We start from the raw sequence: 144,179 nt of genomic DNA, 5'->3' as shown, positions 1-144,179 counted from the left end.
AACCCGAACTGCAAGTCTTCCCGATGCTGTACCACACCATGGTCATCCTGGAGCACCAACGCCGACGAAGACAATGACGGTGAGTATAGCCTTCTAGCACACAAGGGAGGGAGAGAGGGTGGGGAGAGTGACACACACACACACAACACACACCCAACACACACCACACACCCAGAACAAGCTGCAGAGTAAAACAACATTAACGGAACCCCGGAGCAAAGAAAGCCAGGACACATACACTGTTCCAACCACTGTATTCCTGATGGATGAATATTCAAAATGCAAAAACTTACACAACTGCATATATACATACATGCAGGCCCAAAGGCCAGTCCAAAGTCACAAATGCCCACAGGGCAAAGTCCAAGTCCCAACTTGACTCCTGACAACATCAGGACTCCACCGTTCAGGGGCATCATGTTGGAAATGGGCAGATATCTCAGGGGGGAGGGGGGCTGGGGGGCATATCATTGGGAAGGGGCTCCTTGCCCACTGGTTCGGGAGGGGTCTCCGTGCCCACTGGTTACTGAGGGGCTCCCTGCCCACTGGTTCCTTGAATTTGGGTGGGGACTCCTTGGGCTTGGATTTGTGTGGGGCCTCCTTGGCCTTGGATTTGGGTGTGGCCTCCTTGCCCTTGGATCTGGGTGAGGGCCTCCTTGGCCCAAGGTTTTGGAGGTGTCTCCATGGTCTTGGTGGTCTGTTTTGGAGGGGGCAGCACTTCAGCCCTCTGTTTTGGGGGGACGTCCTTGGTACGGGCGCTGGTGTCGCACTCATTTGCCCCTTAGTGACAGCTGGAAAATTTTGGGGAGGAGCAGTGTCAGACTGGGTGCTCGAGGTTCCGGGCTGGGGGGATGGGACCTTCCTCTTACCGGCAGGAGGGAGCAGAGAGAGGGGGAGCAAACAGCTCAAGGCGAGCAAAGAAAAGCTTCTTAGGGCCAATGGGGAAGGATGGGGGAGGAGGGATGGGAGCGGAGGTAGAGGGAGTGGTTGTAGGAGGAGGAGGTGTGCTGAACTTTGATGCAGGTGAATGGACAGTGTGCGTGTGTGAGGTGGATGGATGTGGGGGTCTGAGTGAGAGTATTTGTGTATCTGTGGAGGGGGTCAGACAGGGTGGGGGTGGACAAACATGACGTGTGGATGGATGTTGTGGTGGTGTCTGCAAGTAAGGTGGTTGTGCTGCATGAGGTGGTGATGGTGGTGGTGGTGACGGCGCATGTGGTATGTGGGGTTCATGTCTGCAGGTCTGCTGTTGTGGTGACGGTGGGCAAGGCTGTGCAGGTGGTAGGTTCTTGGTCTGTTACTGCAGTACATGCAGGTGTGAGTGAGGATGTCACTGTGAGAGAGGAGGAGGAGGGGAGACAGTGGAGTCCATGGATGATGTTGTGTGTGCACATGGGTGTTGGCTGTGTGAGTGCTTGTGGACTGAAGTGTGCTGCCTGTGTTTGTCTGTTTGAGTCTTGTGTGTTGTTTTGGGTGCATGCTTGTCAGAATGTGTGCATGGGATAGGTTAGGGAAAAGGAGACTGGGGCTGGGAAGGGGTAGTTGCAGGGGGGACAGGTGAAATAGGGACACTGGCTGCCACCAGTGAAAAGGCCAGAGCCTGAAACAATCTCTGTAGGGCCGTCATACCACTGTGAAGGACCCTCAGGAAGGCATTGCATTGCTGCATCTGGGATGCCAGCCCCTGGATGGCATTCACTATTGTTGACTGCCCTATAGAGATGGAACTCAGGAGGTCAAAAGCCTCCTCACTGAGGGCAGCAAGGCTGACTAGGGCAGGGCCTGAGGTGCCTGGGGCAAAGGAGATGCCCACCCTCTTGGGTGAGCAGGCATGGGCAACTCGTTTGGGGGCTATGGGGGGCATTGCTGGTACAGGAGTGGCTGTAGAACCTGTAACTGGGGTGGTTCCAGAGGGATCCGCCACCACCAGGGAGCTCCCATCAGAGGAGGAATCAGTCAGTGGTATCACCTCCTGTCCCCCCTGTGGTGCTCTCCTGGTCTTCCATCATACTGGTCCCCTCGGAGTCGATGGACTCTGCTTCCTGGGTCCTGTGGGCTGCAGCTCCCTCACTTGCCAGTGACCTTGCTCCTTTGCCAGATGATGCTAATGCGCACATGGACAGGATGACAAAAGGAGAGGTGGGAGGAAGGGAGCACAGGGCCAGTCATAGCACCAAGAGTAGAAATGGCATACACATCACTGTCACAGACTGAGACTCAGAATGTGCATTATCGACAAAACTGGCATACCATAGGCTAAGTACTACATCAGGTAGGAGCCAAAAACTGCCAGCTACACAACAACTGGGACCAGCTAAGCCCTGTCTGACATGGGAAGCCAGCTTCTTTGCTATCAAAAACATGCATTTCACCCTATTAACCTAAGCTAGAGGATGCAGCAATGTCTAAACTGGCATATTGGGGCATCCACTGACTAGTACCCTGCACCCAAATCCCATGCCAGGGAGCAGAGACGGTTGACAAACACACTGTACTTACCCCCTTGTGGCTGCTGTGATGCCCTCTACTGCCCATTTAGCTCTGGGTAGGCCACCGCCAGTATGCAGGCCATCAGAGGGGTCAGGTTCCGTCAGGCCCCCTCCCTCGTTAGGAGGCCATCCCCAACTAGGCCGCCAGGGTTTTCCGGAATCAGCGTCTCAGGTCCTCCGACTGTTTCCTGCACTGGGTGCTCTGCCTGCTATAGACCCCCAGGGTCCGCACTTCCTTGCCGATGGCACGCCACAACCCCTTCTTCTGATGGGTGCTGACCTGCATAGAAACACAAATAGAGGGACACCATTAACCAGACAATCCAGCCTGTCACACATATGGCCTACAAAATGCATTATCCCCTCATCAGGCACACACATGACCCGTATCCCTGCATTAGTGCTGCAACCAGCCATACCCCCTATATGACACACTGCCAGCACAAACACACATCTCCATGCAGTCAAGTCGCATGCAACATAACCATGGTGTACTCACCTGTCTGCCTGGAGGCCCATACAACTGCCCATATAGGGGTAGGAACTCAACCACGAGCCTCTCCAACTCCTCCGACGTGAAGGCTGGGGTCCCTTCCCCTGTTGCACGAGCCATGGCAGGTTCCAGACACAGGTCACAGCAGCAAACGCAGTGGAGATGTCGCCCTGTGGAAAGTCAGGAATCAAGTGAAGTGGTAAAAATAAAATGGCAGTCACGTCTGCGGCGGTGAACACTGTCACCGTGGGAGTTGATCATCATTGGTTCCCATACTCCATAGAGGACTATGTTAGCCAATGAGGAATTGCACAGCAGTGTAGACCGCCTCCCGCCATGACTCGAATGCCAGCAAAGTTAGGTCACTTCCTCCTGTCCATGAATACAGGACAGGCGGGTGCCATTTTCTAATGCTGGTACACATGTACAGATTGATAAGTACGTCATTGTAGTTGAATGTTCTCACCTATACAATTCCATTGTCCTTAATACAAGCATGCTCTGTGTACACTGCTGTAGTGTCATCATGGTTCCTGTAGTCACTCCCTTCTTACTTTTGGGCCCCTTAAGTACCAACCACTGTGGAGGAATAGGAGGAGGAGTCAAGCACTTGTGTACAGACCCCTTGTGGACTTAGCTACACTGGAGGACAGGTACATCACACTCACTTATCGTCTGGACAGGGCCACAATCACAGAGCTGTGCACAAAATTGGAGTCTGATATGCTACATGCTATCCGTTGCACCACAGTAATACCCCCTCTTGTGCAGGTATTCTCAGTGCTCCATTCACTGGCAACTGTCTGATTCCAGGTGATAGTGGGCTTGGCTGCAGGAATGTCACAGCCAATATTCTCTATTGTGCTTGCAAGGGTTTTGGCAGCCTTGCTCAAACACATGTGCAGCTACATCGCATTCCCCCAGGAAGATGATTTACCCGCTGTGAAGGCTGGATTTTATGCAATGGATGTATACCACATGAAATTGGAGCCATTGATGGGACCCATATTGCCTTATTCCCCCCAGAGTTTCCACTCATTCAATGTCCAGATAGTGTGCCTTGCTGACCAGTACATCTCCCACGTCACTGCCAAGTATCATGGGTCGGGCATGATGCCTTTGTCCTGAGAAATAGCAGTGTCCCACAGCTGATGGCACAACTACAGAGGCACAGAGTGTGGGCAATAGGTGAGCCTGAGTCCCCACCCAATGTTTGTCAGTGTATGCCTTCAAGAGTCATAGCCCATGCCATTGTGCAGGGCTAATGTGTGTCCCTTACTTCATGCAGGTGATTCCGGCTACCCAAACATGTCCTGACTCCTGACCCCTGTTAGAAATCCGAGAACAGGGGCTGAGAATAGGTACAATGATGCTCATGGGCGTACCAGGAGGATTGTCAAGAGGACCTTCGGGCTCCTGAAAGCTAGGTTCAGTTGCCTCCATCTGACAGGTGGATACCTGTGTGACTCCCCTGAGAAGGTCTGAAGAATTGTTGTTGTGTGCTGCATGTTGCACAATTTGGCCCTCAAAAGTATGTGCCCTATTTGCAGGAGGAGGGGGTGGCAAAGCAGCTGTGGCAGCAGTGGACAGTGAGAACAGTGAGGAGGAGGAAGAGGAGAAGGATGCGGACAACAGGTCACATATGATCCTGCATTACTTCCAATGACACTCAGGTAATACTGTTGAAATAAACATTTCTACATTTTAGTGTTGTGCTGTGTGACTGTAGCATAATGCAACTCATTACCTATGCATCTCACCTGACTCTCACCTATGCCCTCCCTTATTGCAGATGTTGGTGTTGTTTCAACAGTGTACTGGTGTGATGCGTACAGACTGCTGACACACATTTGTAGGATGGATCAACATGTTACTGGATATTGACACAGGATCATGTAGTTCATTACAGCTCTATACATTGTATATTACCTGTAGATAAAGCACTATTACTCAAGTTGTTTCCAAGAGTGTTTATTGACAATTGGTATACAATGGGAAGTGCAATAGAGTGGGGTGATAGCTGGGAATAGTGCAGTGTAGTGGACAAGTCTGTTTGTAGCACAGGTCCAGTGTCCAAGGGACCATAGGATGGGGAGCAATGGCAGTTCAAAGTGGACAAGGTGACACAGTGGAACATAAGGGGGACATTCAGGAGGGCCACATCTCCTGGCAGTGGTCTTTGTCTTGGCAAGTGTCTCTGGTGTCTGTCTGGGTTACAGGACTGATTAAAGAGTGGTTCATCTTCTGCAGCGGGAGGGGTGTTGGTGGACTGTGGGTCCTGTGGCAGGGCCTCCTGTCCACTAGCTGCAGCAGATGTGGAGGGCTGGTCAGTACACTGGCTAGTGAAAGGGGCCCGCTGGTGTGCTGTGTAGTTCCTCACGATATTGGCCATGTCACCCAGCACCCCTTTAATAGAGACCATGGTGGTGTTCAGGGCATGCTTTTCTTGCTTGATCTCCTGGTGGTGTTCACCCTGCAGCTGCTGGTTCTCCTGCATGATGTTTATCACCTGACACATCTTGCCCTGGGATTGTTGATATGCCCCCAGATCATTATTGAGTGCCTCCTGGGCAGTTGGTTCCTGGGCCTGTCCTCCCCCGGCACACAGCTGTCCTCCGACCGTCCCTGGCCTCCTGTGCCTGACAGAGTGCCCGTCAGAACTTGACCCCCCTGATGGCCTGAATACTGGTGAAGGCCTACCCAGAGCTGGATGGGTGCTTGAGGGCATCACAGCAGCCATAAGGGGGTAAGTACTGTGTGTTTGACAACGGTCTCTGTTGCTTGGCATGGGATTTGGGTGCAGGGTACTAGTCAGTGGATGCCCCAATATGCCAGTTTAGACATTTCTGAGTGGTCCAGCTAGGTTAATAGGGTGAAATGCATGTTTTTGATAGCTAGGTAGCTGGCTTCCCATGTTAGACAGGGCTTAGCTGGTCCCAGTTGGCGTGTAGCTGGCAGTGTTTGGCTCCTACCTCCTGTGGTACTTAGCCGATGGTATGCCAGTGTGGTCCATACTGCACATTCTCAGTCTTAGTGTGTGACAGTGATGTGTATACAATTTGTGCTCTTGGTGCTGTGATTGACCCTGTGCTCCCTTTTTTCCCTCCCCAACCCCCTCTGCTTTTGTCATTCTGTGCATGTGTGCATTAGCATCATCTGGCAAAGGAGAAAGGGCATCGGAAAGTGAGAGATCTGCAGCCCACTGGACCCATGAGGAAGAGTCCACCAATGCCAAGGGGACCAGTGGGACGGAGTGCGAGGGGAACACCATGGCGGGGACTGGAGGTGGTACCACTGACACTGATTCCTCCTCCGAAGAGAGATCCCTGGTGGTGGTGGACCCCTCTGGGACCACCCCAGCTGCAGGTTCTACCGCCACCCCACTACCAGCACTGCCTTCCCAATAGCCCCCCACCAAGTTGCCTGTGCTCTCTTAACCTTTAGGGTGAGCATCTCCTTTGCCCCAGGAACCTCAGGCCCTGCCCCAGTCAGCCCTGCTGCCCTCAGAGGGGAGGCTATTGACATCCTGAGATCTAGCTCTGTAGGGCAGTCATTAATAGTGAATACCATCCAGGTGCTGACATCCCAGATGCAGCAATGCAGTGCCTTCCTTGAGGGCATTCACGGTGGCTTGGTGGCCCTACAGAGATCATTTCAGGCTCTGGCCTCTTCACTGACGGGAGCCAGTGTCCGTGTTTCATCCATCCCCCCTCCAACTACCACTTCCCAGTCCCATTCTCTGCACCCCCAACCCATCCCACGCACAAATTCTGACAACCATGCACCCAAAACACCATGCAAGACTCTCACAGACAAACACAGGCAGCACACATCAGTCCACAGACACTCACACAGCCAACACCCAGATGCACAGACAGCATCATCCACGGACTCCACTGTCTCCCCCTCCTCCTCCCTCACAGTCACATCCTCACCCACACCTGCATGCACTGCATCAACAGTCCAAGATCCTGCCACCTGTACAGCCTTACCCACAGTCACCACAACAGCAGACCCGCAGACATACACCCCACACAACACATGCTCAGTCACCACCACCATCACCACCTCATGCAGGACATCCACCTCACTTGCAGACACCACCACAAAATCCATCCACACGTCACGTTTGTACTCCCCCACCCTGTCTGACCCCCCACAGACACACAAACGCTTGCACTTAGATCCCCAACAGTCATCCACCTTGCACATGCACACTGTCCATTCACCTGCACGCAGGTCCAGCACACCTCCTCCTTCTATGACCACTCCCTCTACCTCCAATCCCATCCCTCCTCTCACATCCCACCCCATTGCCCTTAAAAAGCTTTTCTTTCACTGACGACCTCTTCCCTCCCCTCCCACCAATCCTGCCCGTAAGAGGTAGGTCCCACCCCCCCCAGCCCAGTACCTTGAGCACCCAGTCTGATACTGCTCCACCCCCAAAGTCTCCAGCTGCCACTAAGGGTAACATGAGTGCAACTCCAGCCTTGGCATCCCCCCTCAAAATGAAGGGCTAAACTGCCCCCACCCCCTCCCAAACAGACTACCAAGACTACGGAGCCACCTCCAAAACCTATGGCCAAGGAGGCCCCACCCAGATCGAAGGCCAAGGAGGCCCCACACAAATCCAAGGCCAAGGAGGCCCCACACAAATCCAAGCCCAAGAAGGCCCCATCCAAAGCCAAGGAGTCCCCACCCAAAACCAAGGACAAAGAGGCTCCACCCAACACTGATTCCAAGGAGTCCCCACCCAAAACCAAAGACAAGGAGGACCCACCCATAACTGAGCCCAAGAGGCCCCACCCAAACCCAAGAACAAGGAGGCCCCACCCAAAACTGAGCCTAAGGAGGACCCACACAACAACAAAGACAAGGAGGCCCCTCACAAAACTGTGCCCAAGGAGCCCATCACAAACCAGAGGCCAAGGAGCCTCCTCAGTGACCACTGGGCAAGGAGCCCCATCAGGGACCAGTGGGCAGGGATCCCCCTCCAGGACCAGTGGGCAAGGAGCCCCCTCCAGGACCAGTGGTCAGGGAGCCCCCTCTGTGACCAGTGAGCAAAGAGCCCCTCAGTTAAATTAGGCAAAGAGCACCATCCAGAACCAGTGGGCAAGGAGCCCCCTCAGTGACCAGTGGGCAAGGATCCCCCTCTAGAACCAGTGGGCAGGGATCCCCCTCCAGAACGAGTGGCAGGGAGCCCCCTCAGTGACCAATAGGCAAGGAGTCCCCTCAGTACCCAGTGGGCAAGGAGCCCCCTCAGTGACCAGTGGGCAACAAGCTCCCTCCAGAACCAGTAGGCAGGGAGCCTCCTCAGTAACCAGTGCGCAAGGAGCCCCCTCCAGAAACAGTGGGCAAGGAGCCCACTCCCAATTATATGCCCCCGAGGTGTCGGCCCATTTCCAACATGATGGCACTGAACGGTGGAGTCAAGAGTCAAGTTGAGGCTTGGGCTTTGCCCTGTGGGCATTTGTAACTTTGGACTGGCTTTTGGGCCCGCATGTATGTATATATGCAGTTGTGTATGTTTTTTCATTTTGAATATTCATCCAACAGGAATACAGTGGTTGGAACAGTGTATGTGTCCTGGCTTTCTTTGCTCTGGGGTTCTGTTACTGTTGTTTTACTCTGCAGCTGGTTCAGGGTGTGTGGTGTGTGTGTATGGTGTGTGTGTCACTCTCCTTACCCTCTCTTCCTCCCTTGTGTGCTAGGTGCTGTACTCACCGTCATCACCTTTGTCAGGGTTGGTACTCCAGGACGGCCATGGCATGGTACAGTATCGGGAAGACTTACAGTTCAGGTTCCATGGCGGCCACCGACTCCTCTGTGTCCCTGCAGGTGAGTGTCTCCTTTTATATGATGTGTTCCTGCCAAGCTTTTGGTGTCATTGCTACTGCTGCTGAAATCCTGGTGGTGTGCTGTGTCATAATATGGTGGGCGGATCCTTGTCTTCCGCCTGCCTGTAGGTGGCTGCCGCCGTGTTCAGTGTTCATACCGCACTGGCAGTTGGTGTAATACATTGGCTGTCGATGGGAGGGTTCACTGCCATGGTCATTATTTGGTAGTCATTACCGCCAGCCTGTCATCAGTGATACCGCCACATTACCCCTGGCTGCCAGGGTCATAATGACCACCTTGATGTTTTTAAAGCATAGAAACAAATAGGGCCAATCTGGGCATCTGGTAGCACCTCAACCGAGGCAAAATCAAAGTTTAAGTCCGACCGCGATGGCCCCCTGCTCGGCGACAGCAAGCAGGAAGCCTCGGTCAAAGGTTTACCTTCTAACTTAGTCATTTTCTTGAAGATTTTCTTCAATGGGATGAAGTCACCTGTCCGATCCAACCTCCCTGGAGCCCTTCCTCAGATGCGCTTCGTAGGAGACTTCGGTGAAGATTTCCAGGTTTGGACTTAGATGTTTTCAAGATGAAAATCCTTCAACCGGGCCAAACCTGAATCTTGATCCGATGTCCCTAGAGCCCTCTTCAGATACCCCTCGCAGGAGGTCCCGGTCAACTTTGTACGTTCAGACTTAGTCACTTTTTGGAGATTTTCTTCAGTGGGATGAAACTGCAAGTCCGGCCGGGTCACAGTTGAGGCAAGCCAGCTAGACTCACCGTGGTGGGTCAGTCCCTCTATGGAGCTTTTTCCAAAAGTTCACCAATCTTCTCCAAACTTTTGGATATTCTTCCAGAAGGACTTTGAAGGTCCTTTAGGAGTCCACAGCTCACCCCAAGGTTCCAGAAGCTCTGAGTTGCTCCTTGACGGTGCAGACTTCAACTGCCAGAATGCACTGTGCTCAAACTCCAAAATGTCCACTGGACAGTGGTCAGCTGGTCAGTTTCTTCAGGATTTGATGCAGGGGACTCTGGTTAGCTATTTTTCACCTGTAGCAAACAGGGAGTCCCTTCTTGTACCAGTTGAAGCCAGGCAAAATAATTCTTGTGGTGAATCCCAAGTGTGCAGCTGGTGCAGTCCTTCAGAGTGCATTGTCCAGGTGCAGGTCAGGGATTCAGCAGGGCAGTCCTTCTTTTTCTGATATTCTTCCTTGTAGGGATCTGAGGTGTGGGTGTAGCTCTGCCATATTTATCCTTGCTCCTGGTGTGAAAAGCAGGGGGGTCCTTGGTATCCAATCACAGGCAGGCTACTTCCCCCTTTGATGACCACTTCCTGAGAAGTGTGGCAAAAATCAATCCCAGGGAGCAACATTCCTTAAACATCCAACATGGCTGAAAGTGATTTTGGGAGGTTAGATCTGGTTGAGCCTGCACACTGGAGTGACTCAAAATCCTAAACACACCCCTCTCCTGCCTTCACCTAATCTAATCAAGATGACACCTAATTATGTGGGATTGCAGGATGTGAGGGAGGTGCTGGGCTGCTCCAAATGTCCTTCCCTGCCTTTGAAGACCAGTTAGGCTGATCTTCCCCCCATCCTGTTTCTCCATCTTCTGAGGCAGATCTCCTCTCCCAGGCACATCCTTTGTGTTCAGCCCAGGCCACTTCACACCTCATCAAGGCAGCCTGGCCAATCAGAAAAGGGCATTACAGAGCTGACATTGGCAACTTTTAGGTGGAGTTTTAAAACTCTTTACCTGATCTAGTTCTATTAAATCCAACAATTGCAAGTTGTGGGATTTATTATAACAATTAATTTGATACAAAACCCAAGACATATGGCACTTAAGGGGACTTTATTATTTAAAATATTAATTAAAATAAAGTCTCCCCATTTTAGCCTATATAGGCCATTCACTACAGTGAGGGAAAACAACGTTGGCTGTTTTACCTCACCAGGGCTTATAAAACACTTTTTATAAGATCCCTGCTTATAGTTACAAGGCAAACAACCTTAGGGGCATATAGGGCATACCTTAGGGGTGACATATATGTAGAAATAAGGCAGTTTAAGTCTTTTGAAGTGCTTTTAATTCCAAAGGTGAGTTTGCATTTAGCTTTAGTTTAAAAGCAGCCAGCAAAGCAGGCCTGCCTTTAAAATGACACTGGGTAACTCAGCAGCGCACCTATGGGTCCACTACCTATGATGGGGTCCCTAAACTTACATGCCCTACAATATACTAGGCACTTATAGGTAGGTTGATACTGCCAATTATAATTAGCCTAAGTTGCATATCCACTTTACACAGAGCACTGGCCCTGGGACAAGGACTGGTAGGCAGTACCCAGGGCGCAGCCAAGAGTCAGTAACCACCAGGATCTGTCCAAAACGTTTGGGAATGACCAGGGAAAAAAGTAGGGCTTTCCTACATGACCGAAGTTGATACTGCATTTATTGAAAGGAGAACTCCCCTCTCTCCGAGGCAACATGGTAAAGATAGGGAAAGAAGAGATGTTCCCAACTGCATGCCCAGAGTCTTTCCAGTTGGCGTCTTCTGCCTGGCTGTGCTGCCACTGGGCTGAAGTCCAGGGGGATTCACAACCATTATCTTGCACTCCTTCATGTTCTCTCTGCTCCCTTACTCCTCCACATTCTCCCATCTCATCTATTTCCTCTCAAGCTTTGTCTTCCTTGTTCTGCTATCTTTCTTGTTGACCTCTCCTGTATATCCAATGAGGTTCATTTGTTGGGGATCCTCTTGCAGGTCTCCGTTCCTGCAAGCAAAAGTCCCTTTTCACTGTTATTGTTTCCGCATTTCTGCTTTCCAGACATCTGCTTTCCTTCTCTTCCTGTTCTAGGAGCTGCGTGGACTGAGTTGTTTGGGAGTGCTCAATCAACAGACCTAAAAATGCTCCAGGTAAGGAGGGGGCTGGGGCGGGAGCACCTTCACATACCTTCAACTCTATTTTCTTCTTGGGAAGAAACAAGTTGTTGGGATAGTGGGACAGGAAGTCAGAGTTAATCTGTTTGTTTCCTGCTCTATGTAGTGTGGTGAATCTGTATGACTATAGTGCTGGGAACCATCTAAGGATGCACAAGTTATTGCCTCTATTACGGGACATCCATTCCAAAGGGGCATTGTCCATGTAAAGGGTAACTACACAGCCCTCCAGATAGTAATGTAGCATTTCTATGGTCCATTTGGTGGCAAAGGCTTCTTTTTCTATTGTTGCGTATTTCTGTTAACGTGGAGATTGACTATTAGCCCAATCGAGCCCAGGGCACGTAATACCTTCTCTAAGCATTGATCCCAGGTAGAACTGTAGTTAACAATGTTATCTATGTAGCAGCGGCATAAGCTTGATGGGGAGCCAACAGAGTGTTCATCATTCATTGAAATGTAGCTGATGCCCCATGAAGCCCAAAAGGTAGAACAGTAAACTGAAAGAGCCAGTCGGGTGGAGAAGGCGGTCTTTTCTTTATCAGCAGAGGAGAGTGGGACCTGCCAGTAACCCTTACAAAGGTCTGATGTACTGATGTACTGTGAGGTACCCAATTGCTCTATCATTTATTCCACTCTGGGTAAAGGATATGAATCAAACTTGGAAATTGTATTTACTTTGCTAAAATCAATACAAAACCTAACAGAGCTATGCTTAGGAACAAACACAATAGGTCAGTTCCACTTGCTCAAGGATGGCTCTCTGACCCCCAACTCCATCATAGATTGGACCTCCTTTTTTTTAGCCTGTCTTTGGGCCTCAGGTATGCAGTAAGGCTTAAGGCGGACAATCCTACCTGGTGTGGTATGGATACAATGGGTGATTATATTAGTACTCCCTGGGAGGGTGGAAAAGGTCAGATATGGGGATGAATACTTGAGGAGTTCATCTCTCTTGTCTCGGTCAAGTGTCTGTGATATGCTATCTACCACTTGGGTTTTTTCATCCTCACGAGCTACATGAAGGACGGGGATGGACCCTTCCCATTTATTTAGCAAGTTAATGTGGTATATCTGACTCTTTTTCTTTTCTTTATTCAATTCCAGTCTACAGGTTTCAGGAGTCACCCCCTCTAATACCTTGTAGGGTTGTTGCCATTGACACAACATTTTGTTAGTAGAAGTGGGCATCATCAACAACACTAAGGGGGTCATTTTGACCCTGGCGGTCATGGACCGCCAGGGCCAACGACAGCGGAAGCACCGCCAACAGGCTGGCGGTGCTTCTGGGGCCATTCTGACCGCGGCGGTAAAGCCGCAGTCAGAAAAGGGAAACCGGCGGTTTCCTGCCGGTTTCCCGCTGCCCCAGGGAATCCTCCACGGCGGCGCTGCAAGCAGCGCCACCATGTGGATTCCGACCCCCTTCCCGCTATCCTGTTTCTGTCGGTTTTCACTGCCAGAAACAGGATGGCGGGAACTGGTGTCGTGGGGCCCCTGGGGGCCCCTGCAGTGCCCATGCCACTGGCATGGGCACTGCAGGGGCCCCCTAACAGGGCCCCATTAAGATTTTCAGTGTCTGCTTGGAAGACACTGAAAATCGCGACAGGTGCAACTGCACCCGTCGCACACCAGCAACTCCGCCGGCTCCATTCGGAGCCGGCTTCCTCGTTGCTGGGGCTTTCCCGCTGGGCGGGCAGGCGGCCTTTTGGCGGTCGCCCGCCAGCCCAGTGGGAAAGTCGGAATGACCGCTGCGGTCTTTTGACCACGGTACGGTCTTCTGGCGTTTCCCGCCAGGCGGGCGACTTCCGCCGCCCGTGGGGGTCAGAGTGACCCCCTAAATACCGTACAGAAAACTGCCTTAGGGTGGTATGTTTGTCGTATTGTGCTTCTTCTAAGTTGTGTTGAGCTAGCTCACAGATTTGACCTAAACAAGTCTCCAGCTCGGTAACATATTCTAGTAAGGGTTCGGGACCATCTTTTTCTTGTTCCCAAGATCCTGTGCCATGTCTAAAAGAGTATGTGGCTTATGGCTAAAAACTAATTCAAAAGGGGAAGAACCTGTGCTGCACCACTTTAGGCTTCTGATAGCAAACAGGGCTAGGGGTATCATATGGTCCTACTTTCTTGTCGCGAATTCTAACAACTTCTTTAAAGTGGACTTTAATGTGGAAATATACCACTCCATCAGACCATCTGTTTGGGGATGGTATGTGGCTGTGCAGATCTGCTTAATACCTAGTTTTCCACAGACCTGCTTCATAAGCGTGATGTAAAAGGGGTGTCCTGATCGGTTAGGATTTCGCATGGAACTACTCTGGAAAAGATGTCTATCATGGCATTTGCTATAAGAGTAGTGGTGGGCCTACGTAGAGGCACAGCCTTTGGGTATCTGGTGGCATAGTCAACTATAACCAGTACATATCAATAGCCACTTCTGGTGGGAAGGACCTATTCTGTCCATTCCTATCTGGGAGAATGGGACTTGTATAATTGGTAGGGGTGTGAGGGGAGCTCCTGCTTGTTTTCTGACATATAGGATACTCCTTGCAGTATTTGTTATACTTGGCTATATATGCCTGGTCTGTAAAACCATTCTAAAATAGCTTTTTCCATCGTCTCCGGTCCCCCTGATAAATGGCTATGTGCTAGGAATAATACCTTTTCACAAAAAGGTGTAGGAGCTAAACGTTGCTGGGGACCACTCTGAACGTCTTTTCTGTGCAATAACGCTTATTGACTAAGGACGTGGGGGTCTACAGTTTGGGGATCCTCTTTCTCATTGGCCCTCTTCCAAGCATCTTGAAATTGGGGTTCCTCTCTCTGCACCATCGAGAAGTTTCTGTCAGACTCTGAGATGAAGGCCTACTTCTGGACAGTAAGGGCTTTGGGCACTATCTGTTTCTCTTTTTAGCGCTGGCTTCGGCTCTTGTAGACTTTCGGATGGGCCAATCCTCCTCTGTCTGGGCAAAAGGGGCAGTATCCAGTCAGTTCTCTTTGTCTCTCCAGGATTCCTGCATCTTTTTTTTCTAAGTCTGGATGGTCATTTTCTATTATCATGGGTTCTGGGAGTCAAGGAACAACCCCTACCCGGAGTGGCACCACCTGTCCGTCTCCTTGTTTGACAGTAACTTCAGCGAGAGGTTAGGATTTCTTACCTCCATGGATGCACTGAAGGGTCACTTGACTCCCTGTTGGGGTTGCTCTAATATCTTGAGGTCTAAGCACACTTTGGTAGCAACATGTGTCTAACAGGGTAGGGATGCCACTACTATTGACCCTCATGAGACAGTGATAGAGAGGTTTTTTTGCTGCAGTGGCATAATAAGATGCCTTGACCATCTCTATTTCCATGGGCTCGCCCTTTTGGGGAAAATACCGGACTATATGACCCCCTCTCCACAGTGAAAGCCCGTTGGGCTAGGAGTGTTGCTTCTAGGACCGAGGTTCAAAGATAGGGCAGAGATTTCAGTATTGTTATGGTTTGATGGTCTAGGACTCCTTGACAGATGGACATTCCTTCCCTTCCATCCTGGGTCATCCCTCCCCTTATGTGCTTCCTGTGTCCTACTAAAGGCACTAGCTATTTCAACCACTGACTCTAGAGTCAACCCAATGTTCTCTAGGGGGGTGCAGGAAGTTTAGATATTGCTCTAGATAGATTTTCCCGATGATGTCTTCTTTAGTTGATGTTTCAGGGCTCAGTCATTGGACCACCAGGTCCTTGACATGATTAAAAAGAGCCAGAGGGGTTTCTTGAGGACCTTCTCTGACTTGCCACAACTGTACGAGGTAAGTCTCAACATAAACCCCAAGTTGTTCAAGAACACTCTTCTTGATATCCTCGTAGGCCGTACTTCCTCAAGGTTGACCGCTTGATAGGCCATTTGTAGCTCCCACATGAGCAGTGGACTTAGATACTGCCCCCACCGATCCCTTGGCCGTGCTGCAGGTTGGGCCATTTGCTTGAAATTGTTCAAGAAAAAGTCTGGGTCTCCCCCTTCAGTGTATTTCTGCAAAACGACTGATGGTAAGGCAGTGCGTCCACGCTGTTGGCTCAGAAAATCTGCAAATTGCCAGAGGGAGGTTTCTTAGGTTTGAACCACGGTTCTCGTCTTGTCCTGATATGGTTTTTTCATAATCTCTTGTTCCTCATTTGCAATCTCTAAAAAACATTCCATTATTCATTCCAGTTTCTGTTGACACTCTGCCATCTTGGTGACCACCACCTCCAATTCCTCGGTCCCACTTCTGTCACCACTTGTCGAAGTGTAGGTCAGAAATATGGTTTAGGAGGCTTAGATCATTGTGAATGTTGGTGGTTATTGCAAGTATAGATATATGTGTGGATCCAACACAAAGATAACTTTGCTTCTCTTGTTTTCTTCCTCAGTGTGTGCCTCACTGAGGCCAGGGAGTAACATTCTCCTCTCTTTCTATTTTTTTCTCTTTGGTTTCTCCCTGAACACCCGCCATCACCCTCGAAAAAGAAGAGACACTGCAGTAAAGTGTCTCATTATAATATACACCAGCACTGATACACCCATGAGGTGGCACTCATCTAGTGAGAAGGAAGAGAGTGTTGAGACAATGCCTGTGGGGTGGGAGTATATGAACCTTTAGGCACTTGAGAGCAAAGTAATGTTCAGGCACCAGAGCACCGTGGTGGCCAGAGTCAATACAGCATTTATTGAGTGAAGGACACCCCTCCCTCTGAGGCAGTATGGTAAAGATTTGCCTGCCTGCCCACTTGATGCCCCTTTCTGTGAAGGTTCCTTGGCAGTGATTGGAGTCAGGTGTGGGCACAGTAATGTGCATGGACACAGTGTACTGGCCAACAGCTTTGTTCTAAATTCTTTTATTTGAAAAAAAACAGGTTGTTGTTTTTTGGGTAAACATTTGTCCTGCAATTACTTTTCTACTGTTATGTTCTTCCTGAGTAACTTGTGTTATATGCCTACAGTTGTATGTGTTTCAACTTGACTGCTGATCCATTGGCTGTTGCTTGGAATATCTGACTTTTTCGACAGTGCTGTTGTCACCACAGGTAGATGTTTACTGTATGGATATGTGGATGTTAATGCAACTGGGGTGTCATTGTATTGTGTTATCTTTGATTGGGAAGTATTTCACTTTGTGCTGTCCAATGTCAGCATGTATGGTGTTAGACTTGTCCCCTGGATATGCACTGTACATTAATCTCATGTGTGGAAGCTCGAGTTTTGTTTGTCCACACATGGAAGTTGTTCAATTGTGCTCACTTCTTTTACATTACACTCAGCATTTGTGCATTTCGATGTGTATACCTTGCAGCATTTTCATCTAGATGTATGGCCCATGCTGTTGCCGTTGTATGTGCTTTCTTGACTTGCACTTACACATTATGCAGATAGGCATACTGTTGTTTGTCCCTGAGATACATGAAGGGCCAGTTCCTGTGCAAATGTTGTTTTTGGGGCATGTGCAAAGTGAAATGTGTCCCAGGGCAGCATCGTTCCATGAGTGCTCCTGATGCCCCCATCCATATTATACAATTATTGTTTGCATGGTGAGCTTTGGATATGTGTCTCTCTAACTATTGTGAATCTCATTGACCTTCCATTGTTTTGCAATGTGAGTGATGTATAGGTCCATTGCTAGACAGTTTTATGGGAGCGGTGTGTTAAATGACACATGAATACATATGTGTCTTCAATCTGACGACAGTCCATGGCATGTGATCAATGTGAGTTGTAATAAAGTGGGAGAGAACACATTTGCCAGAGCCCTGATAGCGTGCCCACGCAGCACACCCTTGATTCCTCTCTTTTTAGATTTAGGGTTAAAACGAGTAGCCAACCTAATTACCTTGAGACCTTTAATTTATCTGACAAGGTTGTGGACCACCCCAGAACTGATCTTTTATAAAGCATCATTAGTTGATTTAGTAAAAACATAGAACACAGCAACAATCCCCTGGATTAGGCATGTTTCTTATTGGTTTCGATTACTGGGTTTGGCTGATTACTGGGAAAACCCCCATAACTTAGAAAGATGCCATTAAAATGCCTTGAAGACAGTTTATTGGTCCTATATTAGGGCTAATTACATAACTTGTAAATCTTATGGTTGGTTAACGGATTGCTTTCTTAATTTTAAGTGGTTTCCGCAGTATGAGCCATATCTAGATATCATACCAAATCTATTGGTAAAAGCTTATACGCAAGATTCCGATTTGGAGTTCTGCCTGTATTGTCCCTGACCAGTAAATGGGGGCAGTCTACCAACACGGATATGTGTCCTGCGTGTGGTGGTGCGACTGAGTCCATTGAGCACTTTATGTTCTTCTGTCCTGCTTACTCTATCCCACGGATAAAGTGGATTCGCAAAACTTGCCAAGAACTGGGCCTAATTAACTGCAACCATTCACTAAGGATTTTAAAAACCCATAGATCCCATGATTCGATACTAGCAGTTAGCAAATTCTTAGTCGCAGCTTGGCATATACGACGCTGTATTTTAACCAAAAATAATTAAATACCTAGTGCAATCAGATGCTGTTATAGGGTTTTACGTATTTTATGCTTTTTATCTTTTATTATTTTATATATTGATGTTGTATTAGATTAAGAATTCTGTATTGTTGTGTATTGCTTTGAAGGTCAATGGACCGAATAAAGCTTGTTCTTGTCTTGTTCAATGTGTGTTTGTCCTTTGAATTTTGTGTGATGTTGCTTTGGTGTTGATGTGTGGCACAATGTTCTGTGCACTTCACTGTCCCTGTGTCTGAGAAACACAGATGTATGTTTTTGTGGAGTGTGGCTGCCCAGTGTCAGTGACCTGCCCAAAGGGGGCATTTAATGACTTTGTGAATGACTCTGACTATGGACCCAATGACATGCGTACCTGGTGCCCGTAGCGTGACCACCATATCATGTGGATGATGGTGCAGCAATCTGTTTTGAACTTAATGGCACAGGTAGGTGTATGTTCTTACTGTCCACAGTTGCTTGGATTTTGGGTATCTTTGATGAGCAGCAGCAGCAGAAGGACATGTGTGATGGGCTCCATTGTGGCCTATGTTGTGTAACGCTGCCTGCAGGTGAGTTGCTACATTTAAATCCTCTGTTTCTACCTGCTGACACTTAGTGGTTGGGCCGCATGGTCATATTGGTGGTCTGCAACATCCTAATGTGCCCGGCGGAAACACAGGCTCCGTTGATCTGTTTGTCATGCTTCATCATCATTGCAGTCGGTAGGGCCTGACGGTGCCGGCGGGACTGTAGTGGTCTTTCCTTATGGGACTGCCAACATCATAATACAGTGGTCTGACCGCCAAGCCGATGGACAGACCACCAAACTCAAAATAAGACCCTTAGTCTCTGGAAGGAAAGTCAAAAATTCACAGCAGTTCAAGGCAGCCACATGATTGGATAGCCACTGGATGAGGTCTTGGTGAAGCCTTTGACTTTTGGACAGGACAGATCAGAAGAGAAGAAGTTTGAATTTTGTGCCCAAACAGGGTGCATTGCCATCTGCACCCATTTAGCGTCTTCACCCGATGAAGATCTCTCCCCTGGACTTTAATTAGGCCCAGTCATAATTTCAATTACGCTGCAGTATTCAGAGTAATTTTGATAATTCTGTACTATTCTTTGCCACAGAAATGCAGGCAATTATGCAATCACTCCTGCTCAGTGAGGTATGAGTAATTTGGGTGGGGAATCCTTCTGCAAGACTGCATTTAGAGCACGTGAGCAGTAGCTCGTGCTCGTTATTTATGTTCTGCTGCAGTTAGTGCTATTTCTTAGCACAAAAGGCACCCTCACGTCCATTTTGGAAAGAAGGGAGCCTTTTGGGTTAAGCAAATAGTGCTAAATGCTGGAAGTAAGCTGGGGGAAAATCCTATGCCACAAACACATTTAGAGTACTCAAGCAGCTGCTCACACACTCTATTATTGTTCTGTTGCATTTAGTGTTATTTCTTAGCACAACATGCATTTGTGTACCCATTTTGGAGGAGAGGAGGAATGTTTGCATTAGAAAATAGCATTAAATGCACAATTATACTTCTTGTGGAATTAATTACAATCTCAGGTAATTCCATATGATTATGCTACACATAAAATATGCAAGTCATGCCAACTGTTAGACTTGGCATCCTTGGCGTGGTCTCCCCAAACTTTTTGCCTCTGTTTCCCAGGTTGTTGATGTGTGCTGGGCTTTGTTTTTGCTGTTTTTGTTACTCTGGGCACTTTACCACTGCTATCCAGTGCTAAAGTTTATTGTCTCCTGTGTAAAATGTATGTGTAATTAGATTTCCATGATTGGCATATTTGATTTACTGGTAGGTCCCTAGTACAGTGCACTAGAAGTGCCCAGGGCCTGTCAATCAAATTCTACTGGTGGACCTGAAGCACTGGTTGTGCCACCCACATTAGTAGCTCTGTAAACATGGCTCAGACCTGCCAAGGCAGTGTCTGTGTGTGCATTTTTAAACTGCCAATTTGACTTGGCAAGTGTACCCACTTGCCAGGCCTAAACCTTCCCTTTTCCTACATGTAAGACACCTCTAAGGTGGGCCCTAGGTAGCCCCATGGACAGGGTGCAGTGTATGTTTAAGGTAAGACATATACTAATGTGTTTTATATGTCCTGACAGTGAAAAACTGCCAAATTCGTTTTTCACTGTCGCAAGGCCTATCTTTCGCATAGGTTAACTTTGGGGCTGCCTTTAAATATGATTAAAGCATAGATTCCCTTTGGGAGCAGATAGACATGTGTAGTTTGGGGTCTCTGAACTCACAATTTAAAAATATATCTTTTAGTAAAGTTGTTTTTGAGATTGTGTGTTTGAAAATGCCACCTTTAGAAAGGAGGCATTTACTTTCTCATTCTGTGACTTTGCCTGTTTGTAGATTCCCTGTCTGGGACACTTTGACAGTTGGTCTGTTTGCATCTCTCTCTAGAAAGTGACACAAAGGGAGCTGGGGTGTAGCCTGCTTATCCTGATGAGCCATCTGTGCTAGGAGGGAGGGGAGGAGTGGTCACTCACACCTGAAAGGGTTGTGCCTGCCCTCACACAATGCAGTCTCCAACCCCCTGGTGTGTGTCAGGGGCCTGGCCTGGGCAAGGCAGGATCTCACAAACAAAAGAGACTTTTCTTTCAAGTAGACCTACTTCAAAGCAGAAAGGGGTATAAGAAGAGCACCCAAACCCCATAAAATTAGATCACTTCTGGAATCAAGAGGAACCTCTGCCAAGGAGAAGAGCTGTAGAGCTGAGGAGAAGTGTTGCCCTGCCCGTGACTGTGCTTCATGGGGCTACCTTGCAGTTGCTGCTTCTGCCTGTGAAAGGGGGACAAAGACTGGACTTTGTTGTGCATTCCTGCGTGTGAAGAATCTCCAAGGGCTTGAACTGAGCTTGCCTACTGTTGTTGAAGTCTCAGGGCCAACAAAGACTTCCCCTGCCAGCACCTGGACTGCCAAGTGGTGCCCTATCCAATTCCTGGGCCCTTGAAAGTTGAAGTTGGCAGACCAAGACTGAAAATCCATGCACAGACCACCATGCGGGCAAATTTTCGACGCACCTTCCGTGACGCTGCTGAGAAATGATGCGCCGCCGGCTTGGCGTCTGAAATCAACGCTATACCTGCATTGCAGCTGGAAGATCGATGCAACGCGGCTGCAGAAATGAGGTGCAACACCTGCTAACGGAGGCTGATAACAACGCAATCCCCCGCAGCACAGTTTTGTGATACCATGCAACCGGATTTTCAACACAACCTCACTGGGCACAGAAAATCAACACAAAGCCTGCCCGGACCCAAGTGCCTGCCCGGATCGACGCATCGTTCTCTTGCAGAGGAAAAACGAAGCACGCCTACCTGACCGGAGGAGGAACAATGCACGCTGTGCTTGCGAGTGAGAAACCAACACAACGCTGGCCTTTTCCATCGCACACTCGCCCATGTGGTGTTATTTTGATGCAACCCAGATACTTTTGTACGCTAACAATGTTCTCACTGTTTTCTGAAGGATTTAAGACTCTTTTGCTTTCTAAATTCATAACTTGACTTGTGTGTGTTGGATGTTTGTCATTTTGGTCTTGTTTTGTTTAGATAAATATTATCTATTCTTCTAAACCTGTGTTGTGTCATTTTGAAGTGTTTTCTCTAAGCTACTGTGTGTGTTGGTACAAATGGTTTACACCTTGCTTCTGAAGTTAATCCTGCCTGCTTGTGCCAAGCTACCAAGGGGTGAGCGGGGGTTAACTGAGGGTGATTCTTCTTTACCGTGACTAGAATGTGTGTCCTTGCTTGGACATGGGTAGCCTGACTGCCAACCAAAGACCCAATTTCTAACACCAACCTCTAGTTTTAGTCACTTTTTTGGAGCACAGATTCCTGCAACTGGGCAAGGCTGAAAGGTGGAGCCAGAGAGGAGTCCACGACGGCAGATATCTTCTCTGAAAGGTCCAACTTCAGGCCTCTGCCTAGGTCAGCAGTCTGATCATATGCTGCTGGCATGTTCAGTCCATCAGTCCCATTAGCAATGCCCCTTCCTTGGATCGGCTTTGGCCCAGTTGTAGTGCATCAGATGAGCTTGGCAGGTTGATCCTTGTACTCCACCAGATCTCACAGCAAAAATTTGGCAAAAACGCATTGAGTCCCAGGTTTCACAAACTTTAGGAGTAGTACACTTTGACACCAGCTAAGGATTCAGGACCTTGGGGACAGCACTTGAGGGTCAAGACTCTCTCCAGCAGAGGTCTGCAGCCTCCTGGTCAGCGTCTGTTGCCCTCCCCTGTGCAGCTCTACCTGTTGCTGCTGCTGCCTGTGCCTCAAGCAAACTGAGAGCCTGCCTGACTCATACTTGAGGCCCACCTCCACCTGCAGGCTCCCTCCTGTGTCTCATCTCTGGTGGCTTAGTGGCCATCTGGAAGTATCTTCTGTCTCTCTTTCCTCCTGCCTTTTACTTCTGCCTTTACGTCTGTTTTCATTTTCTGTCTTTTATTCCATTTTTCGCCCTCTTATCTGTTTCTCTCTCCCTTCAATCTCCTGCATTTTTCCCTGTGCCGCTGCTGCTCCAGCAGCCCTGCACCCCTCCCCCACAAAGCGCTTTTCCTGCCCTTCCGACTCCCAGCTGATGGACTCTCTCCCCTTCTTAAAGGCCAAGGCAAGCCAGTCTGCTCCCATCCCCATCTGTACCTCGGCCAGTGTCACGGACACTGGATCTCGTCCCATCCGCCAGGTCGATGCCAGCACTTTATTCGCCCTCAACACAGAAAGATCCTCAGCCTGCCTCGTAGCCGACCCCAGGAACACTCATGGATCCTCTTCATGCCCTGCATGCTCCCACACCCTCCAAGAACCACCTCACTTTTCCGCACCAAGCACAGATGATCACCTCAAGTGCATACTCCTCAACACACGCTCCCTTGTCAAATACGCAATAGAAGTCTGGGACCACCCGACTCAACAGCCCCGTATATCACCTTCTTCATGGAGACATGGATCACCCCCACCTCTGCCCCAGTCTTCGCCACGGCCATCCCAGACAATTACAAAATCATCCACAAGGATAGAGCCAAACAGTCTGGAGGAGGCATTGCCATTGCCTACAAGAACAACCTTCGCCTGACAATCACCAGTGAGTCAGAGTCTCAGTCATTCCATGTACACCTACACTTCCAGATTCAGACTAACCCCAACTCCTCCCTCTGTGGCCCCCTCATCTACAGGCCACCTTGACCCCAATTCTGTGAAGACATTGCCAAACTTGTTGCCCCCCAAGCGCTCATCTCCTCCAACTACATCCTACTCAGCGACCTCAACTTCCACCATGATACCCACAATGACCCCAGCACCACAAACCTCCTGGACAACCTCACAAAATTTGGCCTCAAACAACTCATCAACGTTCCCACCCTCTGAGCCAGGCACATTCTCGACCCCGTCTTCTTAGAAGGGAACAACATCACCTTCTCTCACACCTCAGAACACCATTGGACCAACCACAAGTGCTTCCACTTTACCTTCACTAAGAACACTTCACGCCACTATGGCGACTGGAGTGGGAATGGAGGAACAGCAAATCAACCGAAGACCACAAAATTTATAAGAATGCAGTGACCATACACCAACAGAATATCAGAGCCCCCTAACAAAAATGTCATTCGAGAATGCCTCAGCACCAGCGCTCCCATCAGCAAAGAGCTCTTCACCATTGTCAAAGAGTTCACAAACCCCGTGACAGACACCTTATCCATCCCCGCTCCCAAGACCTCTGCAACGACCTCGCCACCTTCTTTCACTGAAAAATCCAGGATATTTATGAAGGCTTCAGGAAAGAAAACCCGCCCCCACCGCCCACCATCACTGACCCAGCACCTAATCAGATCCTGAACTCCTGGACCCCATCACCAAAGAGGACACCCAAAGATCTCATGAACTCCATCCACTCGGAAGCACCCTTGGATGCATTCCCACATCACATCTTCATCCTGGCCAGTGCCACCATAGCACCGGAGCTCTGCCGAACTATCAACCGATCCTTCAAGACCGCCACCTTCCTATTAGACTGGAAGCATGCCAAGATCAACCTGCTGCTCAAGAAACCGACTGCCGACCCAAAGGAGCTGAAAAACTACAGACCCATTTCTCTGCTCCCTTTCCCAGTCAAAGTAACAGAAAAGGCCGTCAAACAGCAACTCACCGAATTCCTTGAAACACACCAAATGCTAGACCCATCCCAATCCAGATTCAGAAACAACCACAGCACTGAAATCGCGCTCCTAGCAGCAACCGACGACATACACATCATACAAGACCAATGTGGCATGGCTGCACTCATACTCCTCGACCTCTCTGCTGCATTTGACACCGTCTCCCACTCCATCCTCTGTGCCAGATTATTCAACGCCTGGATCTGAGATAATGCACTGGATTAGATCAGGTCCTTCATCAGCAGAGGGCCCCAAGGATCTTCACTCAGCTCAACACCTTTCAACATCCACATGGTCCGCATACCAAGATCATCAAACAACATGGGCTAAACATAGTCTCCTATGCGGACAATACCCAACTGATCCTCTCCCTGTCCGAGTACTCTACAAAGGCCAAGAGAAATTTCCACTACGGGATGAGAGCAGCCATCACCTGGATGAAAGCCAGCTGCCTCAAACTCAACTTGAACAAGACAGAGATCCTTGTAATCGGCTCCACACCTTCTGCCTGGATTAACTCCTGGTGGCCCACTGCAGTGGTAAATGCCCTGCCCCCATTGACCACACACGCACGCAATCTGGGCATAATCCTAGACTCCTTTCTATCCATGACCAGCCAAGTCAACGCAGTCTCGTGATCATGCTTCCACACCCTACGACTCCTGCGAAAGATTTTCAAGTGGATACTCTCCTACTCGAGGAAGACAGTCACCCACGCACTAGTTACTAGCAAACTGGACTAAGGCAACACACTCTATGCCGGCATCACTAAGAATCTACAATCAAGACTATGGGGGTCATTCTGAGTCTGGCGGGCGGCAGAGGCCGCCCGCCAGACTTCCCCCCTCCAAAATACCGCTCCGCGGTCGAAAGACCGCTGAGGGTATTTTGGCTTTTGCACTGGGCTGGCGGGCGACTGCCAAAAGGCCGCCCGCCAGCCCAGTGCAAAAGATCCTTCCCACGAATTGAGCCGGCGGAGTGGGAAAGTGCAACGGGTGCAGTGGCACCCGTCGTGTATTTCAGTGTCTGCAATGCAGACACTGAAATACAAAGTGGGGCCCTCTTACGGGGGCCCCTGCAGTGCCCATGCCATTGGCATGGGCACTGCAGGGGCCCCCAGGGGCCCCACGACAACCCATACCGCCATCCTGTTCCTGGCGGGAGAACCGCCAGGAACAGGATGGCGGTATGGGCTGTCAGAATCCCCCATGGCGGCGCAGCAAGCTGCGCCGCCATGGGGGATTCCCAGGGCAGCGGAAAAACGGCGGGAGACCGCCGGCTTTCCGCATCTGACCGCAGCCAAACCGCCGCAGTCAGAATGCCCTGCGGGGCACCGCCAGCCTGTTGGCGGTGCTCCCGCCGACCAGAATCACCCCCTATGAAGAATGTAATAAAAGCAAACTCGAGTATGAAAAGGGGCTTTGGAGCAATCTACTTGAGGCAGCTATGGTTCACAACTCCAAACGGTTCTGGTCTCTGGTTTCTTGCAGCGATCAGAACCGAGCACCTTATTTGGAGTCTCATATTGGTCCTGATGTCTGGCTCTCCCATTTCAAGGAACTGTATGGCCCTTCACCGGCCAGTGATGTTCCAAGCCTGGGGGAGTCAACAACTTTGGGTGAGCTCACGTCCTCCTTGCCTCCCTTCACATTGAACGAAACTGTGCTGGCCATCAATGCCCAGAAAGCAGCAAAGGCCCCAGGGTCGGATGGGATTCCTTCTGATATGTTTAAAGCGGACCAAAACATCTGGAGCCCATACATCAATAGGCTCTCCAACGCCATTTTGACTACCAGAATTTATCATGAATCATGGAAAGAGGCAATTATTGTGCCCATACATAAGAAAGAAGAGAGGAATTCCCCAGGAAATTATAGACCCATCAGCCTTCTCGACAATCTTCAAAAAATATTTTGCCATCAATTGTTGAGCAGGCTGACTAAATGGATAGCAGAAAATCAAATCCTAAATCACCTCCAAGCGGGTTTTAGAGAAAAAATTAGTACAATAGATCAGGTATTCCGTTTTATTTCTATCAAATGGAAAGTTGTTGACGTAGACTTAGGTCATCTATATGTAGCATTTGTTGACCTAAAATCGGCCTTTGATCTAGTGCCCCGCCACAAACTGTGGGAAGTTTTGTCCAAAATAGGAGTTCCTTGCTCTATTTTAAACATCATTAGAGACCTTTATACTGGCAATTATGGAAGAATCAGATGGGGCTGCCAAGGCGAATTAACTGAAAAATGTCCTACCGCTTGTGGCGTAAGACAAGGCTGTGTGCTTGCCCCTACTTTATTTCTCCTTTTCATAAATGCATGTATTCCTTATCTTATGGAGTGCTCCAATGATGCCCCCAAACTGGGAGGGCAGAAGATTCCCTGCCTTTTATTTGCCGATGACACCTTTTGGATATCCCAAACAGCCACAGGTCTTTCAACTCTGCTCTCAAGGTTCATGGATTTCTGTAATGACCATGTCCTTGAAATCAATCGATCAAAAACCAAGTGCATGGTGTTTGGGGATAAAAAAGGCAGGATGCGACGACCTATCTATCTAGAGGGTGCCACGCTGGAGAGAGTCAGCGACTTTGACTACCTAGGCTTGAAATTAGAAGACTCGCACAAGTGGCACTGTCATATCCAGAAGGCTACCCTGCGATTGAAACAACGGGCGAGTGGCATTGTAAGATTCGCAGCTATATCCCCTAGCTTTGCCATGACACCTGCTGTCGAAATCTACAAATTACAAGCAAGAGGGGGGGCCATTTATGGAGCCGAACTGTGGGGCCACTGTAGTTTAGATGATCTGAAAAAGGTGGAAAACTCCTTTTTAAGGTCATTGCTAAGAGTCCCTTCCAGCACCCCAATGCTCCCAATCCGAATGGATTTAAATCTCCACCCCATCAGCCAGATCGTCGCACTTAGGCCCCTGTTATATTGTATTCGTCTATGGTCATTAGACTCCCTTGCCCCCTATAGATGTGGGCTTGCCAACTTGATGGCCAACAACACCAGTCCAAAAATCAAGTGGTGTGTATACATAGAACGGACCTTCTCACTACTTGGTCTGGGGTCTTATTGGAAGGACCCGCTATCTATCCCAAAAAAGGCAACACAAACATTAAAGGACGCATTTTGGCTCTATGTCCAACTTTTACAATTGTCTGCTGTTTCGCCATCTTCCATGACGGGCAACTTCTTACAATTCAAATGCCACTATGAATCTGTGCAGTATATGGACATATAGCAAAATTAAAAATTGCGAGTCGCATTTTGCGAGTTGATGCGACTCGCAAAATGCGAGTCGCAATATGTAATGCAAGAAAAAAAACGATCCGAAATAGCGACTCGCAGCCGGACTCGCAACGCAGTGTGCGAGTCCTCAGATAGCGTGGTCGCTTTTTGCGAGTGTGCAAAAAACGAACTCGCAATTAGCGAGTAGGTGTCGCAAATTGCGATTACCTTGAAAATTGCTTACAGGTGCAGCAGAACACTCCAGAAACCACACCAGAACACTCTGGAAACACTTCCTGGCACATGATGATGACATCACAGCCAGGAAGTTTACAAATACACCTGGGAGGAGGGAGGACCACACCCTTTTATAACTGCCGGTTTTCACACAGCACAAATAGCAGCTGCCATGGAGGGAACCCCAAGAAAGAGGAAGCTCAAATTTTCTGAGAGGGAGCTGGAGGTGCTGACAGAGGAATGCTGTCAGCACTATGATGACTTGTTTGGGAGAGCAGCCCACAATGTTCCTGAGGCCACAAAAAAACAACTCTGGCAGGACATTCAGGACAAGATAAATTCCCTGGGGGTGAGCCATAGGACCATCGAGGACATCAAGAAGAGGTGGTATGACCTCCGCTCCCGGACCAAGGAGAGGGTGGCTGAAAGGCTCCAGGAGATGAGAGGCACAGGAGGGGGACCATCGTCTGTGCCACCACCCACACCCCTGGAAGAAAGGGTGGAAGAAACATTGGAGCAGGAGGCAGTGTCTGGATTTGGGGACCTGGACACCTCAGAGCCCAGCACATCAACCGGTGAGTACCATGTGATATGCCTGTACCCCTATCAATGCCATACCCCCACCCACCATGTACACAGGTGCATGCACAACCAAAATAGCTCCATTTCAGGGTAGCAAATGCCAGAATGATGCATTATGGGAAATGTAGTCAAGTAGGCAGTTCATAGGCAAATGTTTATTAGGAAGTATGCAATAGATAGTAGACACTGACAGTCTGTTCCCCATGTCCCACAGGTCTCCAGCAAGACACCACCAACACCCCAAGCACCCAGGCCCATGAGGACACCCCAGGACCCGGCAGCACCCCCACCTGCACGGTCAGCAGCATCCCTGCAGTAGCCACACCTGCTGCAACAATTCCGCAAGAGGCTGCCCCAGCAACAGGCAGGGAGGAGACAGGTGGAAGCAGAGGGCAGCCACTGCTGCGCAGGTGTCGCAGGTCAAGACCATCTGGCCTGCAGTCTGCATCCGGGCTACTTCCTCCAACCACCAGTGAGGCACATCTGCTGCGTGGTCAGCGCCTGCAGAACAGAATTTAGGCCAGAATTAGTGGTGTGCTGCACCGCTTTGTGCGAAACAACCATGCCAGCATGCAGCACCTCAACACACGTATGGACATGATCTGCCAGAACACTGGGGACCTTGCCCTTGCCATGAGGGAACTGGCGGGAGGACTGCTGGCCCAGGCAGAGGGTGGGCGGCGCAGAGATCGGCAGATAATGCACAGACTGGACAGGATGGCCACATCCATCGGCAGGCTCGCCATGAATGCCACAGGCCTGCCGAGGAGGCCAGTTGGGCTGCAAGTGGAGATGGGCCATTTCGCTGGGGATGTGGCTAGGGGCCTGGGACGTCTCAACCACATCATCGAACTGATGGAGACATGGGAAATGTCGAGGGCCACAGGGGAAACACCCCAAGACAGTGAGGAGGGCTCAACAGTGAGCAGTGTCTCTATCACTGACAGCAGGGTGCTCAGGAGTGGTAGTGTAGGAAAGTACCATCTTGCCTGGCATGTTACCCCCATTTTTCACTGTATATATGTTGTTTTAGTTGTATGTGTCACTGGGACCCTGGTAACCCAGGGCCCCAGTGCTCATAAGTGTGCCTGAATGTGTTACCTGTGTAGTGACTAACTGTCTCACTGAGGCTCTGCTAATCAGAACCTCAGTGGTTATGCTCTCTCATTTCTTTCCAAATTGTCACTGACAGGCTAGTGACCCTTTTTACCAATTTACATTGGCTTACTGGAACACCCTTATAATTCCCTAGTATATGGTACTGAGGTACCCAGGGTATTGGGGTTCCAGGAGATCCCTATGGGCTGCAGCATTTCTTTTGCCACCCATAGGGAGCTCCGACAATTCTTACACAGGCCTGCCACTGCAGCCTGAGTGAAATAACATCCACGTTATTTCACAGCCATTTTACACTGCACTTAAGTAACTTATAAGTCACCTATATGTCTAACCTTTACCTGGTAAAGGTTAGGTGCAAAGTTACTTAGTGTGAGGGCACCCTGGCACTAGCCAAGGTGCCCCCACATTGTTCAGAGCCAATTCACTGAACTTTGTGAGTGCGGGGACACCATTACACGCGTGCACTACATATAGGTCACTACCTATATGTAGCTTCACCATGATAACTCCGAATATGGCCATGTAACATGTCTATGATCATGGAATTGCCCCCTCTATGCCATCCTGGCATTGTTGGTACAATTCCATGATCCCAGTGGTCTGTAGCACAGACCCTGGTACTGCCAGACTGCCCTTCCTGGGGTTTCACTGCAGCTGCTGCTGCTGCCAACCCCTCAGACAGGCAGCTGCCCTCCTGGGGTCCAGCCAGGCCTGGCCCAGGATGGCAGAACAAAGAACTTCCTCTGAGAGAGGGTGTGACACCCTCTCCCTTTGGAAAATGGTGTGAAGGCAGGGGAGGAGTAGCCTCCCCAGCCTCTGGAAATGCTTTGTTGGGCACAGATGTGCCCAATTCTGCATAAACCAGTCTACACCGGTTCAGGGACCCCTTAGCCCCTGCTCTGGCGCAAAACTGGACAAAGGAAAGGGGAGTGACCACTCCCCTGACCTGCACCTCCCCTGGGAGGTGTCCAGAGCTCCTCCAGTGTGCTCCAGACCTCTGCCATCTTGGAAACAGAGGTGCTGCTGGCACACTGGACTGCTCTGAGTGGCCAGTGCCACCAGGTGACGTCAGAGACTCCTGCTGATAGGCTCCTTCAGGTGTTAGAAGCCTTTCCTCTCTCCTAGGTAGCCAAACCCTCTTTTCTGGCTATTTAGGGTCTCTGTCTCTGGGGAAACTGTAGATAACGAATGCAAGAGCTCATCCGAGTTCCTCTGCATCTCCCTCTTCACCTTCTGATAAGGAAACGACCGCTGACCGCGCTGGAAGCCTGCAAACCTGCAACATAGTAGCAAAGACGACTACTGCAACTCTGTAACGCTGATCCTGCCGCCTTCTCGACTGTTTTCCTGCTTGTGCATGCTGTGGGGGTAGCCTGCCTCCTCTCTGCACCAGAAGCTCTGAAGAAATCTCCCGTGGGTCGACGGAATCTTCCCCCTGCAACCGCAGGCACCAAAAAGCTGCATTACCGGTCCCTTGGGTCTCCTCTCAGCACGACGAGCGAGGTCCCTCGAATCCAGCGACACTGTCCAAGTGACCCCCACAGTCCAGTGACTCTTCAGCCCAAGTTTGGTGGAGGTAAGTCCTTGCCTCACCTCGCTGGGCTGCATTGCTGGGAAACGCGACTTTGCAGCTGCTCCGGCCCCTGTGCACTTCCGGCGGAAATCCTTCGTGCACAGCCAAGCCTGGGTCCACGGCACTCTAACCTGCATTGCACGACTTTCTAAGTTGGTCTCCGGCGACGTGGGACTCCTTTGTGCAACTTCGGCGAGCACCGTTTCACGCATCCTCGTAGTGCCTGTTTCTGGCACTTCTCCGGGTGCTACCTGCTTCAGTGAGGGCTCTTTGTCTTGCTCGACGTCCCCTCTCTCTGCAGGTCCAATTTGCGACCTCCTGGTCCCTCCTGGGCCCCAGCAGCGTCCAAAAACGCCAAACGCACGATTTGCGTGTAGCAAGGCTTGTTGGCGTCCTTCCGGCGGGAAAACACTTCTGCACAACTCTCCAAGGCGAGAGAAATCCGTCCACCAAAGGAAAAGTCTCTAGCCCTTTTCGTTCCTGCAGAAACCTCAGCTTCTTCTGTCCAGTCGAAGCTTCTTTGCACCCGCAGCTGGCATTTCCTGGGCATCTGCCCATCTCCGACTTGCTTGTGACTTTTGGACTTGGTCCCCTTGTTCCACAGGTACCCTAGATTGGAAATCCACAGTTGTTGCATTGCTGGTTTGTGTCTTTCCTGCATTATTCCTCTAACACGACTCTTTTGTCCTTAGGGGAACTTTAGTGCACTTTGCACTCACTTTTCAGGGTCTTGGGGAGGGTTATTTTTCTAACTCTCACTATTTTCTAATAGTCCCAGTGACCCTCTACAAGGTCACATAGGTTTGGGGTCCATTCGTGGTTCGCATTCCACTTTTGGAGTATATGGTTTGTGTTGCCCCTATCCCTATGTTTCCCCATTGCATCCTATTGTAACTATACATTGTTTGCACTGTTTTCTAAGACTATACTGCATATTTTTGCTATTGTGTATATATATCTTGTGTATATTTCCTATCCTCTCACTGAGGGTACACTCTAAGATACTTTGGCATATTGTCATAAAAATAAAGTACCTTTATTTTAAGTATAACTGTGTATTGTGTTTTCTTATGATATTGTGCATATGACACTAAGTGGTACTGTAGTAGCTTCACACGTCTCCTAGTTCAGCCTGAGCTGCTCTGCTAAGCTACCATTATCTATCAGCCTAAGCTGCTAGACACCCTATACACTAATAAGGGATAACTGGGCCTGGTGCAAGGTGCAAGTACCCCTTGGTACTCACTACAAGCCAGTCCAGCCTCCTACAGGTAGGCAGAGCACCACGGAAGCAGCAGGGACCAGCCAGGCTGGCAGGAGGGGCAGAAGATCGTAGAGATCACCCAGGACCATTAAATGTGGCACATGGTGTTAATGTGCCACATGACTGGTTGGCATTTTCCTGCCCATGGACAATCTATACTTGTAAATAGTTTCTTTATTACACTAATTAAACAGTTATTTTTGTTCCACTTAACAAATGGAGTTTTTGGTTAATAGGTGAGTATGGTGGGAGTTGACACGTACCGTCCAAAATATTGTGTTGCAATGTGGTCCCGTCTCAGTCTGCCTTGATTAGCAATACTCCGATCCCCATGATGGCGATGTGGTTGTTCTTGCTCTTCATCATCAGGATCTGGGTCTGCAGGGGTGAGAGGTAGCCCACGTCGGGTGGCTATGTTGTGGAGGATGGCGCATGCGACCACAATTTTGAATGCGGTAATGGGGGTGTATTGGAGGGCACCTCCACTGCGGTGGAGGCATCTGAATCTTGCCTTCAGGAGTCCGAAGGTGCGCTCTATCAGGTTCCTGGTCCTCTTATGTGCACTGTTGTATTGCCTCTCTGATTCTGTGCTGGGTGTTAAAAACGGAGTCATGATCCAAGGCCTGAGAGCATATGCACTGTCACCTGTTGGGCACAAAAGTACACGGTTAGGAAGTCCAGATTGTCGTGCACAGTGACCTGTGTGTATGTCTGCAAGTGTCTGTGGCTCTACCTAGGAGGTAACCGTCTCCGAATTCTCCACGTTCCAGGCGTTGATGTATCCCACTATGCCTAAAAATGTATGAGTCATGGGTACTGCCTGGAAACTTAGCTACAATGTCGGTGATGACATAATGGGCGTCACAAACAACCTGTATATTGAGTGAATGGGTACACTTTCTGTTGCGGAAAATGTGTTCCAGATTTGCATGGGGGCATATTTGAATGTGTGTCCCATCTACACACTCTATGACATGGGGAAAGTGGGCAATGCGGTAAAAGTCCAGCTTGGTGCTGTTCATTTCTGCCTCATTCCTTGGTAAGTATATGAAGTGAGACATGTGCGTGACTAAGGCATCTAGGAAGGCCCTGAAGAACCTTGACACTGCGCTTTGGGATACCCCACCTGCCACAGCAATGACCCCCTGATAGCTCCCTGAGGCCAAGAGGTGCAGTGAGCATAGTACTTGCACATGCATAGGGATGGCGCAGCCACGCAGTGTCTGGTGTTCTAGCTGTGGTTTGAGTAAATCTATTAATTCTAGTATGGCTGCGCTGCTAAGGCAGTATTTGTCATAGATCTCCTCTTCAGTTTGCTGAAAAAGAGTCTGCCTGGTTCTATATATCTTCTCCTGTCTGTGGCCCCTCCTCCTCCTCTGCTGGGCTGCGTGGACTCTCCTCCTCACTGCTATCAGGTATATCTCCGCCATCTTGAGTAACCCAGATGCCTTCTGGGTCTCCTTTTATACTTTGGTAATGGTTACCATCTGCTCTGAGTTAGTGGTAAATGGGACATGCAAACTGGGCTTTTTGCGACTAGTCACAATTTGCGAGTTGCAATTGCATATGGTTTGCGTCTCGCTAATTGCGACTTGGTATTTGCGGGTCGAAAAATGGGGGCGCAACGGATGCGACTCGCAAACGGGTCCCATCGCTTTTTGCGAGTCGGAAATGGGCTTTTTGCATCCCATTTCCGATTTTGCACTGTCGCAAATTGCGATTCTGCCCGTTTGCGAGTCGCAAACCTTTGCTACATCTGGCCCATAGTTTCTTCACCACATGCACGTGCATTATATATCAGATTTAGGATAGGCTCTCTTCCTCTGCGTACCCTTACATACAAATGGTCTAACACTAGCTGAACTTCTAAGATGTGTCCGATGGGCTGTGTCAGAGAAGAATCCATAACCCACATCCTTTTTCAATGCCCCGCATACCACAAACAAAGAGTCCGTTGGATTATTCCTTTATGTAGGAAAATGGGTTTTAAAAACTGTTCACTGGCTTTGAGAATTTTTAAATCTGACTCATCTGTTTTAGTGGCTTACTGCTTGGCAAAATATCTAGATTCAATCTGGCACAATAGACTGAATATGCTCAAAAAAATAGAGGGAAAGCTAACAACGGATGTGGGGAACAGTCATTGATGAACCTACTTTTGTATATATTTATCATTTTACATTGCTCAGATGTATCCCTTTCCCCTTTTTTATGCTTAGATACTTTTATATTTTTAAATAGAAATGTCTTATTTTATTGAAATGTTTGGTTAGGTCTGTACTTGATTTTTAATACCTAATATGTATTTTTATATAACTTTATAATAAGGTATGAATTTCCAGCAGGAAAATGCTTATGTCTAACACCTTTTTTAATCTTTTATGATCGAAAATTTCTTTTATGAAGCTTGTCGTTTTGCTGAACCACGAAACTGTTAATTGTGATGTGCTTTTATGGTATTTACTCTTACCGAAATAAAGCTGATGATGATGATGATGATGAGGACTATGAAGAATCCAGAATGCAGCTGCCAGACTCATCCTGGACATCCCCTGACACAGCCACATCTCCTCCCACCTCAGAGACCTACACTGGCTTCCAGGCAACAAGCGCATCACATACAAACTCCTGATCCACACCTACAAGGCACTGCACAACATAGGACGGGCATACCTCAATCACCGCCTCGCCTTCTGTGTACCCAACAGACATCTCTGTTCTTCGCAGCTCGCCCTTGCAGCTGTTACCAAGATCCAGAAAAGCCCAGCAGTAGAAAGATCCTTCTCCTGCCTAGCAGCCCAGACATGGAACAAGCTACCTCTCAAGCTCAGTCAGACGGATCATTGAAGCAGTTCAGGAAGGCCCTTAAGACCTGGCACTACAACTGAGCAGCATGCCCATAAACATCCCCTTGAGACCCTACAAGTGATTAGTTGCGCTTTAAAAATCACTGATTTATTGATTGATTGATTGATGTTGGTACTGATCAGCTGAAAATGCACAGAAAGACATCTTGAAGCTTGGTGTGTCCCTGTAGCCCAAACAGGATGTTAGCCATGTGGCCTTTGGATCCTACTTCTTTGTCCTTGGTACAAGAATTCCATACATCCTTCTTTTTACCAGGTACAAGAGATCTATCCAGGTCCATTTTTCAGGGCTTTTCTCAGGGCACAGACAGCAGGTTAAGTCCTCTTCTCTTTCTTCCACAGGTTCAGAAATGATTTTAGGAGTGGACTGGGGATGCCATATTTATGCCAGTGCCAGCCTGTGGGTGGTAGAAACTCCTGGCCACTCCCAAATCGATGGTGTAACAGTTCCCAAATATGACCCTGTTCACTTTTGCAGTACTTCCTGTATGCTTTGCTGCAAACAATCCCTCAGTGCTCCTCTCTACCCAAAATTAAAATTGCAGAATCTTTCTTTGCCTGTGCAGAGTTTCTGTGTCCACCCTGGTCATATGGCTGTGAAAATGAGCAAACCCTCGGCTGTGGTCATTCAAAATCAGTTATGGGGCAGCTCCACTCCCACTTGTCCTGGTGCTTGGCTGGCTAGGGGGACAAAGGAGAGGTCTTGCCAGTTGTTACCTACATCTGTCTGTGACAAAAAAGGCACATCCCAATGGTCAGCCTGCCAGAGAAACAGACACCTCACCATACCTAAGGCATTTTTATTAGTTCTGGGAACAAGTTCACACCTTGTCAATGTGGCTTTTCATCATCTGGTGAACAGTTGGAAGCTCATGCAAATGGGCTTGTGGAGGCTTTAGGTAGGTAACAGGCAACTTTTTTAAAGTGCCTTCCCTAAAATATTTATCACAAATCTGACTTAACCAATAAATTAGTTTTGTAATAAATATTTTTTTATAAAGTCCAAGAATTAACTTTGTAGCTGTTTCCTGGTGGGGAAGGGGTAGCAATATTACATTTGATGTTATATTCAACTGCTTTCCAATGAAACAGCTAACATAATATAGTGAACAGTGACTATAGCCTTTTGTGTCTTTTCACTGTAAGGACATTTTTATCTTTACCCATTCATGTTCTACTATATAATGCCATGTACCCTGCCTTAATGGTCAATAATGGCCTATCTAGTGATGACTTATTAACATTTAAAAGCATAATTTAGACCTCTCAAAAGGAGCAGGAGTAAAGAGCACAGAGATCTACACCTAGTAAAACTGTTGAGACAAAACTCTGGGGCTACACCATGCAAATTTGATTATTTTCACACACATCATACAAGTAACAAATTGATTATACCTTAGATTGTCAATTCTCTATAAAATTGTGAATTCTGCTTCTGAACTAGTAGAGTCTAACTTAAAAACGTACCTTTTTATCTAGTGTTATGTCCAGAACATTCACACTTACATTCAGTCATTTGAAAATCTAGTATTATCTTTGTTTACAGAGAAAACTCAAAACGGCACCGTTTTTCACCTTGTAATATCACATGCCACATGCAATTCACCAAGAATTGTGTCTCACTCAAAATGCACTAACTGATAAAAAATGTATTATGTGTCTTTACCTATGTAAACATTTTTAGGTGACAGTTTCCATTTCTGCCTCATTGCTACCTTTCTGTCGGCTCATTTTAGATTAATATTAGTTAGGTTCTTCATGTTTTTTATAAGTCACAAAATGTACTTGTGCAGATATAGTTGTACAGAATGACATAGTAGGAAGAAAGAAGCCCATGATTAATGCACACTGGCAGGTGGGTTTGTTGGTGTGCACACATCTGTGCAGACGATACTGTCAGGCATGGCTTGGGCACATAATACAGAGATAAAGAAAACAAAATGTTTTAGAGCGTGCACACAATTGGAGAGTAAGGATTGGAGGTTTATGAACAGTCATTGAGCATTTTCCCCACTTAGTGCAGCTTTCTTGGGGATTAAGCAAGAATTGACCCAAGCAAAAGAGTGCCAGGTAGGAATTTAGAAGCATACAGTCAGGTTTTGTAACAGTGTGGTGACAGACTCACATGCTATTGAAATGTAAGTTTTGTGAGTACAATTCGGTGTTCTCTTCTTTCACCTGCAAGACCAATGGGAGCTCAGGTAAATAGAGCAAAGAAGGGTAGACCTCAATGTTGTCCTTCCTTTAAGTCTGAACATACCCTTAGCCCCCAAATGAGTCTCTATTAGCAGCCGTAGCAGGCATTATCTAATGTTATCATTGCAATGTGTTGTGAAGTAAAAGTATCTACATGCATGGAGTGCCAGCCCTCCATATGCTTCAAAAGGTGAAGAGAAAGAAGGGAATTGAGCACAGATGCTGGATACTGATTCAAGAGCTTTCTAAAGAAGATTATTTAGCAGCATTCTAAAGGTATGCAGTTGTTTTGTGTTTTTTTGGGATTAGACGGAAAAAGATACATTTAAGGGCCTTGTGGTGCAATCATATAAAGTAAACTCTGGGAGTGCTAATTTAAAGTAGGTGCTTATCACAGTCATAATTAGTTGAATTGCAGGAGAAATGTTATTCCCCATCTTAGACTGTGGTAACTGGTTTCTTGTCATAGGAGCATTAAAGGAATGCACTATACTTGGCTGTAAATAGCAACATCAATCATTACCATGCATGCCTTCAACACACATTTTACAATTCATTGACATTTGCAACACTTTGTATTACATTGTAGTACTTAACCAAGCATTGGCCATAGTAATGACTCATAAATAATCTATCTATCTATCTATCTATCTATCTATCTATCTATCTATCTATCTATCTATCTATCTATCTATCTATCTATCTATCTATCTATCTATACATTGATGGTTATACATGAGCTAGTGTTTCCATGGGAAGAGTGTTTCCTGTTTTGCTAATACTGCTGGACTTGGCCCTTTCTGCAGTGTCACCCCCAAACCTTTTGCCTTTTGCCTTTGGCCCTTCTATTTTCCTAAATTCATTTTATGGACCTTTGGGCTCTGTGCACTTTAACACTGCTAACCAGTGCTAAAGTTCATGTTCTCACTCCCTAATACATGGTAAAATTGGCTTACACCTGATTGTGATATTTAATGTACATATGGGTCTGTAGTAATGTGGCATACCATATAGCCAGGGTATATAAATTAAATGCTACCAAAGGGCCTGCAGCACCTATTGTGCCACCATCTTACGTAGTCCCCTAAAATGGGTCTAGGCCTGCCACTGTAGCCTGTCAACAATTTCAAGCAGTCAGTTTGATTTGGCAAAATAACCCCTTTGCCATACCTAAAGCTCCCCTTTTAGTACATAAAACTCATTCTTTAGGCAATCTCTATACAGCCCATAAGGCAGGGTGAATTGTAATCAGAAGGTTGGACATGTTCTTCTAAGTTTTGCCTTTTCCGGTAGTGAAAAATTACAAATTAGTTTTCCACTACTGTGAGGCCTACCACTCCCATAGGATAACAGCGGGTTGCCTTATTACATAGAACACACGCTAACCTCTGATTGGGAGCGGGTAGGAAATTCATGTTTGGTGTCAGAGGAATTCTAATATAAAATCCTCTTTAATGGTAAAGTCAGTTTAAGGCACAATTCTGAAAATGGCACTTTTAGAAAGTTGCCATTTCCTTGTCCTAGCATTTGGTGTCTGCAGTCTGCTCCTAGGTCATGTGACTTGGTGTAGTTGGTCTTTGAGTATTCCTCCCTGACATTCACACAGTTGAGGGACTGGTGGGCCTGGATGGACCATCACAGCCAGGATGGGGGTCAGAACTGGGCACAGTCCCACTTGCAATTCAATAGGCTGTGCCCTGCAGACAGGTTGGTATCAGGGCAGGGATGCAACACATTTTAGACACTTCTGTGAGGAGAAGCCTCCAGAAGTTTCCCACACTTCAAAGAATGCACAAGGTGCAAAATTAGGGCCCTCTGACCCACTCTTCAGTTCACTTTCTGGACCTGAGGAAGACAAGAAGGGGACTGGCTGCTGCTGTGGGCTGCTGTGTACTTCAGAAGTCTGCCTTGCTTCCACAGGGAAGACTGCTTTGCTGCTTGAAGACTGTCTATGTCCTCAGATGTCTGCCCTGCTGCTTGAGACCTGCTTTCCTCCCTGAACCCAGGATGCATGGATATCGATTCACCGAAATGCCAGGGGTAAAGGAAGTGATATAACATGCCCATTGACTCCCCAGTGATGTCACAGGAAGCAATATCACACAGTGTTTGATCAGATGACATAACCAGATTAGGAGAATGTATTATTGGTTGAGAACCTATTAAATAGCACCTAACACTGGAAAACGTGCTGACTACGTTTAAATCAGCTAATATCGATATCAAATAATGAGAAGGTTGATGGGCCTACAATACTCAGCACAAGTTTAGTTTGGCATTTGTTTTAGTAACTAAGAGTACCATTAATTACTATCAGTTTTATAATGTAGGTAATAGTGGTTTTTGTTCTGCCCAGCACAGCCTCTTAAAGCCATCTTAAGTTATTTTAAGCCAAGAAAATTCTAACTCAAACCTGTGTTATATTCTGCCAGACAAATATGAATGGCTGGGAGATAGGGGTCAAAAGTAAAATGGCAGAGGTCACAACAGGTTGCCTAACCCCTAATCAATGTCCATGGCATTGGCAGCTTCCCATATAGGATGGGAAGGATGTGAGCTCACATAAGCCATGTCTCCCATGATCAAGTAGTCACCCTTAGTTTTTAACTTGAAACAATTCTTGCTCTTCCAGTTTTACATATACTTTCTTACATACATGGAATGTGACTTAGAAACCTTCAGTGGCCACCTCAAATATTCAGAAGGATCTGGATGACCTCAGAAAAGCTTGTAAATGACTTTAAGTTATCAGGATCTGGGACAAGCCATGGTAGTAAGTGATACATGAAAGAAGCAAGTGAGGCAACTGAAGATTTCAGGAAAATAATAGAAGTGAGGCAATTAAAAGATATTTTATGTAGCCAGTAGAACCATTCATGCAAGCATCTTAAACCATTGACCAAGAAACATTAGCTCCAGTTCCACCTTTTACATTGTAGTAATTGAGTCTTAATTCCTTTAACTCGCAATCTCGACAGATATCCAAGAGTGACATATCATGAGAGAGGTAAAGATATGTAACTCTCACAGCTGTGTGAGAAGTAGGCACTGTGTGACCAACTGCGCATTGGGAAGAACAGAGAGAACCATCCACTACCCTATTCTATTTTGTCTCAGCTCTGTATAGTTTTGTCCATCCCTGACTTACAGCTGAGTAGACTAGTACATTTGCTGTATCAAAGGAGGCTACAGAATGTAGAAGGTTGTATGCTACAGGGTACAAAAAGGACAATGTATGGTAACCCCAGCCCTAATAGGAGAAAAAATAAACTGTGATCTATATTTTACAAATCATCAGTCTTGTTTTGATAGTGTTACTCCAGTGAGGTACCCTATTTTTAGCTTACTTTGGAAAAAAACTGTTTTTGTAATTTCACTCCCAAATTGAGCATTTTACAAGCAACAAGAATGCTGCAACCTCTAGCTAAGATCAAGATTGGATTTAGTGCTGCTCACTATGTAAGACTGCAATGCACAGCTGGTGATTACTCTTGTTTAGCTATTCCTTAAAATACCAAAACCAGTATAAAGAAGCAATGCAGCCTCCGATGCAAGGATTAAGCTGTATAGCAGATCAAAATAAGGACAACAGAGTGAAAGAATTAGAAAAATAATTCAGACACAATTTGAAAGACAGAAGAAATATGGGCAAATGGCAAGTTTCAACCACCGGCTACCCACTATTGATGTCAATGGGTATTTAGGGCCTGTTTTAGATCTTGGCCGATGGGTTACTCCATCACAACGGTGATGGATATTCACCTGCCGAAATCTAAATCCTGTAGGAAATGATGGGATTTTGATTTCAGATGACAGGATATCCATCACGGTTGAGATGGAGCAACTCTTCCACTGATATCTAATTCGGGCCCAGTGGGTCCTATTTAGATCCTGGCCGAGGGGGTTACTCCGTCACAAAGTGACGGCTATTCGGTCAGCCGTGCTACGCTCCTATTATAGCCTATGGTTGATCGTAATAGGGAGTGCAGTATTCCCTTCACCAAAATCTAAATCAGGCTGTCAGTCTTTTGACTAGGTTAGAGTAACCACCAGAGAGACTGAAAGACATGTTGTTCAGGTGGATCAAGCCTACATCCTCCTGCATGTAAAATCAAGTAGCTAAATCTTAATGTGGTGCATCACCAACAGACATTTACATCATGTGTTTTCATGAAACCTATATCATTTTATGTTTGGTTTGTAGAATGTGCAGACCTGAAACATAGGCTTGGAGATGCAGCTAAAAGGCAATATACATAAACATGACAGAAGTATTACTGGGGTGAATTTGTATGAATTATACTAACAATTATGGGCCAGATGTAGCAAACTTTTGCGAGTCGCAAATGGCCCGAATCTCAATTTGCGACCCCGCAAAATCGGAAACGGGATCCAAAAATCCCATTTCCGACTTGCAAAATGAGACGCGAGCTATTACCGACTCGCAAAAATGGCTACACCATTTTGCGACCCGCAAATAGGAAGTCGCTATTTGCGAGTCGCAAACCAAATGCAATAGCCACTCGCAAATTGCGACTAGTCGCAAAAAGCCCATTTTGCACTTCCAATTTACCACTAACTCAGAGCAGGTGGTAACCAGAACCAAAGTATAAAAGGAGACCCAGAAGGCACCTGGGTCACTCAAGATGGCGGAGATATATGTGATAGCAAGGAGGAGGAGAGCCCACGCCGCACAGCAGATGAGGAGGTGGAGCCAGAGACAGGAGAAGATATACAGAACCAGGCAGACACTTTTCCAACAAACAGAGGAGGAGATATATGAGAAATACAGACTCAGCAGTGCAGCAAAACTAGATTTAATAGATTTACTCAATCCGCAGCTTCAACGCCAGACTGTGAGCGGCTGTGCCATCCCTACGCATGTGCAAGTGCTATGCTCACTGCACCTCTTGGCCTCGGGTAGCTATCAGGGGGTCATTGCTGTGGCAGGTGGGGTATCCCAAAGTTCACTCTCACGGTACTTTAGAGCATTCCTAGATGCCTTACTCACATACATGTCCAGATACATATACCTACCCAGGAATGAGGCAGAAATCAACAGCACCAAGTTGGAATTCTACAGGATTGCCAACTTCCCCCATGTAATAGGGTGTGTGGACGGGACACATATACAAATCTGCCCTCCTGCAAATCTGGAATATCTGTTGCGCAACAGGAAGTGTACCCACTCACTGAACATCCAGGTGGTATATGACGCCCATAATGGTATCACTGACATGGTTGCCAAATTTCCGGGGAGCACACATGACTCCTACATTTTCAGGCACAGTGGGATACACCAACGCCTAGAACGTGGGGAGTTTGGAGACGGATACTTCCTAGGTATAACTGAATACACCTTGCAGACACACACACAAGTCAATGTGGAAACCATCTATGCCCAGCTAACAGTGTACATTTTGTGCCAAACAGGTGACAGTGCATATGCACTACGACCATGGATACTGACCCCGTACTTAACACACAGCAATGAGACAGAGAGGCGATACAACAATGCCCATAGGAGGACCCAAAATATCATAGAGAGGACCTTTGGACTGCTGAAGGCACGATTCAGATGCCTCCACAGAAGTGGAGGTGCCCTCCAGTATACCCCAATAACAGCTTTCAAGATCGTTGGCGCATGCGCTATCCTGCACAACATTGCCACCAGACGTGGGCTACCTCTCACCAGAAGACCCGATTCGGAGGATGAAGAGCAAGAGCTACCACATCGCCATCATGGGGATAGAAGCATTGCAAATCAAGGCAGACTGAGACGGGACCACATTGCAAACCAATACTTTGGAAGGTATGTGCTAACTGTCACCACACTCACTAATGTCACACACAAAGAGGCCAGGTGTGAAGTGGAATAAACAAGGAATTTTTATAATGTGCACCAAAAAAACTATATACATTAACTACAGTTCAGGGGCTGTAAAAGTCCACCTGGCATGAGGACACATTGACTTCATGTGCCTCTACTCCAGGACAGTGCGGAGCTCACTCTCTATGCTGGCTTCGCCCAGCATGGCTGGTTCCTGCTCTGTCAGCAGTGCCCTGCCTTGCACTACTACTGCGCAACACCCTGGTGTCACTGGCTGAGACACTGCTGACGGTGGAGCCCTCCTCGCTGTCCTGCGGCATGTCAGCCGCGGCCCTAGCCACCTGCCGTGCCTCCATGATATCTACGGCGTGCCTGAGACGCACCAGTCCACGTGCCACATCACTGGCAAAGTGGCCCATGTCTACCTGGAGGCTGACCGTGCACCGTTAAAGGCCAGTGGTGTTCACTGCCAGCCTGACGATGGAGGCAGACATGCGGTCCAGCAGGTGCATTAGCTGCCTGTCACGGCGCCTTGCACCCTCTCTCTCAATTATGAGTTCTGCCTCCAGTTGTCTCATTGAGAGTGCAAGGTCGCCGACATGGGTATTGAGTTGTTGCAGCTCTGTTTGTACCAGCTGCAGCCCACTGTTCCGGTTTTGCTCCATGCGCCACATGGCCCCTGATATTCTCCTTATCTCCTGTGTCTGCAGGCGCTGACCCTGTAGGAGTGCAGCCTCGGCGGCCGACATGGAAGCGTCCCCTGACTCAGCCTGCGGCACTGGAGGGACATTTACACGTCGCCTGCGATGCAGTGGAGGCTCTGTGTCATCTACACCGGCACTGTGGCTGGGACCAGGTGCTGGCTCACTCACCAGTATGGCAACTGGTGCATCATGAGGGGACTGTGTGTGGGTGGTGCAGGTTCCTGAGGTGGCTGGTCCTGAGTCCTCCGCAGGCTGGTGGCTGACCTGTGGCCCCTGGATGCTTTGGCTGGAGGTGCTGTCGTGTGGGAGACCTGTGGGACATAGGGAACACACTGTCAGTATCTACCTTCTGTTATCAACTTCCTAATAAACTGTTGCCTATCAACTGCCTACTTGACTACATTGCCCATAATGCACCATGCAGGTGGTTGCTACTCTGAAAAGGAGCTATATTGGTTGTGCATGCTGCTGTGTACTAGGTGGGTGGGGGTATGGCATATATGGATGTACATGCATGTCTCATGCCACTCACCGGTTGATGGTCCTGGCTCTGAAGTGTCCAGCTCTCCCATCCCGCACACTGCCTCTGGCTCCAAGGTCTCCTCCACTCTTTCCTCCAGGGGTGTGGGTGGTGGTACAGTGGATGGTCCCCCTCCAGTACCCCTCATCTCCCGTAGCCGCTCTGCCACCCTCTCCTTGGTCCGAGAGCGCAGGTCATACCACCGTTTCTTCAACTCTTCTATACTCCGGTGGCTGACACCCATGGAGTTCACCTTGTCCTGTATTTCGGTCCAGATTCTTTTCTTCTCCACCTCTGGCACACTGAGGGCTGCCCTACCAAACAGTTGTTCATGGTGCTGGCAGCATTCCTCAGTCAGCACCTCCAGCTCTTTTTCTGCAAATTTCAATTTGCGCTTTCTTGGTGTCTCTGCCATGGTAGCTGCTGTTCCTCCTGTTTGCAGTTCAGCAGTTTAAAATGGGTGTGGTCCTCCCTCCTCCCAGGTGTATTTGTAAACTTCCTGGCTGTGATGTCATCATCAGGAGCCAGGATGTGTTTTCCAGAGTGTTCTGCTGCACCTGCATTCAATTTCCAGCACAGTCGCAATTTGCGACACCCACTCGCTATTTGTGTGTTCGTTTTTAGCGCGGTCGCAAAAAGCGACCTCTCAAACAGCGGACTCGCAATCTGCGGTGCGACTTCATTTGCGAGTCGCAAATTGAAGTCGCTTTTTCTTCTTGGATACCAATTAGCGAGTCGGGAATTGCGAGTCGCAACGACTCGCAATTTCCGACTCGCTAAATTTTTCCTACCCACATCTGGCCCTATATTCCTAATCAACACATTGAGAGGCACAACATTTGTTTTCCCCTTCTTTTTTGAGGTATAGGTTCTCTAAGGGTGTGTTTTGTCATAGAAAAGATACAAATGAAGTCAAGATGGCTATGTGTCCAGGAAAAGTGCAAAATGTGGGTGAAGATATAAATTAGTGGGATTGAACACCAGGGATTGAAAGGCATGACACCTAGTATTTTGTTTATATGCAGGTGTCATCACAGCCAGAATGTTAGTGGTGATCACAAGGTTTTGGAGGAAGGTTTGCATGAAAAATAGGATTAGAAGAGGGGTGAGGGCCAGAAGCCCATGCATAGTTAGCAAGATAGCTCAACAAGTTTAGCCACCTGTGCAAAAATATGTGTTCCACCTACAGTTACAGGTTTGAATTCCAGTGACTTCACTCTACCTCACATCCTTCAGTTGTTGACGATGTCAGAATCATTGGGTTGGGAACAAACAACACAAGTGCACCTCCACCTGCAAGTTGATGCCTTGCAGTGTGTAAGCGTTGTATACAACAGTAGATATTGCTAGCCACCTCAGAGTTACACATTCACAGATCATCTTGGAACTCCTCATTAATAAAATATCCTAACTAGGGGAAGTGTCAGTCTGATCGGCAGTAACACACACCCTGTCCAAGTGCTACTGTCATATGTAATTTTACAATCGATATTAGCCTTTCACAAATTCATATTCAACACACCACCCACAAGAATCTGGTATGTCTGTATCACATGACCAGGGGGAGCTTGATTATAGAAAACACCAACTACTAGATCTAAAAAGGCTTCCCCTATATATACACAAAGGGGCATATTTATGAGAGGGTTGCGCCATGCTTGCACCACGCAATGAGGTACATATATGGCACAAACCTCTAAGCCATATTTTTGAAGCCACAAAAAGTCACTTTGCATGGCTTTGAGTGGCTCCAAAAATATGGAGTAATGCAAGGCAGAGTAAATCACTGCGTTGGATTACCATGTCCAAAGGGAGGCATTCCATGGGCATTGCATGGGTGTTCCCATGAAACTCCCAGGGTTTGTGATGCATTTCCAGATTTACTAACTCTGGTAAACCTGAGAATGCACCAAAAAGATACACCTCTCCAGGAAGGCATAACAAGGAGAAATATCTTTAATTCTCTTCTGTTTTTATCATTCTATGTGTTCTGCATTCTGTAGCATGCATTAAAAGAGGAAAAAGCCTTTCAGGCTTGTTTTTGTGCAGGAAGGTGTCCAGAACAGCTGCCAGAATGGTGACAGTGCAAGGGAAAGGGACAGAAATTCACCTTATTGGATAAAAACAGAGCATTCCTCCCCTTTTCCTCATACACAAGGCAGCACAGCAAGGTGACTTGCTGCGCTGCCATGCACCAACAAAGTGGTGAATACACCCTATAATTCACACTGGATTATAACGCTGCCATTGCAGAGATCTGTATCATGAAAGCTGAAAGTCAAAGATTTGAATACTGGTGGCTCCACTCATTTTTCTGGGGTCGATACAATGAGTAAAATAAACTGAGTCAAAAGACCAGAGAAATTGTAAAATGCATTATAATGTTGTCTTCATTAATTGTAGTTATTGGTACACAGCTAGGTATCTCATAATACCGTACTCATATAAAGGCACATAAACTACCGCCTCCGCCCAGAGAAGATTATGATATTGCAATGTGACATGTAATACCAATGTTATGTTTGTTTTTGGGTAGGTTATCACAGTCACATTGGAGTGACAGACTATTGATGAATGTCCATCTAAGAAGAACTTAGGGCAACATGTGGGACCTGTAGTCCTGAAATAGGTCAATTCATCCAATTGAGCCATTATACTTGAAAAAATTATATATAAATGCAGTTTCTAGAACTATTATAATTGTGTCCTCATTATGTACAGTAATAATCCTGTAGGGGGAGAGATACACCTGTGGCCTGGGCTAATGGTAAGAGATAACAACCAAACCATAATGATAATAATCAACAGCACAGTGTCTACGTTTGTGTTCTCAACTTTTAAGAACACCACCAGGTTTAAAGAAGAGAAGGAATACTGTTTCAGACTGCTAAATAGCAACAGTCATATTGCACACTTAGCTAGCCAGTGAGCACACAGGCTTGCATCTTTCCATGCTTGGATGATTCTAGGAGCTGAGCCCAATGCTGCTCCAAGTCACCCAGGACATACTTAGAAGAGCCTGAAAATTGATTGGGGGGGGGGGCTGCTGACCTGGCTTTGTTACTGTTCTGAGCATGCAAGTAATAGTTGTCTAAAAGTCATACTTTTCTTTATGGCATAGGTGTGGATCTAATATAGGTTGTAGGATCTAATACACAGAACACCCTCCACCATCATACTTCTGTAGCATGCACATCCTGGATGGCAATCTCAATATCTTTATTCTGTCGCTGACTTGCTTCAGGCAGTTTGCTTTCATTCAGACATGAAGACATATCAGTGCATGCTGGGACCTGTAGTCCTGAACTTTGTCCATTCCTCTAATTGAGCCATCATACTTGAAAAAAATGATATATAAATGCAGTGCCTAGAATTATTATAGTTGTGTCCTCATGATGTGCAGTAATAATCCTGCAGGGGGAGAAGTACAGCTGTTGCCTGGGCTAAAGGTAAGAGATAAACCCCAAACCAAAATGATAATAATCTACAGCACATTATTTTCGTTTGTGTGCATTTCTGATTTGCCATTTCTGTAGCACAACTATAATTGGCTTGCTAGCAAAGGAGTGCTACACACAACAAAGGGTGGTTTAAGAGTGTAAAAAATAAAATGTGAGGCAGTGGATCAATTCCAAGGCCAGAGCCTGGACAACCTACAGTGTTCTGCGTCTTTGTCAACATATATAACATTCCTTAAAAATGCTTACTACCAAAATGAAGCAAACTAAGTTCAATGTAAATAATGTAACTAAAAAAAAATTGCTTCAGACTCTGAGACAGGTTGGAAATGCCTGTTTAAAACTATGATGTCAAAGTAGTTTCCAATAAGATTGTGTAACAAAGGAGAAATAGGTAGTGACTTTCCATAAGCACATGAGGGGTGTAGCAGCTATTGTAACAACATTTCTCTAGGGATTCTTAAATCCCTATAAATGGGGTTCACTTATTGGTTTTCCTTGTGATACAGATTCACAGTCAATTTTACGAAACCAATAGCGTAACCAGTGTGTCATGGGACCTAAGGAAGGAAATGGGGGCCTGGCTCCTGTTTAAATTATATAATAGAACAATAATCAGGATGAAGTGTGCTCCTCAGGGCCCTAATGTCACTGCACCTGCTGCACCAATGGAAGCTACACCCCTGTACAAAAATAGGCAACAGAATGGCACGCATAAGCACAATAAAACAATTGAAATGTCATACAAAAGCTATGGAAAAACCATGTGGACACTATTCATATTATAATGAATTTTATTACAACAAATGGTATGTCACACTTTATTAATCTGTTATTATTAGTTAATTTTTCTAAGCAATCATGGATATTGCCATTGTGCCATACTCAATGTTACACTGCACTTGCTGCAAGTTTGCCAGTTAAAGACACTGATCTCAGTGGGTTATGCAATCGCATCAATGCAGTGACTGTGCACTCCATGAGCTAAAAGTGCTCCCCAACCTACGTAAACCTTCCAGAAGAGAAGTGTATGCTGCAAGTGCGGGCCGTGATGTCCTTGGCACTGGGCACAGATGATGGAAGCCTAGAACTGGACAAACCATAAGAAAATATTTCCCATTTTCAAAATGGCCAACATAAACAAAATGTGTTTTTTACCTTTTGGCCAAATATTCTAACTGCTTTCTCTTGACAAATCATAGGTCGCTCCTAGTGGACTAGAGTTTGCAATTGTGACTCCTGGCGACCCCCAATTGACATCCATGGCAAGACTTCTAGAGTAACTTCAAGAGCTAGTTGGGTGGTCTCCTGATCAGACCCTCAGGGATCAGAAAGGGTTCCAACTATCTTGAAACAGTACCAAGACCCTGCCTGAGTGAGCCCTGTCCCTCCAATTGGTGCCTCTCCAGTCCTGGACCCTTGGAAGAGGTGCTAAAGGTGCCCAGATAGCCCAAATCAAAGCCTTGCCAAATGGAACATTTTCTTCCGTGAATTGTTGAGCTTGCAGACCTGTTGAGACTTGACTCAAAACCTCTTGTGTGTACATCCTTAGTGCCCCCACCAGTTATGAAACATAAGACAATGCGTCATGCATGCAACATTACTGTATTGCAATGTGTATCTTGATATGTATTGCCCAAGGCTTGTTGTTGCCCAGGGACAGTTTTCTATTGGGTCTTAATCTTGCATGTAATTATGCTTGTTCTTTAGGAAGGTCTAGACATGGATGACCCAGGGATGTCTCACAAGAACCTTAGGGGAGTGGCCTGATGTTATTTAAACCACACCTGTTCCCCCACTGCTGCTTGCTGTCTGAAGACCTAACTGAGAGCCTCAGCCCTGTCCTCTCTCGTGATCCTGCAGCTCGGTCCTCGCTCTTGGGAGTTGCTGAGTCTGAGTTTCTTCAGCTTTCCCTTCAACTCTCAGCGCCTGAAAACCCAAAGCAGGAAAAAAGTTGGCAATTTCAGTGCCGGAAATGCATTGCGTTCCACATGTATAGCCTATGTTTCTTCCTTAATCAGTTCAGTTGTTGCTGCAACTAGCCTTGAACAACTCCATGAAAAAGTACTCTTGTGCAGCCTGAATTGTTCATTTCAAAGTGTGTATGTGTGTTCATGTCATAATTACCCACATCTCGCTTATGTTATTTGTCTTGCATGTACGATGGTGATAGCCCTCACTGGAGAACAGTCCTTGATATATCCTGTGCTGTTAACAGGAATCAGTTGTGCTTTCAGCTTACAGCTTTTCTGCTCATAGTGCTTGGTGTAATTGTGCATTCTGTTAATATCACTTGGTATAATTGCACATTCTGTTCATACCACATGGTGAATGAGGCCAGAGACAAACATCTGGCATGCACAAAAGGTGTGTGTGACGGTTTTTGATTCCTACGTGTATCGGAGTGCTGCCATAACGTTGATGTGACGCTTGAACATTGATGTAACATCTATCATGCAAGACATAAGACAATTTATCACAAATCTGTCCTGGTGCACATTTCCTATTTTCAGCTCAAAAATAAGGGGTTGATTGACTACTAATGATATCTGCTTTTGTATGTAAGCCTTGTGTATTGTCACATGAATTCTCATTCTTTGGAAGCAAATCAATCAAGACATTAGAAGACCAAGTTAAAGGCAACATCTACATCCAGTGCTAGGTAGGTGTAAAGCACAGGTGGGGGAGAAAAATGTGTTGAGTGCAGGGCTGATTAAGTATACAATAGGTAACACGATCTTCCACTCTAGGATGCTAGAAGTTCAGGAGCTGCCAAGAGAGAGAGGGAGCAACACAAATGGGAAAGGGGATCCAGCAGGTACTTATCACTGAGATCACTCACTTAACAATAGTAGACAGAGCACTAGTAGAGGTTAACATATATTGCTTGATTACAGGAAGTTTGTGGCACCTCATCTTCAGGACTATTGCGGCGACCACCATCAGACGGTCAGTGTAGACCATCAGCTTATCTTCCTCTCTCTCATCCCATCCTCTTTCCCCCGGTGCGTCCCTGAGTTAACTACGTAGGGTTCGTGGCTGGCACTAGGGCGTCCAGGTGAAGTTGGGAACTAGCAACCTGGGTCGATGTTGTTCCTCATTGTGATAAACAGGTCAGTGCTTGACATAAAGTTCCCTGAAAATCGAGAGGAGAGAGGGACATATCTGCTTGTCAATCTGCCCAAGGTCCATCGCTGGTCAATCGGAATTTACAGAAGCTCCCATTATTCTTCTCCATAGCAGCAAATCCTGCTCAGCAGCTCCTCACAGAAGTCATATTCAGTCTTGTGAAGCTCATGTTAGCTACTGCCTGCACATTCATCCTGCCAGAGATTTTTGACTGCCAAAAAAAAGACAGAGGGCCTGATTTAGAGTTCGGTGGTTGGGTTTACTCCGTTACAAACATAACGGATATTCTGTCCACCATATCATGTTCCAATTATATACTATAGGAATAATAATATGGCAGACGGGATAGCCATCATGTTTGTGACAGAGTAACAGCAATCTGTCCGCCAAACTCTAAATCAGACCCTATGCCTAAATGTAGGAATTTTCACCACAATTTTGTCCAACAGCTACTTGACAATGACGCCTCTTTAGAAGGCATCAGTAATGGGAGCAATGTCACAAGTGATGTCACTGACCACGTCTTGACTGATGTAATATGTGAGGTCATAAGCAGTACTTTGCGGGGGCATACGTTATAGTTAGCTCAGGTAACAATAACTGCCGAATTTCAATTATTTTGTGCTTGTGTACATAACTATAATGGCCCTGTAACCTTTGTTTTTTAAATTAATTTCTAAGATTTCTTGAAATTATATTTTCCAACTGTTAGACTTGGCATCCTTGGCGTGGACTCCCCTAACTTTGTGCCTCTGTTTCCCAGGATGTAGATGTGTGCTGGACTCTGTTTTTGCTGTTTTTGTTACTCTGGGCACTTTACCACTGCTATCCAGTGCTAAAGTGCAAATGCTCCTATGTAAAATATATGTGTAATTGACTTTCCGTGATTGGCATATTTGATTTACTAGTAAGTCCCTAGTACAGTGCACTAGAGATGCCCAGTGCCTGTAAATCAAATGTTACTAGTGGTCATGCAGCACTGGTTGTGCCACCCAGATGAGTAGCCATGTAAACATGACTCAGTCCTGCCACTGCAGTGTCTGTGTGTGCAATTTTAAACTGCCAATTCAACTTGGCAAGTGTACCCACTTTCCAAATCTAAACCATCCCTTTTTATACATGTATGGGACCCCTAAGGTAGGCCTTCTGTAGTTCCATGAGCAGGGTGCGGTGTATGTTAAAGGTGGGACATGTAATTATGGCCCTCATTACAACCCTGGCGGTCCAAGACAGCCAGGGCTGTTTTGGAGGAAGCACTGCCAACAGGCTGGCGGTGCTTCCCATGGCATTACGACCGTGGCAGAAGTGCTGCGGTCACACCGCGAGGGCCGGCAGTTTCCCGCCACAATTGTCCCAGCGGTGTTAATCCGCCAGGGCAGGGGATTACGAGTCCCCTACCGCCAGCCTTTTCACAGCCAGGAAAAGGCTGGCAGTACGGGGAGTCGCGGGGCCCCTGGGAGCCCCTGCACTGCCCATGCCACTGGCAAGGGCAGTGCAGTGGCCACCTGACAGGGCCCGTGCAGTTTTTCACTGTCTGCTATGCAGACAGTGAAAAGCGCGATGGGTGCAACTGCACCCGTCACAAGGCCGCAACACCGCCGGCTCCATTTGGAGCCGGCTCCTGTGTTGCAGCCGAGATCCCTGCTGGACCAGCAGGCAGAAACTAGGTTTCCGCCCGCTGGCCCAGCGGGGATCTCCAAATGGCCGCGCCGGGGGTGCGGCGCCGCCCGCCAAGGTCGTAATGAGGGCCAATGTGTTTTATATGTCCTAACAGTGAAGTACTGCCAAATTTGGCTTTCACTGTTGCAAGGCCTATCTCTCTCATAGGTTAACACCTGGGTTGCCTTTAAATATTATTAAAGTGCATATTCCCTTAGGGACCAGATAGAAATATGGAGTTTATGGTCTCTGAGCTCACAATTTAAAAATACATATTTTAGTGAAGTTTGTTTTTTGATTGTGTGTTTGAAAATGCATCTTTTGGAAAGTAGGCATTTTCTTGCTTAAACCATTCTGTGCCTGTTTGTAGATTCCCTGTCTAGGTCAGTTTGACAGTTGGGCTGTTTGCACCTCTCTCTAGACAGAGACACAAAGGGAGCTGGGATGTAGCCTGCATATCCTAATGAGTCATCTGTGCTGGGAGGGAGGGGAGGAGTGGTCATTCACACCTGAATGGGCTGTACCTGCCCTCACGCAATGCAGTCTCTCACTCTCTGGTGTGTGTCTGGGGCCTAGTCTGGGCAAGGCAGGATCTCACAAACAAGAGAGACTGTCCTTTGAAGTAGGCCTACTTCAAAGGCAGAAAGGGGTATAAGAAAAGAACCCAAAACCCCTGCAGATGAGATTACTTCAAGGATTCAAGGGGAACCTCTGCCTGGAGAAGAGCTGAAGAGCTGAGGAGAAGTGCTGCACTGCCTGTGGCTGTCATTTGTGGAGCTATCCTGCAGTTGCTGCTTCTACCTGTGCAAGGGGTCAGAGAATGAACTTTGTTGCATTCCTGCTTGAGAAGTGACTCCAAGGGCTTGGAGTAGAGCTTGCCTTCTGTTTTGAAGTCTCAGGGACAGCAAAGGCTTCACCATCCAGATCTGAGTCTACTTTGTTGTGGGCTCTAGCTTGTGAGGGAGTGCCATTCTAGTTCCTGGACCCCTAAAGTGAATTCCTGGAGAATAACCAGCCTACCAATGCCAGATGACGCTGTGCCACTTCGTGAAGGATGCCGCTGCCTGGAACAGCCACGCTGCTTGCCCCGAGGCCGTGGACCTCACTGAGTGCCATTCTGATGACCCTGTGAGCTGATGCCGCTACCCCTGAACCGCAAAGCCGCCTGCCCCGAGGTCGTGGACTTTCGTAAAAGTCTAACGAGCCTGTAGGCCTCATGTCGCTGCAATCGCTGATCCTTCCCGACTTCGGTGACACAGGAGTGTCGTAAGTCCAAAGTCTGTGATGATCTGACTCCATCGCAGGTGGATGTCATCACAACCCTGTGAGGTCACCCTGAAGCATTGTAATTCTGCCGGACTTCGTATTGTCTGGAACCAAGGGACCGACTTCATATCCAACACCTCCTCACCTCCACTCCCCTGTACAGAGGATCAGACACTGCTGCACGACTCCGCTGTCTTCCTGCCTTGTGGCAGTGGAACCGAGGCTGCATCAGATCCAGCGAAGCCGCTCTCCCCGACTCCATGAACCGGCCTGTTTCCTACTTGTTCTGAAGGTATTTTACCTGGGGGTCGACCGACTCCGTGAACAGCACCATTGGGTGCGCATTGTAGGAAACGACACTGCTACAACGCAGTGTTTTACCAGCTTGCAGTGTTTTCACCTTAAATCACTGTTTTCTTTTTTTTAATTGCTAAATTCATATTTTTAACTGTATAGTGTGGATTTTTATCATATTTGGTATTGTTTATATAGATAAAATATTTAATATTTTTCAAAAGCTGTGTTGTGTCATTTTGTCGTGTTTTCACTGAGTTACACTGTGTTGGTACAAATACTTTACACATTGCTTCTGAAGTTAATCCTACCTGCTTGTGCCAAGCTACCAAGGGGATTAGCGGGGGTTACCTGAGGGTGATTCTCCTTTACCCTGACTAGAGTGAGGGTACTTGCTTGGACAGGGAGTAAACTGACTGCCAATCAAAGACCCAATTTTTAACACTAACTATAATGTCCCTGTTACTTTGTTTTTAGTGAATTTCTAATGTTTTTTAATGGTATTCTCTAACTGTAACATCCATGTTTTGCCTTTGTTTCTTTGTGAATTTCTATGTTATTTTTAGTGGTATATCCTAACTATAACGTTTCTGCAACCTTTAGTTTTTTTATTTAATTCCTACATTTTGTTTTCAGAAAAATATATATTAATAAAAGACACCTTACTATATCATTTCTTTAAAAACCCAATACATACTTCCTGTTCCAGGCTCTGCAGGGGATCTGCATATCCGAAATGGCTTTTAACAAGTCCTAAAAACATGAACAGAGACTATAAAATTGATGTTTGAGGGAAGTGATTTATTAAAATTACATATATATATATATATTCCAATAAGTATTTCCAGCTTGCAAGGTTATTTTAATACATATTCCTGGATTCACAGTGATGTCGTGGCATGTTGGCAGGTTAAAACACCTGCCAACCTTTTCTACTGGAAGTTCATTCCCATTTTTTTGTTCTTTGGGTGTGTCTGCTGAATAATCACACCTATCCAACAGAGTTAGATGCTTTTGTCTTTTCTTGGTGTTTTATCTGTTTGTGGAAAAAGTGGCATCTGGACAAGACAGAGGAGAGGAGTAGAAGCATGGACAACCTTCTAATGAAAATGAGGAACCCCCGGAGAAAAAGGAATCGATTGTGAGGAAATTCTTTTCAATTCCTTCCGATGAGATGGTGAGAAGAAGGTTGTCTCTAAGGTTGTCAAATGCAACCTTTGCAGCAAGGAGTTCTCTAGGGGGATGAGTTGGAAATACTCACATTAGACAAGCAGAATGTTCAAGCACCTACAGACGATCCACCCTCACCACCTCCCAAGGGCAGAGATTGAAAAAGATACACTGGACGACTCAACATTGGTGCAGTTAGTTCCCTGGGACTTAGTGCCAGTTGCAGTTAAATCAAATCTGCCCCCTTTGATTTTAGAGCTCTTACAAATTGGCACATTTTGTACAATCTGCAAGAAAGAGATCACTGTTGGGGAGGAGTCAATTCATGCTCTGATAGAGGCTGTAAAAAGCCACCATTGTTATTTTTTTTTTACTTGTAGCGTTTAATTTCTAGACTTTATGTTATAATTGCAGTCATTAAAAAAAAAAAAAAGACCAAAACAATACCAAAAGTTCCAAAAAGACAAACAAAGTTCCAGAAACTTTGGTTTAATGAAAGAAAAGGTATGTCCTATGTTTGTTTGTCAATTTCTGAATACGTGTTTACTTCTACACATGTTTTAGTTTGGATGTGTTAGAGATTGTGAGTGGTGTCTAAGTGTATGTGTGGGTGGGAAAGTGAGTTTGTCAGTGTCTGTATGGGTGTGTGAGTGGGTGTTCTGAGTGGTTGTATATATGCCTGTAGAAGTATGTGAGAGGGTATGTGAGTGGCTGTATCAGTGTATGAGTGGGTGTTTGAGTTGCAGGAGCAGCATGCTAGTGGGTGTTGTATTTGTGTGTTAGTGAGTGTGTGAGTTGCTGTATCATGAGTGAGTGGGTGTGGGTGTCTGTGTGGGGGTGTGAGTATCCATATGATTGTGTGAATGGGTGTGAGACTCACTGTATCACTGTGCATGGATGTGTGTGTGGCTATATGGATGAACAAGTGAGTGTGAGTGTCTGTGTTGGTATGTGAATGGGTGTATAAGTGGTTGTGGATGTTTGTGGGTTTGTGAGTGTCTATATTAGTGTATGAATGGGTGTGTGAATGGCTGTAAAGGGGTGTGAGAGGATATGTGAGTATCTGGGTCAGTGTGTGACTGGGTGTATCAATGGCTGCATGGGTTTCTATGAGTGTGTCAGTTGCTGTATCTGTGTGTGAGTGGGTATGTGGGTTTGTGTGAGTATGTGAGTGTCTGTATCAGTGTGTGACTGTCTGAGTGGCTGTATCAGTGTGTGAGTGGGTGTGTCACTGGATGAATCAGTGAGCAAGTGGATGTATGAATGGCTATATCGGTGTGCCAGTGGATGCATGAGTGTCTGTGTGGGTGTGTTACTGGGTGTGTGGGTTTGTGAGTGTTTCTGTGGGACTGGGTGTGGGTATGTATGTGGGTGTGTGAGTGTCTATACTAAAGTGTAAGTTGCCATATCTCTGTATTAGCGAGTGTGTCATTGGCTGTACCAGTGTGTAAGTGGATGTGTGAATGAATATATCAGTGTATCATTGAGTGTGTGTGTCCTTGTGGGTGTGCTATTGAGTGAGTGGGTTTGTGAGTGTATCTATGGGAATAGGTGTATGGGTTTGTGTGTGGGTATGTGAGTGTCTATCACTGTGTGAGTGGGTGTGTGAGTGGCTGTATTAGTGTGTGAGTGGGTGTTTGAGTGGCTGCATGGGAATATAAGTGGGTGTGTGACTTTGTAAGAGGGTGTTTTTGTAACTGTAGTCTGGAACGCCCTGACAGTGTAGACTTATGAAACAACACTGATTAGTAAACTACATTACTACAAAAGATGGTGCCATGGATCTCTATAAAAAGAAACATTAAACAAATATGATTTAGTATTACAATTTCTAAAAGTATTATCTAAAATTAGAAATGTCAACAATGTATAACTTCATAATAGGAACAGATCACTACACATTTCACATGCTGTGATGCTATGTTATGATTAAAATAATCATGTTATTTTCCCTTTATTACTGCTCTCAGTTTTTATACTTATATACCATAAGTAATGTACAGTATAAAGAATCATCCTTGAACAGTGGGTAAAAAACAATCATATAGATTGTATTAAAAAAAAACCTTGGAAGAGCACACTCTCTCACTGTAAATAAGCAACATGCATTGCACTCACTGTAAGTTTTTTAAATAAATCATTTTACTTGTACTTGCTCTACTGTTCTAAAGAAATATATGGTGAAAATGAGACCTTCATCATTAGAACTATTACTATCTATATATGGCACATTAGCATTTGCAAAGCCTTATAAAGATATCACCCCTGGATACCATATGATGTCAGAAATACTGATAATGTATCCACTACAACTAGATTATTCCACTTTTACAACTGTAATCCTCCTTAGAACTTTGGTTCTAGAAACAGACACGAATTTGATAACTTAAAAGGCAAACTTTGCTTGAATTTTAAGTTCCTATCTTTGTATTTTGCCCATCCATTAAATAGACAGTTAAGTGGGGTCATGAGAGAGCTGGCGCACAACAAAATCTTTCAACCTTGACTACGCTTCACTTGTTCACCAATCACACAAATATGGTCCTACATACCTAACTCGCTAAAAGATAAACTGTAAGACTTTTGGGAGATGAAAGCAGTTGAATTACTACCAAATCTGGTGCAGCTATGGGGCTGGTGAGGGACCTAAGATGGAAGCCACTATATGGACACTGGTGACTCAGGCAGCATTTCTGCTCTGCGATTAATGTATGGACTGCAGTGCTAGTAGAATTTGGCTACTGTCGAGGAGTGCCCTGTGGACCCCACATATGTGCCATTTTGCAGACTAAGCCTGGTGTATGACATTGGAGACTGTAATACCTGCAATGGAGGAGGCGGCGAGAGTTTGCCTGGGCTGAATCACGTTGTCATTTGACTTCCATGATACAACTGAATACTTAAGGGCCCACTGCTCTGCTACCCGAGGCCATGTGTGGTGCGCCGTCACCGCATAGAGCACCCAGTCTGCTTGTGCCCCCCTTGCACTGGTTTGAGACGGTACTGGGAGGGCTACTCACAAACTACGCTACAAGTGGGCATACACCCCACCTGCCACTCTCTCTATGTGCTTGGTGTAACGGCACATCAAACTAATATTCACCCCCAACAGTTGAGGATCTCGTATGACTGCTCTTAAACTCTCTGTAAGATCAGGATGCGAAGAAATCAGCTGACGGTCTGGGAACTTCTGTAGTGGATGCAGGGGCAACGGAGCTAAAAAGTGAAGATGCTGACATGAAGACACTCCTTCTAACAATAAAATACAGCTTAACTTCCTAGAGGCAAAAATGGACATCATGTGCACTAGAATTGACTCCATGGCCCACAAACCTGAGAAACATGATTGACGTCTTCAAGAAGAGGAGCAATGCCTGTCCACTGTGGAAGACATTGCTGCTTCCAGAGATGAATAACTCCTCAACCTGGAAAAAATACTGAGGGTGATTGCTACTAAAAATGAAGCTTTGGAGGCACAATTGCGCCAACACAACTTGCACTTCCTACGAATCCTAGAGACCACCAACACAGGTAGAATGGAAGACTATGTCAAGAGGCTACTCAAAACACTCTTTGGTGCAGGCTCCGTCTCACACATGTTTATTGTGGAAAGAGCTCACCGTTCATTGATGACTAGACTCTCTGGGTGCTCAAGCACTGCCTATAATCGCCCAATTGAATAATTAAAAAGATCAAGCTCTCCGGCTTGCAAGCGAAGAGAAAATCTTAACATTTGATGGAAATACCGTGTCTATTTTCCCAGACTTTACTGTTGCAGTTCAGGTTGCCTGCAGAAAATTCACAGTGATTAAGCACAGGCTTCAACAGGCAGCTGTACCATATGCAATGCTATACCCAGACTGATTATGCATCACCATTCAGGGGAAAGGTCACATCTTTGGCAATCTGCAGCAAGCCTAGGACGTCTTAAGGAAGCTCTCTCTTGGTGCAGTGAGGCTGGAGCACTGAGGTGTTTGATCCAGATCTGCCTCATCAGCGTCAAACATTGGCTGAAGCCAACCATTGTGGCTCATCACTGGAGTTAGTGGTGACCTATTCAGATGTCCCACACAGTTCAATCTGCTCCCAGCCGCACATTTATACCTTAGTCGGTTAAATCATACCTTTTATTGGTTATGCAGTTATTACAGGAGTGTCAATAGACAGGTAAACCCCAGATACTCTCGTTAGCTCCTGGAGGACCCCCCATGGCTCCTAAAGTGACCCTAGCAGATTATCTCTACATCCCTTAACGGGTTATTGTTTTATTGCTATTGATTGCCTTCCTTGTCGGCGTGAGGTGATATATCGTTGTCTTGGCCACAAATCCTGTGGCATCACTGCCGCTTCGCACTGGGCTGGTGTGTGATAAGATACCAATCTTTTCTGTATCTGTATGTCAATTTCTTAAAGTTTGGGAGGGCTGTATTTCTCTGGCAAAGTTAGGATGCCAGTATTGGAGGGGGTGGTAGTTGAGAGGATTTGTTTGTCACAAAGCGCACGATTTTACCTGTTATGTTCATTATGGCACATGCGATATTCAGTACTGTGTTATTTCTAACGCCATGGAATAGAAAACAGGTTTTATGGTGGGTCCTGAGCAGTTTCCTAGCACTAACATTCCTACTAATATCAGATATGCAAAGTACAGATGTCTTATGTGGAATGTTTGAGGATTGGGAGACCCACGCAAGTGTAGACACATATTGGCATATTTAGATAGGCATGACGTCCACATCGCATGGCTACAAGAAATACATTTTACAGTAGGAACAGGCACAAAATTTGCCACCTGCTTGGCTTCATATAAGCTATACTCAGCTTACTCGTCCTACACAAGAGGCAGTATCACACTTGTACATACCGGAGTACTTTATGTCCCACAAGGAGCTATAAGTGATGATCAAGGTAGATGCACAATTATATGGGGCAGAATACATTCCCATTCCCTTATTATTGCTAATTGTTATGGTCCCAATGAAGATGATGATGCCTTTTTCTATAGACTTTGGGAACTGATCCTAGACATTTACCTAGACTGATACTATGGGGTGGAGATTTTAATGTGGTGCTAAATGTAGAAATGGATTGCTCTCCTGGTCACAATATAATGCACAGTGTGGCAGCCCGACACATAGCAGACAATGTGAGAAAACAATTTAGTAGACACTTGGAGGCAATTACATTCCAGTGCAAAGGAAGGCACATGTGACTGTGGGGAGCACAACAGCTGGTCTAGGTTAGATTATTGGTTAATATCTAGAGGAATGTGTGGCTGGATCCATGAAGTGCTACACATATCTAGAACTTACTCAGATCACTCCCCAGTACTGATGGTACCAGATATACCCAGTAAGGCCCTGGATGGAACCACTTGATGGCTCTTGCCCTTGATACTTCTAGATGCTCCTTTCCCAGAGGAGCTGTGTCACAATATTGCTGATATCTTAACATGCAATGCAGACTCTGTCCCATGGATGGTACGAAATGGAAAGCATTTAAAGTTACTATGAGAGGCTACTGCATTGCTAAAAGCACTGACATACTCCGAGCACTACTCACCAGTCTGGCCCAACTAGGAAAAGATCTTAAACAACTTGAGAATGCCACTCGGGACCTCACTATATCCCATAAAATAAGAGTAACAATATCAGAGTTTCAGGATATGGCTGACAGAGAATGCCTATATCAAGGCAAATATGCCAAGGCTCAAGCATATGGTGAAGGAAAAAGGCCAGGTCACACCGAGGCCACCATGACTTGTAAATCACCCACCACTGATGTGATACTAGAGATAAAAAGTCCTAAGGGTCAACTATGCAGGGACATGCCAAGTATCCTCTATGCTATTGTGCTTTTTAATCACTGCCTTTATAGCTCCCGCAGGCTAGCGCAAGTAAACATACCTGGGTTTCTAGATAATGTAGTGTTTGGATGGATAAGTGATGTTCAGTGGGAATTCCTTTCTGAGAAGATCACCGATGATGAAACAAGGGAGGCGATCATGCAACTTCAGTCAGGCAGGGCCCCAGGGCCTGATGAGCCCCCGCTGATTTTATAAAACTTATGCAGACTTACTAATACCCACCCTAAAGGCGGTCTACCAGGCGGCCTAAAAGGTAGGCAAGCTGTCTCCCATGATGCGCGAAGCCGTGCTTCTGGCCCTGCTTAAACCCAGTAAGTCACCTGATGAAAGTGATTCATATAGGCCTCTCTCAATGATTAATTGTGATGGTAAGATCCTAACTAAAATTCTCACTAATTGCCTTTCACTGCTCATGCTTTTTCTTGTGAGGCCTGATCAGTCAGACTTCAAATTCTTGACCCGGACCTAGCTGCAGTGACAGTCTTCCTTAACGCCACCAAGTCCTTCAACTCTCTCAAGTGGGATTTCCTGATGGCTATCCTTCGATGAATGGGGCTTCCGCAACCCTACTTGTCATGGATTGCCTTTTGCACTCCCAACCAACAGCGCAAGTAGGTATCAATGGCCTATTTTCTGAATAACTATACATATCCAGAGGCACCAGAAGGGCTGCCGAATGTCACTGCTACTATTTGCGTTGGCAGTGGAACCCATGGTGGCTAAGTTACGTCAATGGCACTGGGAGTATGCTATTGGCTATCCATCCAGACATCTCCTTGTGTCGCTGAATGCAGATTACATCACCCTCTATAATAAGAACCCACAGGATAGTCGCAATGGAATCTTGCATGAATTATTCGACTTTCAAGAGTTATCTGGCATACAGATTAATTGGGGTAAATCCCATATCTTTCCTTTGATACCTACTGCGCAACCTTCCATCCCTCATTTCCCCTTACAATGGCGTTCAACAGACTTTAAATACTTGGGGATGATAATTGCTAGAGTTAAAGAGGAAACACTGAGGACAAACTATGGGGTGGTGCTATCACTAATTACAGACAGCATCATTAGGTGGCTTTTATTACTACTTTCCCTGGCGGGGCAAATTTGACTCATGAAAATGATTATATTATGAAAATATGTGTACTTATTTTTAACTATACCATATTCTCCCTTGTGGGCCTTTTTTCAGGCTCTCTGTACTCAATTGATAAGACTCACCTGGGGTGGCAAGCAACCTAGACTTCACTGGGGTGTTCTTACACTCCCCTTCTCTAAAGATGGATTTGAAGCTTAGAACATGTGATTGTACTATCTATGCACTCAAGCGCATTATGCCATTTATTGGTACAAGCCCACCCCATTAATGCCACATTTGGCTGTTGAGGAGGGTTACAAAACTCCGATACACCTAGCCTCTTAGTTAGGTGTCACACTGCATTTCCCGAATTCAATAGATTTCACTGTAGCCTGCATTTCCAAAGCATGATTAAAACTAGAACAAAAAGCAGGGAAAAAGTGCTATATTCCCCACTGATCCCACTACAATGTCTCCTTTTATTCCTGTTACACATGAAGCTACATGCCATCGGCTTCTCCGACAATGAGGTTACCTGAGATGGGGAGACCTGTTCAAAAAAGCATGTTCCTGTCCAGTGTGCAATGTTTTGAAGGTGAAGTGCTGATGTCACTAGATATATTCACCTATGTCAAAATTAGACATAGGCCCTCATTCCAACCCTGGCGGTCTATGACCGCCAGTGTGGAGGGCAACAGAAAAACCGCCAACAGGCTGGCGGTGCTTCCAGGGTCATTCTGACCGCGGCGGTAAAGCCACGGTCAGAACATGGGAACCGGCGGTTTCCCGCCGGTTATGCCATGGGGATTCCGACCCCCTTCCTGCCAGCCTGTTTCTGGCGGTTTACACCGCCCGAACCAGGATGGCGGGAACGGGTGTCGTGGGGCCCCTGGGGGCCCCTGCACTGCCCATGCCACTGGCCCCATGAAGATTTTCACTGTCTGCCCGCCGCGGTCAGAATGACCGCCATAATGTCAAGGTAGCTGTCCCAAGCTTCCCCAAGGAACCTCCAAGATTAAATGCACCACACATACTAGTTCAGACAGAGACACGCAACACTTAGGACCTCATTATGACCTTGGTGGATGAGATACGCCGTCATAAACTCAACGGATATCCCACCTGCCATTTTGGAAGTTCCAAAGGATATAATAGAGCTTGTAACATGGTGGATGGGATATCCTTAATCTCCATTGCGTTCGTTGCCTCACAACTAGAAATGGTATCTTCCATGGAATGAACAAGAGCCCACAGGCAGGAAGACATAGGCACATATATTGCTGATAACATTTGGAGTGCCTGTTGCATGCAAACAGAAAAGATTGCTCCAAGTAGGCGTATTATAAATTCCTTCATATAATATATTACACACCACAGCGCCTGCACCATTATGGATTAAGCCCCGAAGATAGATGTAAGCAGTGTAACATGGAAGAGGCAGATTTTGTTGCATCTAGCCTGGGCATTTGAGGCCATCCGACTGTATTGGACTGCAGTGGAAAATGCACTGCATGAAATGACGATAAAAAACTAGCACTCACCCCTTTCCTTTCTTTATTATGATACAGGGAACAAATTGACTCATCCTATAGATGATTTGTGGCACAAGCGCTACTGCTAGCAAATCAAAGAGTCGCTTGCAGGTGGGGTGGCGGGAGTGTACCTAAATTTAAGAAATGGGTAACTGACATAATCTACTGCAAAAAACAACTAGACCTGTATGCCAAGGCCCAGACATATATGGAGCCCTTTACAGTATTACCTGTTAACGCACCCTCCTGACCCTATAACCACAGAGGACACAGAGACTGCATCACCACACTTCGAGTGCACTTCCTGACCAAAGTCCAAGTATGATAGGTCAATAAATATTGATGTGGGAGCTCATAGGCTGAATATGACCTAAGATATGCATGCCATGTAGGCCACATCATCACAAGCACACCTGAAAATATGTGTACCTGTCCCAACCTGCTACACACTCACATTTCATATGTCCCTCTGATAAGATGAGCTCTTCAAATGATGGATAGGCCTGAACATTCTCTGTGTATACAGAGTATATCTATTTCATGATGTATGATGTGCTGATTTACTCTATTGGTAATCGACATACTATACTTCTGAATGGTTTATATTTGATGGTTGTACTGCAGCAAAAAATAATAAATAAAGATACAAAAAATAGACAGTGTAGTGACCAGCTGTAACACCGACTCCTAATGAAAAAGTATAATAGCAATAGCACTATGGGGGTCATTCTGACCCTGGTGGTCCAACGACCGCGGGAGCACCGCCAACAGGCTGGCGGTGCTCCCATGGGCATTCTGACCGCGGCGGTACAGCCGCGGTCAGAAACGGAAAACCGGCGGTGTCCCGCCGGTTTCCCGCTGCCCTGGGGAATCCTCCATGGCGGCGCTGCAGGCAGCGCCGCCATGGGGATTCCGACCCCCTTACCGCCAGCCTGGCTCTGGCGGTTTTGACCGCCAGAACCTGGCTGGCGGTAACGGGTGTCACGGGGCCCCTGGGGGCCCCTGCAGTGCCCATGCCACTGGCATGGGCACTGCAGGGGCCCCCTAACAGGGCCCCACCAAGATTTTCAGTGTCTGCCAAGCAGACACTGAAAATCGCGACGGGTGCAACTGCACCCGTCGCAGCCCTTCCTCTCCGCCGGCTCCATTCGGAGCCGGCATCCTCATGGAAGGGGGTTTCCCGCTGGGCTGGCGGGCGGCCTTCTGGCGGTCGCCCGCCAGCCCAGCGGGAAACTCAGAATTACCGCGGCGGTCTTCTGACCGCGCAGCGGTATTCTGACGGCGGGACTTTGGCGGGCGGCCTCCGCCGCCCGCCAAAGTCAGAATGACCGCCTATATGTTTTTCCAAAAGTAGATATTATTCCTGCTTCAAGGTTTTTCATCTTGGTTTCTAATTTGCTGCCATCTCCTCTGCATTGTTGTAGCATTAAAATAACATACTTGCCACTTCTAGCTACATGTAAACTGGATAATTTGTGTACATATTGTTTTGAGTAGCTTGCCTCAGCAATTTGCCAAAAGTTGCACTTTTGCAATCTTGGTAGTGTTAAATAAATAAAAAGGTCAGAGTCTATTTTTACAGTTGGTGTGTCTGAGAAATCTTCACATTCATGGCTCCATGAGTAACTAAGCCCTAATAACTTATCAATAGATATTACCTATTCTCCTAGAACAGCATATATCACCACTAAAACTCCTTTGCATCCTCTTGAGTGTTTCAAGTAAACTGTACAGATCCACTACATATCTACAAGGTCTAGAATGTGAAACACAATGTGTTTTAGTTCTGTAACTACACAGACATTACAACAAAACACACAGTGCAGAACACAATGCCCTTTGTTGGTTCTGTTCAATTGCACGTACAACATGAGGTAATGCAAAGTGCATGCTTAGCACAACATTAGCATAGCAGTTGACAGAGGGGTTTAACACCTGGTAACCAACAATATCTCCCTCATTCTCAATTTTAATTTTCTTAACCACTTTGTTCTTCTCTTTCATTCTCCCACAGATTCATTGGAGCTCCTTTAGCTTGTTTCATCTGATACAGTTCAATAGCATCCCCCATAGCCCTTCTTGAATACAGTGGATGGATACTGTAGTGCTCATATATTTCTTCAGATCTACTTCTATCCATTTTTTCAAACTGTCTTTTTGAAGACAATATTTGTTCCTCCACATGACTTCCATTTGCAACAATATCTACATCTTTATAGTACACATTATTCTCCTTTAGGTAGAAAGTAGGTGTCCTGACCTTATTCATATCCACTAGTTTCTGTCAGATTGTTTTGTTTTGTTGTGGCCACACTATTTACTAGATTAACTAGTGGTTCTTCCAAATCTGCCTCTACACCCACAGTTTCAATATTGTGTTTAAAATCTAAAGGTACGCCCACAACTCTACCTTTAAGGCCTTTCTATAGCTCACTTGATAGTAGCTTCTCCCTCTTCAGTTCCATACAAACTATTGCTTGAAAGGGGTGCATAGATTGTATCACTATTGTTCCATGAACAGTTAGATGCCAAAGTTCAATGGCTTTTGAACCACCAATAATTCATTATATATTGCTCTGGCAGGCATTTTGTTGTCCTCTAATTTATCATAGAAATACTTGCAGATGGTATGGCATGTTGACAAATCAAAACATTCTTCCACAAATAAATATACTGGAAATTCTATCCTTTTTTCTCTGTTTTCTCATTCCATTTCCAAGAACACATCAATATTTTAAATTCAGCCTTTGTAGTGAGTACGCTGACAACAAATACAAACATAGTTGGGTTTCTCTGTAAAAACTGCATTTGTTCATTTCACCTAAACACAATGCAGCATTTTTTACAAAATAATGTCTTCCAACTAAATTTCACATTTTTGAATGATGAACAGCCAAAAATAGAAAATGATGAAAGGTGCTGGTGCACACTTTTCTGGATTGAAACACCTTTGAGTTTCCTTGTAAATTAGTGTATTTCCTCACTTTGCAGCACTGCAATTTTCTGCCTCACACTTTTACTTGGAAGTTAATGTTGAAAAGTTCTTAATATATCATTTGATTCCTGGTGAACACTACAAATACTACAGTATTCCCATTTGTATACAGGGGCATGTCTACACCTTCCTTGTACCTCCTCAGCTATCTCTTCTTCTACATTTATAGGAGCCATCTCCTTTTTAGTATTGGGAGTACCTTTTTGCCTCATACCATGGGCCAATTGTTTTGACTGCATGCACTAATGTGTTCTCTTGTAAATAGTTTTCTTCATTAAAGAAAGCCTTAGTACTAGTTGTATCCTTCCATTCTCCTTCAAATATTTTGTAAACATTACTTTTATTAATAAGCCTTTTTTTTTGCTTTTTCTCTTTATGGGCAACACTGTTTTCACCAGTGTTCCCATTTTGTTCCGTATCAAGATAAATAGTTTCTGCTTCAGGGCCAATGCTTCATCAACCATACTTTCAATATGTTGTTTTTGCTTCAATGCTGCCCTTCTTCTCTTACTCTCCCTCATGTTTCATACCAAATTTTCTATTACCATAGTAGAAAACATTTTCATTTATATTATTTTAAATGGTTTCTCTCTACTTGTCACACTAGCTGTATTCTTATACAATTTTTTACTTCCAATGTCACGTACTCCTCCCCTTTTTGAGTTGATTTCAAACTCTGCCTTTTCTTTGCATTTTTTTCCATATTTTTCAGTTTTCCACATACTGTTATAAGAAACTCCTCAGTTCTCTTACCAGCAACTCGCTTTTCCCACTATATCCTCCATATTATTTGTTTCCTTCTTTTTGTCTTTTTCGGCATTTGAAATCCTTCTCTTTAAAACACAGGTAGATGTCTGAAAATCAAATAAAGAATACATTTACCTTTATATTACATAGTACTACAGTATGTACTACAAGCATGTAAGTAGCTACATAAGTGGTTATGTCAGTGTGTAACAGGCTGTGTAAGCCTGTCAGCATGAATGTACAAATGCGCAGATGAGTTACTGTGTAGATGGGTGACGGTGTGTCAATACTTGAGTACAGATGTAAGTGAGTGTATCAGTGCCTCTGTGGGTGTGTCACTGGATGTTGTAGGTAACTATGTTGGTGTGTGACTGGCTGTCTTAGTACCTCTATGGGTCTCTAAATGGGGATGTATGTGGCAATATGGATTGTTTACTGGCTGTGTTAGTGGATGGTGGAGTATTTTTCTGCATGTGTAAGTGGCTCTGTTAGTGGTGAGTACATAAGTGTTGGGTCGGTATGTGATTGGATATGTAAATGCCTCTGTCTCTATCTGACTGGGTGTGTGAGTGGCTGCATGGCTTGTAAATAGGTATGTGAGTGGCTGTATGGGTGGGTATCTGAGTGTATAGTTGAGTGTATGGGTGTGTAAGTGTGTCTGTAACTGACTTAGTGCTGGGTACATGAATGGCTGTACAGGTGTCTGAGTGGGTGGGACAGTGCCTGCATTTATGCTTGAAAGACTTCATAAGTGGATACATAGGTAAGTAAATGAGTGCATGAAGGTATTTATTGGTGTCTTTCTGAGTGTGTCAGTTACTGTCTGGCTATATGTGTGGTGGGTAAATAATTGGTTTTCTAGGACAGTAACTGGGCCTACAAGTGCCTGCCTGACTGTGTGAGTAGGTACACATTATATACTATTAAATGATATACTGTAATCAATCACCCATATCTACTTCCAAACTCAATAAATTCATATTAGCTTACTAAAATAACTAAATGTTGTATTTAGCCATTTCTCTTCCTCCTTAGCTGTGCACTATGGGCCTAATTCACAAAGGTAAACTTAAACCAAAAGTCTAAGGTGGTCATTACAACCCTGGCGGTCGGTGTTAAAGCGGCGGTGAGACCGCCAACAGGCCGGTGGTAAAAAAAATGGAATCACGACCATGGCGGAAACCGCCAACAAAGACAGCCACTTTAACACTCCGACCGCCACCGCGGTACAAACAAACAGCGCGGCGGTCACCGCCAACAGACAGGCGGAGGACAATGTACCGCCCACAGTATCATAACCTACCAATCCGCCACCTTTTCTGGGGCAGATTCACCACAAACAAAAACACAGCGGAAACAGGACTTCGAATAGAAAACGCTCACCTCTACACACCCCACGAGGAATCCAGACGCCATGGAACCCAAGCTCCGGAACCTGCCAGCCCTTATCTTCTTGTTCCTCTACCAGGAGCACGAACGCCGGCGGTGAAGACCACTGTGAGTACTGCACCTACGACACAGGGGAGGGGGAGGAAATAAACAGGGACACACACATGCAACACCCCCACCCCCACCCTCACCCACCACAACACACACACTAATGCAGCATGATACATTACAGTTACACCCCCCAAACCTGCCCCGGAAGAATGCAAAGAGAAAAGCAAATGAGTGTAACCATTGTAATATATTAAAATCCAGTACGCAAAAATATATATACACTATAAACAAATATATACACCAAGAATAGTAGTCCAGGTAGTGCTCCATTGAAGTCTGTGGAACACTGGCCCCACACGGCATGGGCGAGGCCCACACTCAATCCCTGAACATGATGGAGAGAACACTGCAAGGGCACCAGATAGCAATAAAGCAGACACCTCAGGGGGAAGGGAAAGGGGGGCACCTCAGCCGGTTGAGTGCACGACGTCAAATCCACGAGGGGGCCACATGCCCACTGTTCAATCCTGGGGAGTGCAAAGTCACAGTCTCTCAAGTCTCTACAGTGGGTGGGTTGCCCACTGTTCCATCCTGGGGAGTGCAAAGCCACAGTCTCTCAAGTCTCTACAGTGGGTGGTTTGCCCACTGTTCCATCCTGGGGAGTGCAAAGCCACAGTCGCTCAGGTCTCTCCAGTGGGTAGTTTGCCCACTGCTTTATCCTGGGGAGTGCAAAGCCACAGTCTCTCAAGTCTCTACAGTAGGTAGTTTGCCCACTGCTTTATCCTGGGGAGTGCAAAGCCACAGTCTCTCAAGTCTCTACAGTGGGTAGTTTGCCCACTGTTCCATCCTGGGGAGTGCAAAGCCACAGTCTCTCAAGTCTCTCCAGTGGGTGGTTTGCCCACTGCTTTATCCTGGGGAGTGCAAAGCCACAGTCTCTCAAGTCTCTACACTGGGTGGTTTGCCCACTGTTCAATCCTGGGGAGTGCAAAGCCGCAGTCTCTCAAGTCTCTACAGTGGGTGGTTTGCCCACTGCTTTATCCTGGGGAGTGCAAAGCCACAGTCTCTCAAGTAGATAACAGTCTCCATTGGTTCTGGAGGGGGCCTTCTGCTCAGAGTGCTTCATCCTGCCAAGGACTGAGGTAGTGGATGTATCTATCCACTGGTTCTGGAGGGGGCCTTGTGTACAGAGTGCTTCATCCTGCCAAGGACTGAGGTAGTGGATGTATCTCTCCTCTGGTTCTGGAGGGGGGCTTGTGCCCAGATTGCTTCATCCTTCTTGTGACGGACTCAGTAGCGTCAGTGCCCTTTGCGCTCATGGTCCAGCGGTGCTTGTTGCGGTGGTGTCCTGTTCAGCGGTGCTTGTTGCGACGGTGTCCTTGGCAGCGGTGCTTGTGGCGGCGGTGTCCTGTTCAGCGGTGCTTGTGGCGGCAGTGTCCTGTTTAGCTGTGCTTGTGGCGGCGGGGTCCTTGGTAGTGACTCTGCTGCTGGCGGTCCTGTCTTGCTCAGCGGGGCTGGTGCTGGCGGTCCTGTCTGGCCCAGCAGGGCTTGTGCTGGCGGTTCTTTATGGCCCAGGGGGGCTGGTGCTGGCGGTTCTTTATGGCCCAGCGGGGCTGGTGCTGGCAGTCCTTTATGGCCCAGGGGGGCTGCTGCTGGCGGTCCTTTATGGCCCAGCGGGGCTGGTGCTGGCGGTTCTTTATGGCCCAGCGGGGCTGGTGCTGGCGGTCCTGTCCTGGGCAGGCGGTCCTGTCCTGGGCAGCTGGGCTGGTGCTTGCGGTCCTGTCCTGGGCAGCTGGGCTGGTGCTGGCGGTGGCCTCCTGGGCAGCTGGGCTGGTGCTGGTGGGGCCTCCTGGGCAGCAGGGCTGGTGCTTGTGGTGGCTTCCTGGGCAGCTGGGCTGGTGCTGGCGGTGGCCTCCTGGGCAGCGGGGATGATGGCAGTGGCCTCCTGGGCAGTGTGGATGATGGCGGTGGCTCCCTGGGCAGCGGGGATGATGGCGGTCTTCTCCGCCATGCTGCTCTTCCCAGACTTGCTGAGTTTCTTGTGGCCCTTCCCCACCTTGGAAGGTGTCGCAGCTGACTCCACACTCCCACCTGTACCCCTGGAGCGGCTTTGGTGGCTGGAGTCTTCCCCCTCTCCTGCCAGGTACTGGCCAAATTTTGATGCTTCCACAGCCCACCTCCCCCACCCAGACACCTCCACTGCTTGCAAAATCAGCAGAATGTGACTGTACTCACCCCCTTGTGGCTGCTGTGATGCCCTCAAGCACCCATCCAACTCCAGGTACGACACCGCCAGGATCCTGAACATCAGTGGGGTCATGGTGCGACGGGCACCCGTCCCACGTTGGGAGGCCATCACCAGCTGGGCCTCCACCATCTTCTTGCTCCAGCGGCGAATTTCCTCCCATCTCTTACAACAGTGGGTGCTCCGTCTGTGGTAGACCCTAGGGTCCGAACGTCCTTGGCGATAGCACACCAAATATCCTTTTTCTGGTGGGCGCTGACCTACATGAATTGTACAGGGGGAAAAGAAAAGTTATTACCAACTGCACCATCACAGTCATTGGTCCCCATCCCTACCCTTGCGATGTGGCACATGCACTCACCGTCATTTCATACACGCCTCAATCTCCCCCCCCATCTTTCATCCACCACACTCCACACAGGCATAGCCCATACAGCGTGCTCCCAGTGTACTTACCTGTTTGTCTGGAGGACCGTAGAGTAGCGTGTACTGGGGGAGGACCCCATCCACGAGTTTCTACAACTTCTCCGATGTGAAGGCAGGGGCCCTTTCCCCAGACCCACGAGCCATTGTCTCTTCCAGACCGAGGTCACAGCAGCACTTGCAGTGTAGATCCTCTCCTGTCGAAGATCAGGTATCGAGTGATTGAACAGATATAAAATGGCGGTCACGTCCGTGGTAATGTGTACCGTCACCGCCGGCGTACATCGTCATTGGCTCCTGGGACCCATAGGGTCCAATGTTAACCAATGCAGAATTGCGCTGCGGTCTTCGACCGCCTACCGCGATGGTGTACAACTCCAGCGCAGTTACTTTACATCATATTGTCCCACTTTACAGGTCAGGCAGCCGCCATTTCAGGGGCCCACATGACTTAATTTTTAACTGCGTCACACATACCTAGGCCTTGCCTCAACACTCATACAGGCCACATTTCGGATTATGATTCGTGTTCTGTGTAAGCTGTGGGTACGTACCTCTGAGTTGGTTGACTCTGTGCTAGCTGTTGTCCTTCATAGGCACCGTCCTCTGGGACATGTGAGGAGATGGCAGCATCCTCCGGTGTACAGACTGCTGGTGGACCTGTCGACAATGAAGGAAAGACATGTGATCATCACCTACAGGCTTGATCGTGGCACAATCCTGGAACTGTGTGCCCAGCTGGACCCAGACCTGATGTCAGCTATCCCCCATTCCACAGGAATCCCCCCTCTAGTGCAGGTGCTGTCAGTACTCCATTTCCTTGCAAGTGGATCATTTCAAACAACAGTGGCCATAGCATGAGGGATGTCCCAGCCTATGTTTTCCAACGTGTTGTCCAGAGTGTTTTCTGCCCTGCTGAAACCTATGCGGAGCTACATCGTTTTCCCTCAGGTGGAGGATTTGCCTACAGTGAAATGTGATTTCTATGCCCTGGGACATATCCCCAACATCATAGGTGCCATTGATGGGACACATGTGGCTTTGGTACCACCCGCAGGAGTGAACAGGTGTACAGAAACCGAAAGAGTTATCATTCCATGAATGTACAGATGGTGTGTTTGGCAGACCAGTACATCTCCCAAGTTAATGCCAAATTCCCTGGCTCAGTGCGTGACGCTTACATCCTGCGGAATAGCAGCATCCCTTATGTTATGGGGCAACTCCAGAGGCAACTCCAGAGGCACCGTGTGTGGCTATTAGGTGAGCACCTGGAAGCAAGTCAGTGGGAATGGTTGTCTGGGTCTGGGGGTATCCCTACAGGTTAGTGTGTGTCTAACAGTTGCCCTCTCCATTTGCAAGTGACTCTGGTTACCCCAACCTGTCATGGCTACTGACCCCAGTGAGGAATCCCAGGACAAGGGAAGAGGGACGCTACAATGAGGCCCATGTGCGAACTAGGAGGATTAAAGAGTGGACCTACGGCCTCCTGAAGGCCAGGTTCTGGTGCCTCCATATGACAGGTGGATCCGTATTCTACTCACCAAAGAAGGTGTGCCAGATCATCGTGGCCTGCTGTATGCTTCACAACTTAGCTTTGCGATGACAGGTGCCTTTTCTGCAGGAGGATGGTCCAGATGGCAGTGTTGTGGCAGCTGTGGAGCCTGTGGACAGTGAAGATGAGGAATGAGAAGAAGAGGACATCGACAACAGGAACTCGGTTATCCTGCAATACTTCCAGTGACACAGGAAAAAATACAAACATGCCTACTACATGTACTTTAACACTACTACCTCTCTACAGTCTGTCATTTTCACCCAGTGTATGGTCACTGAGTTTTCACTTTCCATTACGATTTCACAGATGTGGGTCCCACTGTGTGACATCTGCTTTGTTTCCTCATGGACTAGAGCTGTGTGACATAGGTATGTTGACATTACAATTGTAAGAGCATTTTGTCACTGTAATTGCTAATACACTATTTCGAAATCACAGACAGACTCCAGATTGTTTTGTGCTTTAAGGGTGTTTATTTCTGTGCTCAATATTGGAGGGCGTTGTGAAATGGTGAGGGGTGATGGTGGAAGAATGTCCATGGCAGAGTCCAGTCTATTAGTCTCACAGGTGCATTGCCCAAATGGGCATAGGAAGTGGAGCTGGGGCAGTTTGAGGATGGACAGGGTGACGAAGTGGGACAAAAGGATGACAATCAGGATGGTCTCATTTCTTGGCGGGGGTCCTGGCATCATTCTTTGTCTTTGTCCTGGATCTCAGGGACCGTTTGCGGGGTGGCTCTCCCTCTGCAGGGGGTTGGGTGCTGGTGTGGTGGTTCTGTGGCGGTGCCTCCTGTCCACTAGCGCCGGCGGAGGTGGTGGGCAGTTCATTCTCCCGGCTAGTATCAGGGGCCTCTTGTTGTGCCACAGTGTCCCTCCTGGTGTTGAGGACTTCCTTCAGCACCCCTACGATGGTGCCCAGGGTGGAATTTCCGGATCTGAGTTCCTCCCTGAAGCCCAAATACTGTTTCTCCTGCAGGCGCTGGGTCTCCTGATACTTGGCCAGTACTGTTGCCATCGTCTCCTGGGAGTGGTGGTGGGCTCCCATGATGTTGGAGAGGGCCTTGTGGAGAGTGGGTTCCCTTGGCCTGTCCTCCCCCTGTCGCACAGCAGCGCTCCCAGTTCCCCTGTGTTCCTGGGCCTCCGTCCCCTGGACCGTGTGCCCACTGCCCCCAGGTCCCTGTTGTTGTTGTGGTGGTAGGTTAGCCTGGGTTCCCTGAAGTGGTGGACACACTGCTGATTGATGTGTCCTGGGGACAGAGGTATGGGCCCGCTGGGTGGGTGCTGTGCTGGTGTTTCCAGAGGGGGGAAGCTCTGTGGTGGCCTGTGACTGTGTCAGGGGAACCGACTGTCCTGAGGTCCCAGATGGGCCGGGCTGGTCATCTAGATCCAGTTGGACAGATCTGCTGTCATCACTGTGGGCCTCTTCTGTTGGTGGTGTGGACATGTGTGGACCCTCCTGTCCGGTGACATTGGGTAGGGGTCCTGCAGGGGTATAAAAGGATGTTTATTACATCTGTGTGTGCCATGGTGTGCAATGGGTGGGTGACCGTGTACCCCAGTGCTTGCATTCCTGTGTGGGTCCTTGTGTGATGGTGGTTTAGGGGGGTGTATGGGTATGTGCAGTTGCCATGCTTTGGTGATGTGTGTCCATGCTTTGTTGTTGCATGCAGGGCTTGGTGTTAGGATGTGTAGTTTGTGATGTTGGGACATTTGTGAGGAGTTGGAGTGATGGGGGTGAGGGGGTGGGTATGTGATAGCATGCAAGTAGGGTGGGGGATGTAATAGTTAAGATTTGACTTACCAGAGTCCATTCCTCCATCTACTCCTGCGAGGCCCTCAGGATGCAGAATCGCCAAGACTTGTTCCTCCCATGTTGTTAGTTGTGGGGGAGGAGGTAGGGGTCAGCCGCCAGTCCTCTGTACCGCAAGGTGGTGTCTGGAGACCACGGAACGCACCTTCCCCCATAGGTCGTTCCACCTCTTCCTGATGTCATCCCTTTTTCTTGGGTGCCGTCCCACTCCGTTGACCCTGCCCACTATTCTGCGCCATAGCTCCATCTTCCTAGCTATGGAGGTGTGCTGCACCTGTGATCCGAATAGCTGTGGCTCTACCCGGATGATTTCCTCCACCATGACCCTGAGCTCCTCCTCAGAGAACCTGGGGTGTCTTTGCCGTGCCACGGGGTGGTGTGGGTGATGTGTGGGGTGGTGTGTGTAGTGATAAGTGGGGTGATATTTAGTGGTGTGTTGTGTGAGGTGCGTGGAAGTTATGTGGGTGATGTTATTGTATGCCTGTGGATGCTTGGTAGTTGTGTGTAGTGTCTCTCTCTGGCCTTCTCTGGGTAATTTTGCCTTAGGGGTTTGTGGGTGATGTGGGTGTGTGTTTTATATTGTAATGAGTGTGTGGGAGTGGTGTGTGTATGTGTATCAGGTGTGTGTATTTCGAATTGTCCAATGTGGCTGTGTTTTGAAAGAGTGTGTGTACTTTGAGCGCAGCGGTGTGTACCGCCAATGGAATTCCGCCAATGGAATTCCGCTGTTGAAAGACCGCCACGTGGATTCGTGTGTCATGATAGTGTGGGCGTATTCCTGTTGGCGTGACGGCGGAGGTTATGTTTTCGCCAGTTTATCACTGACCTTTGGTGTGGTGGACTTGTGTGGGTGTCTGAATTTTGGCGGATTCCGAGCAGTGGGTCATAATGACCGTGGCGGAATTCTGCTGCTGCGGCGGTGTGTTGGCGGTCTTCTGCACGGCGGTAAACAGCTTTTGCTGCCAATGTTGTAATGAGGGCCTAAGTTTGGACCTAAAGTCTAGCTTTACTTATAGTAAAGTTAGACTTTTGGTCTAACTTTAGACTTTTGGTTTAAGTTTAGACCAAAACTCTAAACTTAGAACAATAGTGTAAGTTTACTACTACTAAAGTTAGACTTTTGGTCTAAACCTCCACCAAAAGTCTAAATTTAGACTTTTGATCTAAGGTTACCTTTCTTAATCAGGCCCTATGTTTTTTCTTAATATCCTCATCTACCCTCCCTTTTTTCCCTTTTACTATTGTTTAGAACCAACACATTTGCTTTCAGCTTATATACACTCCTAACATTTTATTTACAAATACTTTTTAGAAGTGTGTCCTAATTCACATACACGTGAAATCTCTTTGCCATTTTCCAATGTTTATCTTGTTATCATTTAGAATCTTTTGTCAGTGAAAATCTCACGTCAGAAGAATACCAATGGTCTTCCACTCTCAGTACAAAAGTACCATTAATGGCCAGCCTTCCTACTGTGCTTTCACTGATAGATAAAAAATCACAACCTTCCTAAATGGTCACTATTTTAACCCATTCTAAGTCTCCTGTTAGGAAACCATGTGCATCATTTAACAATCTTCTGTTATTGCTTTGCATCTCTATTTTCCTTTATAAAAAGTACTCAGAAGCCAAACACTCCCTAATAAGCAATGTTTTTACACCACTCTTCTGTTGAGTTTCAAAGTATAGTATTTTTTTCAAATTTATTTAATCAACTTTAGCAGGTCCAAAAATGCAAAAATAATACAAACAAAAAAATCAGAAAAATAATCAATAGCATACTTGATCATACAATCTTCAAAACACACAGAAAGAACACCTACTTTCAGAGGTGATATTGACTTTTAAAAGACAATCAATAACCATGGAGCAATAAAATGGAACTTACTTCCCTATTCGAGTTAAAAGCTCTAGAGCCTTGCAATATTATGGGGGTCATTCCGACCCTGGCGGTCATAGACAGCCAGGGCCGGGGACCGTGGATGCATCGCCAACAGGCTGGCGGTGCATCCAGACCAATTCTGACCGCGGCGGTAAAGCCGCGGTCAGAAAAGGGAAATTGGCAGTTTCCCGCCGGTTTTCCCCTGGCCTGAAGAATCCTCCATGGCGGCGCTGCAGGTAGCGCCGCCATGGTGATTCCGACCCCCTTCCCGCCAGCCTGGTTCTGGCGGTTTTGACCGCCAGAACCTGGCTGGCGGGAACGGGTGTCGTGGGGCCCCCTAACAGGGCCCCGCAAAGATTTTCAGTGTCTGCATAGCAGACACTGAAAATCGCGACGGGTGCAACTGCACCCGTCGCACCCTTTCCACTCCGCCGGCTCCATTCGGAGCCGGCATCCCTGTGGAAGGGGGTTTCCCGCTGGGCCGGCGGGCGGCCTTCTGGCGGTCGCCCGCCAGCCCAGCGGGAAACTCAGAATGACCGCCGCGGTCTTTTGACCGCAGTACGGTCTTCTGGCGGTTCCCGCTTGGCGGGCGGCTCCTGCCGCCCGCCAAGATTAGAATGACCCCCTATATCTTTATGAGGATGAAAACAAGATTTATCCCCCTGATACCCTTAAACTTGCGTAATGCACCCATACGTTCAGCATAAAGTTGCTCCTTGGAATGCACACATTTAATTTTAGCCTCTCAGGCCTAATAGAACAGTGTTAGAGGCTACTTCAAGGCCTGAAGGATTAATGATTTGGCAATCAGCTAGGCTATAAACAAAATTTGCTCTTTAGGAAGTGTTTACTCTGGTGACTGGAGATGCCAAACAAAGCTCCAGCAGAGTCTGGGAGGAGCGTGACCCGAACCTCAGACTAATCCACTGGAATATTTTGTCCCAGCAATCTGCAAGCTTGGGACATGCAAAACGTAAGTGGAGCCAGTCCCCCTGAATGCTACTACAGGGCGGACAGAGACCCGAAGCAGCTGGAAAAGCTCCCTTGATTCGACAAGGGGTGTAATAAAGCATCCATTTTTATATGAATGTCATTTTCTTAAAGTTACACAAAAGAAACAAGAGAAAACACTGTAGTTAACTTAGAAACAATTATTATTTACAATGAAAAGGCAAAACTTACTAACAATTACTTCTCCCTAGCATTTTTTTTTTTTTTTTACTGGATTAACATCGGTCTTAATGCATCGTAAGCAAGCAGAAGGACAAGCAATTAAAGTGATTTATACGTCAGTGCAGCAAGTCGAGGAGTGTTTCTTTCTCTACTCGAATCGTGAAACTCCTGCTTTGGTGGTAAACCATTCACAAGATGGCAGTTCCTCCTGACCAGCTGTGTTTTGGTGTTCTGTGTCCTGAAGAGAACCCTTGAATCTAGTGGGTTGAAAATGTGTCGACAATATGGAGCATCTGTGAGCATTATGTAAAAGATTAGGCCTTCAGGGAGAATTCAAAGTAATCTCTTGAATGCACATCATTCCTGTTTGAGCTACCACAAAGACTTACAATTAGTGCCTCCACACTATTTTGCTCTTTAAGTAGGAGCCTTAAAATTTTGCGAATGAGTTAAGCTCCGAGTTCGCTCTTCTTCAAATTTGTGCAGTACCTGAATTTTTATTTGATTTCTTTGTCATTGTTTGTTCTTGAATTTGTGTTACTGCTAAATGTTTTTGATGTAAGTAATGTTTGTGCAGTGGCAAAACATTTTTATATGAGGTAATAGCTCTCTTCTGTATTTGTTCTTCTGTGTGCGATAAATGTTTTTCAATTAAAATTGTTCTGGATAAATGTTATGTATGAATGCTATGGACAGGTAATTGGTTTTGCTTTTTCATTGTAAATAATATTGTTTTCCAAGTTAACTACAGTGTTGGCTCTTGTTTCTTTTGTATAGTTTGATTGGCCTAGCCTTGCTGTTTTAGAGGCCATACCCCTCTTCTATAACAGTATTTTCTTAAAGTTAGCATCCCTTATTGCCTTGTACGATAGAATATTATAGTTCCTCCATAACTGAGAATCTATCTTACAACCTGTTGTATTTTCAATCTTCATCAAAAAGAGGGGGATAATTTGACATATAGCCTGGGAGCTCAGTATCCGATACCAATTGCCTTTTCCCTGCTGATCCCTGTAAAAAGCCTGAGAAATTATGGAAGAAGATGGATCCACACTTTTAACAACTGCTAGCAGAAAGTGTTGAATTTGGAGATGAAAGAATCTAAGAAGAGCTGGAATATATGATCCATCCCTTTAACAATGCACCCAAGTCTTGATTTGGTTGCTAATAGAAAGTCAGAGAACCTAACAAAGGACACCTGTTCCCATTTTGTGACGTGAGCTGGGTTCAGTTTTCAGTCCACCATTCCTGCATCACGAAGCAGGAATGTCGGGTGAAAGCTGGGGTTCTGATATTTCTCTAGAAATTGCAAGATCCTGGTGCAAATTATAGTGGGAACTTTATACGTCGTGCATTTGGGCTGCTGTGGAATCTTAAGAAAAGGAGAAAGCTGTAAGCTAGTCTTTGCTAGCACGCATTCAAGATAATAATTGAGGTTAGGAGATAAAACTGCTCTGGTAGCCCAATTCATGAAAGCAGCCTTGTAGTAGTTCCTAAAATGAGGTAGGGCTAGTCCACCATCCTCTACCACTAGGATAGTTTTGAGCTGAACGCAAAGTTTTTTGTTAGCCCATGTGAACTAGCAGAGCATCGTATTTAGATCTTTGAAGAATATTGAGGGGATTTTGATGATCACATTGGAAAAAAACAAACAAAAAAAGAGGGAGAATCATCATTTTGACCAATGGCACTCAACCAAAGATCAACAATGAACATGCTTGCCATTTCTGCAGGAGGCCTTGCGCTTTCTTAAAGGTAGATAGGTAATTAAGCAAAAAAAGATCAGAAAAGTTGTGGGATACATATATTCCCAAGTATCTAATAGAGTGGGAAAGCTGACATTGAGCCCGCATATCGGAAAGAAGAGTGGCATTGGTAGCACTGAACAAAAGAGCTTCAGACTTGGAGTGATTGATTCTATGGTCACCCAGATCCGAAAAAAAACTGTAATGTTCGCAAAGGCCCAATCGATGTTCGAGGGCTCCGCTAAAAGATAAAGAATCATATCGTCAGCAACAATTTCAATTTGGGTGCTTGGGAAAATGGAAGATATATAGAATTGTCTTGACAAAGAGCCGCTGGTAAAGGTTCAATAAAGAGTGCAAAAAGCACTGGAGAAAGAGGGCAGCCTTGACGCATACCTCAACAGACTTGCAGAGTCCTTGTTATGCATGCATTAACTAAGATTTTAGAGTAGACCTTGAAATAGAGATTACGGAGTACCTGAATAAACTGCCTAGGAAAGTTGTGCCTATCTTGGATCTAAAACAACACCTCCCATTGAACTAAAATGAAAGCTTTCTCTGCATCCACCATTATAATAGCGGCCGGCTTGTTGTTTTGGGAAAAATAGCTGATAGCCTGAATTAGAAAATTAGTATTGGTCGATAAAAACCTGCCAGGAAGAAATCACACTGATCCTCCTGAATTAACGCTTGCACTACAGAGGCAGTTCCATGTGCCAGAATCTTTGTTAGAAGTTTATTGTCATAATTGAATAAGCTGATCGGGCGGTTTCACTGGAGGCTTGCCCTTTTTGTAAAAAACTATCAATAGTGGCCCTTGTAAAGAAGGCTGGGATCTCTGCCCCCTGAAGCATATAGTTTAAAAGACTAACCGAAATCTCCACTATTTGGCCCAGAAGAGCTTTTCATACTTCGGCCGGAAGGCCATCTTCTCCACAGGCTTTCCTACTGGGTGAGGCCATGACCGCCTCTCTAACTTCCAAAAGATAAATAGGCACCAATAAATTTACCTGAGATGCCTTGTCTAACGCTGGTAAGTTAGGAGCACCTAGGTATTGATTTATCAATTCCACATTAGTTGGAAGTGAAGAGGCATATATTTTCAAATAGTGGGATAAGAAAACCCTCTCAATATCTTTGAAGTGATTGACTAGTAAACCCTGTTTCTCATCAAATATAGTCATTATAATATTTTTATTAGACTAGATGTTCGTTCTCTTCATACGGTCGCTGAAAGCTTGTATGCTGATTAACTATCTCAGGGGATTTATAGTAATCCCTCAGTTTACACTATGCCTCTTTTAATCTAAAAGCAGCCTCTAGATCATGGGTAGTCTTATAGATCCTTAACGCTTTTTCGAGTTCCTGTTGAAACTCTGAGGCTTTCTCCTTGGCTAATTTCACCATGTAGGATTTATAAGATATTGTTTTTCCCCTATTGTGAGATTTAAGGGCTCACCGCTCCTCTGCCAGAAGAGACCTGTCAAAGCTCCAACACAGACGATCCACCCTCTCTCCAGGTAGACTCACAATAACCCAGGGAGCTCATTTATCAGAAAATGGATTGGCAATAATAGAGGAGCCACACCTCACCAAAAAAGAAGCTAGTATAAAATCAATTCTAGAGGCAGTATTATACTTTTCAGAATAATAAGTAAATTCTATATCCTGGGGGAGATTGGCCCTTTAGGCATCCACAAGTGCCAAATCAGAAATGGCTTTGCATAGCCAACTAGATACTCTGGGTTTATTCTGAGCTTTATTCTTACTTGAGGTGTCCATCTGAGTGCCGGGAATAATGTTAAAATCCCCTTCAATAATGAAGAGGCCGGGAAGTGCAATCAGAATATCAAATAAACCCGGAAGGGATCTAGTTTTATCCTCATTCGGGCTGTAAAAGCTCACTAGATATGTATGTTGGCTAGAAATAAGTGTGGTAATTATTAACCATCGGGCCTAAGGGTCTCTATAAGCCTGATGTACTACCCCAGGAAATGTATACGTCACTAGAATGGCCACCCCCTGAACAGCAGCATTAGCGGACGCATAAAACAACTGAGCAATACATTTAGGGTGCTTAGGCAATTTACCTTGGAGTTTTAAGGTGGTCTCTGAATAAGAATTGTGATGACCTTTGCCAATTAAGTATCACATGCAGGTTTACCTGATTGTTGGCCCCATTAATATTACAAGTAATAACCTTTATGTTACTTCCTGCCATTACGTTAAAAAGGAACAGACTTTAGGACTCACAGTGATAGCCTCTTTTTCTAGGACCCCCCTTTCCCATGCTGTATCCTCTTGCTTCAATATTACCACTCTATACTGAGTGTATCCTCCATGTATATATTTCACCCCAGCTATTTTTCCCCAACCTAGTGCATGAATCCCTCACCAGAAGGAGGATAGCCCCCTACCCAAAAGGGCCTGATCCATCATGACCCCAACACCCTGTGACACCCTACTCTGCCCTATGTTCCTCTCTCCAAACACAAAGATGGAGTGCACTGACATGGCACTCAAAGAGCCTAAACACCGGAGGAGCAGCAGATCTAGGACAGAACGAACAAAACAGAGAACCAATTATTGCATAGTCTTTTCCTCCTTTCTTCCTTTTTCTTTTCCTTTTTTTGCATAGCCTCCTCAAAGACTACTACTTTTTTAATGACTCCAAGAACTCCTTTGCCTGCTGAACACCCTGAAAAATATGCACCTGCCCCTTATGAAGCACTTTAAGTTAAGCAAGATGGACAATGCAGGCTGGGGTTCCAAGTTTCTTAAAGTCATCAATAAGTCCAACAAATTCACGATGCTGTTGTGCAGCAGCCACAGACATACCGGAAAAAACTGAAAGCTGAAATTATCGCAGGAGTTGAAAAGCTTAGTTCTTATAGCCTGCGACATGATCTGTTCCTTAATACTGAAATCACCAAAGTTCACAAGTATAGTAAGTGGATACTTTGAATTCACTCCACGCATGATGGGAACCCTATTCGCCTACATGATGGAAAGATCAACATTGACTGCGGATTTATTGTGATTTGTAGATTAGATCAGAGATCACTTTGGCACTGTAGATGAAGCTTCTAGCTCTTCAGGAACCCCTGTAAACCTCAGATTGGACCGTTGAGATCTATTTTCAACTTCATCAAGTTTGAACTGAGTTTCTTGAGCTCCCCCTGGATCTAAGATGGTACTGACTCATGACGATTTTGTGCATCATCCAGATCTGAGACCCTCTGCTCTGCTTGAGAGACCCGTGTGGAGAGATATATTAAGTTGGCATTTAGCTGACTCAGCTGTTCATTGGTTTTCTTGTGGACCTCCTCCTGAGAGATTTTCATTGCATGTAGCTCCCCCAGGATCTTGCTGAGCATACCCTCAACTGATGGTGAATCATGTGCATTCCCAGAGGCTTCTGCAGAGTCGGCAATAGGTAGGGGAAAATAAAGAGCACAGGTATGGGTACCTTCACTAATGGCCATCGGGTCAGGGACAAAGTGGTTAAGGGCTCCCGTGACTGGGTCTATTGCTATGGTGGAAGATAATAGAATATTATATGAAATCTCCTTAGACTGAACCATGGTCGTCTCTTTCTCATTCTTTCTCTTTCACAGCCCCCTTAACATTACTTGTAGAAAACCTTGTACAGGTGATATGAGGGATTTTCTTTGAGATGATCCATAGCGAAAGGCAGAGCAACAAGTGGAGCGATAACCACACTTGTACCAGAGAGTTTTGCGGGCCTTTACTGTTTGAGTTGCTCAGCTGGAAAATGGCAGGCAGCGATGGAGTTTCTATGATCTGAAATGACTGTAATACTGCTGTGGGTGCTTAAAACACCCTGGAGCCCATTGGAGTCTCTCGAGAGACTCTCTAAATGGTATTTCTTGTTGAAGTCAAGCTTTTGCCTCTCTGTGGCTGGAGTCAGGATCCTAGGTTTGTGGGCTTTTGGGGCTTTGCCGGCTGTATGCGATTTGGCCAATGCGTCAAGGAAGATACTCTTCATTGTGAACTCATAAATACTCATAAAGAATGAGAAGTAGAGAGGGGGAGCTGTAGAGGAGCTACAGTGCAGCAGGCCGCATCTGAACGACCACAGGCCGCTTCCGATTCAACCCCAGCTCCTCACACCACCTGCGGAGGTGCCTAATGCTGCTTCAACAGGCTGCTTCTACCCCTATGAGTCCCCGATGCAGCTGAAGGAGGAGCAAGGATGAGGAACTGAGCAGGTTGCTGAAATGCTGAAGAAGACTGATTGAACTAATTAAACTGTTGAACCACTGCTCGCAGCTGACTCCTGTATAGCATCAACGCTTGAGGGGAAAAATATTGCACTGCACAATAGCATGCCTGCAAGAACAGAAGAACAGGCCAGAGGAGTGTAAATAATAAATAAATACATATCAATCAGATCCTTTGACGCAATCTCATACAACTTTTTTGCATCCTAAATATGCGCCATGTAGTCTGATGTTCAGTGTTGTATCATGTACCACAATGGCATAAAAGCACAATACTAGGATTCTAAAAAAATAGCTAATATGATTTTCCAGTGCCTACAGTCTGTTAATGAATTGCCTTTTAACATTTCTTTTTTCTTTGGCCTCTCCCCCATTTGCTTTCATTTTCTCCTCTCCTTGCCTTTATCTTGTTCCCACTTTCTTTTTCTTTTTTTATCCTCCTGGCCAGCGTACTCCAGATTTATTAGAATTTTGAGGTCCCCTCAGCCCCCCTTGCCGGCTATGATTTAGAGCAGAGAGTATCTGGACGGATTAAAGCAAATTGAGGCACTAACAAGTAAAAGCATTCCTTCTAAAAAATGTGGACAAGTTCATGCAAAAGTTCATGCAAGACCCAGCAAAACCCAGCAATGTCACTTCTCTCGGATCCTCCAATATGTAAAGCGGTGCATAATCTCGTTGGACGACTAGTCAGAAAATCGGCAAAGTGACAAGCCGCAAGTCACGTCATTATATCTGGCTGTGTCACCCAGCCATTCACCATTTGCGGGCCGAAATCTAGGAGAGCCCGCGCTACCCTTTCGTTTCATTTCCTTAGCACGTTAGAGCCATATCCAGCACAGATAAGGCCCCTGAAGCGCTTGCATCCTCAGACACTGTAGTGTGTAATACTTCTTTAATGGAGTGCTTGCTTTGCTGACCTAGGAAGATTCCACGTTCTATTACGTGCAGTCTCCTGGTGTCAGTTGAGCCTGGTGTTTTCCCTGAACGGACCTGTTCTTATGTTATGAACTTACAATAAAGGTTGCTCCTTGTTTCACCTTCAACGCTCAGCGGATTACTACAATTTGGCGACGAGGGAGCCGGCTTCTTCGAACCTTCGTTTGTTTTTGTTGTTCCAGTCCGGATCGTCTTTTTGTTTTTTTTCACCGTGTAGTGCTGCCTTACTGCGACTGCCTCCGTGGAACATTCCGTATGTGTATTTTTCCTGGTTCAGTTATTATTTTTTTTGTTCTTAAGCCTACGGCCTTTTTTTTTTATTTTCATAACACCGACCGTTGGTGTCAGGCGCTTACTAGGCGCGAGTTCAGCACGAGCGTCTGTTATCAACAGACGCGGCTCGTGCATTTCCCTGGACTGACGCCGCTTCAGCTGTGCGTCTCCTTGGCAACCATCACGCTAAGGAGATCGACGCAGTGTTTGCAAGCGTCTCCCTGATGACGGAGACGCTAGCCTTTCAATTAAAGAAAAAAAAAAGAAGGAGGATACGCGGAGCACGGTTACAGATTCCACATATTTTTTTTTTTGTGACAATAGAAACGTGGCGGAGTGGATGTTACTTCTATGGTGTTATTTTTTAAATTAAAGTAGAGGATAGAAGTATAATTGAAGCTGGACTTGATTTATATAAAAAAAAATAGAAGATAATATACCTACTGTGAAGAAGGAATAATAACAGGTCCGGGAAGGGAAGAGCAATTAATAAACATACAAATTTGTGTTCCTTATATTTGCCTCGGATATGGCTCAAGCTAACTTTACAATCGTTCCCCCACAAGCATTTTGGGCCATGGGTAATTCTCCACCCATTAAGTGGCAAGAGTGGAAGGACTATTTTCTAAATTATTTAGGAGCTATCGACGTGGATAACAAGCTGTCTGCAGAACAGAAAAAGAGAATTCTATTCCATTCTTTGGGTCTTATGGGCCTGAAAACATATAGTAAAATGTCTAAAAATCCTGTAAGTGGCTACATTTGTGTTTTTAATGCTGCGATGCTCGATCTCGACAAGTATTTTGCTCCAAAAGTCTGTATGGGAATCGTTCGTTATAAGTTTTTCCAAAGGAAACAAGAAAAAAATGAACAGGTGGATGATTGTGTTGCAGACTTAAAGAAATTGGCCCAAGACTGTAAATTTGGGACAATTCATAATGAGTTTATTAGACATCAAATTGTCATGCACTGCATCAATCAATCTATTCAAGAGAGACTTTGGATAAATGGCGATTCTCCTCTGGAAGAAATTTTAGCCATTGTAAGGAAAGCAGAGCTCTCTGAAAGATGCTTATCTGAATTAAAGTCTACTGGAAAAAATGAGGATGGTGTTTATAATGTGACCAATCGGAAACCTGGAAAAACCTTACAGAGTGGGGATACTGAAAGAAGGTGTTACAGATGTGATAATAAAGATCACTTAGCTCACTCCAAGTCATGTCCAGCGTTAAAAGTTAAGTGCAACAAATGTGGAGTGGTGGGCCATTTTGCAAAAGTCTGTAAATCTAAAAAGAAAATAGTCAAATATATATATGAAGGTGAAAACGTTGTAAAATGTGACACAGTGGAAACGGATCCCAGAGGGATGGATGAGGATAAGAATTTCATCCTTAATATAATGGAGGTTAACACTAAGGAAAAACCCATATGTGACATGGAAATTGGTGGAGTACCTGTTACAATGTATGCAGATTCTGGTTCTCCATTCACAATCGTGAATGAAGATGTGTGGAACAAGTCTTTCGTGGATAAAATTGGCAAACAGCTTTCCCCACCTGACATTCAGCCGGAAAGTTATACAGGAGAAAAAATAAACTTGTTAGGTTTCAGGTGCTTGGTATTCTCATTCAGGAATAGGAGTGCAAGAGGCAAATTATATGTGGCAAAAAAAGGACCGTCTGTTCTAGGTTGGAAAGATCAAGGACAGTTACAGAGGATTCTGAATCCAAATGGTAAAGACAAGGTTTTAATGGTGAACGACGAAGACTACTCTTTGAACTCCTTGATGGAAACCAAATTTTCAAAAGTATTTAATAAATGCTTGGGGAAACTTACCGGTTTCGAACATAGAATCATATTAAAGAGAGAAGCTGTACCAAAAATTCATAAAGTCAGAATTGTACCAATTATGATCAGAGAAGAAGTTTCCAAGGAGTTGGACAAATTAATGTCAATGGATGTGATCGAACCCATTGAGAGTTCGGAATGGATTTCGCCTGTAGTTATAGCTCGGCGTAGTAATGGAAAAATCCGTTTATGTGTGGACTTAAGGTATTTAAATAATAATATTCTGATTGATTGTTTTCCTCTACCCAAAATCACGGAAATGGTTTCTAGTCTGGAGGGTGCTAGTTGGTTTTCCACTATCGACTTGTCTTCTGCATATCATCAGATTTCCTTATCTGAGGTCTCCAAAAGACTAACAGCCTTCATCACACCCTTTGGATGCTTCCAGTACAAGAGGATGCCCTTCGGTCTTGCGTCTGCAGCAGCTGTTTTTCAACGCCTTATGCACAAACTTTTTGGGAAAATCAAAGGAGTTATGTGTTTCCAAGACGACATTTTAATTTTTGGAAAGGATAAGGGCATACATGATGAGCGTTTGGAACATGTGCTGGATGTGTTGGGTAATAAGGGGTTGACTGTTGAGTTGAGTAAGTGTAAATTTGCAAAGAGGAGTGTGGAATATTTGGGACATGAGATAAGTGGTGAGGGTGTTAGACCTAAAGCCTCTTTGGTGAATGCTATAATTGGGGTGTCTCCTCCTGTGTCTAAGGACGAAGTAAGATCTTTTTTGGGCATGGCGGAGTTTTGTGCCAAATTTATTCCGAACTTTGCCAGTAAGGTCTACAATTTAAGATCTTTGCTTAAGAAGAACTCTTCATTCATGTGGAATGAAGCATGCAACCATGAGCTTGAGTGTGTAAAAAGGGAATTAAGCAAAGCTGCATGTTTAGGAAGTTTTGACCCTAAGTTGGATACTTTTGTTACCACGGATGCAAGTAATAAAGGCTTAGGTGCTGTGTTGTCTCAAAAAGATTGTAATGGTAAGGAAAAGATTATACTTTTTGCTTCCAGGTCGTTGTCTCCTCCAGAAGAGAAATACTCAGTTATAGAGAAGGAGGCCTTAGCTTGTGCTTGGGCTTTAGAGCACTTCCGAGCATTCGTGTGGGGAAAAGACATAACCATTTGCTGTGACCACAAACCTTTGATTAAACTGCTTACAAGTGAAGGAAGTGTACTGGCTTCAGCTAGAATCTCAAGCTTGTCTATGCGTCTAAAGGATTATGTTTATTGCATTGTGTATGTACCTGGCAAGAGTAATGTAATGGCTGATTGCCTTTCTAGATTACCTAATTTGTTGGAGAGGTGTGTTGATGACCCGTGGTATAAATGGAATGTGGCTCTTATACATGATTCTGGTAATCCTGCACTTAACGAAGATAGTTGGAGGAAGGAAATGGAGGTGGACACCAATTTACAGTTGATTTTCAAATATGTGTTAGAGGGATGGCCTAAGAAGGATCTGTTACCTGAACAATGCAGAAGTTTTTGGAAGGTCAGGAATGAACTCACAGTTGTAAACAATGTTCTTTGGAGAGGTGATAGAATAATTCCTCCATCAGGTTTAAGAGAAGTAGTCTTAGATTTGTGTCATGAGGGACATTTCGGCATTGTTAGAACTAAGTCGGTGGTTAAAGAGTTGTTTTGGTGGCCTGGAGTTGACAAGTCGGTGGAAAGATTTGTCAGAACTTGTCATGTATGTTCCTCTGCTGACAAGAGTTTATGTAACCTTAGACCACCTATGCAGCAAGCGTTTGTTCCCAGGCAACCATGGGAATATGTCGCCATCGATCTCTTAGGTCCAGTTGGTAGCTCTCAAGAGTTTGTAATAGTCCTTATTGATTTGTTCTCCAAATGGCCAGAAATTGGTATTTTAGAAAAAGCAGATACGGTAAGTGTACTGGAGTTTTTGGATAAGATTTTCCTCACAGAAGGCATTCCTTCTAAGTTGTTAAGTGATAACGGTTGTGCAGTTTATGTCTGATGCTGCAAAGAAGTATTTTCGGAGGGTGGGAATTGAACATAAAACCACATCTCTGTATAATCCCAGTGGAAATGGCACTGTGGAAAGGTTCAATAGAGTCATTAAAGGAATAATTCAGAGTGCTATGAATGTGGGAGAGGATTGGCACATTGCCATTTTTAAAGCGGTGTGGGCGTATAGGATTACTGAGAACGTGACTACTGGTCTCAGCCCATTCGTTATTATGAGGGGAAGGAGTCCGAGAGGCAAACCTAACCCTGCTTGGTTGGTTGAGACAGGCATCCAACATTGGTCAGTGGAGAGTGTAAGGGATTGTTTGGATAGGTCTCTTGAGAAATCAAAGTCTTATTATGACAAGCTCCATCATGTCAAGCCTGTGGAAATCAATGTTGGTGATTGGGTTAGAGTAAAAAAACCTTATAAAGTTAAGAAGGGGGAAAGCCAGTATTTTGAGCCTGAACGTGTTATCGAAGTTTTGCACAATGCCGTTAAACTAAGTGATGGTAAGGTGTGGAATCTTAAGCGCATTGTTTTACTTAGAAATATACAGGGACCTGGGTGGAATGAAGTCCACATTAACAGTAAGAGAGGTGAGAAGGGAAGGCCTGTACGGGCTGAATGGTTGGAAGATGAGGTTACGGGTCATAATGCCGCCCCGTCTCCACAAATTCTTCATGATAGTGTTTTGTGTAAGGAGGTGGGTGTGAGTGACTCGACTGCAGGGTCAGAGAATGAGACTGTGTCTGAGTGCGCACTTCAGTGTGACTCTGTAGAAAGGAAAAGTTACTCTGTAGAAAGGAAAAGGAAAGTGATGCCTCCTGGTTGGTTGAAGGATTACGTCTTAGGATACTTAGCTGACGTCTCTGATTCTCATGTTTAATTATTTTCTCTTTTATTTTTTATTTTATTTTCCTTGTTTTTTCTTTCGCATTTTATTCTCTTGTTATTGGAAAAGAAGGGGGATGTGTAGTGTGTAATACTTATTTAATGGAGTGCTTGCTTTGCTGACCTAGGAAGATTCCACGTTCTATTACGTGCAGTCTCCTGGCGTCAGTTGAGCCTGGTGTTTTCCCTGAACGGACCTGTTCTTATGTTATGTACTTACAATAAAGGTTGCTCCTTGTTTCACCTTCAACGCTCAGCGGATTACTACAGACACTCACAGCCTAGCCATATTGCTGCCTCCCGGAAGGCTCAGTCACAGAGCATGACAGGAGCTCCACGTGACCCCAATGTGATGAGCATTCTTACGCGCAGTATATTTTGTTCCCTTTCCCCCACTCTGGTTTGGCTCCGTTTCCATGGTGACTATGTTTCTTTCTAGAAACCACTCGGTCAAATGTTCACAAGACTTCCTCTTAACAGCATATAAACTTCAAATTAAACTCTAGCAGGTGTGGTTGACGGGTTGCGATTTCAAGCATATACCTAAAAACATGACTTTTTTTAATTGTTCAAAGCCAATCACAGATGTAGTTTCTGTTTTCTCCAATAATTACCTTATTGTTGTTACCTGCAGATCTCCACAATCCAATTGAATATGTTATTTTATATTTTAGGTTTTTTTCTTCATTTTAGCTGCCTTTCATCTTAAAAACTACTTCATTCAGCTGCGGCCTTTTGCTGTGTGCTATCTCTGATTGTTTCCAAAATAGTCAGAGTGTGGATTGTGGGTCATAGTTTTGGGTTTTTGGCCAGAGAAAGTGCTAGAAAGAGTGGCATTGACAGGGACTTGAGTTTACCTAATGTACAGAGAGGGTTAAAGTGGCATCAATTGCTGCTTTTTTGGTTAAAAGCTTTGCAGATTGTGAATATCAAGACCTTATTATTGTGCACTGTGTGGCAAAGACCTATGGACAATTACTGGGGTAGGGCTGGGAATTCTATTGAAGGGTACCTTTGGTAAATTAAGGATACTTTTGCAGACACACCCCTTGGTGTTCTCCAACATTTGCCACAGCCAGAAGTGGCAGTGGTCAACCAAATTTTGTCCACCGACAGACAAATCCAGGAAACATGTCAATAAATCAATTTCTGCATTTCTCAGGGACCACAACATGGGCTCTATATACTACCACAGTTTACGCTTTCATAAAATGGAATATATAGAATTGAAATATATAGAAATGGTGGCATTCATTTACAGAGAAAGGCAACAGGGTTTTCCTCAGCAACTTGAAAGACTGCACTCTGTTCTATGTGTAATAATCATCTACACGTCATGAACATGAAGGCTCCTTGAAGAGCCAACACTATTCCCAAATGATAGTTTATTTTCTTTTCAAACTCTTTTATTATTTTCTCACTCAGATCTGAGAATCCGTCATGGATCCCAAGCCAAAAGCACACATTCAACACAAAATACCAATATGCTTTGGCTCTGTAATGGATTCACAGATTTACTCCCAACTAAAAGCATTAATTCAAAACAACAACACATTTAATACAGTAGACATATAACTGGCTACATGGGTATGTGAGAGAGTGTGAGATTGACTGTACTGGTGTGTAACGGGGAGTGTAGGTGTCTGTATGGATCTCTCATTGTGTGTGTAACTGATGGTGCAAATCTGTCAGTGGGTGGCTTACTATTTCTGTGGGTCTATAACTTTGTACCTTAGTGACCATATGTGTGTGAGTGTCTGTGTGTGTGGCTGAATGGGTGTACGTTGATGTGTGAGTGTCTTTATGGGTGTATGAGGATGTGTGTATTGGTGGCTGTATATGTCTGTGAGTGACTTTGTGTTGTGAGTGTGGGAGTGGGTTAGAGAGTGGTTGTCTAAGTAATTCTGTGGATCTGTGCCTGAGCGTGTAAATAGTTGAGTGGGTCTCTCATTTGGGGTGTTAGTTGCTGAATAGGTCTGTGAGTGTGTTTGCCACTGTGTAACTAGGTATGTGAGTTGGTTTGCAAGTCACTGTATGGGTGTGGAAGTATGTGTATGAGTGGCTGTACAGGTCTGCCAGTGGGTGTGTGAGGAGTTTTGTGGGTGTTTGAATGGCTATGTGAGTGTCTATATGGGTGTATGGATGTGTCAGTACTTTTGATTGAGTGTGAGTGGTTTGTGGGTCAGTGAGTGGATGTGTGGGTGGCTGTATGTGTGTCTGAATGGGTGTGTGAGTGGCTTTATGGGTGGGTGAGAGGGTGTGGTAGTGGCTGTATGGGTATGAGTGGGTGAATTAGCATTTGTGTGACTATGTGACTAGGTGTCTGAGTGGCTGTGTGAGTGGGTGTGCGAGTCTGTGAGTCAGTGGTTGAGTGGCTGTATGGGTCTGTGAGTGGGTGTGTCAGTGACTGTATCGGTCGGTGAGTGGGTGTATGAGTGGCTGTATGGTCTGTGAGTGGGTGTGTGAATGTCTGTGTGGATGTCTCAGTGGCTGTGTGAGTGGCAGTGTGGGTGTGTGAGTTGGTGTGTGACTGGATGTGTAGATCAGTAAGCGGGTATGTGTTAGTGGCTGCATTGGTATGTGAGTGGATATGTGAGTGGTTGCGTATCTGGATGTGTGTGTGTGAATCGGTAAATGATTGGGTGGATGTTTGAATTGTTTGTGGGTATCTGAGTGGGTGTGTGAGTTGTTGTGTGGGTGGGTATGTGAGTATGTGGATGGGTACATGAGTAGGTGTGTGAGTGGTTTTGTGAGTCTGTGAGTGGGTGTGTGAGTGTCTGTGGGAGTGTCTCAGTGAGTGTGCAAGTGGCTGTATGGGTGTGTGAGTGGGTTTCTGAGTGTCTTTTTGGGTGTATCATTGGGTGTGTGAGTGTCCCCTTGGGCATGTGAGTGAGTTTGTGAGTGTCTGTGTCAGTTTGTGTGAAATGGTGTGTCAGAGACTGGATGGGTGCGTGAGTTGGTATGTGAATGCTTCTGTGGATGTGTAAGTGTGTGGGTGTGTGTGTGTGTGAGCATGTCACTGGGTCTGTGAATGGGTGTGTGAGAGGCTGTATGAGTGTGTGAGTGGGTGCATGACTGATAGGGTATTTTTTCCCCAATTGTGGCTGGGTCCGTGGATCCATGGCAAATTTACTCTGGAGACCACACTGAGTACTGTGATGAATTTATTGACACCCAAGTGTGTCCCTCACTGACTACTCCCTCACCACCATGGAGTTAGAGTACCTCTACCAGGCCCCTTTCAAACAGTATAGACTTTTGTGTTAAGACTCAGGGATTATGCCCTGACAGCGAAAATGGCAGCCCCAAATTTCCTGTCAGGTTACGGCTTGCCAATCACAGCATTGCTGTTGGCACGTGAATCCACCATGATGGAGCTGTGCTAGATCCACGTCCCTAGATATACAAATGTCTTTCTTCCTTAATAACTCCAAAACTACTGAACGGATTTGCACTGAATTACAAAAAGCACTCTTTCTGGACCAAGATCTAGCTTTCTGCCAAATTTGGTGTAATTCTGTTCAGCAGCTCAGGCAGTAGTTGTACCTAAAATCCCTATGGGGAATTTAATGGGGAAAGATTCGCTTTTTGTTATTTGGTACAAATGTGTTTAGTAGTAAAGGAAAAAATATAGCTATCTAGGAACACTGATGCCCTGTGGATACCCATGGGTGATCCAAGCATCCACGTACAAAGCAAGGCCCTGATTGGCTGTCCTCAACCTGAAAGGAAAGATGCAGCTGCCATCTTTTTTGTTGCTTCGGCCAGGGGAGGGAGAAATATAATGTAAAAACACATAAGGGGTCAGGAAACAGGTATACTGACCCCATAGTATAGATGGAGGGACCAATTATTGACAAAAACTGCCCAAATATTTTTTATTTGGCTGATCTGAGGATCCACTGCAGCACTCAGTTTGACCCGTAGTGTAACTTTGCAATAGATCAGAAGGATCTATGGATCCAATGCACTATTAAAATAAAATACACCTACTCCCACACCAAACCCCAGCTGTGCAGGACCAAAACTGTGAGCGGTGTGGGGTTGGTTGCATGTAAGGGTTGGCTGCAGGTCCTAGCTGCAGGCCAACACCTGCCACACAGTGTCAAAGGGCATGAGCGGCGGTGTTTTTAAAAAAGTATGGTATTAATATATTACTTTACGCTGGAAACATTTTCACTGAAAAAAAAGGTTACAGGGACGTTAGAGTAAGGTTCAACTTTTGACCACAAGTTATAGTTTCTTAACAAAAGTATAACTATAACTGCTGAATTTCTATGGTTTTGTACGGGTGAAACATGAACCTAACTATAACGCTATAATGTTCTTGTAACCTTTGTTTTTCCCATTGAATATGTATATATATATTTTACCTACTGCCATTGCCAGTAGGTAGTTATAGTTAGGACCTAGTTTCCATAGAAAGAGCATCGATTGGTGAATCGTCGCAAAATTTTCAAAACATACTTCAGTGGGTTCAGTTCGGGGAGATCTGTCAAGCGGGGGTCAAGAAAATGGGGGGGGTCCCAACATGTATTTTCCCCAGTCATTTTTCCATAGGGCTTTAGACACACATATTGCCCAAATTGCTGAACGGAATTACACCAAATGTGCAAGGGAAGCTTGATGTTGTGCAGATCGTGCTTTTAGTGTTTTAGTTCAAATCCAGCCAGTAGTTTTGGAGATATTAAAGAGCAAAACACACTTGAATACAAAAGTGCTGGCACCCATCTTGGGATTTGGCTTCAGTTGACTCCCACAAAAAAAGTTTTAGAAAGAAAAGGTGCCAGGGTAAGGTCACCCTAAGCCCCCAGCCTTGGTTTAGGGGTCCCTCATGGACTAGGCAAGGGCTAAAACTTATTTTTTATTACAAAATCATGGAAAAATATGTGGTCTCCTGCCCTTTTCTTTTATTTGGCTCCAGGCAGGCCACGTCCCAGAGGCTCTGGGGGGTTTGAAAAAGCAGGGGGGTGTACAGGGGCACTCTCCTAGGGCTTATATTAGCCCCACAACCAACACCTCCCTGGGGCGATTATATAGAAATGTGCTGGGAGGCTGCATGCCACCGCACCCCTGAGACCACCACCTCCCCTAACTTTGGCACCAATTGATGATTCTTCACAAAAAAATAACATGATAGTTGCTTCAGCTGCGGTCTTGAAAGTTTTGGGGTGATCCATCAACTGGGGGCAGAGAAAAAGGGGGCCTCCCAAAATGCATTTTCCCCATGAATTTTCCCTTAGGGACTTTAGACATGCCTACAGCCCGAACCACTGAACGGAATTACACCAAATTTGGCAGGAAGCTAGACCTTGATATGCACATTGTGATTTTTTAGGGTCGAACCTGTGATAGCATGCACTAGTACTTGCATATCACTTAGAGACACTGTTGGATTTAGAAAAGGGCTTGGAGCCCACCTGTCGCCTACCATTTGTTGACTTGCTCGCCACTCTTCTTAGAGCCTCATAATTTATCCACTTCAGTACTGGCGTAGGGAGACAGCACTGATGGATTTAACTTAATTAGTGCCTTTCTGCTGCTCCCGAGGTGATTGAGGTACTATTTCTTCCCCTTTCCACTGCCTCCTAATCCTTTATTAGCATTTTATTTCTTGTTTGGAATGCCTTGTTTTTCTTTTTTTTTCTTGTGTGTTCACATTAATGAAGGTGTCATGTTTAGTTTATTGACCCCTCAAGAGAGGTTTCTGAGCACTGTGTTGCATCAAACTCCAAACAGCAGAGGTATGTGGAGCTCTTTAGAAATTATTTTTGGGGTAAGTTGCCTTTTTGCTTAACTTAAACCTAAGGCCTCTTGTCTTTGTGTGTGTGTTCACCCAATGCATTACTTTGTGAGGTTTCTTAAATTTGGCTCTATTGACTAAAGTTCATTTTTATGTTAATTTCTTGTGATCCTGGAGAATGGTTTAGCTTATGTTAGTTTTTCACTGCTTCCGTAGGCATGTGAGCGCTGAAATTGACATTAATAGTTATTATATGTATTTCCGTATTTGTTTTAAAATATAAAATATATTAACATGGAAATGAATGTGTGATTCATAATATGCCTTCTTGATTGGCCCACATCATGTACGGGAGTTATTCACTAATAATGTATTAGTATGTACTAAGAGTTAATATATGCTTGAAAACGTATTACTCTGTCATACTTACAGCTAAATATTATGAACTTTACTTGTGCTAACTAAGAAGCCTTAAGTTCGCAAAGTCAGAACTAAAACTGAATGTCTGCCAAATACTCAAAGTTGCAATGTTAGTAGAATGATCGCATGTCCGCTGTATAACAAATCCTTTGTTTGAATCTACTAATGAAATGTATTTCTTCGTGGAAATGTGTATAACCTAGGAATGTTTCTACATCACTGTAACTGTTCATTCGAAGCATATTGGAAATGCAATGAACAATGGACCCACTGATAATGGACAGAAGGTTTCACAAGACAAATCTTATTGTATCGACTGGATGTACGAGAATGGAGAAGAATCAGTCATTAACATGCGGATGTCTGTCTAGTATATTTTTCTGATATGTACTAAAATTATAATTGGACAATTATTATTGCAAAATGCTTCTAACCAATGGAAAACTTAGGACAATTTTAACTTAATCACACTGTTCTTGGAGCTTGGGAGTGCAGAGTAGTGTCAGTCTTTCATTGGCAGCTATTATTCAAATGTTACTCTTGGACACTTTGGGGGTTATTCTAACTTTGGAGGAGTGTTAATCCGTCCCAAAAGTGATGGTAAAGTGACGGATATACCACCAGCCGTATTACGAGTTCCATAGGATATAATGGACTCGTAATACGGCTGGTGGTAAATCCGTCACTTTTCCGTCACTTTTGGGACGGATTAACACCTCCTCCAAAGTTAGAATAACCCCCTATGTCACTTTGACACCTGCCAGCCTGTCTACTGAAGTTCTGGTATTTTATTATTTTTTAGTTATTTCTTATACTCCATGCAATGATGCTGATGCTTACTTTAGCGCTTTTTGATTAAAACTTGTAGCGCTTTTCATGATTTGCCTTAGACATTAACTTGATGGTTCAGAGAGCTTAGTGCCACAATTCTAAACTATTTCCCTCTTTACTCCTCTCCTGTCTTGTTGCTGATTTCTCCCTGCTGTTGCTTACCTTAGCGCTTATTGCTTAAAACTTGAGGTGCTTTTCCTGAATTGTCTTAGACATAAACTTGATGGTTCATCAATCTTAGTCCCCCAATTCTGAACTATTTCCCTCCTTACTCCTCTCCTGACTTGATGTTGATTTCCCCCTGATGAAGACAACGCAGCTTGCTGATCCTTAAGGACATCTATAAAAGTGAAATGTTTATTGTTGATTTGTCTTTGTTTTCTAGGTACCAACTGCTGCTTTTGGTATAGCCATAGCTAGAAGTTTTCTAAATTTGGTTTACTAAAACTTTTGCATGAAGCCCAACATGCTAATGCTAATCTTTAGTTAGTGAGGTGTTTCCTCTAATCATTTGTTTTTGTCTACGAACTGACAATATTCAATTGCTGATCAAATGTACATTATTACCCTTGCTCAATTACCATTATTATTGATTTGTACTGTCGCTATTGAAGGCTTAGTTATTGTAGCTTTGATAAAACTAATTATTTAGCCGTTTCAGTCAACCTCTGTTGTTTCTGTATTTTTATCATATGGTTTTGAGAGTAATTTACGTGATCTTAGCATTGTTAATATAAGGTAATAAACATTTTAAGTGATACTAAAATGTGTGGTTATTCATGGCTGAATGGGTCATGGTGCGTACAATTACTGATTCTAATTAATTGTACTGGTTTACTAAATGGTGCTATTTGTGATAGAATGGTGTGATCATCTTTAAAGAGTCAAAAGGTTAATCGGCCTAAAGACGCGTCTCCTTATTAGTTATCATAACTAAACAGATAAGGCTTGACGCACTCACAAGATTTGGTAGCAGAGTTTGATAGTTATCACATCATTACATATATTGAGGTTTGTTCCCCTAGACAAATTATGAGAGAGTTGGTTGATTTTGGTTCAAGATTTTTGGTTTCAGTGATGCAAAATAGAGAGAAGATGTGCCCTTAAACGCCGAAGGTGACTTTCCCCGGTCCTTGGAGTTTGCCTGTTTGTTTCAAGATGTTCTTGGGGCTCTATTGACAGGGTGAATTGAGTAGATTATACTCTTACACATCTTTTGCAAACTGAATGTGAATTGAATTGTTTGTGAGGGTTTAGGGAGTTTGCGTACTTCAAATGATGTTGTAGAGGAGTGTGTTTACTCTGAAGTGTGAGAGTAGGGAAGTCGGCGAGCTTTATATGTGTGGTGCTTTGTGCTCAAATATTGTCCACATGGTTGTTGGTATAAGGGCCCTGCGAGGTCTAAGATTCCAGAGTATATCGAAAAGTGTATGAGACACTTGGTTTTTGTTGTAATTTGTCTGTTTACCAGGCCAATCAAGCATAGTTGGCAAGTCGAGATAGTGTGCTGAGTTGAGTGAAAGGTTTTTTTCGACTGAGATTTTGCAAGTTCTAGGTGCACTAGGACAGACCCATGGATCAGATGGAGAGTAAAATTTGCGGGTTGAATTTTGCTTGCGAATCAGGGAAACTAAGAAAGAAAGAATAGCTGCCAGAGTGAAAGCCATCAGTGAAAAATCTGTAAGGTTCCTGAGGCGATTGTGATTACCCTACCTATAGTAAGCAGACAATTTTTTGTTTTTTGTTTTGTTGAAGTGCTCACAATAATTTTGCCTTAGTTTGGTGTGAAGGATTGTGGGATTAAAAGTTATTTCCTGATTATAAAATTTGAATAACAAATTTGTGAAAATGAAGCTTTTCAGAGCTTTAAAAAGTGCACTTAGGGGAGATGAGTATATTCCGGCTTGAATAGGAGATGTTTGTCCACCAGAAGGTACTCTGGCATATATTGTAATTGAGGAGAAAGGTACCGGAGAGTGCCTTTGGTATAAACATTGGTACAAAATCACAAAAAAGGAAGGGAGTCTAGCGTTTTCTGAAAATGTAACCTTTAATTAGAGAATTTTAGAGAATTTGAGACTAGTGATGTATGATTTAAAACCTCAGTCAAGACCAGCTCAGTTTGAAGCATTAGCGATCTGGGACCTAGTAGCCAGACAACAACAGCAGTTGAAATTTGAGAGAAAAATGAGAAGGGCAGAGAAAACACTAGGGGAAGCTAGGTGGGATAATGAACAGAAATACTGGAGATTAGATACCTTGCAAGGAATTAGAATGTTTCCTGCAATTTCGCAGGACAGTGAGAAAAAAAGCAAAGAAAGCTTCTAGAAAATCCAACATAAGCCCATCTGAGGATGGAAAGCAGAAATCAAAGGAGACCAGGAAGTCTTTGACTTCTGACGAAGAATCAGATGATGATGAGTTCATTTTACAGTTACTGAGAAATCATCCACCACCATATGTGGCTCAAGAGAACGGTCCAAGCAATTGAATCCCCCTGCACCAGCACCGGTTAACATGTCACAGAGTTTAATACAGAGTGATCTTAACATGACTCAGAGTTCCGTACAGGTCAATCCTACAATAACACAGAGCTCAATACAGACTAGTCTTCACTTAGCACAGATACCAATACAGAGCAGTTTCAACGAACCTTCTGTGTCTGCAGTACAAAATCAGATGCCACAGCTGAGTATTCTTAGGATTTACCCAGATGTGCCTATTGTAGATGCAGCAACAAACCTAATAATGCTGACAGGAAAGGTTTACCAGAAACCAATGTTGATTCAGCCGGAGCCAGCTCCACTCTTACTGCCTCAAATGCAGCCGCAAACGATTCCAAAATACATTCCTATAGCAGGGACACAGATAGATATGTCTGTATTGATTAGGCAGAATACTGGAGCGATGCACCCTCAGAACGCAAGTGCTAGACCAAGTCCAAACTGAGTGTCTGTACCTGTCACTATTGGTCCAGTTATACCATTGTTTGCTCAGGGAAACAACGGCACAAATGGTCGGGGAATCCTGAGTCAGAGTCAAGTGGGAGGAGGACTAAATGATAATCCCAGGGTAGTCTCTCCGGTGGGACAGACTTTTGATGGAACAGGGTCATTGTTAGATTTGAGTTCTTTCAGAGCTCGTCTGAATACTGAAGCATGGTCACATATAGGTCCTAACTTGAAATTAATGACACCCCAACTTCTGAACTTGACTGTACAACAGTTATCAGGCCTAATAATATTTCACTACAAGGATTGCAATTGACCAAATGGTTAGATAAGCTGAACAGCCCACAAAGTGCTTCTAAGGGAGAAGAATACTTGAACTATACTAGACTTGGATGGAAGCAGGCAAACTTGTTGAAGGGACTATGGGTGTAAATCGCCTTGAGTCTTACACAGAAGCAGAATTACAATTTTTGTGTTTGAAAATTACTAAAGAAGCAGGTGAGGTACATCGAAGGTTAGCAGACTTAATAGAGAAATATGACATAGACATTGAGAAAACAAAATACCTGAAGAGGAGTTACAGATTATAATTTTGATTTTGAACACATGGGAACTGCAGGAATGAAAACTCATCTTAAAGAATTACTGCAAAGCATTCAGACAATGAAAGCTTTAGACAAGTAGGAAGGCAGATGGATAAAGAAACGAGAGAAAGGGAAGAAGGATTCTGACATTTTTCCTCCAAACATGCAGCAGGATGGGGATCCGGTAAAAATCCTACCAATGAGAGAAATTCCAGGAGGAAATTTTGTACATGTCCCCTGGAGCCCACTAGATATTCTGTCATTCACAAATGATTATCTCAGGTTGAGGGAGGAAACCTGTAGAATGGTATCAGCAGACAGACAGGTTTGTAAAACTTGTAAAATGCCTGTGGGAGGATTTGAACACTCTTTTAGAGATGGTAGTTCCAACAGACTTATGGATTGAATGCAAAAGTAGCGTAGATTGGCCAACAGGGGAGCCACCTCAAGATCTGGCAACAGGTGCACCATTTCCAGAAGTAAGGAAATATTACTATGAAATGATAGAATTTTTGAAAACGAGAATTTCACTCAAGAACATTGATTGGCAGCGCATAGACAGGACAGCTCAGGAAGCAAAAGAGTCAATTCATGTATATTATGAGAGATTGTTGCTGACGTTTAAGCATTACAGTGGTACAGAAACAATTGAGCCAAAAGACATGATTCATTGTATGTTCAGATTTGTTGAAGGATTGAGAACCGAAATTAGTCAGATGATTGAAAGCCATTTGATTTGCTGGCAAGCAAAGCCGTTTGATGAAGTGTTGCAGGAGGCAAAATACTGTAGTGATTAAATTGAATTGAAACAGAAAAAGTTGAAAGAGAAGGCGATGGTGATGCAGATTAAAGTGGCACAGATAGGAAGTCAGGGAGGTTTTCCGTTTCAGCAACAGCAGGGAAGCATGCAGTTTCAAAGTCAAGGCAGAGGTTGAGGTTGAGGCGGAACGGGAGGAGTAAATCATGATCCTGATTTGAATACAGTGGTGGTGCAAGGTGAGGCACAAGGGATGAAAAGAATGTTGACACGTCACGCTTGCAGAGGCCGCGAGCATTGGAAATGGGAGTGCCCAATGGTAAATCAGGGAGGTGTTGTTCAGCAAGTGAATGATGTCAATTCTTTCTAGAATGTGTGAGGACCAAGATAGAGAGGAACAAATCCAAATTTTCAGAATAATGTGAATGTGATACAAGGTTTCCAGCCTATGCAGCCCATGCAACCCGTACAGCCATTGCAGGTACAAGTGCCCCAGATACAACAGATGCAACCTCAGGTGCAAATGGTGCCTACACAACAAATTCAAACATCTCAAGCCTCGAAGGATCAGCAGCAGGTGATGCTTTCGTAGACTGTGACAGGTCAAAGATTGAACCAAAGTAATAATACTGTACATCAATACCCTCTTCACAGTGAGAATGGAATAAACGATGATTGGGTAAATGAGAGTTCGGATGAGGAAGATTGTGTGTTAGCTGCTTCATTAGAAGTAGATCAGGAAGGCCCCTATGTTAAAGGAAAGGTGAATGGTCACAAAGTCTCACTTTTGGTCAACACTGGAGCCACACACTCTACAGTGAGAACTTCAGAAGTTCCAGACCTGCCCTTATCAGGGAAGACAGTTCAGACTGTAGGAGTTTTAAACCAATATTTGAGAAACCCAATTACAGAACCAGACCTAGTTAAAATTGTAAATGTTAAAGATTTGCACAAATTCAGAGTCTGTGATTCAAGTCCTGTGTCCTTACTGGGAAAGGAGTTATTTTGCAAAACAAAATGCCTGATTTCTTGTTCAAATGATGGTATTGATATTCAAACAAACAGTGATGATGAAGATGACCTGATACTTAATGTTGACAATGACACAGTGAATGAGGAATTTCCTCTTGTCAGTTTCTTTCAAGTTTTTGCTGTGAAAGATCTTCCTTCTGATTTACAGAAATCTGTTGTGTCGAATGGGATCTTTCAGGAAAAGGCATTGGTTAAATAATAGGGGTTGAGCCAATTTGAGTCGCAGTCAAGCCTAATGCAGTTTTTCCCCAAACTCCACAATACCACATGACAAAGGAGGGAACCAAAAATGTGATACCGATAATAGCAGAATTCATGGGCAAAGGAATTTTAAAAGAAGTGTTGAGCAGCCAGTCTAATTCACCAATAATGGGACTGCACAAGCCCTGTGGAAACATTTGAATTGTTCAGGATGATAGAAAAATAAATGACATTGTGGTTAAATGTTGTCCAGTAGTGCCAAATCCAGCTGTGATTATGTTTCAAATCCCATGCGATGTTGAATGGTTCACTGTAGTGGACCTGTGTCAAGCGTTCTTTTATGTACCTCTTCATGAGGACAGCAGATATCTCTTCTGTCTATTGTTGGTGTAGGATTCCACAAGGGTTTTCAAAGTCACCATCCATTTTCAATCAGATCTTGACAAATAATTTAGAATCATTAGTATTGCCTTACCAGTCGACACTGGTGCAATACATTGATGATTTGCTGATTGCATACAAAACGAGAGAAGGGTGCAAATACGGTACAATTGCATTGCTGAACTACCTGGGAGACAATGGTCATAAAGTGTCCCCAGCTAAATTGCAGTACTGTCAGAAGAAGGTAAAATATTTGGGTCATTTGATTGAGAAAGGAATCAGGAAAATCTCCAGAGAAAGGGTTGCAACCATATTGCAAATGCCAGCCCCAACTACCCAGGAGGATGTTTTTGGGAAGTGTGAGCTACTGTCGTCAATGAATCCCAAATTTTTCAGTCAGTTTGTGCCAAGCTCCAGTTTTGGGTATGCCTGATTACACAAAACCCTTTCTGTTGTTTTGTCATACACGAGATGCATGTTCTTTGTCTGTTTTGACTCAAACTCATGGCGGTGTGAATTGCCCGGTGTCATTTTTTTCAGCCACTTTGGAACGGTCGCAGCAGCCATTTTGCGCCTTGAACAGTGTACCATTCAAGAATAAGTGGTAATTGTTACCCGAGAATGATGAGATGTATACAAATTAAGCAATGCATATTATAGACACATTAAAGGAATGAAAGAACTTACAGTATAATGTCCCAAAAGAGGAGCGTAGAGACTGGCATAAATTGAAATGCATGCAAAGAGATCACGACATTTGGGTATCTGGTGAAGGGAAAGTGGTGCTGCCTAATGTCCTGTTAACTTAAATGGCTAGATACTGTCATGGTCAGACTCATGTGGGAAGGGATGTGATGGTCAGAACTTTTAAGCAGTTCTGGTTTAATTCAAAATTTAGATAGGTTGCCTAAGCAATGTGCCACAGGTGCGTCATCTGCCAGCAGATGAACGTGGGAAGAGAAATAGTGGTTAATATAGGTCATATTGGCATGGCTGGAGGACCATTCAGCAGAACGCAAATGGATTTCATTGAGATGCCTGTGTGTGGAGGTTTGAAATACGTGAAGAAATGACAGTCTCACAGTAGCAAAGTTACTGCTTAGAGAATTAATTCCACGTTTCAATTTCCTGGTCCTTTTATAATCAGATAGGAGAAGCCACTTCAACAATGAAGTGATCAAATTGCTATGTCCAGCCTTAAAAATTGAGCAAAAACTACACTGTAGTTACTGCCCTGAAGCCTCAGGACTTGTAGGACACATGAATGGTACCTTGAAATCGAGAATGGTAAAAATGTCTGTGTCCACAAATCTGAAATAGCCTGATGCATTACTGTTAGTTCTGATGTCAAATAGAAGTACGTCTCAGAAGAAAACAGGATTGTCACCTCACGAGATCCTCATGGGAAGAGCCATGAGATTGCCAGCTGTCCCTGCAAATGCTCTTGTGAACATTACAGTTGGTATAGTTTTGAACTACTGCAAAGGCCTGGCTCATGTGATTTGCTCTTTCTCTCATCAGGTGGAAGCTACCACATTGCAACTGTCCCAAGACCAAGGACACAACCTGAGAGCAGGTGATTGGGTTGTGATCCTAAAGCACATGAGAAAATCGTGTTTGGAGCCTCAGTGGAAAGATCTTTACCAGGTGGTATTAATCACTACCACGGCTGAGAAGTGTGCTGGACTTCCAAACTGGATCCACGCCAGCCACACTCAGAAAGTACCGAATTGTACAGAGCAAGTAGAAGAGTTGTTCAGAGTACCAACAACGTTCAGACAAACTTCAGTCTTGGAGAGAAGAGGAAACGAACTGGAAATGGTAGCAGAGCACCCCTCAACTGATTTGTCCACTCCTGTGAGAGACAAAGTGGAAGTGATACAGGAGAATGACAATGAACCGACTTCAACTGGAAGAATAGGAAAGCCTGATCAGAGGAGAGCCTTCCCAGAAGCAGACGGTCCTCAAAGACTGACCAAAGAAACGACTGACCCCAACTGATTTGCCCACTCCTGTGAGAGACAAAGTGGAAGTGATACAGGAGAATGACAATGAACCGACTTCAACTGGAAGAATAGGAAAGCCTGATCAGAGAAGAGCCTTACCAGAAGCAGACGGTCCTCAAAGACTGACTGAAGAAATGACTGACCCCAGTGGGAAAGGAGAGGAGACAGATCAAAGCCAAAGAGGTTTGACTCCTCCTGAACTGATTGCGGGAACGTCAAAAGAAGGTAACCTGTGTCCAATACTTAAAAGAGCACTGACAGGAAAACCCTTCAAAGGTGACAAGTGGCCAGAATCAAGGTCAAAGACAAAGAAGATAATCTTGGTACCACCAATTCAGGAATAGGTTGACACCACCAGAAAAGAAGATCTGAGTGATGAGGAATTAAATAAAGAACGAAAGTTGAAGAGAAAGACAATTGTAAGTTGAAGACACTCAGGTCCTGATTGGGCATGTGTAACTACCAACGAATGGCAAGAAGAATTTTTTAATTTTTGTTTTGATCGAGACATTCCAGGTGAATATTTTGGCATGTGAAGAGAACTGATTAACTGAACTGCTGGGAAAACTTCAAACTAAGAAAGTGCAAAGAAACAGACTGTTGCAATCTTACCGGAAAATACTTTGATAACCTGATTTGACAAGCTGCTAAACTGATTTTGACAACTTTACCGATTTCTGACAAAAGGATCCTGAAAGTAAGACTGAGAGCTGTAAATATTTGCTGAAGAAGATGGAAGATTGTTGTTGATTTTTTGCTGCATAGCTATAAATTATATCACTTCTACTTTCTGATTCTATACAAATCATGAGCAACCATAACAAGCAGGGTAGAAAGAAAAGGTTCTGTATAAACATAGATATTAGCTTGCCGATTGTTTGTTTGATAATATGCCTGATATTGATTGTATGTGTATCTGTTCTTATCAAGAATGAGGCTAACCATACCTCAGTTATAGAAACAACTACGTCCTTTCAGAACTAGTTAAGTTTAAGTTAGACGAGAAATATCTGCATGCAGACGACAGACAGGGAGAAGAATGTTTTCTATCGCTCACTGCGTGAGCATGTTGACACAATGGATGCAACAAATTGTTATGTTTGTACACTCATTCCAGCCTCTGTAGAGTAGGGAGTAACCTATCATAGTCTGCCTTTAACCTATGGCATAAGTTGTAGTCTTTTGCTAACAAGATTTTATAATCAGGATTATATTGAATATTTCTATTCTAACTATGACCTATGCCTTAATTATGACATTGACGGTAAATGCCGGTTACCGCCGCGCTGATGGCTGCCAACTTGGGGAATATCCATTCACCATATTATGACACACACACCCTAATCCGACAGAATACAGCCACATACACAAATCCGCCTGACCAAAGGTCCGTGATAAACTGGTGGTCCCAATACCCACACCATTACGCCAACAGAACAACGCCCATCACATTATGACCCACGAATCACCACGGTGGACATTCAACTGTGGTAAACCTGGCGGTACATACCGCCACGCTCACAATGGACACCCACATACAAAACAACACTACATTGGCCAATTCAAACAACACACATCTGACACCCATATACACTCCACACCCACACCACTATAACACACATACCCACATTACCCACAACCCTTTACCAACATCTATTGCCACCACAAGACTGAGAAGAAGAGCACAGAGACAACTAGACACACACATCACTCACATCCATACACCCCTCACGCAATCCACATCACCCCCCTCCACATTACCCAACACACATCACACAACCCCCATGGCACCACAAAAGCACCCCTGCTTCACTGAGGAGGAGTTAAGGGTCATGGGGAGGAAATAATCAGGGTAGAGCCACAGCTCTTTGGAGCACAGGTACAGCAGATATCAATAACAAGGAAGATGGAGCTATGGCAGAGAATCATGGACAGGGTCAACGCCATGGAACAGCATCCAAGAACAAGGGGTGACTTCAGGAAGAGGTGGAACAAGCTACGGGGAAAGGTACATTCCATTGCAGCAAGACACCAGCTCGTCATACAGAGGACTGGCAGTGGACCCCAACCTCCTTCCCCACAACTCACAGCATGGGAAGAGCAAGTCTTGGCATTACCGATCCTGAGGGACTCGCCAGAGTTAGAGGAGGATTGGACACTGGTAAGTCTACTTTTAACAATTATCACCTCCCATACCTGCATGCCATCACACACCCTCACTCCCATCACTCCCATCACTCCATCACATCCCACACACTCCACCATCACATCTCACTAATCCCAATGCCAAACCCTGCATGCTGTACCAATGAATGATCAACCCTCCCAGCCCTGCATGGACACTCATCACCAAAGCATGCACAGCACAGGAAAACTAACATAACAACAATACACCAACATACTCAAACAAAAGCTGGCAGGGGAACAACAACCATAGAGGGGAAGCTACTGCAGTACAAATGTCAGACACCTGAAGCATAATACATCAGTTACATCCCTACTGGTACCAAAGCCAATGTCACTGGAGAGAAGGTGCCACCACTATCTAGTCCCCCAACAGAAGAGGCCCACAGCGATGACAGTAACTTTGAACTTCAGGATCTGGAGGATCTACCTGGCCCATCAAGGATCACTGGACAGCTGGCCACCCAAGCCCACTCACAGACCACCACAGAGCCTCCTCCATCAGGATCCAACACCACAGCACCCACCTAACTTACCCATACCTCTGTCCGCAGGACACATCAATCAGCAGTGTGCCCACCTGTACAGGGACCTGAGGCCACTCCTTGCACACAAGTCAGTCAGAGACCTGGGGTCAGTGGCAGTGGCACACCGCTCAGGGGACAGAGGAACAGGCCAACAGGGACACTGGGAGGACTGCTGTGAACCAGGGGGAGGACAGGAGCAGGGACTCTCCAGGATGCACTATCCGAGATCCTACCAACATTCCCAGGACACGTTGGGCCAGATCCTTGACAACGTGCAGGAGAACAGGCAGCAGCAGGAGGGCAGTATCAGGGGATCAAGGAGGACTTGCAGGCCATTAACAACACCCTGATCTCCATAGCATGGGTGCTGGCAGACATGGCCAACATCATGAGGAAGGCAACAGCACACCAGCGGGCCCCTGTCACTAGCCAGTCATCTGAACAGCCCTCCAATTCTGCTGCCACTAGTGGCCAGGAGGCCCAGCCACAGGACCCACAGGCCACCAGCACCCCTCCCCCTGCAGAAGGTGATCCAGCCCTCAAACATTCCCTGTGAACCAGACAGATGCCAGAGACACTTCCCAAGACTACTGCCAGGAAATGAGACTCCTGATTGTTCCCCTTGTGTCCCACTCAGTCACCTTGTCCACCTTGAACTGCCATTGCTCCCCTTCGTATGTCCCCATGGACAATGCACCTGTGCTACAAACAGACTGGAACAATACCCTGGACTTTCCTCCATCATCACCCCATTCCATTGCACTTTTCCCTCTATATATTAGCACAACAATAAACACCCTTGGATAAAACTCGAATACTAGTATTTAATGTATTGCAAATTTGTATTGCTTGAAACAGCTACAACCATTGCAAATGAACTGTAAGTAGTATGACCATAGAATTATTGACCTGTAGCTGGCTGTGATGATCACACCAGGAGAATGTTGTCATATCACCAACATCTGCAAAATGAATATCCATAGGTAACAGTAAGTAGGGCAAAGAAGTGGGTAATGCCAGCATGCCAATGCCACACAGAATACACCAATACTCTTAGAAATGTGAAGTTGTACGTCACCCCTGTGTGCCATTGGAAGTACTGACGTATCACTGATGTTCTATTGTCCCCATCCTCATCCTTAGCCTCCTTATCCTCACTGTCATCAATGTCCACTGCTGCCACAGGGGCATCTCCAGTCTCCTCCTCCTGCAGAAAAGGTACATGTCGTCTGAGGGCCAGGTTGTGCAACACGCAGCATGCCACGACTATCTGGCAGACCTTCTTGGGTGAGGAGCACTGGGATTCACCAGTTAGATAGAGGCACCTGAACCTGGCCTTCAGGAGGCCAAAGGTCCTTTCAATGATCCTTATTGTTTGCCCATGTGCCTCATTGTAACTTTCTTCTGCCCTTGTCCTGGCATTCCTCGCGGGGGTCAGCAGCCATGATTGGTTTGGGTAACCAGAGTCACCTGCAATTATTGAGGGACAACATTTAGCCACACACTATCCTATATGGCCCACACTATACCCATACACCAACATCTAATGGGTGGGAACCAGGGCTCACCTATTAACCACACCCTTGGCCTCTGTAGTTGGGCCATCACATTTGGGATGCTGTTATTCCTCGGGACAAAGACATCATGCACCGACCCTGGAAACTTAGCATTGATGTGGGAGATGTACTGGTTCGCCAAGCACACTATCTGCACATTCATGGAGTGGAAACTCTTACGATTCCTGAACACCTGTTCATTCTGGCGGGGGGTACAAAGCAATATGTGTTCCATCAATCGCCCCAATTATATTGGGGATATGTCCCATTGCATAAAACCCGGCCTTCACAGGGGCCAAATCCTCAACCTGGGGGAAAGCAATGTAGCTGCACATATGTTTTATCAGGGCAGACAAGACTCTTGCTAGCACGATTGAGACATTGGCTGTGACATTCCTGCTGCCAAGCCCACTGTCACTTGGAAAGAACCAGTTGCCAGGAAATGGAGCACTGATAGAAACTGCAGTGGGATGACGGATAGCTGATATCAGGTCAGGTGCCAATTGGGCACACAGCTCTGTGATTGTGGCCCTGTCCAGTCTATAGGTGAGTATTATGTGCCTGTCCTCCAGTGTTGCAAAGTCCACCAGAGGTCTGTACACGGGGATATGTCTCCATCTCCTATTCATCCGCAGCAATGAGTATGCAAGGGACACAAGAGTGAGTAGGCTGTCACAAACTGAACAATGGAGCCACAACAGCAGTCCACATCGTTCAAACATGTTATGGGACAGTGTAATTTATAAAGTATGTTCCTATTGATCCTGTGATGCAGCAATTATCGATAGGCCAGTTCACCCCTCCTGAAATGGCTACTGCATGTCCTGTGTGGAGGAGGGTGGGCATCACCTTCGCCCCAGGCACCTCAGGCCCTGCCCCAGTGAGCTCTGCTGCCCTGAGTGAGGAGGCTATTGACCTCCTGAGATCCATCTCTGTAGGGCAATTAACCATTGTGAATGCCATCCAGGGGCTGGTATCCCAGATACAGCTATGCAATACATTCCTGGAGGGCATTCACAGTGGATGGGCAACCCAACAGAGAACGATTCAGGCTCTGGCCTCCTCTCTGATGGCAGCCATTGTCCCTGTTTCAGCCATCCCCACTCCAACTTCCACTTCCCAGTCCCATTCTCCTCAACCCCAACCCATCCCAAGCACACAGACAGGCACGCGTGCACACAAGACAACACCCAAGAGTGGTACAGGCAAACCCAAGCACCACACGTCATCCCACAGGCACTCACACAAACACTATTCAGTTGCAAACACAACAACATCCACTGTCTCCACTGTCTCCTCCTCCTCCTCCACTTCCCACCCAGTTACGTCTACACTCACACCTGCATGCATCACACCAATATCCACTACCAGCATCATCACCACACCTCACTGGCAGATACCTCCACAACATCCATGCAAGCGTCCCCTGTGTTCTCTCCCACCATGTCTGTCCCCCCTCCTAAAGGACACAAACGCAAGCACTCAGACACCCAACAGCCATCCACCTCGCAACAGCATACAACTCATGCACCTGCACCAAAATCCAGCAGACCTACACCTCCGACGACCACTCCCTCATCCTCCTCTCCCATTACTTCTCACCCTTCCCACCCCAATGTACCTAAAAACCTTTTCCTTTCCCTACCCCCCACCCTATCCTGCATGTATGGGCAGACTATCAAGGACCCATACCAGCACCTCTGCCAAACAGTCCACGCAGACAGTGGTAGCACCACCTACTCATGGTAGTAGGGATACCAGACCAAAGATACTGAAGCGGAAGGAAGCAGCACAACCTGGGATGAAGGGAGGAGTCCAGCACCAGCTGCGAAGAAGGGGAAGGAGCCTGCACCAGCTGCGAGGAAGGGAAAGGAGCCTGCACAGGCTGTAAAGAAGGGGAAGGAGCCTGCTCCACCAGGCAGAGGGGGGAGGAGCCCATCCACCCCTGCCAGGAAGGGTAAGTGATTCCCAACCCATGACAGGAGGAGAGGAGGCAATCTACCCCAGCAGAAGCTGTCAGCCAAACACCGCCACCACCACCAGCTGTCACAGGACCTCCACCGCCAGCCGTGGTTGAGCAGCCATCAGAGAGTGCAGGGGCTGACCAGGATCCTCCCTCAACCACCACCACAGTACAGCCATTACAGAGTTCAGGGGCTGACCAGGAACCTCCCCCAACCACCACCACAGTGCAGCCATCACCACCGGTGGACACCATGTAGTCAACCCTCCAGAGGCTACTGTGCTGGCTGCCCCCTTCAGAACCAATGGGGAAGACACCCACTTGAGAGACTGTGGCCTTGCACTCCCAAAGACAAAGCACAGGGCATGTTGCCCCCTCCAGAACCAGTGTGGATGACACCCACTTGAGAGACTGCGGCCTTGCAGTTCCCACAACAAAGCACAGGGCATGTTGCCCCCTCAAGAACCAGTGGGCAAGACACCCACTTGAGAGACTGTGGCCTTGCACTCCCTTGGACAAAGCACAGGGCATGTTGCCCCTTCCAGGACCAGTGGGCAAGACACCCACTTGAGATACTGTGGCCTTGCACTCCCCAGGACAAAGCAATGGGCATGTTGCCCCCTCCAAACCAGTGGGCTTGTTCCTGCATCCGGCTGAGGTCCCCCCTCCCCCTGATGCCCCTGAGGTGTTCTATCTGGATTGGTACAGGATTCGAGTTGGACCTTGGATTGTGCCCTGTGGCTATGTGGGCCCTTTGAACTATGGACTGAGCAGTGTCCCTTTTTTATACAAGTGTACATATCTGTTTCATGGCCAAATCAGATTATTGATTTTTTTGGTGAACTGATTACAATCATTTTTGTCAATTACTGCTGTCCTTGCATTATTCTGCAGATTTTCGGGGTCTAATTGTTTTTGTAATGCAGCTGGTTGTTTGTATGGCATGTGTGTGTCGGGTGTGTGTTGTGCGTGTGTGTGTCAGTCCCATTTTCCTCCCACCCGCCCTTGTGTGCTAGGCGGCTGTACTCACCGTCGTCGTCTTTGCCGGCGTTGGTGTTCCAGGTTGAGCATAACGTTCAGGATCATTGAGAATACTTGCAGTTCGGGTTCCATGTTGGCGTGGGGCATGTTGGTCTCCAATGGTGAGTCCTTTGACTTTTGTGCTCTGTTTCCGCCAGGCTTTTGATGGCGTTGGTACCGCCCTGGAAAAGGTGGGGGTTTCCTGTGTCAAAATATGGTGGCTGGTACTTTGTCTTCCGTCTGGCTGTAGGCGGCTACCGCCGTGGTGACTATTGTTTCCGCCCTGCCGATCGGTGTGGTACATTGGCTGTTTATGGGAGATATCACCGCCATGGTCATAATTTGGCAGTAATTCCCGCCAGTCTGTTGGTGGTATTACCGCAACTTTATCACTCACCGCCAGGGTTGTAATGAGGGCCATAGTGTTCTCTTTTGTTCCTATAATTAAGTACCTGAGTAGGGTGGCTAAGGAAAATAACATAGAAATAGTGAGAGAATTTTTTGAGCCTACATTAATGTTTGGGACTGCATATGCACACAGGGATAATCTAGCATGCTTCCTTTCACCAGTAGAAAAGAGTTTTTTAGATCACACAGAAGATAGGAGAAGAGCTTTCAAGGCAAAAATGGATACAGGAATAGTTCAGCGAAAACCTGGGAATGACAATCAATCAATCAATCAATCAATTTGTAAAGCGCACTACTCACCCGCCAGGGTCTCAAGGCACTGTCTATGTATTTACTGACATCACAAAGCAAGGGAAATTAGCTTTAGATGCACTACATGTAGGTAAGCTTTGTGTATATAGAGGCCACAGTCATCTGTAGATAGAATATTTGTGGGAACGAGTGAATGTAGACATGTGTTTTTGTTTCACAATAAATGGGCGTTGATGTCGAATGGTCAGGATCCAGCAGTGCATGGAATTTATTGCATCTGTGGGACAAATGCAAATTACTGTCTTCCTAGAGGATCATATGCCACATTTTATTTGGGGTAGTCTTCTTAAAAATGTACCAAAATAACCCTGCTCAATTACCATTATTATTGATTTGTGCTGTCCGCTATTGAAGGCTTAGTTATTGTAGCTTTGATAAAAATGAACTCTTTAGGCGTTTCGGTCAACCTGTGTTGTTTCTGTATTTTTATCATATGGTTTTGAGACTAATTTACGTGATCTTAGCGTTGTTAATATAGGGAAATAAACATTTTAAGTGATACTAAAATGTGTGGTTATTCGTGGCCGAATGGGTCATAGTGTGTACACTCACTGATTCTAATGAATTGTATTTGTTTACTAAATGGTGATATTTGTGATATAATGGTGTGATCATCTTTAATGAGTCTGCCAGACATATATCCAATCCACAACACAGAATTCCACATCATGGCACAAAATTAGCACCACACCACATAATTCCACTCCACAACATGCCACTCCATGACACGCAATACCACTATAAATAATTACACTAAATGTCGCACAATGCGTTGATTGTGTTCCTGTCTGACTGAAAAACTAAGGGGGTCATTACAACATTGGTGGTATAATGCGCTTACCGCCGTGCAGAAGAACGCCAATACACTGCTGCAGCGGAGGTAGACCGCCAGAGCTATTATGACACACATCACGGAATCCGCCGAAATTCAGACACCCACACAATACCGTCACACCAAAGGTCAGCGAGAAACATGCAGAAACAAATCCTCCACCTCCACGCCAACAGAAACACGCCCATGCCATTACGACCCACGAATCCACGCGGCGGTCTTTCAACCGCGGTATTCCATTGGCGGTACACACGGCCGCGCTCAAAATACACACACATTTACAATACACCGCCACATTGGACAATTCAAAATACACACACCTGATACACATACACACACCACACCCACACATCCAATACAATATAAAACACACACCCACATCACCCACAAACCCCTACAACCTGAAATTCTGAGAGAAGGTGAGAGAGAGAGCACAGAATAGACAACCCCATCACACAGAGGCACACAACACCATCACCCACACAACATCCAAGCACAAAACACCACATACCACTACACTCACCACAATCATCACCACATACACCACCCCACACATCACCCAAACCACCCCATGGCACGCCAAAGACACCCCCACTTCTCCGAGGAGGAGCTCAGGGTCATGGTGGAGGAAATAATCCGGGTAGAGCCACAGCTATTTGGCTCACAGGTACAGCACACATCAATAGCCAGGAAGATGGAGCTATGGCAAAGAATAGTGGACAGGGTCAACGCAGTGGGACAGCACCCAAGAAATAGGGAGGACATCAGGAAGAGGTGGAACGACCTACGGGGGAAGGTGCATTCCACGGTCTCCAGGCACCACATCGCGGTACAGCGGACTGGCGGCGGACCCCCACCTCCTCCCCCACAACTAACAACATGGGAGGAGCAAGTCTTGACCGTCTTGCATCCTGAGGGCCTCGCAGGAGTCGGTGGAGGAATGCACTCTGGTAAGTCAAACCTTTAACTATCATATCCCCCACCCTACCTGCCTGCTATCACACACCCCCACCCTCACACCCTCCCCTATCACCCAAACTCCTCACTAATGTACTAATAACACAAACTATCCATCCCAACACCAAGCCCTGCATGACACAACTAAGCATGGACACCCATCACTAAAGCATGCCCACTGCACATACCCAGAACACCCCCCAACCATCAGCACACAAGCCCCCACACAGGAAAGCCTGCACTGGGGTTCACGCACACCCACCCATTGCACACCATGAAACACACACATGCAATAATCATGTTCTTATACCCCTGCAGGAACCCGAAGGAACGTCACCACACCAGAGGGTCCAGACAACACCACTCCACCCCCAGAAGAGGCCCAAAGTGACGATAGCAGCTCTGCCCTACTGGATCTTGATGACCAGCCCGGACCATCGTGGGCCTCAGGACAGTCGGTTCCCCTTGCCCTGCCACAGCCCAACACCGAAATTCCACCCTCTGGTAACACCAGCACAGCACCCACCCAGCGGGCCCAAACCTCCCTTCCCAGGACAGGTCAATCAGCAGTGTGTCCACCACTACAGGGCACCCAGGGTAACCTACCAACCCAACAACAACAGGGACCTAGGGGCAGTGGTAGTGGGCACACGGTCCAGGGGACGGAGGCACAGGAACATAGGGGAACTGGGAGGGCTGCTGTGCGACAGAGGGAGGACAGGCCAAGGGAACCAACTCTCCACGAGGCTCTCTCCTCCATCATGGGAGCATACCACCACTCCCAGGAGACGATGGACATGGTCCTGGACAAGTTGCAGGAGACCCTGCGTCTGCAGGAGGAGCAGTATTTGGGGTTCAGGGAGGAGCTCAGGACCATCGGCTCCACCCTGGGCACCATCGTAGGGGTGCTGACGGACATTCAAAAGACCTTGAGGGACACGTGGCACTCCAAGGGGCCCCTGACACTAGCCACGACGATGAACTGCCCACCACCTCCGCCGGCGCTAGTGGACAGGACGCCCCGCCTCAGGACCACCACCCCATCCCCTGCAGACGGACAACCACCACGCAAGCGGGCCCTGAGATCCAGGAACAGGACAGAGCAAGATGGCAAGACCCCCGCCAGGAAATAAGACCACCCTGATTGTCCCCCCACTGTCCCACTTTGTTAACCTGTCCAAATCGGAACTGCCCCAGCTCCACTTCCAATGGGCAGATGTGCAATGTACCTGTGAGACTAATAGACTGGACTCTGCCATGGACATTCCTCCACCATCACCCATCACCATTTTACAACCCCCCTTCATTTTTTAGCACTTAAATAAACACCCTTGAAACACAAAAAAAACTGGAGTCAGTCTATGATTTGTAATTTTGTATTATCAATTACAGTGTCATAATGGGTTACCCATTGGAAGGCTAACATACCAATGTCACACATCACAAGCCCTTCAAGGATGCAAGCAGTTGACACGTAGGTTACCACATTTGTGAAACTGAAATGGAAGGGGACAACTCAGTTAACAAATACTGAGTGAAATGTTGGTACAGGATAGAGGTAGACGTGTGAAAGTTAATGTAATGTTAAACCTGAAAATGTACTCACCTGTGTTTCACTGGAAATATTGCTGTATGACTGACTCCCTGTTGTCGTTTTCTTCTTCCTCAGCTTTATCCTCATCACTGTCCACAGGCTCCACAGGCTCCACAGCTGCTACTACACCGTCATCTGGATCATCCTCCTGCAGAAAAGGCCCCTGGCCTCGCAATGCCAAATTATGGAGCATGGAGCAGGCGATGATGATGTCGCACACCTTCTTCGGTGAGTAGAATAGGGATCCACCTGTCATATGGAGACCCTGAACCTGGCCTTAAGGAGGCCGAAGGTGGGTTTGATAACCCTCCTAGTCCGTCCATGGGCATCATTGTACCGTTCCCCTGCCCTGGTCCTGGGATTCCTCACTGGGGTCAATAGCCAGGAAAGGTTGGGGTAACTAGAGTCCCCCAATAGCCATACACGGTGCATCTGGAGTTGACCCATCATATCAGGGATGCTGCTATTCCGCAGGATGTAGGCGTCATGCACAGATCCAGGGAACATAGCATTTACCTGCGAGATGTAGTGGTCTGCCAAACAGACCATCTGGACATTCATCGAATGATAACTCTTCCGGTTTCTGTACACCTGTTCACTCCTGCGGGAGGGGACCAGAGCTACATGGGTCCCATCAATGGCACCTATGACGTTGGGGATATGTCCAAGGGCATAGAAATCACCTTTCACTGTAGGCAAATCCTCCACCTCAGGGAAAATGATGTATCTCCTTACGTGTTTCAGCAGGGCAGATAACACTCTGGACAATACGTTGCCAAACATAGGCTGGGACATCCCTGATGCCATGGCCACTGTTTTCTGAAAAGACCCACTTGCAAGGAAATGGAGCACTGACAGCACCTGCACGTCAGGGGGGATTCCAGTCGGATGGCGGATTCGTGACATCAGGTCTGGCTCCAACTGGGTACATAGTTCCTTGATTGTGGCACGGTCAAACCTGTAGGTGACGATTAAATGTCTCTCTTCCATTGTCAACAGGTCCACCAGCGGTCGGTACACCGGAGGATTCCGCCATCTTCTCATATGTCCCAGCTGACGGTGCCTAAGAAGGACAACAGCGAAGAAACTGTCACTATTCCTCCAGGTATGTACCCACAGTCACACAGAACACGGCACCAAACACAAAACCCTTCCTGTATGTGTGTTGCGTATAGGCCTAGCTATGTGTGACGCAGTAGTAACTGAAGCCATGTGGTCCCCTGAAATGGCGGCTGCCTGACCTCTAAACTGGGACAATGGGATTGTGGGGTAACGGCGCTGGCGTTGCACACTGTCGCGGTAGGCGGTCGTAGACCGCGGTGCAATGCTGCATTGGTTAACATTGGACCCTATGGGTCCCAGGAACCAATGAACAGGTGCGCCGGTGGTGATGATGCGCCCCGCCGCGGACGTCACCGCCGCAGACGTCACCGCCACAGACGTCACCACCATTTTCTATCTCTTCAATCACTAGATACCTGACCTTCGACAGGAGAGGACCTACACTGCTAGTGCTGCTGTGACCTCGGTCTGGAAGCGACGATGGCTGCTGCGTCTGGGGAAAGGGCCCCTGCCTTCACTGCACAGGAGTTGGAGAAACTTGTGGATGGGGTCCTCCCCCAGTACATGCTACTCTACGGTCCTCCAGACCAACAGGTTAGTACACAGGGAGCACGTTGTACGGGCTAGGCCTGGTTGGAGAGGGCTGGGTGGAAGAGGGAAGGGGCCAGAGTTCATACTACAGTAAAGCATGGGAATAAATGGGCCACATGGTCAGAATAGGGAGGGGGCAACTCACATTGATGGTGCAGTTGGTAATGACTGTTCCTCTTCCCTTGTGCATGTCATGTAGGTCAGCGCCCACGAGAAGAGGGACATTTGGCGTGCCATCGCCAAGGACGTCCGGACCCTGGGGGCCCACCAGAGACGGGGCACCCACTGCCGGAAGAGATGGGAGGACATTCGCCGCTGCAGCAAGAAGACAGCGGAGGCTCAGCTGGGGATGGCCTCCCAATGTGGGAGGGGTGCCCGTCGCACCATGACCCCCCTGATGTTCCGGATCCTGGCGGTGGCCTACCCGGAGTTGGATGGGCGCTTAAGGACATCACAGCAGACACAAGGGGGTGAGTACAACCTCATTCTGCGGACTTTGCGTGCAGTGGAGGTGTCTGGGTGGGGAAGGTGGGCTGTGGGTGTCCGTAGGCCAGGGCGAGTTCGGTAGGCAAGGCCCCTCCGTAATGTAGGCCATGTGGCACTCTATCCTAACTCAGAAGAGTGGCAAGTTGAGGTATAGTTGCCCCTGTGGCATCCATGCGCAGATTTCCACCATTGCCATGTAGGCCATATCCCAGAAATTGCATGTGCAGAGGCCAAGAGCACGGCGTTATGTATGGGGCTGCTGCGTCTGTCTTGTCCGCCAACGGTAGCGGTATGCCATGCACTAAAATTCTCTTTCTTCTGTATCCCCCCCCCCTTTTCCTGCTCTCCCTGTCCTTTTGTACATCAGCATCATCAGGCGGAGGTCCAGTGGCACCGGAGCAAGAGGGAGCTGCATCCCACATGGCCATGGAGGGCCACACCACATACTCTGAATGCACCAGTGGGACGGAGGGCGAGGGGAGCTTCACGTCGGCTACCAGATCACCCACCAGCGACACGGACTCGTCCACCGATGGGAGCTCCCCTGTGGTGGCGGCACCATCTGTGCGCACCACTTCTACAGGTACAGCCACCACCTCCCCTACCAGCACCGCCCTCCCAGCAGCCCCTCAGCATACGCCCCGTGCCCGCTCACCCAGGAGGGTGGGCATCACCTTCGCCCCAGGCACCTCAGGCCCTGCCCCAGTCACCCCAGCTGCCCTCAGTGAGGAGGCCATTGACCTCCTCAGGTCACTCACTGTTGGGCAGTCTACCATTGTGAATGCCATCCAGGGTGTAGAACGAGAGTTGCAACACAGTAATGCATTCCTTGAGGGCATTCATTCTGGTCAGGCTGCCCTTCAGCGAACCCTGCAATCTCTGGCCTCAGCACTGATGGCAGCCATTGTCCCTGTGTCTAGCCTCCCCCCTCCAACTTCCTGCACCCAGACCCAATCCCCTGTACCCCAGCCCATCCCAAGCACACCTACAGACCAGCCTGCACACAAGTCAACACCCAAAAGTAGCTCAAGAAAACATAGGCACCACACACACCACAGGCACTCACACAAGCATCACACCCATACAGACACAGCAACATCCACTGTCTCCACTGTGTCCCCCTCCTCCTCTTCTCCCTCCTCCCTCCCAGTCTCGTCTACACACACACCTGCATGCACCACATCTACAAGCACTAGGACTCGCACCAGGACACCCAGCACCACAAGCCGCTCACCTGCACTCACCACCTCCACTGCCATTTACACGTCCCCTGTGTCCTCTCCCAGTGTGTCTGTGACACCCCCTCCCAAAGTACCCAAACGCCGGCAATCACTCACCCAACATCCATCCACCTCACGACAGCCTCCAGTACCTGCACCTGCACCCAAAACAGCTAAAGTGACACCTCCTACAACCACCTCCTCTTCCTCCACTCCCAGACCCCCTCCAGCTACCCATCCCAGTGTCCGTCAGAAACTGTCCCCATGTCAAATTGACCTTTTTGCCCCCACCCCCCCCTCCAATTCATCAGTCCTGTCGTAGCGCCTCAGCCAAAAAGCCTCCAGTACCAGTGGTGCATGTTCCAGGTTTTTGGAGTGCACCGTCCACCAGGGCAGGCAGTAGGACCCGGAGCCAAGGCACTGGTAGCCCACCCCCGGTAAAGGCTCTGAAATTGGAGAGTGGACGACGGGACCGTATCAAGACTCCTGGTGGGACAACAAGTGAAATGGGATCGAAGGCGATTGGTGAGTCAGCTGTAACTCCAAAAAAGGTGGGGAAGGTCCAGAGGAAGTCTCCCCAGCCTGTTGTGAGTGTCACGGCGGAGAAGTGCACCATCATTTCCGACGGTGCAGACACAACCGCCAGCACCGTCGTCACTGGGCCAGAGACCACCGCCAGAGTCACAGCGCAGGAGGGCCCAAGTCTCGTTACTGGTCAGGAGACCGCCGCCGGAGTCACAGCCCAGGAGTGCCCAAGTCTTGTTACTGGTCAGGAGACCACCGCCGGAGTCACAGCCCAGGAGGGCCCAAGTCTTGTTACTGGTCAGGAGACCACCGCCGGAGTCCCAGCCCAGGAGGGCCCAAGTCTCGTTACTGGTCAGGAGACCACCGCCAGAGTCACAGCCCAGGAGGGCCCAAGTATCGTTACTGGTCAGGAGACCACCGCCGGAGTCACAGCCCAGGAGGGGACAGGATGCCACAGCCCGCTGGCCAATGATGGAACGTCATGCCACACACCAATGTCCAGAGTGGAGATCGTCATGCCACACATCAATGTCAGTATCAGAACCGCCATGGCAAAGCACCGCTGAACAGGGCAAAGACAGCCATGGCAAAGAACCGCTGAACAGGGCAAAGACCGCCATGGCAAAGCACCGCTGAACAGGGCAAAGACCGCCATGGCAAAGCACTGCTGAACAGTCCAGTACCGCCATGTCAAAGCACCGCTGAACAGGGCAAAGACCACCATGGCAAATCACCGCTGAACAGTCCTGAACTGCCATGGCAAAGCACCGCTAAACAGTCCAGTACCGCCATGTCAAAGCACCGCTGAACAGGGCAAAGACCGCCATGGCAAAGCACCGCTGAACAGTCCTGAACCGCCATGGCAAAGCAGCGCTGAACAGGGCAAAGACTGCCATGGCAAAGCACCGCTGAACAGGGCAAAGACCGCCATGGCAAAGCACCGCTGAACAGTCCTGAACCGCCATGGCAAAGCACTGCTGAACAGGGCAAAGACCGGCATGGCAAAGCACCGCTGAACAGTCCTGAACCGCCATGGCAAAGCACCGCTGAACAGTCCTGAACCGCCATGGCAAAGCACCGCTGAACAGGGCAAAGACCGCCATGGCAAAGCACCGCTGAACAAGGCATGCACCGTGTAGGAATGAATGGGCCGTCACATCAGGCATCCTTATCCCATGTGCAGCTGGGACAGTGACAGGACAGGAACTTTCACGGGGAGACTCATCCAGTCTGGGCACCAGTCCCCCTCCAGAACCAGTGGAGACCTGCATCTACTTGAGAAACTGTGGCTTTGCACTCCCCAGGATGGCACAGTGGGCAAACCACCCACTGTAGAGACTTGAGGGACTGTGGCTTTGCACTCCCCAGGATGGCACAGTGGACAAACCACCCACTGTAAAGACTTGAGAGACTGTGGCTTTGCACTCCCCAGGATGGCACAGTGGGCAAACCACCCACTGTAAAGACTTGTGAGACTGTGGCTTTGCACTCCCCAGGATGGCACAGTGGGCAAACCACCCACTGTAAAGACTTGTGAGACTGTGGCTTTGCACTCCCCAGGATGGCACAGTGGGCAAACCACCCACTGTAAAGACTTGTGAGACTGTGGCTTTGCACTCCCCAGAATACATCAATGGGCATGGAGCCCCGTTGTGGATCTGGCTCCGCATTCATGTAGCTGAGGTGCCCCCCCCTTCACTTCCCCCTGAGGTGCCTGTAGTGTTTCTGTCTGATGCCCCGGCAGTGTTCTCTCGGATTTTGGTCAGGTATCTATTGTGGGCCTCGCCCATGCATTTTTGGACTGTTGGTGCACGGACATTGTTGTGTACATATCTGCACTACTTCTTGTATTGTATATATAATTATGAGTGATTTTGAGATATATATCTGTATATTTTTTTATGACATGTATATTGGCACATTACAATGTTTGACCGAAATTCACTTTGTCTTTGCATTCTTCCGGGGGGATTGTGGGTTGTTAATGTGATATTTTTGACTGTATTGGTGTGTATGTTGTAATATGCGAGGGTGGGGGTGTTTGGTGGGTGTCCCCCTAACTTTTGCCTCCCCCCGTGTCGTAGATGCAGTACTCACTGGTATCTTCTGCGCCTATGTCGCTGTTGGTCGTAAATGAGCAGAAAGACAAGGGCAGGGAGTATTTGGAGTTCCGGCTCCATGGAGTCCTCGTTCCTCGTGGGATGTGTTCAGGTGAGCTTTTTTTCCCATAGCAAAAGCTGTTTCCGCCGTGTTTTTATCCATGGTGAATCCGCCCCGGAAAAGGTGGCGGATTGGCGGGTTGTAATGGTGTGGACGGTACATTGTCTTCGCCTGTCTGTTGGCGGTAACCGCCGCGCTGCTTGTCTGTACCGCCGTGGCGGGCGGTGTGTTAAAGTGGCTGTCTTTGTTGGCGGTTTCCGCCAGGGTCATGATTCCCTTTTTTTGTCCGTCGGCCTGTTTGCGATATTACCGCACCTTTTACACCGTCCGCCAGGGTTGTAATGACCACCTAACTGTTGTGCAAAGTAAAATAATCAATTATCAAACATCTGGCTTGCAGAAACATAGATTTTTCATGATTCTGGACTACTTTGTTTTGTTTCACTTTTATTGAAGCGAGGTTTGGGTACCCTCTTTAATAGAGATTTTCTTACAATATTTTTGATGTTTCGAAGCACTGTAAGTTTATTTAAGCTCAATGTAACGATTCCCATTCTAGCAAACTCAAAAGGAAGGCAGGCTGAGCTGACTCTGCATGTGATCTGCATGTGACAGTTGATGCCAGTGGCAAGCGTTTAAATCAGTGAGCCACTTTGTCACCGTATCCGAATTTAACTCTTCACTAGAATAACATTGTGATTGGCCTCCTAATTACAGACGGTCTTTGTTTACCTCCGTCTGCTGACATAAAACTGCAGCCGCAAGGCTGCTGCACTCCTCTGCACAAAAAGTGTCCACATAGCTGTAACAAGCGCACGTGTGACTAAACACCCCCAATTTCACTGCTGAGCGCTTCAAGCAATTCAGCCACTACATTCGGCTCCGACACCCACCTGCTGACTCCCATTACTGCTGGTAGTACAAAGAAATGTTCCACTTGCCATCTGTGTTTCTTCTTGGGCTCTTTTTATTTGATTCTACGTGTCCATATGCACTATTTATGTTTTTTTTCTATTATTGCATCCCATTCTCATTCCAGTGGTTGGTTAACATAACCCAGATTCATGGCAGTGGTTCATGGCAGGGCCCTATATTGCTCATTTTCATCCCCCACTTATTGACATGTATTTGGTGGTTTAATGTAGGTTTAATGCCACTATGACGATCAAGCAGCTGCAGCCTGTATTGTTTTTTGGTGTAAAATGTTGAAACCCTACATGTTACATTTCAATGGCATAAATACCCACTGTTAATGCTGAAGACAACAATAAAGAATCTCTCTAATTAGAAACTCTGGATTGCAATTGATAATTTAATGCCCTATAAAACATCTCATCATTCACTTTGCAAAAAAGAGTGTAATAAACAACCTGACAATGTCTTTAATATATCTTAAATACCTTGGGTAGTCTTTGGTAAAAGGCTACTTAAGAAATGTTTGTCATGAAAGTTTCAAGGAAGAAGATGCTGTCACAGTTTTATTGTAATAGGGGTATTTTGAATATGAGGTGCTGAATAGACAATGGGCTGTAGATGAGTTGTTTGGTTGCTGGTATTTACTTCAATTATGTCTCAGCAGTGAGAAACAAAGCATTTATTTTTGTTGTGGTGCAACAATATCCAGTTCTGGAGTTGCTGCCTGCCTCTTTCAGTCCATGTTTGTTTCTATTTTTAAAATAAAACAACTGTGAAAGCTTGTTTACAATAGTGGACAGGTTTGAAATCCATGAACAATATAAAACTGAAAGGTACCTATGGATTAAGGGGATTTTCTTTTTACTTCCCGGGTCCGAGCTACAATATAGACAACTAAAGCTGCACTCACATTACCACATAATTCAAGTCCACATAATTACACTCTACTCAATACTACATAGATACACCCCACATAAATCCACTCAGTGCCACATAACAAACCACATAAATAAACTACTTACCATGCCACATAATTCCACTCAACATAATTTCACTGAATGCCACACAGTTCCAATTCACAATTCCATTCCACTCTACATAATTCCACACCAAACCACACAATTCCATTCCATAATTCCCCTCTGCCCCACATATATCCAATCCACAACACAGAATTCCACATCATGGCACAAAATTAACAACACACCACATAATTCCACTCCACAACATGCCACTCCATGACACGCAATACCACTACAAATAATTACAGTACATGTCACACAATCTCACTCCACATAATTCCAGTACAGTCAGAACCACTCAATTGCTATCCACATAATTCCACTGCACACCATGCCTCATAATTCCACTACACAACTCCCAGTACCACACATTTTCATGCCACACAATTGCACATCAAACAATTCAAATCCAACTTACATAATTACACTCTACACCACATACATCCACTCTATACCACATGTCTAAAAGACATTGAAATCGACAATGCCAATAGATATTGGATTGCCTCATACGCAAGACCTATTGGCTTTGCCAATCCTTGTTGTTATTTGGTATAAATCTGTTCAATCATTTTGGAGTTATTAAAGGAAAAGGAAATATAGATATCTGGGTGGAGCTAAATCATAGGGCTCATGCCGAGATCTGATTGGATGTCATCACTTCAACAAGGAAGTGCTGTCAGCCATCATAGGACCACCATACATGATAGCAACCCATTGAAATGCACTATAGTGAATGGCAGGGTTTGAGGATCACAAAAAGAAGAACATATATAGGGCAATACCAGATTTCAGTTACAATATAAATCATTTGTTGATGGTACCATACTAATTTTAGAATTGTGGTATGTGTGTTTTAAAATTGATTTTACTCTGACAAAGCCTTCTGCTAGAATTTCATGAATCATGTTGAGAGAAAACTGTTTTCTCATGATTTTCACATAGAGGTTATGGGATGTGCTCCAGAAGCTAAAATGAGAGCATATTATCTATAAATTCAGACTATCTTTCTGAGCCATATGACTTCCAACAGGAGCAGCCTGTCAGTTGATTCGCTTGTGTTCTACTGCAGCCTTCCAGAGTCTTCTGAAGAACAACTAGAGAGCTAGCAGTCTTACTTATGAAAAAAGTGTGGCACATCTGAAGCTATGTTGATTGAATCAAACTGGTAAAACAAAAACATTGAATTTAAAAAGGAACATAAAGAGGGGGTTCATTTTGTCATAGAAATTATGGTTATTTTGTCATAGAAATTACAGTTAGTGCTACAGAAGGAAAAATTAGAACTGGGTTTAAGTACGTTCTCAAATATCTTCTGTTTCATTAAAACATTCTGACATGCAGAAGGAAACATGCACTTTTAACACCAGCAGCAGACTGTCAGTGAACTCCTTGGTGAACAGCAGCTTTACTAGAGTATTCCAATGAGCAACATCTTGTTGGAATTGAAGTGGAAAACTGAAAGCATTTCCTACTGAGGATACTACAGTAAATGTGGAAATTTGGGAACTTCATAACAAATATGTCTCCCAAGATGGCCACCAGAGATAAAAAGAGCTCAACTGCAGCACAAGTATTACCCAAATATAGCCCAAGTAAAGCCCAATGACAAAAGTGTGCAGGCCACTAAAACATTTTCTAGCTCACGTATCAAGAATTTTTAATTCTATTAAGCACTCAGAGGCGAGTATTATGATTCTCCTTCTTTGCTGATTGTTATTATCACAGCAGCCAATGAAAATAAACTTTTTTCCTAAACTACATTAGCCATACTATATGTGTATGACAGCACAATCACAGTCCAGTCATAACTCTCCAAACGGTAGATAGACTAGAGAAACCAAACAACTTCCTCTTTCTTTGCTCTGAGATAAAGGCCCTCATTCTGACCCTGGCGGTCGGTGATAAAGCGGCGGCCAAGCCGCCAACAGGCCGGCGGTCTAAAATATGCAATTCTGACCCTGGCGGGAACCGCCAACACAGCCCGCCAACTTAACACTCCGACCGCCACAGCGGTACAAACAAACAGCGCGGCGGTTCCCGCCAACAGCCCGGCGGCAGACAATGTACCGCCCACCCTATTACGACCCACCAATCTGCCACCTTTTCCGGGGCGGGAGCACCGCCGATAAGAACACGGCGGAAACAGACTACGAACGGGAAAACGCTCACCTCTACGCACTCCACGCGAGATTCCGGCAGTATGGAGCCAGAGTTGCAGGTCATCCCCGCACTCCTATTCCTGCTCATATACCAGGAGCACGCCCGGCGGCGCGGAAGACATCGGTGAGTACTGCACCTACGACACAGGGGAGGGAAAAGATTACCGGCACACACCACCCACCCACACCCACTACAACACACACATCAATGCATTCCCACAGATCACTGTCACAACCCACAAACCACCCCCCTCCGAAATAATGCAAAGACCAAAAGAAGAGATCATAAACGGGCAGATATATTGAAATATGTACACCAGTAATCCCAATTAATAAATAAACTATGTACAAAATATATACAGCTACTAAATGTAGTCCAACCACTGTCCGTGGATCACAGGGGTCCTGTGCAAAGGGGCAAGGCCCAGTCCCACGACAAGAACTCCACGGAGAGAACACTGCAGGGGCATCAGAAAGAAAATAGGACAGGCACCTCAGGGGGAAGGGAAGGGGGGGCACCTCAGCCACTTGAGTACACGACGCCAGATCCACGAGGGGACTCCATGACCACTGGCCCATCCTGGGGAGAGCAAACCCACAGTCCAAACAGTCCATACAGTGGGTGGCCTGCCCACTGGGCCATCCTGGGGAGAGCAAAGCCACAGTCCATACAGTCCATACAGTGGGTGGCCTGCCCACTGGGCCATCCTGGGGAGAGCAAAGCCACAGTCCATACAGTCCATACAGTGGGTGGCCTGCCCACTGGGCCATCCTGGGGAGAGCAAAGCCACAGTCCATACAGTCCATACAGTGGGTGGCCTGCCCACTGGGCCATCCTGGGGAGAGCAAAGCCACAGTCCAAACAGTCCATACAGTGGGTGGCCTGCCCACTGGGCCATCCTGGGGAGAGCAAAGCCACAGTCCATACAGTCCATACAGTGGGTGGCCTGCCCACTGGGCCATCCTGGGGAGAGCAAAGCCACAGTCCATACAGTCCATACAGTCCATACAGTGGGTGGCCTGCCCACTGGGCCATCCTGGGGAGAGCAAAGCCACAGTCCATACAGTCCATAACAGACCCCACTGCCACTGGAGGAGGCAAGTTGGCCAGAGGACATCCTGCAGCCCTGCCCGAGATAGATCCTGCCCTGCCACGTCTGCCAAAGGGCCAGCGGTTCTTGCCTTGAAGGGCCCAGTTCAGCGGTTCCTGAGACGGCGGGGCCCAGTTCAGCGGTCCATGCCCTGAAGGGCCCAGTTCAGCGGTTCTTGAGACGGCGGGGCCCAGTTCAGCGGTTCTTGCCCTGAAGGGCCCAGTTCTGCGGTTCTTGCCCTGAAGGGCCCAGTTCAGCGGTTCTTGAGACGGCGGACGGTCTATGGCCAACTGCTAATTGCCTGGTGGTGCCCTCCTCGGCAGCGGGGATGGTGCTCCTTCACTGCCCACCTGGGCTGTGGGTGGTGGGGCCCTCCTGGCCAGCTGGGCTGGGTCCTCCCTGGGCAGCGGCTATGGGGGTGGTGGGCTCTCCCAGGGCAGCTGTGCCGGTTCCTCCCGGGGCAGCGGCTATGGGGGTTGTGGGCTCCTCCTGGGCAGCAGGCCTGCTGCCTGACCTCTCTGACTTGCTGCCCTTGCCCTCCTTAGTCGTGGGCCTGTGGCCCTTTCCTCCCTTTGGAGCTGTGGCTGGTGACTGTCTCTGGGTGGTGTCCGGGGGGGATGTAGAAGGCGGGCTCCTGCGGCGACCCTTCCGCCTTCTGCTCCTCTTCCCAGGGGGTGGGCTGCCTGTCCCCTTGCTGCTGGGCGAAGATCTAGACATGCGGGCTGGCGGGCTCCAATACCCCTGCACCCTTGTCAAGGGGGCTGCAGGGCTGGTGGTGGCTGAGGTGCTCTTCTTACCCCGACGAGAAGGAGGGGGGGGCTCAGGGTCAGGAAAGAAGTTAGTAGTGGCGAGGAAGAGCTTCTTGGGACAATGGAGAGTGGTAGGTACAGTGGGAATGGGAGTGGAGGGAGAGGATGTGGTTGTAGGTGAGTCACGTTTGCTGTCTTTGGGTGCAGGTGCAGGAGGGATAGGCTGTCGTGAGGTGGATGGCTGTTGGGTGGGTGGGTGGCTGCGTTTGTGTGGTGTGGAAGAGGGGGTGACAGACACAGTGGGAGAGGACACAGGGGACGTGTAAATGGCAGTGGGGGTGGTGACTGCACGTGTGCGGACTGGAGTGGAGGGTGTGCTGGTGATGGAAACACTGGCTGATGGTGAGGTGAATGGAGGTGTGAGTGTAGACGTCACAGGGAGGGAGGAGGGAGACGAGGAGGTGGGGGTCACAGAGGTGGTAGTGACTGTTGGCATGTCTGCATCGGAATGTTGCGTGTGTGAATGTCTGCGTGATCTGTGGTGCTTATGTTTGGATGAGCTTCTCTTGGGTGTTGAGGTGTGTGCAGGCTGGTCTGATGGTGTGGGTGGGACAGGCAGAGGAACAGGAGACTGGGAGGAGGGAGTTAGTAGAGAAAGGCAGGAGACAGGGACAATGGCTGCCGTCAGTGCTGAGGCCAGAGCCTGGAACGATCGCTGATGGGCAGCCTGACCCGAATGAATGCCCTCCAGGTACGCATTGCTGCGATGAACCTCCCTCTCCACCCCCTGGATGGCATTCAAAAGGGTAGTCTGCCCAACAATGAGCGTTCGGAGGAGGTCAATGACCTCCTCACTGAGGGCAGCGGGGGTAACAGGGGCAGGGCCTGAGGTGCCTGGGGCGAAGGAGATGCCCGGCTTCCTGGCAGAGCGGGCACGGGGCGAACGCTGAGGGGCTGCTGGGAGGGCGGAGATGGTGCGCTGGGTGGCGGCTGTACCTGTAATGGCGGGGGGCACGGATGGTGCCACCCCGCAAGGGAGCCCCCTTCCGAGGACGTGTCCGTGTCGCTGCAGGCTCCAGTCGTCCCCGTCGTGGAGCTCCCCTCGCCCTCCGTCTCACTGGTCCAGTCTGACTCTGTGGCATGGCCCTCCTGGGCCATGTGAGATGCAGCTCCCTCCTGCCCCGATGCCACTTCTCCTCCGCCTGATGATGCTGATGCACACAAGCACAGAAAGACAAACAAAAAGGGGGGGGAGAGAGAAATAAAGGGATATTGAGTACATGGATCTCCGGTACAGTTAGCGGACATGACAGACACAGATGCCCCCTGCACTAAGTTGTGCACTTGGGGTACGCTACGCATTCCGTGGAACATGCCCTACACGCCTAGAGTTGACAACTGCACCCATGGATGACACGGCCCAGGGATGGCTGTACTGACAAACTACTGAGGGTGGTGGCTGGGGACACAGGGGCTTACGGGGGTGCCCAGCCTACAGATATCGCCCTGGCCTAGGGGGACCCACAGCCCTCCTCCCCCACCCAGACACCTCCACTGCGCGACAACAGAGTAGATAATGCTTGTACTCACCCCCTTGTGTCTGCTGTGCTGCCCTCACGCGCCCATCCAATTCAGGGTAGGCCACCGCCAGGATCCGGAACATCAGGGGGCTCAGTTGACGGCAGGCACCCCGCCTACGTTGGGAGGCCATCCCCAGCAGAGACTCGGCGGTCTTCTTGGTCCCGCGGCGGATGTCCTCCCACCTCTTGCGGCAGTGGGTGCCCCGTCGATGGTGGACCCCCAGGGCCCGGACTTCCTTGGCGATGGCACGCCAAATCCCGATCTTCTCATGGGCGCGGACCTATGTGACACGTACAGGGAGGGAGAAATACCACGTTCAAGTTTCTCAGCATTTTCCTTTCCAGTGGCCCAACGCCCCCCATCCCCGCCAGGCCCCCCGCCATGCCCCCCGCCATGCCCAACATGCCCCCCATCCCCGCCAGGCCCCCCGCCAGGCCCAACATGTCCCCCATCCCCGCCAGGCCCCCCGCCATGCCCCCCGCCAGGCCCAACATGCCCCCCATCCCCGCCAGGCCCCCCGCCAGGCCCAACATGCCCCCCATCCCCGCCAGGCCCCCCGCCATGCCCCCCGCCAGGCCCAACATGCCCCCCATCCCCGCCAGGCCCCCCGCCATGCCCCCCGCCATGCCCAACATGCCCCCCATCCCCGCCAGGCCCCCCGCCAGGCCCAACATGCCCCCCATCCCCGCCAGGCCCCCCGCCATGCCCCCCGCCAGGCCCAACATGCCCCCCATCCCCGCCAGGCCCCCCGCCAGGCCCAACATGCCCCCCATCCCCGCCAGGCCCCCCGCCATGCCCCCCGCCAGGCCCAACATGCCCCCCATCCCCGCCAGGCCCCCCGCCAGGCCCAACATGCCCCCCATCCCCGCCAGGCCCCCCGCCATGCCCCCCGCCATGCCCAACATGCCCCCCATCCCCGCCAGGCCCCCCGCCAGGCCCAACATGCCCCCCATCCCCGCCAGGCCCCCCGCCATGCCCCCCGCCAGGCCCAACATGCCCCCCATCCCCGCCAGGCCCCCCGCCAGGCCCCCAAGCCAGCCAGTGGCCCCAAATCCAGATTGAATTAAACTCACTTGTTGGTCTGGAGGACCGTAGAGTAGCGCATACTGGGGGAGGACCCCATCCACAAGTTTCTCCAACTCCTCTCCAGTGAAGGCAGGGGCCCTTTCCCCAGGCGCAGCAGCCATTGTCCCTTCCAGACCGAGGTCACAGCAACACTTGCAGTATAGGTCCTCTCCTGTGAAAGTTCAAGTCGCAAGTGGATAAGTAGATAGAAAATGGCGGTCACGTCCGCGGCGGTGCGTACCGCGGCGGTGCGTCCCGCCACCGCCGGCGCCCTTCGCCATTGGCTCCTGAAACCCATAGGCTTCAATGTTAACCAATGCGGCTTCGCGCCGCGGTCTTCGCCCGCCGCCCGCCGCGGTGTGCCACGCCAGCGCATTGACCTCACATCCCATTGTCACACTTCACAGGTCAGGCAGCCGCCATTTCCAGGGCCCACATGGCTCAATTTCAACTGCGTCACACAGGCCTAGGCCTTGCATAGCCACTCAGACACGCCATTCACTGCATAGAGAATCGTATACTGTGCTAGCTGTGAGTACGTACCTGTGGGTTGCTTGACTGTGTGCTCCATGTTGTCCTTCCTAGGCACCGTCCGCTGGGTTGGGCGAGGAGACGGATGAATCCTCCCGTGTACCGACCGCTGGTGGACCTGTCGACAATGGAAGAACGCCACATTATCCTGACCTACCGTCTTAACCGTGCCACTATCCATGAACTGTGTGCCCAGCTGGAGCCCGACCTGATGTCCCCCATCCGCCAACCCACAGGGATTCCCCCTCTGGTGCAGGTCCTGTCAGTACTACATTTCTTGGCAAGTGGGTCATTTCAGACAACCGTGGGAATTGCTTCTGGGATGTCTCAGCCCATGTTTTCGAAGGTGTTATCCAGAGTGTTGTCTGCCCTGATGAAATCCGTGAGGAACTACATCATTTTCCCTGAGGTGGGCGAATTGGCTACAGTGAAGGGTGATTTCTACGCCCTTGGACATATTCCCAACGTAATTGGTGCCATTGATGGGACCCATGTGGCTTTGGTTCCCCCAAGAGACAGGGAGCAGGTGTACAGGAACAGAAAAAATTACCATTCAATGAACATCCAGGTGGTGTGTTTGGCTGACCAGTACATCTCGCATGTAAATGCCAAATTCCCAGGGTCAGTGCATGACGCCTACATCCTCAGGAATAGCAGCATCCCTTACGTGATGGAACAGCTACAGAGACACCGTGTATGGCTAGTGGGGGACTCTGGGTACCCCAACCTGTCGTGGCTACTGACCCCAGTAAGGAATCCCCGGACCAGGGCAGAGGAACGGTACAATGAGGCCCATGGGCGTACTAGGAGGGTGATCGAACGCACCTTTGGCCTCCTAAAGGCCAGGTTTCGGTGCCTGCATATGACAGGTGGATCCCTAATGTACTCACCTAAGAAGGTGTGTCACATCATCGTGGCCTGCTGCATGCTTCACAACCTGGCTTTGCGCCGCCAGGTGCCTTTCCTGCAGGAGGATGGTCGAGACGGTGGTGTTGTGGCAGCGGTGGAACCTGAGGAGAGTGACGAGGAGGAAGACGACGGGGCTGAAACAGACAACAGGGACAGAATCATTGAACAGTACTTCCAATAGGACACAGGTAACATTTCAAAGATAATTTAGTAAAAGTTAACTACTCTCCAGCATCTCTGCTGCCTGTCTATTTGCCCCAGTGTATGATGACTGAGTTTTGGCTTTTCCCTCCCTATTTCAGATCTGGGGTCCCCACTACGAGTCCTGTGCTTCGTTTCCCCATGGACTACAGCTTTGTGGCAGCTGTTTGTTGACTTCACCATGTACAAGGACATATTTGCACTGTCATGTCAATTACAATCTATTGAAATCACAGCCAGACTCCAGATATTTTGGTGCAAAATCGGTGTTTATTTAAGTGCTCAAAATGGGATGGGTGGTTTCAAGTGGGTGGGGGCTATGGTGAAGGAATGTCCATGGCAGAGTCCAGAGTAACAGTCACACAGGTGCATTGTCCAGAGGCCTGTGGAGAGATGGAGCATGGGCAGTTCAAGGATGGACAGGGTGACTATGTGGGACAGTGGGATGACATCAGGTGGTATCCATTGCTGGCGGGGGTCTTGACATCCTACTCTGTCTTCTTGCGAGATCTCAGGGCCCTCTTGCGGGGTGGTTCTTCTCCTGCAGGAGGTGGGGGTCTGGTGGGCTGCTGCTGTGCGGGGGCCTCCTGTCCACTAGCGCCGGCGGAGGTGGTTGGCTGTTCTTGGTCCAGGCTAGTGGCAGGGGCCCTTGGGTGTTGTTCAGTGTCCGCCCTGTTGTTGACGAGGTCCTGCAGCAGCTCTACCATGGTAACCAGGGTGGTGTTGATGGCTCTGATGTCCTCCCTGTACCCCCGATAGTGTTCCTCCTGCAGCACCTGGATCTCCTGGAACCGGGCCAGTACCGTCGCCATCGTCTCCTGGGAGCGGTTGTATGCTCCCATGATGGTGGTGAGGACCTCGTGGAGAGTGGGTTCCCTGGGCCTCTCCTCCCCCCCCTGTCGCACAGCTGCCCTCCGAGTTCCCCTGTTTCCCTGGGCCTCTGCCCCCTGGCCGGTGTGCCCACTACCACTGCCCCCAGGTCCCTGTTGTTGTTGGGGTGGTGGGTTATCCTGGGTGCCCTGTAGTGGTAGACACACCGCAGATTGACGCGCCCTGGAGACAGAGGCATGGGCCCGCTGGGTGGGAGCTGTGCTGGTGTTCCCAGAGGGGTTTGGGTCTGTAGTGGCCTGGGCCTGTGTGAGGGGAACCGACTGTCCAGAGGTCCCCGATGGTCCGGGCTGGTCATCGGTGTCCAGGTCGACAGAGCTGCTGTCATCGCTGACGGCCTCTTGGGTGGGGGGTGTGGATAATTCTGGCCCCTCCGCCGCGGTGTGTTGACGGTCGGGTCCTGCAGGGGTATAGAGGTATGGTTATAGTTTCAATGTGTGGCATATGGGTGTATCTGTGGGTTCTCGTGTCCCCAAGTGCTGGCATTCGTGTGTGGGGGCTTTGGTGAGGGTGGCTTGTGGGGGGGATGTGTATATGCATTGGGCATGCTTTGGTGATGGGTGTCCATGCTTAGTGGACGCATGCAGGCCTAGGTTTTGGGATGTGTGGGTTGTGATGGTGAGGCATTGGCGGGGAATAGGTGTGCTGGGGGTGGGGGTGAGGATGGTGGTGGGGGTGAGGATGGTGGTGGGGGTGAGGATGGGGGTGGGGGTGAGGGTGGGGTTCGAGGATGGGGGTGAGGTTTGGGGTCTGATTTGGCATGCAGGTGGGGGGGAAGCAGTATTGAAGCTTCAACTTACCAGTATCCATTCCTCCGCCGACTCCAGCGAGGCCGTCAGGATGCAGGATGTTCAAGACTTCCTCCTCCCATGATGTGAATTGTGGGGGTTGAGGTGGGGGTCCTCCGCCAGTCTTCTGCACGGCGATGTTGTGCCTGGATACCATGGAACGCACCTTCCCCCGTAGGTCGTTCCATCGCTTCCTGATGTCTTCCCGATTTCTGGGGTGCTGTCCCACTGCGTTGACCCTGTCGACAATCCTCTGCCATAGCTCCGTCCTCCGGGCAATGCTGGTGTATTGTATCTGTGTGCCGAACAGCTGGGGCTCTACCCGAACGATTTACTCCACCATGACCCTGAGTTCTTCGTCTGTGAAGCGGGGTTGTCTTTGGGGTGCCATGGGGTGGTGTGTATGATGTGTGGGGTGGAGTATGTGTATTTAAGTGAGTTGAGTGTGGTGGTGTGTGTTGTTTTGTGTGTGGATAGTGTGTGGGTGATGGTGTTGAGTGGCTGTGGCTGTTATTTTTTGGATGCTGGTGTCTCGCTCTTGCCTTCTTGACGAATTTTTTAGCGTAGGGGTTTGTGGGTGATGTGGGTGTGTGTTTTATATTGTATTGTGTGTGTGGGAGTGGTGTGTGTATGTGTATCAGGTGTGTGGGATTCAAATCGTCCAATGTGGCTGAGTTTTGTTCGTTTGTGGGTATTCTGACCGCGGCGGTGTGTCCCGCCAATGGAATACCGCGTTTGAATGACCGCCGCGTGGATTCGTGGGTCGTAATGGGATGGGCGTATTTCTGTTGGCGTGGCGGTGGAGGTTTGGTCACCTCCACCTTTCAGCCGACCGCTGGTCTGGCGGTCTGTTGTGGCGGTCGGATTTTCGGAGGTTTGCCTTCTGCGGGTCAGAATGACCGTGGCGGGTTTCCGCGACCGCGGCGGGATTATGGAGGATTTCTGACCGGCGGTAGGCGCCTTTTACCGCCGAGGTCAGAATGACCCCCAAAGTCTTAAAGTCTATAAATTATTCAACTGTAACATTCTTGAAGGTGGTCTCCTACATAAAAGTAGTGAAGATTCCCCAAAGGTGTTCGGGCCGTTGGTCCATTTTGAGAACTCAAAGCAAGGAGTTGCTTCCTTTAACTGGATTTCTGATCCGATACTGTTGGGAGAAATAAAAGACAATGTGGTAACACCCCTTCTTAAATGGATTATGTTATGCAAGTAAAACAAGTCATGCAAAAGTAGTTGTAACGTTGCCAATGGTTACTTGCTAAGGCAAAATAGTGCATTGTGCATGAATCTTGATCATAGGCCTATCTAACATCATTAATATATACACATTTTCTACATTTAAAACACTCCGTTTGCACAGACTGGGTTGGATAATGAAAACAAAAGGGTGGGATAATCCTCACCTCCGAGTCCTTAATAGGATTGAAAATTCTCCACTATGTGTTTGTAAAAAAATTTTTTAATTGTCAAATCTGCTGACCAATCAGCTGCACTCATTATGTCCTGCAAATGCTACCCTAGGAGAAAGACTTTGAGGCCATAGCTCCTCTTACCAAATGAGCTCCAAACTTTGAGGTGTCAATTCCTGCTTCCGCTAAAGCCCATCTCACCCAGTGTGCTAGGGTAGCAGTGGTCACTTGGCGGAAGGGCTCCAAAAGAGAAATCAGGAGTTGACCCCCCGGGATCTGGGGACGTTCTGTGGTACGATCTTCATATTCTTTCAAACAATGTACAATGCGTCGTTTGGGTTCTTCAGGAAAACTAGGATAAGTCACTTGTTTAGAGAGTGTTTTGGTTCTTCTTGAAATAGAAAAAGTAACCCCATCAGGAGAAAACACTCGTCCTGAAATGTCTAGAACTATGACATCAGAGACTCTTTTACAAGAAACCAGGCATAAGAACACGGTTAGTTTGGCGGATAATTGCTTCCTAGGCAGGTCAGGTTGACCGGGCCAACGCTGAAAGACGTTCTAAACAACATTAACATCCCATAAACAAGTATATTTAGGCTGAGGAGAATTTGCTATATGAATACCTCTCATTACTCTAGTTATTAAAGGTCCTGCAGGATCCAGTGCCATATGGCCTGTCTAAATAGCAGATAGGTAGTTATTTACTGGATGATAGCTCAAGCCTTCCAATGCCAATTCTGCCAGACTGTTTGCTAAAGGAGTAATGGGAAATCTCAAGGGGGGAATTTATGGGTGTCATCGGACCATGAAGCGGATATAAAGGAGAGAGATTGTTGCGAAAGGTCTGGCAGAGACCAGCATTGCCGGAAATGTGCCACACCAGGAGATGGAGTTTGTTCTGTACAATCAGGGGATGGGGAATCCCTGCTGGGTCTAGCAATAGGTTGTGCATTGGGGAGATCTGTACTGGAGAGTCTCTGGACATTTCTAGAAGCACTGGAAACCAGGGCTTTGCCTTCCACATGGGAGTGACTAGGATTAGTTCCGCTCTCTGGTGTACACTGCTACTCTCGGTATCATGATAAATAGGGAAAATTCATAAAGGAGAGAGCCTTTCCATTGTTGTAGAAAGGCGTCTGTGGCGATGGCCATATGATCTGGTCTCCACGAGAAGAATCAGGGAATCTGAAGTGAGAGATGCCAGGCAAATAGGTCAGCATGACATTGGCCCCATCTCTGTTGGAGTGTTTGAAACACCAGGTGGTGGTGTCTCCATTCTCTGGAATATGTGAGGAACCTGGAGTTCCAATCGGCTATTGATTTGAGGTGACCTGGTAGATATTCTGCTGTCACTGTTATCTTGTTCTGGAGGCAGTAGTGCCAAAACGTCCTTGCTATCTCTGTTAGAATTTTTGATTGGGTCAGAACTTGAAGGTATTGGAGCAATTTACCTGAGCATCAGTTACATTGCACAAGGACACATTAATTTTGGTTTTAGGCATGGGAAGATTAAGGCCCTCATTACAATCCTGGCGGTAAATCCCGCTTACTGCTGTGCAGAAGACAGCAAACATACTGCAGCAACCGAGGAATTCCGCTACAGGTATTACGACCCACAGGTCAGAATCCGCCACAATACAGACACCCACACAAGTCCGCCACACCAAAGGTCAGTGATAAACTGGCGATAACAAAACCGACACCGTCACGCCAACAAGAATACGCCCACACTATCACAACCCACGAATCAACATGCCGGTCTTTCAAGCGCGGTAAACCATTGGCGGTACACACCGCTGCGCTCAAAATACACACACATTTACAAAACACGACCACATTGGACAATTCAAAATACACACACCTTATACACATACACACACCACACCCCACACCCACACACTCACACCACTATAAAACACACACCCAGATTACCCACAAACCCTTACTACCAGAAATTTGAAAGCAGGCCAGAGAGAGACACTACAAAAAACAACACATCCACAGACACACAACACCATCACTTACACAACATCCACACACTTCAAACAACACACACCAACAAATCCCCTCACACATCACAACAGACACCACCTCACACATCACCCACACCACATCATGGCACCTCAAAGACACCCCAGGTTCTCTGAGGAGGAGATCAGGGTCATGGTGGAGGAAATCATCCGGGTAGAGCCACAGCTGTTCGGATCACAGGTTCAGCAGACCTCCATTGCAAGGTAGATGGAGCTATGGCGAAGAATTGTCGACAGGGTGAACGCAGTGGGACAGCATCCATGAACACGGGATGACATCAGGAAGAGGTGGAACGACCTACGGGGGAAGGTGCGTTCCATGGTATCCAGACACCAGATTGCTGTACAGAGGACTGGCGGTGGACCCCCACCTCCTCCCCCACAACTAACAACATGGGAGGAGAAGGTCTTGGCAATACTGCATCCTGAGGGTCTTGCACGAGTAGCAGGAGGACTGGACTCTGGTAAGGCAAATCCTTACTACCTTATCCCATATGCATGCCATCACATACTCCTAACCTTACCATCACAGCCATCACCCCAGCAACCCACAGATACCCCACCAACACAACCCACACATCCCGAAACCAAGCCCTGCATGTAACACCAATGCATGGACACCCATCACCCAAGCATGTTCAGTACAGAGACTCACTCATGCCCAAAAATCTCCAGTCACACAAGGACCAAGCCAATAATGCAAGCACTGGAGTAGAGTCACTCACCCATTGCACATGATGGCACACACAGAAACAATAACTATGCATTTACACCCCAAAAGGACCTCTACCCAATGTCACCGGACAGAAGGTGCCAGACATATCCAGTCCCCGCACAGAAGAGGCCCACAGTGATGACAGCAGCGATGAAGATGACCAGCCCGGCCCATCTGGGACCTCGGGACAGTCGGTTCCCATAAAACTGTCACAAGCCACCACAGAGCCTCCCCCTTAGGAAACACCACCACAGCACCCACCCAGTGGGCCCATCCCTCTGTCCCCAGGACACGTCAATCAGCAGTTTGTCCACCACTACAGGGAACCCAGGCAAACCCACTAACACAGGATGATCAGGGACCTGGGGGCAGTGGCAGTGGGCACACGGTTCAGGGGACAGGGGCACAGATAACAGGGAAACTGGGAGGCCTGCTGTGCAACAGGGGGGGGCGGGCCCAGGGAACAGACACTCCACAAGGCACTCTCCAACATCATGGGAGCTTACCATCATTCCCAGGAGACCATGGCAACGGTACTGGTCAAGTTTCAGGAGACCCAGCGGCTGCAGGAGGAACACTACCTTGGGATCAGGGAGAACTTGAAGTCCATTAACACCACCCTGGTCACCATTGCAGGGGTTCTGGCAGACCTGGCCAACACCAGGAGGGACACAGTGGCACAACAAGGGGCCCCTGACACTAGCCTGGACGATGAACAGCCCTCCACTTCCCCTCCACCTCCGCTGGCACTAGTGGACAGGAGGCACCGCCACAGGAACAACAGGACACCAGCACCCCACCCCCTGCAGATGGAGAACCACCCCGCAAATGGGCCCTGAGATCCAGGAACAAGACCGAGAATATTGCCAAGACTCCCGCCAGGAAATAAGACCCCCCTGAATGTCACCCTTCTGTCCCACTATGTCACCCTGTCCATCCTTAAACTGCCATTGCTTCACTTCCTATGCCCTTTTGGACATTGCACCCGTGAAAAAAATAGACTGGACTCTGCCATGGACATTCCTCCACCATCACCCCGGCCGATTTTACAACCCCCTCCACTTATTTACACAGGAATAAACACACTTTGATCACAAAACAATCTGGAGTCAGTCTGTGCTTTCACAAATGTGTAATTGCAATAACTATGGAATATAGCAATGTCAATTTACTTGTTCACATACCAATGTAACACAGCTGTAGGCCAGGAGTAAACAGAGCAGAGGGCACAAAGTGGGATCCAGATCTGTGAAGTGGAAAGTCAAAGTGACAAGTCAGGGTCCATACACTGAGTGAAAATTACAGACTTATGCTAGCTCAAACAACAGTATGAGATGTGGGAAGCAGTTACATCTTCTTACCTGTGTCTCACTGGAAGTATTGCATGATGATGTTGTTTCGGTTGTCGCTATCCTCTTCTTTGCCTCCTCTTCTTCACTGTCCACAGGCTCCACAGCTGCCACAATACCACCATCTGGCCCATCCTCCTGCAGAAAAGGCATCTGCCGTCACAAAGCCAGGTTGTGCAGCATAAAGCAGGCCACGATTACCTGGCACACCTTCTTCGGTGAGTAGTATAGCGAGCCACCTGTCAGATGGAGGCACCGGAATCTGGCCTTCAGGAGGCCGAAGGTGTGTTCGATCACCCTCCTAGTTCGCCCATGTGCCTCATTGTAGCGTTCCTCTGCCCTTGTCCTGGGATTCCTTACTGGGGTCAGTAGCCATGACAGGTTGGGGTAAGCAGAGTCACCTGCAAATGTCAATGGATATCTGTTAGACACACACTAACCCTTAGGGACAGCCCCATACCCAGACACCTATGTCAACTGTATTGGGACCTTGCCCTCACCTATTAGCCACACACTGTGCCTCTGGAGTTGCCCCATCACATAAGGGATGCTGCTATATCTCAAAATGTAAGCATCATGCACGAAGCCAGGATACTTGGCATTGACATGGGAGATGTACTGGTCTGCCAAACACACCATCTGCACATTCATCGAATGGTAGCTCTTCCAGTTTCTATACACCTGTTCATTCCTGCGGGGGGGGTACAAATGCCACATGTGTCCCATCAGTGGCACCAATGATGTTGGAGATATGTCCCAGGGCATAGAAATGACCTTTCACCGTGGCCAAATCTTCCACCTGAGGGAAAACGATGTAGCTGCGCATGTGTTTCAGCAGGGAAGACAACACTCAGGACAACACATTAGAGAACATTGGCTGGGACATCCCTGATGCCATGGCCACTGTTGTTTGAAAAGACCCACTGACCAGGAAATGGAGTACAGACAGGACCTGCACTAGAGGGGGGATTCCTGTGGGATGGCGGATAGATAAAATCAGGTCTGTCTCCAACTGGGCACACAGTTCCTGGATTGTTGCACAATCAAGTCTGTATGTGACTAGGATGTGTCTCTCTTCCATTGTTGACAGGTCCACCAGGGGTCTGTACACTGGAAGATGGATGCCGCCATCTCATCAGCTGCCCCAGCAGATGTGCCCTATGGAGGAGAACAGCGAGCAGAGAGTCATTCAACACTGAGGTATCACAATTTGTTATTTGCAGAAACGTTATTAATCCGCAATGTGCCGGTATCTGTCTATATTCCCGGCCCAGATAGGTGTGACGCAGTCAACATTCATCCCATGTGGCCTCCAGAAATGGCAGCTGCCTGACCTGTAAGGTGGGACAAGGGGATATGAGGTAACTCTGCTGGCGTTGTACACCATTGCGGTGGGCGGTCGAAGACCGCGGCGCAATTCTGCATTGGTTAACATTGGGCCCTATGGGTCCCAGGAACCAATGACGATGTACGCCGGCGGTGACGGTATGCACCACCGCAGACGTGACCGCCATTTTCTGTCTGTTCACTCACTTGATACCTGACCTTCAATAGGAGAGGACCTACCCTGCAAGTGCTGCTGTGACCTGTGTCTGGAAGCAACGATGGCTACAATGTCTGGGGAAAGGGCCCCTGCCTTCACTTCGGAGGAGTCGGAGAAACTAGTGGATGGGGTCCTCCCCCAGTACACGCAACTGTACGGTCCTCCAGACAAACAGGTGAGTACACTGTGAGCATGCTGCATGGGCAATGCCTGTTTTGAGTGGTGTGGATGGAAGATACATAGGGGGGCTGAGGCCTGCATGTGCGGATGGTGAGTGTATGTGCGTCAGGGCATGGGTAGTATGATGGTCCGGACGGGTAAGTAATTTCCTTTCCTCCTGTACCATTCCTCTAGGTCAGTGCCCACCAGAAGAAGGGTATTTGGCGTGCCATCACCAAGGACGTCCGGACCCTGGGGGTCTACCACAGACGGAGCACCCACTGCCGTAAAAGATGGGAGGACCTGCGCCGCTGGAGCAAGAAGACAACGATGGCCTCCCAACGTGGGATGGGTGCCCGTTGCACCATGACCCCCCTGATGTTACGGATCCTGGCGGTGGCCTATCCGGAGTTGGATGAGCACTTGAGGGCATCACAGCAGCCACAAGGGGGTGAGTACACTCTCATTCAGCTGACTCTGCACGCATTACGAGGTGTCTGGGTGGGGTAGGTGGGCAGTGGGTTCCCCTAGGCCAGGGCGAACTTGGTAGGCAACGTCCCTTGTGAGGCAGGCTATGTGGCACCCCAACCCCACCAGTGGTTAGAGCCATCTACACCTGGTCAGGCTCCTGTGACTTCCAGGTGTGCAGCAATAGGTCTTAGGCCTCATACCCCATGGTCAGCTGAAATTTCGAGGAACTGTCAGTGCGTGGCGTAGTGCAGAGGGCTGCTCCAAATGTGTTGTGTCCGCCAACGGTAGTGATGTTGCATGCACTGAACATGTCTTTCTTCTGTCTTCCCCCTCCTTTTTGTGGTCTCCCTGTTCTTGTGTGTAATAGCATCATCAGGCAGAGGAGCATTGGCACCGGAGCAGGAGGGAGCTGCAAACCCACTTGGCCCTGGAGGGTGAAGCAATGGAGTCTGAAGCCACCAGTGGGATGGAGGTGAGCTCCACGGTGGGGACAGGAGCAGACAGCAGTGACAGCGACTCCTCCTCTGATTGGAGCTCCCTTGCGGTGGCGGGCACCTCTGTGCCCACCGCATCAACAGGTACAGCTCTCCCAGCAGCCCCTCAGTGTGTGTCCCGTGCCTGCTCACCCAGGAGTATGGGAATCTCCTTCGCCCCAGGCACCTCATGCCCTGCCCCAGTCAGCCCTGCTGCCCTCAGTGAGGAGCCTATTGACCTCCTGAGATCCCTCACTGTTGGGCAATCTAGCATTGCGAATGCCATCCAGGGTGTAGAGAGGCATTTGCAACAAACAAATGCATACCTGGAGGGCATTCATTCTGGGTAGGCAGCCCAATAGAGAGCATTTCAGACTCTGGCCTCAGCACTGATGGCAGCCACTGTCCCTGTGTCCAGCCTCCCTCCTCCAAATTCCTCCACCCAGACCCAATCCCCTGTACCTCAGCCTATCCCAAGCACCCCATCAGACCAGCATGCACACACATCAACACACAAGAGTGGACATGGCAAACATAAGCACCCCACATCCCACAGGAACTCACACAAGCACCATCCCCATGCAGACACAGCAACATCCACTGCCTCCACTGTGCCCTCCTCCTCCACGTCCTCCTCCTCCCTCATTGTCTCATCTCCACTCACACCTGCATGCACTACATCCTCAGCCACTACCTCCATCACCAGCACACACCGCTCACGTGCACTCACCACCCCCACTACCATTCACACATCCCTAGTGTCCTCTCTCACTGTGTCAGTGAGCCCTCCTCCCAAAGTACCAAACGCAGGCACACACCCACCCACCAGCCATCCACCTCACAATAGCCTCCGGCCCTTGCACCTTCACCCAAATTCAGCAGACGTACACCTCCTACAACCACTACCTCTACCTCCACTCCCAAACCCCCTCCATCTTCCCGTCCCAGTGTGTCGAAAAAACTCTTCCTGGCTAACATTGACCACTTCCCTACACCTCCCTTCTCCCGTCCTTCACCTAGGGCCAAGCTTTCCAGGTCCTAGCCCAGCACCTCAGCCACCACATCCCCAGGCACAATGGTGCCAGCAACTGCGGTGTCATCGAGTGGGCCACCCATCAGGGCTGCCAGTGTGCCACGTAGCGAGGGCAAGGACATTCCGCCACCTGCCAAGGTGAAAAAGGTGCCCACATCCCGGAGGGAGAAGCTGAAACTACCAGCCACCAAGGGCTCAGCAAAAACAAAAGGGGATAGTGGCAAGACAACTGTGCCACCATCAAAGGTGGGAAAGGGCCAAAATCAGAAGAGCAGGTCAGGCAGGTAGATGGCTACCATCCCCAGTGGTCAGTCGCCTGAGGCTGGAGTAGAGTTCCTGGGCCCTGGGCAGCTTCCATGAGGCATGACTTCCATCACTGTTTGCACCTGCAGATGGAATGCGAAGCCGTAGCAGTGTGGGGTATGTCGCTGCCTCCATGGCGTATCATGCTATCTGAACCTCGCCAATCTCGTGGCATGCACACCCAGGTGAGGGAATTGACCGGCCACACTGCATGTGGAGCACTCTGGGCACCATGCCCCCTCCAGAACCAGTGGAGTATC

Source organism: Pleurodeles waltl, chromosome 4_1, assembly GCF_031143425.1.
Source record: "Pleurodeles waltl isolate 20211129_DDA chromosome 4_1, aPleWal1.hap1.20221129, whole genome shotgun sequence".
Taxonomy (NCBI): Eukaryota; Metazoa; Chordata; class Amphibia; order Caudata; family Salamandridae; genus Pleurodeles; species Pleurodeles waltl.
This window is presented reverse-complemented; position numbering follows the sequence as displayed.